Source organism: Solanum dulcamara, chromosome 4 (assembly GCF_947179165.1).
Source record: "Solanum dulcamara chromosome 4, daSolDulc1.2, whole genome shotgun sequence".
In the NCBI taxonomy this organism is placed as follows: Eukaryota; Viridiplantae; Streptophyta; class Magnoliopsida; order Solanales; family Solanaceae; genus Solanum; species Solanum dulcamara.
The window spans coordinates 11028782-11172960 of record NC_077240.1 but is presented as its reverse complement, the minus strand read 5'-3'; the positions used below and the strand labels follow the sequence as shown (position 1 = coordinate 11172960).

At 32.6% G+C, this 144179-nt stretch overlaps 10 protein-coding genes and 5 pseudogenes across 11 annotated transcripts in view; 2 read left to right on the top strand and 13 right to left on the bottom strand.

Annotated features, from left to right (window-relative positions):
- The window catches only part of LOC129883985 (GDSL esterase/lipase At5g03980-like), a 7099-nt pseudogene extending 3212 nt beyond the window's left edge, over positions 1–3887 (bottom strand).
- Positions 3888–6954: 3067 nt separating this feature from the next.
- On the bottom strand, positions 6955–8722 carry LOC129884675 (acetylajmalan esterase-like). Its single transcript, XM_055958961.1, has 5 exons — positions 8373–8722; positions 8090–8296; positions 7856–7995; positions 7487–7760; positions 6955–7343 (listed from the first exon to the last, which is right to left on the bottom strand). Exons 1-5 carry the CDS (start codon positions 8650–8652, stop codon positions 7126–7128), a joined length of 1119 nt encoding a protein of 372 aa, XP_055814936.1. The 5' UTR covers positions 8653–8722; the 3' UTR covers positions 6955–7125.
- Positions 8723–19645: 10923 nt separating this feature from the next.
- On the bottom strand, positions 19646–21574 carry LOC129886195 (GDSL esterase/lipase At5g03980-like). 2 transcript variants are annotated; one of them, XM_055960773.1, is made up of 5 exons: positions 21257–21574; positions 20972–21127; positions 20744–20892; positions 20273–20546; positions 19646–19908 (listed from the first exon to the last, which is right to left on the bottom strand). In XM_055960773.1, the coding sequence occupies exons 1-5, from the start codon at positions 21540–21542 to the stop codon at positions 19691–19693; spliced, it is 1083 nt and encodes a 360-aa protein (XP_055816748.1). In that variant the 5' UTR covers positions 21543–21574; the 3' UTR covers positions 19646–19690. The 2 variants fall into 2 exon arrangements, with proteins under 2 accessions (XP_055816748.1, XP_055816747.1); XM_055960772.1 differs by having other exon boundaries at positions 20972–21178; positions 21257–21573.
- A 20980-nt stretch (positions 21575–42554) lies between these two features.
- LOC129883984 (acetylajmalan esterase-like) lies at positions 42555–44558 on the bottom strand (annotated as a pseudogene).
- Positions 44559–45138: 580 nt separating this feature from the next.
- LOC129883983 (GDSL esterase/lipase At5g03980-like) lies at positions 45139–50368 on the bottom strand (annotated as a pseudogene).
- A 4954-nt stretch (positions 50369–55322) lies between these two features.
- Positions 55323–57090, bottom strand: LOC129884674 (acetylajmalan esterase-like). The gene is made up of 5 exons (XM_055958960.1): positions 56741–57090; positions 56458–56664; positions 56224–56363; positions 55855–56128; positions 55323–55711 (listed from the first exon to the last, which is right to left on the bottom strand). The coding sequence occupies exons 1-5, from the start codon at positions 57018–57020 to the stop codon at positions 55494–55496; spliced, it is 1119 nt and encodes a 372-aa protein (XP_055814935.1). The 5' UTR covers positions 57021–57090; the 3' UTR covers positions 55323–55493.
- A 10724-nt stretch (positions 57091–67814) lies between these two features.
- On the bottom strand, positions 67815–70366 carry LOC129883982 (GDSL esterase/lipase At5g03980-like). The gene is made up of 5 exons (XM_055958375.1): positions 70319–70366; positions 69157–69331; positions 68929–69077; positions 68458–68731; positions 67815–68093 (listed from the first exon to the last, which is right to left on the bottom strand). Exons 1-5 carry the CDS (start codon positions 70364–70366, stop codon positions 67876–67878), a joined length of 864 nt encoding a protein of 287 aa, XP_055814350.1. The 3' UTR covers positions 67815–67875.
- Positions 70367–71250: 884 nt separating this feature from the next.
- On the bottom strand, positions 71251–74367 carry LOC129883981 (acetylajmalan esterase-like; annotated as a pseudogene).
- Positions 74368–75310: 943 nt separating this feature from the next.
- LOC129884673 (acetylajmalan esterase-like) lies at positions 75311–78031 on the bottom strand. Its single transcript, XM_055958959.1, has 5 exons — positions 77605–78031; positions 77321–77527; positions 76178–76326; positions 75812–76085; positions 75311–75667 (listed from the first exon to the last, which is right to left on the bottom strand). The coding sequence occupies exons 1-5, from the start codon at positions 77900–77902 to the stop codon at positions 75450–75452; spliced, it is 1146 nt and encodes a 381-aa protein (XP_055814934.1). The 5' UTR covers positions 77903–78031; the 3' UTR covers positions 75311–75449.
- A 7724-nt stretch (positions 78032–85755) lies between these two features.
- LOC129884672 (acetylajmalan esterase-like) lies at positions 85756–87444 on the bottom strand. The gene is made up of 4 exons (XM_055958958.1): positions 86888–87444; positions 86654–86793; positions 86285–86558; positions 85756–86142 (listed from the first exon to the last, which is right to left on the bottom strand). Exons 1-4 carry the CDS (start codon positions 87363–87365, stop codon positions 85925–85927), a joined length of 1110 nt encoding a protein of 369 aa, XP_055814933.1. The 5' UTR covers positions 87366–87444; the 3' UTR covers positions 85756–85924.
- Positions 87445–91461: 4017 nt separating this feature from the next.
- On the bottom strand, positions 91462–93799 carry LOC129886194 (acetylajmalan esterase-like; annotated as a pseudogene).
- Positions 93800–93869: 70 nt separating this feature from the next.
- LOC129886193 (mannosylglycoprotein endo-beta-mannosidase) lies at positions 93870–105120 on the bottom strand. The gene is made up of 11 exons (XM_055960771.1): positions 104893–105120; positions 104280–104418; positions 103828–104055; positions 102410–102468; positions 101448–101496; positions 100860–101090; positions 99717–99886; positions 99410–99614; positions 95575–96237; positions 95265–95492; positions 93870–94934 (listed from the first exon to the last, which is right to left on the bottom strand). The coding sequence occupies exons 1-11, from the start codon at positions 105030–105032 to the stop codon at positions 94140–94142; spliced, it is 2907 nt and encodes a 968-aa protein (XP_055816746.1). The 5' UTR covers positions 105033–105120; the 3' UTR covers positions 93870–94139.
- Positions 105121–114894: 9774 nt separating this feature from the next.
- On the top strand, positions 114895–128892 carry LOC129886192 (long chain acyl-CoA synthetase 6, peroxisomal-like). Its single transcript, XM_055960770.1, has 23 exons — positions 114895–115235; positions 117998–118058; positions 118253–118330; positions 118659–118730; positions 118829–118910; positions 119212–119317; positions 119395–119471; positions 120262–120306; positions 120407–120493; positions 123453–123542; positions 123670–123749; positions 123835–123928; positions 124245–124333; positions 124663–124751; positions 126117–126246; positions 126367–126485; positions 127025–127148; positions 127241–127327; positions 127518–127621; positions 127696–127781; positions 128207–128293; positions 128391–128477; positions 128571–128892. The coding sequence occupies exons 1-23, from the start codon at positions 115118–115120 to the stop codon at positions 128667–128669; spliced, it is 2091 nt and encodes a 696-aa protein (XP_055816745.1). The 5' UTR covers positions 114895–115117; the 3' UTR covers positions 128670–128892.
- A 941-nt stretch (positions 128893–129833) lies between these two features.
- LOC129886191 (aminopeptidase P2) lies at positions 129834–140290 on the bottom strand. The gene is made up of 13 exons (XM_055960768.1): positions 139803–140290; positions 139009–139134; positions 138750–138869; positions 136714–136989; positions 135984–136156; positions 135393–135647; positions 134141–134292; positions 132769–132959; positions 132079–132187; positions 131834–131988; positions 131069–131161; positions 130417–130497; positions 129834–130092 (listed from the first exon to the last, which is right to left on the bottom strand). Exons 1-13 carry the CDS (start codon positions 140130–140132, stop codon positions 130021–130023), a joined length of 2133 nt encoding a protein of 710 aa, XP_055816743.1. The 5' UTR covers positions 140133–140290; the 3' UTR covers positions 129834–130020.
- Positions 140291–141968: 1678 nt separating this feature from the next.
- Positions 141969–144179, top strand: part of LOC129886190 (protein AUXIN RESPONSE 4) — a 3578-nt gene continuing 1367 nt past the window's right edge. Inside the window, exon 1 of the mRNA XM_055960767.1 lies at positions 141969–143430. Coding sequence (XP_055816742.1) covers positions 142222–143430 — 1209 coding nt within the window. The 5' untranslated portion in view covers positions 141969–142221. The remainder of the gene's footprint in view (positions 143431–144179) is intronic.

Here is a 144179-nt window from a genome sequence, read left to right as displayed (position 1 = left end):
TCATAATTCACATGCTCTCAAAGCAAATAAGATAACAAATAAGGCCCCCACACGGGCTATGTAATACAAATAAACCCCCGTCACGGCAACACATTAATAAATAAGCCTCCACACGGACATCACAATATATATAACATTCTCAACTCATACTACAACCCCATCCCAAAGTCTATAACATATGAATGACTAATTACCACATCTCAATCTCAAAGAAAGATAGCCAAACCTACCTCAATTGCCGAAACCGCACTCGAATACCTCCACCGGATAAGCAACTCTCGCATTCAGCACTCGCAATGACAACCCACTATCAACAATGAAACATACACGTCACAAGGAATCCAATGACACCCATATTGATAGGTTTCGGAACCGGGGGTAAAATGGTCCAAAAATTAACTATTTTTGAAAAGGGTCAAATATGTAAATTTATTGAACAATCCCATTCTATTGGTAATAAGGAACTCATGGTTGAAAAACCCATAAAAATAGAGCTCAAAACGAGTTGGAAATCACAATTTTCCTTAAATTCGGATTAGGGAAGAAACAAAGATTTTTGGTGTTTGAAACTAAAATTTAAGAGTTAAAATCATCAAAAACTTAAAGAAAAAGGAAGGTTTTAGGTCAAAAATCACTTACCCAACACTTTGCCTCGAAAATTTCTTCTCAAATCACCTCAAGGAGTTCAAGAACTCAAACAAATGATGAAAAATATTGAAATGGAAAGAAAGGGGCATTTTCTGCCCAAAACGTTACTGTTCACGCGTGTTACTGTTCACGCGTGTTTTGTACAAATTTTCGAAAATCACCCTCAAGGTCATTACAGTAGTTAACATTAAAACTTAAGTTGTTATCTTTTTAATTAAAATTTCATTTTTTCATTATTAAATAGAGTCCAATTTTATCATTTTTAGAAATATAAACATTTTTTTCACAACATACTTAAATTGTTGGTGATATTTTTTCAGATATTTCATCAATTTGTATAATATCGGAAGATTTTTCTTTTTCTTTTTATTTTTTACTCAAACACTTAACATGAAATTCGAAAAGAAATTGTATAAGCTTCATAGAATATGTATTTTTGATACGTGCTATCTGAAATGATTGAAATTAGTATCGAGTTGATAGTGAATCATGAAGAATGCTTCAAACTGATTAATCGTAATATAAGGGAAAGATTAACCTAATGGATTGGCCTATTGAATTGATTTAACCTTGTTGCCTCGTTGTGGAGCTTACTTGATGTTATTAGAGGCATATGTATTGCATTGAGGTTCCCCTTTTTATGAGGCTCGTCGAAGGAAAATGGTTCTGGCTAAATGAATATGGAAAAGGGTAGCAAAGAGGATTCGAGGGACGTGCCATGCACCGTGGTTGTTATATTATTGCATCGAGGGACGTACCACGCACCGTGGTTGTATATTATTACATCGAAGGACGTTCCACGCACTATAGTTGTTATATTATTGCATCGAAGGACGTGTCACGCACCATGGTTGTTATATTTTGCATACGTGGGACGCATCACGCGTCATGGTTGTTACTTCAGCATCACATTATGCATTCATCGCATTGCATAGTTTGCATTGTCGTGTTTATCTGACTACTTGCCTTATTATATAAGCTATTGAGACTGAAATACGTGTAATATTGACATTAGCTGTTGAACTGTGGCAATGAATTTAACTTAGTTGCTACATGAGCTATATCTGTGCATAGATCGTTAGGTTGGGTTGTACTGCTTGCAGGTTGTAGTTATGGGAGGTTCAGATAGAGTGCCAGGAGTACTCGTTTTATTTAGCTTTAGATCGTTTATCATTTTACTTGTTAAGTACCGTGTTGTTTGGTACTCACCCCTTGGTAACTACATCTGTGTAAGTTCTAACCAAGACAATGATTCAAATTCTCCTTTCTTCATCCATGGCTTATGGAGACATTTGAGAGGTAGTTGTTGATGCCGGCGATCCCTCTTTCTCCTTTTCATGGTTTTGTTCCATTCTAGAGACAAATGCATTTTTGAGACTTATGTTATTTCTATTCTACTGTTTTAGAGGCTTGTACATGTGACAACCAGTTCTTTGGGGTTTTATAGCTGTTTAAGACTTCCGCATTTATTGTAGTTACTTACTTACTATATTGTTTTCGCTTATTAACCGTTCTAAATTGGATTTTGGGTTGACTTGTCTCGATGGCTGCCATCACACCCGGATTCGGATCGTGACATATTTTTAAGATCTAACAATTTAATTTAGTGACATGGCGCTAATGTAAGGATAATGTGGAAGCGAGTGTACCTTCTTTCATTTGAGTGATTATATAGGTTTTAGAGTGTCTTTTTTATATTTTAAAATAATTCAGAGGGAATAATAAGACTCATGTATAGTTAAAGTGTGTCCTACCGATTTTGGTTGTAGTTGAAGGGTTTCTTGTGTATTATCCCAAAAATGAATAATGTGACATGGCATCCATTAGGAGAGAAGATTATTATTATTGTGTCAAGTACATTTTGAGGAAAATGTGAAAAGAAGAGTGATATTGTGGTCCGAAAATAATAAAAACTGATATTACTAGGTAATTTCCCAAACATGGGTGACTGTTTGGGGAAATTACTCCAAAAAATATCGTATTTCCAAAGTAGGAAATAATTTAACTTTAAAGTTCTCTTTAATAAAATGATTATAACCACACACATGGTCGAAAATATATAAGACTACAAATTTCAAATTTCTTCCTTTTTTTTTCTTAAACTTGTCCTAAGTCAAACGGTATTACATAAATTGGGACGGAAGAGATATCAAATTTCCTAGTGCTACAATTTGTATTTTAAATAATTGAAAAATTATAATATCGTCGAATGGGTTCCCCGAGAATATTAGCATATATATTTCTTCCTCAAACAAAAGGAAAGGTATCCCTCAAAGAGGTTGAGATGAACCTCTGCCACATAGTGGAATAGATAGATAGGACTACTAAAATGGAGATCGTGTATAATAACAATTCTATATTTGATTTCGATTCATCCATGTTATGTCGAAAAAAGACGGTTTAAAATTAATTTCAACTTTTTAGAGAAAAAATCAATTTTAGAAAAAAAAGAGTCGCCACTTAATTTTTTAAAGAAATTAAGAAAACTTAATTTAAAAGACCCTAACAGATTTAAGTCTTAAAAATTCAGAGAAAAAGGTACGAGATTCTTATTTCCACTTTGAGAAGGTGTTAGCACTCAAAATGGCCGCTAACGTGCGGTTATCCGACGATTTGAAAAGTATTTGACTAACTTTAAAAAAAATTACTTGTAAGTAGTAAAGATAAATATATTTATTTGAATAGTAAATCAACTTGAGATATTTGAGATAATTTATTAAGAAAATATATTCTATTAAATGACTGAGTAAATGAATTTTAAATATATTTAAAGAGAAGTGGTAGATCTAATGTATTTTAGCAAAATCAAAGATGATTAAGACTTTGATTACATAAGAAAAATCATTTGAGCTATTTAGAATATTTTTTTTTAAAAAAAAAGACACTTTAAACTCAATTGATTTGAAAGAACATCAACTTATGAAAAAAAAACTTTAAGATAATTTGAAAGAAAATTCTATTTTTTTTAATGTCTAACTAAAAGAAAAATACTTGAACAAAGTCATTTTTAGAGCAAATTAACACAAAAATGGTTTCTCTTTTAAGGGGAGTTCGATTAAGTCAAACCAAACTAAAAATTAACATCTAAGCAAGTATACACAACCATAAATAAATTAAATTATTACAATCCAAATAAATAGAATAACAATATAAACAAAACAAAAATCCGGCCCAATACTTACTTTCTGTACACCTGGACTAAGATATTGGGCCACCTGTATTTTGGGCCTTTGGCCCATTTCGTTTCTGTATATCATGATTATATATAAATATATATCAATATATACAGTCGCCCTTTTTCTGTATCTCATGTATATAGATTGTATATCAGCCTATTTTCTTCCTCCGGAACCTATAGTAAACCTCCTTTACATCTGCGTATCAGCTTTCAAAATTCGAACAAGGGTAAAATTGACTCAAAATTCAATGATATGCGAGGATTTAGTCCAAAGATGGACTCGGATGGTGTCACATGCACCAAAATAAAATCATATAAGCAACTACTCATTTTAAATTGAACAAAGAAATATAACATAATATTTTAAGACAATAAATTGAAGATTATCTTTCTATGTCAATTTGGAGAATGCAACTAGAAGTGCATATAAAGTAACATAGTCACTAACAACATGCATACATGTAAAAAAAAAATAATAATAATATATATATATATATATAGAAATATATTCAAATAACTAAAGAACATGAAATCAACCTATACATTAAACTAACTCAAATTTTAAAGCAAGATTTACATCAATATAGTGACTAACAACATGCATACATGTAGAAAATATATATATTCAAATAACTAAAGAACATGAAATTAAACTATATAGTAAACTAACTCAAATTTTAAAGCAAGATTTACATCAATTAAGCCATGAAAAAATGAAAATTCTAACTCAATGATAACTTAAGTATATATTTATTATTTAAATCATGATAAAGAAGAAATTAAAAATATGAGAATCTATATGGTCAAACAAAACTACTAAAAAAAAAGTCATAAACGAAATTGAGATTTTTTTTTATAAGATGTCTCTACACTTTAAACAAGACAAAAAATTTTCATTTTTTTTTATCATTAATCTAATTGATTCTAACACATGTTAACTAAAAAAAATAATTACAAATCAACTACATAGAAGACATGAAATAATTATTAATTAAGTAAATAAAATCGAGAAAAGATTCTTACCTATTTTTGGGCAGCGATTGAGACGACGAATTTGAGGGCGATGAACTCCTTTAACCTATCAAGAAATGAGAGAAAGAACTAAAAAAAATAAAAAATCCGAGACTAAATTTTTTTTTATGATTTTCTTTTTTGTAGTATTATGTTCTTGCTTCCTTTTTTTTTTCTTGTATGTTGATGAATATTGATGATTGTAGATTAATTCTCCCTTTCGTTCTTCTTCCTTTCTCTCCTTTTTTTTGTGTGTGTTCTTGATTTTTTTTTTTGTGTTCTTGGTGAAAAAATGGTCTCTCTCCCTTTCTTGTTCATCTTTTTTTTATGAAGAAGATGAAGATGTCTTTTAAAAAGAATGAGTTTGGTGAGAGTAATAATGAAGTTTTGAATAATGATGGGTTTGGTGGGGTGAAAAAGGAAAAAAAAAAAGGAAAAGGAAAAAGATGAAGATAGGAGAATGATGATGTTTGGGATTTTAAGAAAAAGTGGTTTAGGTGGGATTGGGAGGTGGAAAAGGAAAAAGTAGAAAGGGGTGGGATTAGTATTGTATAAGTATAATATATGTATTGTAGTAAGTTGGTGTTGGGCCAAAACTATTATAAAAATTGGGCTTTAGGTGAATAGGTGTTAGAATGTTGTAGTAATGTAGGTTGTTGTTGTTATTGGACTTGTAGAGAGTGGATGACAATATTGGATTGGGATGAATTTGGACCCAAATTTTGAGTTTAAAAAGAATGACTTGAAATTTGGTTAAGGGTGGAGTGAAAAAAAATGGTTAGATTTATAAGAAAAAATTACTATATGAAAATTAATTTCGTTTGTGAAGGATCAAAATTGGGTGTCAACAATCCACTCTTCCGTTCCTTGTAGAGAAAGACTAATTGCTTGTTGGCAGATTTACTTGCGAAAATATATGAATGTAAATCAAAAATTAATCAACCTAATTAGTCATTTGAATGTAAATCAAGATCATTAATTGATTTAAATAGTTATTCACCTAACCACATAAACTAAATATGACGGTATCTAATTAATGTATATTAATTAATGAAAAATATAAATAGCAAATCCAATAAACTATTTCGCGTAGGATTCTGTTTGTATAATTTACTGATAATCACATATTTCCTTGGGTATGTGCGTTACATTACACGCTACCACGACTTTTTAAACAATGTAATTAATTGATTTAAATCTCAATTAAAGGGTCTGGCTGTTAAGAAAAGATAAAAGGAATTATTTAACAGATCGAAAAAAATTAATTAAAAGCGCACAAAAGGGGTTTTCTCTTCTTTCCTAACCAACCGCAAAAAATATTCTCAAAAAATAAAAAATAATACTCTCTCCAATTATTTTACTTGACAGTTATTTCAAAAACAGAATCTCACTTCTACTTGGTCCTTTCTTTTCTAATCATAAAAAAAAAAACAAATAAAAGAAAAAGGATAAAAATGTACTCCATTTATTCACTTTTAATTGTCAACTATTCTGAAAATATATTTTCACTTTTACTTGTCACTTTTAACATATTAAAAAATATAATTATTTTTTTCTATATTTCACCCTTAGCATTAATTACTTATTATTCAAATCAATTTTCAAGACTTAATACTAAACATCAATTAATAGAGATAGTAAGGTAAATAATCATATAATTATTATTTTTTATTGATTGTGTCAAGTTCAAATATGATAAGTAAAATTAACTGAGGGAGTAACTTGTTTGAGGTTTTCAAAGTTCACGTTTTAAATTAGGAAAAATTACGCGAATAAACTAATATATACTACATAGAGGCCGCTTGGATTGGCTTATAAGCTGTTTTCAATTTCTTTTGAATATTTGATTGGCCAACTTAAAGTCATTTTGTGCTTAAAATAAGCCCCAATAAATAGTTGGGTTTATTTGGATGAACTTATTTTAAGCAGTTTATAAGTTAAAAATAGCTTATAAGTCAAAAAAAAGTTGATCTGCATGTACTTTTTTTAAAAAAACTTATAAGCAGTTTCCAACTTATAAGTTGCTTAAAAATAAGTCCATCCAAACAAGCTATTAATTATGTATTATAGCTATAGTTTTAAACATTTATCCCTCGGCCTAATGTTTCATTCGAGTTTGTAGGGGCCATTTCCGAATTTGTGTATTCCACATATATAGATTATCATATCTTCCATTTTTTTCAATTATACAAATTAACATTTCTCTCTCATCATAATTTTTTTATTGATTTTTCTCCTTAATTCACTCAAGTACAATCAAATTTTTAATAGAAATTAAAAGTAATAACTTAATCGTAACAGTTCAATTGAGGTAACATGTCATCAATTAGCCATCTTGCTATCCACTTGTATGCTTCTTGTGTCAAATGAACTCCATCCCAATTGATGTGAGTACTAGGGTCAACACACACTGCAACTCCTGGTGCACCACATTTTTTACTTGTGTTATAATTATATTTTCCTCCTATTCCACAACAAGCTTTCTGAAATGAGTTTTTATCAAATCCTGAAAATATATTTCAATCAAGAATTGAAAACGACAGGTAAATGAATTAGTTAATTTATGAAAACTGAAAATCTTTAATTTACAAGACAAGTAAATTGAAAAAAAAGGAACTTATAATAAAAAATAGAGAGAATGATATTTACCGAAAGAGACTGCATTTCGTAGAAGCGACATATAGGCATTGTAGTAGTCACCATAAATCAGTATAATGTTTGGATACTTTTTCTTCGTCTCGTGAATGGCTTTTTGCAGATGATGATTGAAGAATGTTGCAAGGCTATTTAAGTCTTTCAAGCAATGATACTCATCGTAGGCAGTTATTTTGTTGGTTCTGAATTGCGTCAACATAGCCGCGACACAACCAATTGGGAAATTACCTGGAACTATAATTCGAGTAGCCCCAAAACCAATCACCCTCTGAAAATAACAATTGATCATTACGAAACAAATTTAGACAAATAAAAACGTATATGATCAGAGATGTTGTGGGAAATTTAAGATCAAAACCTCACTTTAACACCATGAATGATAGTTTGAACAACATCTGGCACCATTTTTCGCATCTCTTCCATGGATTTACCTTGGGCTAAGCCATAATTGAAGTCATTTCCTCCGATTTCTCCAACTAGGAAAAGTGACTTGTTCAATTTTTCTGAGAAAGCATATCAATTCAACTCCTCGTTAATTACTTTAGAGACTAAATTTAGGTATTTAACTAGAAAATAATTAATGAATTCCTTAATTACCAGGGGAAGAAATGGATTTGAAATGAGAAGACATCCAATGAAGTTGCACGTTTAATGAACTATTTGTGAAAGACATAGCAATGTTCTTCTCCGTTAAGGATTTGACTGATAAAGCAGTAGCCCCTGCTACTGCAAAATTCGCACCATGACTAAAATCTGCATTTGGATCCTTGGACGGATTAAGGAGAGGAAGACCACATTCCAACGCTGTATTATCACACAAATTAATCATCAAACATATATATAAAAGTAGTGTTGAGGATTCAAAGTAAACAATTCATACCTAAGAAATCAATGATGAGCATGCCATTAGAACAACGTCCGGTTACGTTCTGGTAAAAGTTCATTCCATATGGAGGTCTTATACACAAAGAATTAGATCCACAAAGGCTCTCTCTGATGCAATTGCCGGTATCCGATATTGAGTCGCCAAACTGATAAATTCTATCAATTCTGCAATTCATCAATCGTGGATTTTGAAGCTTTAATACTTGTTGAGCATCCCCAATTTTCATCATTAAAATGACCAAAAAAATAACTAGGCCATCAACCAGTCTCATCATTGCTGCTATCCCAAAGAAAACTATTCAGTGTTTTACACACTATTCTACATGCATGCAGTAACCACAATGTGTTATTACTCTGGTGTTCAAATTAGGAAATCAGAAAACTTTTATAGACCGGAAAATACAAACTTTTGTTTAGAAAAAAAAAATAAAAAATTCTAGACCACAGAATTTACCCACGACATAAAGATGCCTGTACTATACAGATTAAATTATCAAGAATTGTAATTTTTTAAAGGAAAAAAACTCATAAATATCCCTCAGGCCTCACCTATGCAAAAAGACTCGAAAATATCCTCCTTTTATTTTTAGGCTAAAAATATCCACAATTTATTTATTTTTGGTTCAAAAATATCCTCTTTCCACCTTTTAGTTTAAAAATATCATCAGTCTTTGTTATCTATTTATACTTATATATCTAATATTTATGATTTTAATATCGATTAAAATTTTATTATATAAGGGGCACTAAAACTTTCATGCAGAATTCGGGAAAAGGGATGTGGATACATAATTTTTGACCAAACCTAAAATTTTACATCATTTTTATTACTTAACTATTCCTCCTTCAATTTGTTCACCACTTTCACTTTTTTGATTGAGATTGTGCCGCAATAACCTTTCTGGAGAACTTCCAAAATCATTGAGGAATTGCAATAGCTTGCTTGTACTTGACATTGGAGAGAACAAAATGCAAGATAGTCAAATACTACAAAACGCGTTTTGAACGCTTAGTCAAAAAGGGAACAAAACGCGTTTTGAACGCTTAGTCAAAAAGAGAACAAAACGCGTTTTGAACGCGTAGACAAAAAGGGAACAAAACGCATTTTGAACGCATAGTCAAAAAGGGAGGTGCTGTTAGTAAATTGTATTGTAAATATTAAAAACAGTAACAACAACTAAAGGTAATAAAACACAAAATCTGGAAAATTAATGCAAGAACAAAATCGAGCCCACTGAATGCACAGTGTGTCCTTAAGGAAATTATTCCCCTCAAAGTACCCGAGGTTTTGGAATCTTTCCTCCCACGATAGAACGATTTACTTGTTAGGTGTTTGCCCTGACTTTCCTAGTATAATTAGATTTTTCTTTTCCTAAAAGGAAAACACAATGTCTTCATATTTGGCTAATCCATTTTCTTATAGGAAAAAGGTTAATGACTTTATAAATAGAGGCTTATTCCTTCTAACTTAGTAGCATTCACAATGTAGTCCTAGGGACTTTGAGAGTTTTGTGTAGGGGGAGAAACGGTGAGACACAAGTGTTACGTTAACACTTGTGTGAACCTCTTTTTATTCCGAGTGAATTGTGTGAGAGTATTTCTCTCGATTATTTGTACTCTCATATTTATAGTGGATTGCTCATCTCCTGTTGTGGACGTAAGTCAGTTGATCGAACCACGTTAAATATTTGTGTCTCTTATGGTATATTTCTCGTTTGTCTTCTTACTCATGGTCATTCAAGGTTTGCTTTGCTAGCTTCCGCATGACACCTAATTATTTTCGATCCTAACATTACTCACCAAAGTAGAGGTACTGTAAATTTTGGTGACTGCGAACCACTTGAAGGCTGTATATCACACGATTTTAGGAAGTGCAGAAAGAAGAAGAAGATGTTATTTCAGAATTTTCGTATGGAACATTCTGAGGATTAACAGATATATATAGAATGTTTACACCTTTTAAGAAAAGACACCTGTTGGGAAAAGGTTTGCCTGTTGAGAAAAGGTTTGCAACCTTTCAAAAATCCGTTGGAAAAACGGAGGGAAATATTTTTAAATTAATTTGGGAAAGAAACGGGTCGCGGGTCAGGATTTTTTCACTTAATTAATTAATTAAATAAATAATATTAATTAATTAAAATTTAAAGAAAATTTGGTCCAAAAAGATTATCAATCCGAAGCCGTAGCAGAGAGAAGCGAGCGACGACGACGACGGCGCGAGGGGAGACCCTCTTCTTGACCCTTTAGCAACATGAAGGAGTGCTTCTACTTTTAAATAGGAGACTTTTGATTTCCACCACCTATGTGAGACCAAAGCTTATTTAATAAAGCAAGAGAGAACATATCATTTTCCTCTCCATTTCTTTTTCCCTCAATTTCCCATTTAAACTATCAATTAAACCCAACAAGTGCAATACACAGATTTTACGTATTTCTAGTTTCCTATAAATAGAGAGCCTCTTGCCCTCATTTAGATCATCCCACAAAAAAAAATACAATCCAAAAGAGTAAGAACACAAAGAGAGTTATACACCAAGATAAATATTGTAGTCTTGAGAGTAGTAAACTACCATATTATCATAGTAAAATCCTTCTACCCTTTGGTTTTTTCCCTCTATCTATTTGAGGTGTTTCCACGTAAAATTCTCGTGTCCAATTTATTTTCATTATTTATTATCATATCAAATTTTAGTTGTGGTGCTTCCTCCCCAACACAAAATCAATGGCACCAAACCGGAGTAGTTCGGAGAAAGTCTCTTTTCTCTGCTAAAGCTCAAAATGAAGGGTAACATGATTGATGGATGCATTTCCCCACAACTGTATGCCAACTTTCTAATCTCCGAATTTTCAATCTTTCACATAACAATTTGACAGATTCTATCCCTTCCTGCCAGGAAAGCTTGAGTGGGCATACTGCTACTTCCATTTCATGGAGAAAGTTGGAGAAAGAATTATCAGGTGCTGTTTGGCCTAATTGACTTGCTTGAATAGGATTTTTAGCGTCAGAAGGAGCTAATTTCCATTGCATTATTGTTCTTTCTGTTTGGTGTATATCTGGAGTTTTGATTTTGTTGCAGTGAAAATATGGAATCTCTATATATGAATGAAAGTAAAAGCTTTGTTATTATGTTCGTCCCTAAAGTTTCTGTGTTTTTTACTTTATGAAACAATAGATTATATTTCACCTAAATAATCTAAGGGTAAATTACTTTAGAAAGATCCATCTAGATTGAACACTCCAATTATGGTGCTATTGTCAGGTAGAGTTCAAAACAAATCTGAGCTATGTATCTATAAGTAAAATCAAGCCTTGACGTCAATTTATAATAAGCTGGAGAATAACATTTGTTTTGAGTGTTTTCCCTGATTTTCATGTCATAATTGAGTTTTTCTTTTTTTTATAAGAAAAACATAAATTTTTCAGATTTGACTAATCTTTTCTCTTGTAGGATAAGGTTTATAACTATGTAAAGAGCTGGTAGAATTCACAATGTATTTTTAAGTGCTTTGGAAATTTTGTTTAGGGGAAGAATTCGTGAGACGCAAGTGTTACGTTATCACTTATGTGAACCTCTTTTTATTCTAAGTTAATTTGTGAGGTTATTTCTCTCAATATTTTGTACTCTCTTTTATATATAGTGGATTGCTTATCTCTTCTTGTAGATTAGATTGATTGATCGAACTACGTTAGATGTTTGTTTTCCTTTTGATATATTTCTCCTTAGTCTTCTTACGTATGATCTTCCGAGGTTTGCTTTGCTAGCTTACATGTCACTTGATTATTTCGACCGTAATAGCATTAAACCCTCATGTAAATTGCAATACATCTTCCATTAATTTTACTTGTACACTTTAATTTTTGCATCTTTATTAAGAAATAACGATTCATATGAATATTTTATCATAATATATACACATATTAATTAATATATATTTTTTGTAATTAAACTGATTGTATTAACCACCAAAGTGAAATCTTTACAGAGCAACATACTTAATCTCCGCCTGTTTGACCTTAGGACTCATCTAATCATAAAGAGCATACAAGATCAATGAAAAGAAAAGCTATGTACTTCATTTCTTATCCTAGTAGGAGCTCTTACTCAAGCCGTGTAGCAATCTCTTTTACAATGGTCTCCTCTCATTATATTTTGGTACAAATTCACCCTTAATTTTAATCGAAAAATACTTGAAAAACTCAAAATTAAATAACTCATTCCCAATTTTAAATATAACCCTAAATCTTCATTTGTTTTTTTTCCTCAAAAGTTATTTCTATTTTAAAAATAAAAAGGTGAGATGTGTCACTTCAGTAAAGAAAAAATTTCAACAGGAGTTTACATTTTTGATTATCATGACTGTTTGATTGCTAGAATGATTATATTATAATTTATGTATGCTGTTTAATCATTATTTTAAATAAAATTTGATAAATTTTGACACACTAACAGTGTATTCCTTGGCTAAAGGAATTCTGCATCTATATTTTATATTTTATTAATAGAGCTACATTAATAAGAAATGTGAGTAAATTTTTTAAAATTTTACAGCACTTTCTATCTTATTATTTTGTAAGAAAAAAAAACTCAAATTAATACTTAGAAATTTCATATATTAATACTTAAAATTATGCAGTGTATTCTGTATTAACAAAATAATTAATTGTCTGAAGAAGGGGCCATTGAGTATGATCCCAAATGCCTAATCGTATGTATACGATCTCTCAATTACGTTTTAACCCATTAATTTATTAATTTCCATGTGTGAGAGATCCAAGAAAAATGGAGGTAAGTCTAAAAGAAAAAGGAGTGAAATAGAAACAATAAAAACGTGTAATTAAAATATGATGGAGACAACAAAATCAGAATGTACGACTACTTATGATAAATGGATGTAAAATTTCCGTGAATGACAACAAAACCAGTGGTCCACTTGCTATTTACTTTATTTTGTGGCTATAAAATGGTCCTTTTCAGCGTAAAAATGTAAAAAAACATAAATACGACAACTTCCTCTTTTTGTCTCACTATCTGTTTTTCTAATTAATTTACAAAGTTAGTTTATTTTATAATACGTTATCAGCACGAACCTTCACCGCTTTGAGCTATATTTTTAAGAAGGTAACAAAAGGGGTAAAAATTTTATTTTTTTAAAATGTCTAATATCTCAAAACTTGAATTTGTTGTTCTTGATATTTCTGGAAAAGGCTACTCATAATGGGCACTAGATGCCGAAATACATCTAGAATCGATGGATCTGGCAGACACCATCAAAGATGACAATACGGCATCTAGGTAAGTACTATTTGTGAACCTTGTTTTAATTATTGAGTATAATATTTCTACTAGATACATTAAATAAGTAACTGTTGCTCATAAGATGTTATATTAGAGATAGATACATTACTGATAGTCGTTATGTATCAGATATATTTATTATAAATTCAAATTTATGTATCATGTTCAAAACTCATATATATCGAAAAACGATTAACAACAAAAAATCAAAAAAAACACAATCAGTTGTTCTTCTCTGCTAGGGATTCCACTGATAAAGCAGTAGCCCCTGATACTGCAAAATTTGCACCATGACTAAAATCTGCATTTTCATCCTCCCACGGATTTAGCAGAAGAAGACTACATTCCAGCGTTGTATGATCACACAAATTAATCATCAAACATATATATAAAAGTAGTGTTGAGGATTCAAAGTAAACAATTCATACCTAAGAAATCAATGATGAGCATGCCATTAGAACAACGTCCGGTTACGTTCTGGTAAAAGTTCATTCCATATGGAGGTCTTATACACAAAGAATTAGATCCACAAAGGGTCTCTCTGATGCAATTGCCGGTATCCGACATTGAGTCGCCAAACTGATAAATTCTATCAATTCTGCAATCGTGGATTTTGAAGCTTTAATACTTGTTGAGCATCCCCAATTTTCATCATTAAAATGACCAAATAAATAACTAGGCCATCAACCAGTCTCATCGTTGCTGCTATCCCAAAGAAAACTATTCAGTGTTTATACACTATATATTCTACATATATGCAGTAACCACAATGTGTTATTACTCTGGTGTTCAAATTAGGAAATCAGAAAACTACCGATAATTATATACATAAAATTTATAATTATTTATATATATAATATCAGCTTTTCATAAATAATTAAAGATATTTTATACTTTTAATTATTAATTTAATTTTGATCTACTTATTTTTAATGCCTCTCTTTTCCTTTTACAATTCTGATTTCTGTTCCACTTCCAACCTAAGAACAAGAGAAGCAGAAGCTCACGTTTCTCACAAAGTCACAGTCATAGACTTACAGTGAAGTCTCAAGAGTAACCTCAACTCCTCAAATACAAGACTTCAAATTTTGAGAAGGTTTGTAAGAAATTTTTCAAATTTTAAGTTGATTTTAAGTTGTTTCCTTTTTTTGTTTCGAATGTTTAGGTTGTTTCCTTTTCTGTTTCGAATGTTTAAGTTGTTTCCTTTTTTGTTTCGAATGTTTAAGTTGATTTTAAGTTGTTTCCTTTGCTAGCTACTTGATTTTAACTTAAGTTGTTTCCTTTTCTGTTTCGAATTTTTACCTTTATTTTTTCTTGTCCGAATGAGTTCTAAACTTCTAATATTTTTCAGATGAAAAGGACAGTTACAGAGGTTGAACATTTGGAGGTTCCTAAAGATAGTTCAGTAACACCAACATCTATTGTAACTCAAGCACATGGCAATACTCTTAATACTTCTTCAGTGCGTAAACCTCGTAAAAAGCAGAAAAGAACTACTCCTTGTAGTCGATACCCTAGCCCTAGGGATAATGGTAGAAGAACATCTGAAATTTGGGATCATTACACACAGTTTACTAATAAAATGAGAAAATTGAGGGCAAAATGCAAGTACTGCCCCAAAGACTTGGCTTGCCCTTCTAATTATGGGACTTCTAATCTTTGGGGACATTTGCTTAACAAGTGTGAGAAATACCCTTTTAAGGCCATTGATAGGAAGCAGACAACACTCAATATTAAATCTATTAAAGGAAGGGGACAAGGAGATTTGAAAAATGTTATTTATAATGTTGTCGAAGTTAGAAGGGTCATTGCCAAGTTTGTTATAATTGATGACCAACCGTTTAGAGTCATTGAGGGGGAAGGCTTTAAGAGGCTAATGACAGTTGTTTTGTCTAATTTTGAGTTATCTTCTCGCATTACTGTTGCTAGACAATGTTTAAAAATTTATAAAAAAGAGAAACAAAAGCTTAAAAGGCTTGTTAAAGATCAACGTGTTTGTCTTACTAGCGACACATGGACGTCAATCCAAAATTTGACTTATATGGTCATTACGATTCACTGGATTGATGATCAGTGGAATTTGCAAAAAAAAATCTTAACTTTTTTCAAACTTCAAATCATAAGGGTGAGACAATTGCAAATGGAATTGAAGCTTGTTTGTTAGATTGGGAGATCGAGAACATATTCACGGTGAGACTAGATAATGCACCAGCTAATTATGTTGCAATCAGGTACTTGAAAGGGAGAAATAATGATTGAAATGGTATCATCTTGGGAAATGATTTTTTACATGTTCGGTGTAATGGTCATATCTTGAATTTAATTGTAAAAGAAGGATTGAGTGAACAAAATGAGTCCATTTCTCGGGTAAGGCGTGCTGTGAAATATGTTAAGTCTTCTCTTGCAAGATCTACTTCCTTTAAGTCATATGTTGAGAAGGTAAAACTAGACACCCATGGCCTTTTGAGTTTGGATGTTGAGACGAGGTGAAACTCTACATACTTGATGTTAAATACATCTGTACAATTTGGAAAAGCCTTTTCAAGAATATATATTGATGATCATAAGTACTTTAACTATTGTCTTGAATTGAGTGGAACAACAGTGCATCCATCTTCGGAAGATTGGAAGAATGTGAAAGTCTTTCTCAAGTTTCTTGAGATTTTTTATAAAACCACTTTGAAGTTTTCGAGTACTTTGCATGTTACTTCAAATTATTTCTTCCATTAGATTTTTAATCTTCAAAGCATAATTTTCCAGTATTCGAATTGTAGTGATTCAATTTTGACTGATATGGCTAGGAAGATGAAAATTAAGTTTGATAAATATTGGGGTGATTTTGAGGATATGAACATGTTGTTATTTGTTGCCGTTGTGTTGGATCCTCGCTATAAAATGAAGTATGTGAAGTTCCTTTTTAACAATTTTTATGATCCTGTGAAGGGAAATGGAAAGTCTACTAAAGTGGTGAACACTTTAACTTGCTTGTTTAATCATTATAAGAGTTCTATTTCTGGGCCTTCTAGTGAAAATATTGGAGATCAAACTAGTGTGCTGAGTCAAATTGGTGCAATCAATAGTTCTGATGTATGGCAATCGCAATGAGAGAAATTTCTTGAAGATGAGAATGATGTTGATAATAAGTCTGATCTTGAAAAGTATTTGATGAATGATCTGGAGAAGATTAAGGATTTCAATATCTTGACTTGGTGAAAATCTTCATCTGAAAGATATCCTATTGTCTCTAGGATTGCAAGAGATGTGCTTGCTATTCCTACATCTACTGTTGCCTCGGAATCAACTTTTAGCACCGATGGTCGGATACTTGATTGTTATTGAAGTTCTCTATCGATAAAGACATCTAAAGCTATTTTTTGTTGTCGACAATGGTTGCGGTCAACATCTAAAGAATGCAAGCTTGAAGATCTTTTAGAAGAAATTCAAAAAATTGAGATCGCTAAAAAAGGTAATTTTACATAATTAACTATATGAGTATTTGTTTCACTTGCTGCAAATTACTATCTTAGAAAGATAGTTGTTGAAACTTTGAGCTTTCTATGGTATTTTAGCTAATTGTTGTCATTTAATATGTGTTGCTATACTTTAATATTGAGAGCTGGTTACTGGTTTTAAGCCTTAAAATATTAAATCATAGGTTGTTTGTTGTTGGAAACTGAGCTGTTCCTGGCTGTACTATCATTGAGTACTACAACTCCTTTCACCGCTCAATTTGACATCGGGTAGGCCCACATATTCAATATCTTGGTCATAAACAATCAAAAATGTCCATTATATCCCCGTCATCTCAAAATAGTGCAAGGTCCAACAAATCTCATTATTTTAAATAACATTTGATAAATTTTGACACGCTAACATTGTATTCCTTGGCTAAAGGAATTCTGCATCTATATTTTATATTTTATTAATAGAGCTATATTAATAAGAAATGTGAGTAAATTTTTTAAAATTTTACAGCACTTTCTATCTTATTATTTTGTAAGAAAAAAAAACTCAAATTAATACTTAGAAATTTCATATATTAATACTTAAAATTATGCAGCGTATTCTGTATTAACAAAATAATTAATTGTCTGAAGAAGGGGCCATTGAGTATGATCCCAAATGCCTAATCGTATGTATACGATCTCTCAATTACGTTTTAACCCATTAATTTATTAATTTCCATGTGTGAGAGATCCAAGAAAAATGGAGGTAAGTCTAAAAGAAAAAGGAGTGAAATAGAAACAATAAAAACGTGTAATTAAAATATGATGGAGACAACAAAATCAGAATGTACGACTACTTATGATAAATGGATGTAAAATTTCCGTGAATGACAACAAAACCAGTGGTCCACTTGCTATTTACTTTATTTTGTGGCTATAAAATGGTCCTTTTCAGCGTAAAAATGTAAAAAAACATAAATACGACAACTTCCTCTTTTTGTCTCACTATCTGTTTTTCTAATTAATTTACAAAGTTAGTTTATTTTATAATACGTTATCAACACGAACCTCCACCGCTTTGAGTTATATTTTTAAGAAGGTAACAAAAAGGGTAAAAATTTTATTTTTTTAAAATGTCTAATATCTCAAAACTTGAATTTGTTGCTCTTGATATTTCTGGAAAAGGCTACTCATAATGGGCACTAGATGCCGAAATACATCTAGAATCGATGGATCTGGCAGACACCATCAAAGATGACAATACGGCATTTAGGTAAGTACTATTTGTGAACCTTGTTTTAATTGTTAAGTATAATATTTCTACTAGATACATTAAATAAGTAAATGTTGCTCATAAGATGTTATATTAGAGATAGATACATTACTGATAGTCGTTATATATCAGATATATTTATTATAAATTCAAATTTATGTATCATGTCCAAAACTCATATATATCTAAAAATGATTAACAACAAAAAATCCAAAAAAAAACAATCAGTTGTTCTATCAATGTTGTGTCATATACATAACTATGAATATGATACAAACTCATATTGTTATAAAAACATTGGTGTTTATATATCAACAATTATATTTGATAATGTCTATAGATACATAACCTTCTAGTTGAATAAGTTAATATGTATGTATGTGGTAATAAAAAATAACGAAATTTATAACAGTTATGTATCAAAGAAATAACTATGAACGTGATACATACTAATTTGTGTTTTAATAAATTAAGGTTCTATATCAAAACTAAGATTTGAACACAATATATTGTGCATGATAAAAATGTAATGTATCATAATATTGAAATGAAAGCATGATATATTAATTTAAGAAAAAAAACTAGATACATTAAAAATCTGAATCTATATGTATCACAAAAAGATGAACAAAAAATCAAAAAAAAATCAACAATCTGATTTGTTGAAAACAAAAAAAACGTGATGACGAAATTCTTCTCCACATTCTTCTTTGCTCTGTATCAACTCCCGTAACTTTTTTTCACTTTCAACAATGGCGCCATCCATAGATCTGGACTCAAAGTCCTTATCGGAGCCACCGCCAACTCCCGTATTTGGACCAACAACAATTTCATCACTTTTGTGTCGTTCATACCTCACCTCACTTTTTCAGATTTCGGAATGTCTCAACAAGATCGACAGGTTCATGTTGTATCAATACAATTTGTTGACAATTTTGATTTAAAAATTTAGAGTTTTTTTGAAAGAATGGGAAGAAGAATTTTGAATTTTGAATTGTATTAGCATGTTTCAATTTGCCAGGGATTGAATCTCATTGCCAATAAAAATTTTCCATAATTTATTCTATCTTTATTTACTTTTTTCCTTTTTAAACGTATCAAAATATTCAATTAACAGATCTTCCATTAATTTTCTTTTTTTACCGCAACAGCATTAAAGGCATCACTATTTATCAGAGAAGATGACTTATGTATCCGATTTTCTCAAAAAATAAGGAATTTTTGCAATATGAAAAAGAATAGAGAAAGGATGTAATTAAATCTTAACACTATCTGATTTATATAAGTTATATTTAATTTAAACATGACAATTTAATTGGGGTAATATATCATTGATTAACCATTTTGTTATCCAGTTATATGCTTTTTGTGTCAAATGACCTCCATCCCAACTTATGTAAGTACTTGGATCTGCACACACTGGAACTCTCGGATCCCCGCACTTCATATCTTCTTTATAATTATAGTCTCCTCCTAATCCACAACATGCCTGCTGTAGAGTATTTTTCTCGAATCCTGAAAATTTGTTTCAAAAAAAAAAGGAAGTTAGTGAATTGCATGTCTTTCTTTACTTCACCTAATCGTCATATGCATCTTATTTTTTAATTGAAGTTTTTTTTTTTTTGTATTTATGCTTATGGAATATAACATATTTTACAATATTATTACTATAATTACTTTTTCTTCCTCATCCTCTTCAATTTCAGATAGTTAATAAAGCATAACAAATTGATAACTAATTTTTTCATATTTCTAGATTTCGGTTGCATACTGATAGTTTTCATAGAGTCTGCAATAATAACTATATCCACAATGATATGTTCTCTTCATTATCTCTCACTAATTGCTTCCACTAGTTCTTAAATTATTATCCACTTACCAAGAGCGACGGCATTTTGTTGAAGCCAGAGATAAGCGTTGTAGTAATCACCATAAATGATTGAAATGTTTGGATATTCTCTCTTCAACTCATGAATTGCTTGTTGCAAATGATTGTTGTAAGAAATTAAAACATTGTTCCATTCTTTCACGCAATGGTACTCATCGTAGGCAGTTGAGGGATTGGTCATGTAAAACGATAGTATAATTGGGAAACAACCTGCTGGAAAATTGCCTGGAACTATAATACGGGTAGCCCCAAAATCAATGATTGTCTAGAAAAAAGAAAACAGAAAAGGGTTAAAAACGATCTTAAATTATGCAAATTGAATAAAAACGTCCTTGGTTAATAATTGACCCAAAACTATCGAGGGCATTTTCTGGAAAAATAATAGTCATGGTTAGGAATCCAACTACAAGCAATGAAAGGTAGTGTGGTATTCATAAAAGATAGGAGATAAGAAGCACTTACTCTAACACTATTAATGATGGTGTGAACAATTTCTGGCGTCATTCTTCGCAACTCGTCTATGGTTTTACTTTGCTTTAAGCCATAATAGCTGTCATCTCCTCCTATTTCTCCAAGTATGAAAAGTGACTTTTCCAAATATTTTGAGCAATCTAGCAACAGGCGTTAATTAGCTTATTATTATTGTAAGTAGAGAATAATTAAACCACACCAATTACATAAATTCCTTACCAGGGGAACAAATGGATTTGAAATGATAAGACATCCAATCAAGTTGCACACTTAATGTACTATTTGTGAAGGACATAGCAATGTTATTCTCTTCTAGGGATTCCACTGATAAAGCAGTAGCCCCTGATACTGCGAAATTTGCACCATGACTAAAATCTGCATTTTCATCCTCCCACGGATTTAGGAGAGGAAGACCACATTCCATCGCTGTATTTAATATTATGAGAGACATATAAAACATAAATATATTATATAGTACGCAATTGGTGATTTAAACATATATACCTATGAAATCAATCATGAGCATGCCATCAGAACAACGTCCCGTTGCGTTCTGATAAAAATTCATTCCATACGGAAGTCTTCCGGTTTTAGTTTGAGCTCCACAATAGCTCTCTTTCAGACAATTTCCAGTATCCGAAAGTGAATCACCAAACTGATAAATCTTATCTATTCCGCATTTCTGCAGTCTTGTTTTTTCAAGCTTTATTAATAATTCTTGTGAATCAGCTTGAAGAACCAACAAACTCATTGCTATTATTATTATTAAGAAATGAAGCGCCATTGCCATAATACAAGTACCCGAATTTTGACACTATAGGATTACAAGTAAAATTATTGGGGTTATATAGATGGAGAGGGATAGGAAATTAGGAATTATTAAATTGCACTTTTTTATCTGAACGCAATGTGAAAACGGAAAAGGGTCAAATATATCTCTGTATTATTGAAAATAATTTAAATATACATCTCGTTATACTTTCAGGCTAAATATACCCCTCATGTTATACTTTCGGTTCAAATATATTCCTCTCATTATATTTTGGTATAAATTCACCTTTAATTTTAACGGAAGAACACTTGAAAAACTCAAAATTAAATAACTCATTCCCAATTTTAAATATAACCCTAAATCTTCATTTGTTTTTTTTTCTCAAAAGTTATTTCTATTTTAAAAATAAAAAGGTGAGATGTGTCACTTCAGTAAAAAAAAAAAGTTCAACAGGAGTTTACATTTTTTATTATCATGGAAGCTGCATGTCTTCGCCCGCTCCCGGTTCATGTTCCTTGATATTAAGGTGTCAAGGCGGTCGATCGGTTTCGGGTCAAATAGGAAGAACTAGAAGATTCCACCTCTGGAAAGCTCAGGGCTCAAGTGATTCACCGAAGCGACGAGACCTTACTCGCTTTCTTATCAATTGTATTCTCTTTTTTAGGACAGTTTGATTACTAGGATGATTATATTATAATTTATGTATGTTATTTAATCATTATTTTAAATAACATTTGATAAATTTTGATACATTAACAATGTATTTTTTGATTAAAGAAATTCTGCATCTATATTTTATATCTTATTAATAGAGCTACATTAATAAGAGATGTGAGTAAATTTTTTAAAATTTTACAGTATTTTCTATCTTACTATTTTGTATGTGATAGAGATCCAAGAAAAATGAAGGTAAGTCTAGAAGAAAAAGGAATAGAAACAATAAAAACGTGTAATTAAAATGTGATGGAGACACAACACAACCTTAATGTACGACTTCTTTATGATAAATGGATGCGTCAATTGTATGTGGGGCCACTTGGGCAAGTTGCCCACTTGCTATTTTAGTGCCTATAAAATGATCCTTCTCAATTGGCAACTTCCTAGCTTTTTTTTTTTTTTTAATCTCTCTCTTTTTAATTAATCTAAAAAGTTAATTTATTTTATAACACGTTATCAGCATGTATCGCTTTGAATTATATTTTTAAGAAGGTAACAAAAGGGGTAAGAATTTTATTTTCTAAAAATGTCTAATATCTCAAAACTTGAATTTGTTGTTCTTAATATTTTTGGAAAAGGATACTCATCATGAGCACTAGATGCCGAAATACATCTAGAATCGATGGGTCTGGCAGACACCATCAAAGATGACAATTCGACATCTAGGCAAGCCCATGTCAAAGCCATGATATTTCTCCGCCACCATCTTGACGAGGGGCTAAAATCACAATATCTCATATTAAAAGACCCCTTTAAACTATGGAAAAATTTAAAAGAAATATATGACCACCTGAAGTTGGTCATGCTGCACATCATGATTGGCTAAATCTGAGATTAATGGATTTCAAAAATATAACTGAATATAATTCTACCTTGTTTAGAATTATAGCTCAGTTAAATTTATGCGAAGAAGAAATCACTGAGCAGGATAAACTTGAAAAAACATACTCCACATTTTTACCCGCGAATATGCTCCTACAGCAATATCGCGAAAGAGATTTTAAAAAACATTTTGAATTACTTTCTCACCTTGTGATTACTGAACGCCACAATGAGCTGTTAATGAAAAATCATGATAGTCGTTCTGTTGGTTCTTTGCCATTCGTTGAAGTGAATTAGTCAAATTATATTATGAGTCAGAAATTAAACAAAATATATATATGTATCTAGTGTTAGAATATACCTATGAAATCAATGATGATGAATCCATCAGAACAACGTCCAGTTGCGTTCTGAAAAAGATTCATTCCAAAAGGAAATCCTCCAGTTTTGGTATGAGCTCCACAATAGCTCTCTCTTATGCAGTTTCCGGTATCCGAAAGTGAATCACCAAACTGATAAATTTTATCTATTCCGCATTTCTGCAATTTTGGTTTTTCAAGCTTTAGTAATAGTTCTTGTGCTTCACCTTCTTTGATCTGTTGAAGAAACAACAAACTGATTAAGAGATTAATCACTACCACTCTAATTGACAATGCCATGACCATCCGATCACACTACTAAAGGTAAAATATGATGAAAAAAATAATTGTTTTTAATTTATTATGTGAAAAGTGACAAATAAATGTATGTTGAGTTAAGAGAACAAATAAAACAAATGAACATTATTGGTACTCCCATGAACTTTGACTAGAAAAATTAGAAAACATTTTCTCAATGCCTAACACACCCTCAATGTGAAATCAAAGATTATTTCCAAATATGTATAGATTTTTTGATAGTGGATAATGGCCCCAATGCCTAAACGACACGTGTTTCCCAATTATTAATTTCCATGTGACGAAGAGACGAAAAAAAGAAAGTAGGGCTAAAAAAGGAAGGGAGTGAAAGCAATTAGTTTTCAGTTTTACTTTTTGAAATAGTTAATAATAAATCATCTAATACTTATGCGGTAAGAAATTGTTAATAATAAATCATCTAACAATATTATCTTAATGATTTCATGACGAACACTTCAAATTATTTGTGTAAGTGGGTATGTCAATTATTGCAATAAAGAAATAATTAGGAAATATTTTTATTGTATTAGGTTTCAAAGGTGACAAAATTCTATCTGCCCATGTTTTTCATGCCCAAATTTTAATTAATAATTAATTTCTAGACATTGAAACCTGTGTCGGCAATGGTTTAATATTTCATATGTCCATTTTTATTTATTCACTATACTAAAAATAGATGTTCAATAATATTTATTCAATTTATGAAATTCAGAGATAATTTTAACTTAGTTTCTAATTTACCTTTATCATTAATTAGTAGTCATTTTCATATTATATTTTTTAAGACATTGTATTTATTATAGAGATAATTACGCCACATGGCCATTAGGTAAAAGTAATTACCAAAAAATGGGCATTCACTGTATAGGCATGTATAGTCAGTGTATATTTCATGTATAGTCAAGTTATATTCAGTATTTGAGTGTATCATAATATATATTCAGTGTATAGATGATGTATAAGTAATTTATATTATATAGTCAATATATATTTTTTATGACTTTTGGCAAGCTGTATTGTATAGTCACTGTATATTTTTTATGATTTTGACTATTTTTTATGTAAATAAAATATGGTTGTATTTGTTGTGACCCTGGCATAGACAATACTTGAATATGTGGGTCCAAAGAGGGGGTCATCACGAAAAAAAGCAGCTCAATTGGTGCAAGGTGATCCCCTAAGGTGGAATGTAAAAGAGTCAGAGGTTTTGGGTTTGATACCCCGTAGCGCTGCAGCATGAAGAGGGACTAAGGTGCGAACTGGCTGACCCTTACATAGACAGTACCTAAATATGTGGGCCCTGATAAGGGGGGTCGTCACAAGTAGCTTGCACACTTTGTTGGTGCCTGGTGTTTTGAAACCTTCAGGCATCTTTATGTATACTTTCTCATCTAGATCACCTTGAAGAAAGGCATTGTAAACATCCATTTGAAATAATGGCCAGCCTTTAGATACAACCAAGACAATTACACACCTTACTGTCACCATCTTAGCCACTAGAGAAAAAGTATCATGGTAATCCAACCTTTTTTGTTGGCTATAACCCTTAGCTACTAGCCTATCCTTGTACCTTTCTATCTCACCATTTGCCTTATACTTCACTTTATACACCCACTTAGAGCCAAAGTGTTCTTTCCTTTAGTCAAGTCAATTATTTTTCATGTTTTGTTCTCTTCAAAGTCCTGTGTCTCTTGATGCATGGCCTGAATCTATTTATCATATTTAACAGCCTGTCTAAATATTTTAGGTTCCACACAATCAGAAACCTTGCTCAAGTAGCTCTTATAACTGGAGTTACCTTATCATAGCTAAGGGAATTGGCTAGAGGGTGTCTGATAATGCTGTGTTTCTTAGTAGTAATAGCATAATCCTTCATCCATGAAGGTTCTTTGAGATTTCTAGAGGTTTTTCTAATAGGAGGGTCTGCAGGAGTGGGCAAGTTAGGACTAATAGTTGCTTCACTAATATCAGTAGCAATATGATTGGTACCAATTACCAAGGCTTGCAGAATTAGTAGCAATATGACTGGTACCAAGGCCTGCAGAATCCTCAAACATGAGTAGGCTCAAGCACATCCTCAGTAACTTCTTCCAAAGTATGATTATCAAACACTTCTAAAGGAAAACCATGGGAACCTATAAAAGTATCAGAATGAGAGGATGCATTTCCAAAAGGAAAAACATATTCATGAAAGACCATATCTCTATTTACAAAAACCTTCTTAGAGTTGATATCTAATAGTATATACCCCTTCTATAACTCAGAATAGCCTTGTAGAATAGTAGGAATGTCCTTTTCTGAAAACTTATCTCCCTTTGGAACCACAGAAGCACAACATAAGCATCCTATGACTCTTAAATGAGACAAGTTAGGTTGCTTGGAATAGAACATTTCATAAGTATTTTTGTTGTCTAAGCTGTGGAAAGTAGTCTATTGATCAAATATACTGTAGCCTTGATGTAGTAGCCCCAATATCTAATGGGTAATTGTGATTGAAATCTAATGGCTCTAGCTGTGTTAAGAATGTGTTTGTTCTTCCTCTCCACCACACCATTTTGTTGTGGTGTGTGAGGACAGCTACTTTGATGCAGAATCCCTTAAGCTTGAAATAGTTTAGTACATTAAGAATTAAAGAACTCTGTTTCATTATTAGATCCAGCAATGCTAACATTAGAATCAAACTGAGTTTTGACTGTTTGAAGGAAAGTTTTGATAGCCACAATAGTCTCAGATTTCAACTGTAACAACTGAATCCACACAAATCTACTATAGTCATCTACTATTGTCAAGAAATGGTGTTTTTTTTTCTAAAGTAGGGGTTTTATAGGGTCCCCAAAGGTGCATATAGACTACATCAAATCTTATACATGCTCTATAATTACTGACAGGAAAAGTAAGTCTTGTTTGCTTAGCTAATGGGCAAACAGTACAGCTAGCTAATGGTTCACTACTTTTATTACTTGAAACCATATTTACAGACCTCAAGGTTTGTTGTGAAGGATGTCCAAGTCTCTTGTGTCATAGGTTGATATCTGGCACTATTGTTCCTGCAACTAACATTTTTTGAGTGCATTGTATAACTTTCTTTTGTTTTAGGACTTTCTTGAATATGTACAGTCCACCTTCTTACTTACCAATCTCCTTCACCTTGCCACTAAAAAGGTCCTAAAAATAAAGAAATCAGGGCAAAATGATACAAAGCAGGACAATTCCCTTGTGATCTTGGATACTGACAATAAATTAAAGTGGAAATCTGGTACATATAAGACATTCTTCACCACTTCTTTGTCAAATATAGATGTTTCTCCCACATGACTGATTTCTAATCTATCACCTGTAGGTAGATGTATTTGATTTTTTTATGACTTAGAAAATTCATGACTCTTTGTTAATAAGTATGTATTTACTCTGACATGATGAGATGCACCTAAGTCTTCTATCCAATTCTGAGAAAGAATTTTTGACATTAAACAAGTAGTAATACCTATCATATTGAGTCTAGGTTCCTGCATATCTCTATTCAACATATTCAGTATCTATTTGTATTCTTTGTCAGTGAATGATTGTCCCTTAGCTGGGATTGCATTATTCTCCATTTGACTGGTTGATGCCATTTGAGAATGATCATATTTTCCACTGGTAACATTGTTTACTGAGTGTTTCTACCCTCCATGACTGCTAGCATGTGGGGAGTTGGCTGTGTTTCTCAGATTGTTTGTTGTGACTTGTCCTCCTCCATAGCTATCATAATTATTCCTCATTCCACCATTTTCATAACCTGATTTCTTTCTTTGCTTCCAATCAATTGGATAGCCAATTAGTTTTTTAAAATTCTCTTTGGTATGACTAGTGAAGTGATAATATTTATATTTTCTTTCTTTGTAATACTTTCTTTCTTGGATCTTGTTCACATCCATTATTACAGGATATGATTTTTCTATTACATTAGACATGCAAGCTAAGTGTTTAATCTTATCTTCAATAATCATAGCATAAGCTTGATCGATAGATGGTGTAGCTCTTTTCAGTAAAATATGTCTTCTAGCCTGATTATATGATTCATTTAAACCAATCAGAAATTGAATAAATCTTAGTTGTGGCAGGTGATTCACATACTCCTTTGATTGAGTACATGGGCAACAAGGACTTGGTATCACTACATCATTCTTACTCGATAATGTCTTCAATTTGATAAAGTAATGAGATACAGAATCTTTGTCTTGTGCAAGTGTAGTAATCTCCATATGTAATTGATTTATTCTCATACTATTTACCTTATCAAATCTCTCTTTCAAATCTACCCAATCTAAGAGTACAGTTGTGACATAAATAATACCACTGAGAAGTTTTTCACTGACTGTGTTCATCAACCATGAGAGAATAATTGCATTACATGTCTCTTATTGCTCATGAAGCTCATCTTTGTATAGTGTCTTAGTGCATACACCAGTCACAAAATCATACTTTCTCTTTCCCAACAGTGCGATCCTCATTGACCTACTCTAGAATCCAAAGTTTTTAGATCCAACAAGCTTGATTGGAATGAGCACATCACCAGAGGTATCTAAAGGTCCAATGTGTAGAGGATCATTTTGATCCATCTTTGTGTTTGCCATTTTTGCAAAATCTAATAATGAACCAAGCTATTATCTATTAGAGATCTAAACTCTATCAATTTATCTCTAATTAGCCACCACTGAATGCTCTGATACCATGATAAAATGTGAGCTTTAAGAGCTCAAAAACTCCATTACAAGCTAGAGAAGAAACATAGAAGGAAGTAGAAGAGAAGGATTGAGAATTTTTATTGATCTATCATACTTGAATGAGCTGTACATTAGGCTTTATAGCCATGGATTAAAAAATATCTTCTAACTAACAACTAATCCAGTTGGCCATGTGCACAGTGGGACTAACCATGTGCATTGTGCAATGCAACAGTGTAACTAACTTTACTGTGCATGTGTAACTAACTTGAAACAGTGTAACTAACTTCCGGAATGATAAATGCTACAATGTATACAATTATTGACATCCAATTTTGATCCCTCACAACGCAAATTAGCTATCGAGTTTTTTTAAATTTTAACATTTTTTGAAATAATTAGCTTTTATAAAAACAAAGATATTTTCAGGTTATTCTTAACTATTTTTATCTTTTTATAAATTTTAGTATAATATACATATTTCTATATAACTATATCTTTGATTACTATTAATGTGGTTATTCAAAAATAATCTCAAAAAGATTTTATTTTTTAACTACATACAATGTTAGTTAGGTTAGTTTAATTATAGTTTGTATTTTTAAAATTTTTACATTTTTTTAAAAACAAATCTCATTCTTCCACATCAAAAATAGTCCAACCAAGCCAACCATAAATTATTCTAATTGAATTATTCTAATTGATAATAGTAATATGAATCCCCTCAAAAATGGATCTAATTGCACTTCACGCTCCAAATTTTTGATGATTCAATTTCTTGGTGGAAAAAAATGTGAATGAAGGGTCCCATTGAATTGGATTGAGTCCATGAATCATAAAGAATTTGGGGGTTTTGGAGCCTATATGAAAGCTCATATTTTCATTAAGAAGAGGGGAAGAAGTGGTAGGTTTTTTAGCCACCCCAAAATTAAAAAAATTTCTTACTTGGCTAGGATTTTGGACTCGTCCCCGGCCTAAAAGTTGTAAAATTTTTTAGTTTTCAATCTATATTTTTCTTCGAGGAAAATAGGAGATTGAAGTTGAAATTTAGTCTAAGAACAGAGTTCTTATAATGGTGAATCCACGAAGGTTCGAGTTTAAATTTTCAATTTTTTTTGTTGATTGGAGTTCCGTCAAGTCTTTGGGTGGTGGTGAAGTCGTCTTCCGCTCATCGTCTTCAGTATCGCTATCTGAAAAAGTAAAATCTTTTCTCAACTTTATTTTATTTAATTATTTCATATGTTATATTTGGTTGATTCGTAATTATTATTTTGTAGTTAGCATTAATAAGAATAATTAGATCAATGATAGAAATTTCTTATAGTTAGCATGTGTTAGGATTAATTAGCTAGCATGTGTTAGGATTATTTCATGAAAGCTATTAGTTTTGTTCATTATTTTTTCAAGTAGTTTTCTTTAACAATATAGTTTTTCATGTTTTCAATTTCTTCTTTTAACATGATTTAGATAACAAAAACATTGTAAGTTATTATTTAGTTAGAACTTTTATGACCTAATTGATTTAATTCTCTTTTTAAAATTTGAGTTAGTATAGCTTATATATTAATTCCGTGTTCTTTAATTAGTTGAATAAATTTCTTCTTTCCTTTCCTTTTATATATATAGATATATGTATATATATATATATATATGTTGTTAGTCACCTCTAGGATGCCCATCAATTTGATACCTTAAAATATCATGATATATTCCTTGATTTAGCTTAAAATGAGTAAATGCTTACGTAATTTTTTTTGTGCATGTGATATCAATTCGAGTCCATCTTTGGACTCCATCCTTGCATATCGTTGAGTTTTGAGTCTCTCATCATCTTGCTCGAATTGCTGGAAAGTAGATACATGAAAAGGAAGCTAATATACATGGTTTGAATATTGATATTGGGTTGTATACACGGAATACAGGTGAAAAATAGTATTGTATATATTGATATACAATATATATATACAGTATGATATGCAAGAAAATAATATTGTATACACTGATATAATGAGTATATACAATCTAATATACAACAGATACAGGGAACAAACATGTGATATACAGTTTGATATATAGAAATAATATTATATACAGTGTATATACAATTGTGATATACAACAAAATTGGGCCAAAATCCCAAAATGAAAGTGGTCCAACAACTTATTCTAGACGTACAAAATTAAGTGTCAGATCATATTTTCATATGTTATTTATTATTTATTTTTATTGATTCGGTTTGTAATAATTGATTTGCTTATGTTGTTTATGATTGCTTAGATATTAATCTTAGTTTATTTTAACTTAATTAAATTTTCATAAAGATAAATCATTTAATGTTAATTTTTTTTTAAAATGATTTTCTACCTTTATTTAGCCATTTTGATAAACTTTACTTTCCTTTCATATTATTTCTAATTTATAAGCTTGATCATTTAAAAAAAAAGTAGTTTTAAAGTCTTTATTTCCTTTTAAATTAATATTTTCAAAATTTAGTCAAATTATTTTTAAATCATCGGATAACCACGTGTTAGCGGCTACTTTGAATGTTAATACCTTCTCAAAGTGAAACTTTGAACACTTACCCATTTTCTCTAATTTTAAGACTTAAATCTGTTAGGGCTTTGTCACGACCCAACCCCATAGGCCGTGACTGGAGTCCGACCTGGACCCCCCGTACACTTAGCTATCAACGGTGGTAATATTGAACTGCAATTAAAACAATATTATGTATCCAAGCCCCACTGGGCGATAACATTTTCGTAAATCTGTAGCCCTTTTCGTTGGTATCACAACATGACAGGGCACGCAAGTCGATAAGGCTGTCATAACATCATATCATATATCATGTACCATGTAGACCCATATGAATCACACTGACATACACAACCCACATATACATGTCTGCAGACCTCTAAACATATAAATGACAATATATGGCGGGACAGGGCCCCCGCCGTACTCCTGAATGGATAAAATAATTTTTATACATCAGTGGACAGTATCAAAAAATAGGCCCCGATATAATGGAGCCTCTTCCAGCTGAGCTGCATGGAATCCTAAGCTGACGGACTCCCAAAATCTGTATCTGTACCTGCGGACATGAACGCAGCCCCCCGGGAAAGGGGGTCAGTACGACATATGTACTGAGTATGTAAAATGTAACATAATATACTGGAGGTATATTCGAAATAGAGAAGCAGGGGAACAAATTATTAAATCAAAGTCATGTACCTGTACTCTGTGAATCACAAAAGCATGCATGCTAAATTTATACAATATGTAGGACCATCATAGGTCCGGCGCCATCACCATCTTATTACAACACATCATCATATATATACATACGTACCCGGCCCTTTAGTGAGGGGCTCGGTGAACAATGCAGTGAATTGTGCACGACAACGTACCCGGCTCACATGATAATGTCCAAGGAACTTATGAGACATTCCGAGTTTAAAAAAAAGGGTGGGGTGTAACAGGCTTTTAAAATTAAGATTTCTTGATTTTCCTTAAAAATTAAGTGGCAACTCTTTTTTGTAAAATTGATTTTTTGTCTAAAAGTTTAAATTAATTTTAAACCGTCTTTTTCCGACATAATAACGATATATTTGAATACTCCACAATAGCTCTCTCTAACTTAGTATATGATATCCGAAAGTGAATCACCAAATTGATAAATTTTATCTATTCTGCATTTCTGTAATTTTGTTTTTTTAAGCTTTAGTAATATTCTTGCGCTTCACCTTCTTTGATCTGTTGAAGAAATTGAACTAAAATGCTAAGAGGAGAAGAAGAAATGAAAATGGAGATCTAACTGTAATTTTGATTTTTCAAGGCTAGTCAGCATCACAAAAGGCAGTAATCAGTTCATCTGAGTTACTGGACAATAACAACCCTTGTCAAGTGCAGCATCCATATGGGACTTCTTAGGCTATTATAAGAACTGACTTAAGGTCTGAGTACTGAAAGATGTTTTGTCATGTTAAGATATATCAGTTTTCCTATTAGTTTTTGATACATTGTCTGATCTATCAAAGGATCATCTGGAATTTCCTTAGTTTTGTTCACATGTTCATCATATTGTTTAGATGTTAGTTTGACATTGATGCCAATGGAAGTCCCTGCAGGCCTGGTTGCTGTCAATCCAACCTCAGCTATAAGTTTAAGAGTATACTTCCTCTGCTGCATTAAGATACCTTGTGCTGCTGATCTAGTGAAATTGAGTCCAAAACGAGTTAAAAGGGACCAGTTACCTTAGACTAATTTCACCGTTAATTCGAATTAGATGATTATCATATGAGACGATTTCAAAATTAATTATGAGTTTCTTAATCTTAACAAGACAAAATTTGAAACAAACACTAATTATAATATATACTATAATTTAGCTAATTTAAGAGAAACTAAAATATGTACTTAAATGAAATACTTATATTTTGAAGCGGTTTTCTAAATATTTATAAAAATAAACGTTGTAAATATATATATATATATATATATATATATAGAGAGAGAGAGAGAGAGAGAAACTATATTGAATTAAGCAAGAAAATATTTTTGAATTTTTAAAGATAATTATTTCAAATTATTTAAAATTTAAAAAGCTCAATAATTAATTCATGGTGTGAAAGTGTCAAACAACTAACACACCTTCAATGTGAAATCAAAGATTTTTTCCAAATATGAATGGATTTTTTGATAGTGTGTTTTTTTGGGTTAAATTTTGATAATTTATTGATAAAGTAATAAGTATAAATATCATCTTATACCACCTTGGGTTTGCCCATTTCCTACGTGACCTGATTGACTAAAAAGAAATAAACAAACAATCAAAAATCAAAATATCTAACACTTTGAACTTCTATGTCCTCTCTATCCCATTACTGGAGTTACTCTCAAATAAATACATTTTAGTTTATCACTATTATTGATCTTTCTTTCAGCTACTTCCAAACTGCTTAAATTTTGATAATTTTATTCTTCTTTATCGATCGTAATATTTTCCAAATAATCTGCTAGTTGATTTTCTTCTTCGAGAATATACCGAAAAGTATGGCCCCAATGCCTAAACGACATGTGACGGAGAGACAAGAAAAAAGAAAGTAGGGCCAAAAGGACGGGACTGGAAGCAATTAATTCACTTTTACTTCTGAACGATGCCTCAATAATTGAGGCCTGTTAAGTGGAGTGTCCACATATAAGTGGAATGCCCACCACATTTTTATATTAAAGTGGGGCCCACTAAAAGTGGGCATCCCACTAAATTAACACCTATATATACATTGCCATGAATTGGCAATTGACAGTCGTGAAGAAAAAAAAACAAATATTCTGCTTTGCTTCTTCTTCTGTTCTCCTATTTACTCTCTCTTTCACTATTAAATTGTTAATTTAGTCTCATTTTACAACACGTTATCAGCACGAGGCTCCGGCTAATTTTTCAAGGTAACAAAAAGTGGTAAGAGTTTTATTTAAATTTATTTTCATAAAATGGCAAATATTTCAAAAATTGAATTTGTTGCTTTGGATATCTCTGGAAAAGATTACTCTTCATGGGCACTAGATGCCGAAATTCATCTTGAATCGATGGGTCTGGCAGACACCATCAAAGATGATAACACGGCATCTAGTCAAAACCGTGCAAAAGCTATGATTTCCTCCGCCACCATCTTGACGAGGGTCTTAAATTACAATATCTTACATTAAAAGATCCCTTGAAATTGTGGAAAAATTTAAAAGAAAGGTATGACCACCTGAAGTTGGTCATGCTTCCACAAGCACGTTATGACTGGTTAAATCTGAGACTGATGGACTTTAAAAATATAACTGAATATAATTCTGCTTTATTTAGAATTATAGCTCAGTTAACTTTATGCGGAGATGAAATCACGGAATAAGATAAACTTGAAAAAACATACTCCACATTTCCACCCGCGAATATGCTCCTGCAACAGCAATATCGCGAAAAAGGCTTTACAAAATATTCTGAATTATTATCTCACTTACTTATTGCTGAACGCCATAATGAATTATTAATGAAAAATCATGATAGTCGGCCCGTTGGTTCTTTGCCACTCCCTGAAGTGAATCAGGCAAATTCTAACCAACGAGAAAGAGGCCATGGCCCCAGTCGTGGTCGTGGTCGTGGTCGTAATCAAAGAAGAAATTTTAATCATGATGCTCGGCTGGCACCGAGAAATAACCAGCAATATAAAAGGCAGGGTAAAAAGCCAGAAGCTTTACCGAAGAATAATTCAGAAACAATATGTCATAGATGTGGAGGTGTGGGGCACTGGTCGCGGATTTGCCGGTCATCAAAACGCTTGGTTCAGCTATATCAGGCATCGTTAAAGAGGGCAGAAAATAATCCAGAGACAAATTTTATCTCTGAGGACAATATTGAGCCCATGCATCTGGATGTAGCTGATTTCTTTAATTTTCCAGAAGTAAATATGAATGTTGATAAGCCAAATAATATTTAAAAAATTATCTTTGTTGTTGTATTTATTAAATATTATGTTTGTATTTTTCTAGATCCATGTAATAAAATAAAATTTTGTATAATAAATTATGTATTAATTATAATATTTACTTTATTTCTTTGTGAAGAAAATATGGAAATGCGTCAAATCTTGTTTGGATCAATGATAAATCACGAGGATATTTGTGTAATTGATAGTGGAACAACCCATGCTATATTTAAAGACGAGAAATATTTTTCCAATTTACTTAGAAGAAAAGCTAATGTTACTACAATTTCTGGTAATTCAAAAATGATAGAAGGCTCCGGAAGAGCTACTATAATTCTGCCTAAGGGAACAAAAATTGTTATAGAAGATGCACTATTTTCTTCTAAATCCTCACGAAACTTGTTAAGTTTTAAAGATATCCGCAGAAATGGATATCATGTTGAGAAACTAAATGAAATGAATATTGAATATCTTGGTATAACCAAGAGTGTCTCAGGCCAGAAATATATTTTGGAAAAATTACCAACTCTGTCATCTGGCCTATATTATGCAAAAATTAGTGCAATTGAAGCAAATATGATCGTAAACCAGAAGTTTACTGATCCAAATATATTTGTGCTATGGCATGATCGAATAGGTCATCCTGGATCAATAATGATGAGACGAATTCTTGAAAATTCAACTGGACATCCGTTAAAGAACCAGAAGATTCTTACAAATGATGAATTTTCATGTGCTGCTTGTTATCAAGGCAAATTAATTGCCAGACCATCGACCCTGAAGGTTGGCATCGAATCTCCTGGCTTTTTAGAGCGTATACATGGAGATATATGTAGAGCTATTCATCCACCTAGTGGATTGTTTAGATATTTTATGGTCCTAATAGATGCATCATCTAGATGGTCTCATGTGTGCTTATTATCATCTCGCAACCTGGCGTTTGCGAAATTGTTAGCACAAATAATAAGATTGAGAGCGCAATTCCCAGATTATTCAATTAAGGCCATTCGCCTTGATAATGCTGGAGAATTTACATCCCAAGCATTTAATGATTATTGTTTATCAATTGGGATAAAAATTGAACATCCTGTTGCTCATGTTCATACTCAAAATGGCCTTGCAGAGTCATTTATTAAGCGCCTACAATTAATAGCAAGACCTCTACTAATGAAAACAAAATTGCCAATTACTGTTTGGGGTCATGCTATCTTACATGCAGCAGCACTTGTACGTCTCAGACCGACTCATTATAATAAATACTCCCCGTCACAATTAGTATTTGGTCATGAACCAAATATAGCCTATTTAAGAATTTTTGGTTGTGCGGTATACGTGCCTGTAGCACCACCACAACGTACAAAAATGGGCCCTCAACGAAGGTTGGGCATATATGTTGGGTTTGACTCACCCTCCATAATTCGATACCTTGAACCGTTGACTGGAGATTTATTCACTGCTCGATTTGCAGATTGTCGGTTTGATGAAACAATTTTCCCGCCATTAGGGGGAGAGAAAAAGGAACCCGAAAAAGAAAAAGAAATTGCGTGGAAAGTTTCATCACTATCACATTTTGATCCACGCACCCGCACATGTGAGCAGGAGGTCCAGAAGATCATCCACTTACAGAAAATAGCAAATCAAATGCCAGATGCATTTACTGATTTGAAACGGATAACTAAGTCACATATCCCTGCAGTGAATGTACCTATCCGAATTGATGTCCCAAAAGGATCATCTACAAGTATCATAGCTTCTGAATCTCAAACACGCCAGAAGCGTGGTAGACCGTTGGGTTCAAAGGATAAAAATCCTAGAAAAAGAAGCGTAAGAAATAATAAAGATGATACTACACACGAACTTCCTGAAGAAGGTCAAGGTTTGAGTGATCCTGATATTCCTGAAGAAATCAGTGAACCCGAGACTCGAGTGAATGAGGAACTTTCAATAAGTTCTACCGGTGATGAGATAAATTTAGATCGATCAACAATTACGGTGGATAATGTTTTTGCATATAATGTTGCAATTAACCTCATGCAAGATAGTGAAAGTCTTGAACCTAAATCCGTCGAAGATTGTCGACGTAGATGTGATTGGCCAGAATGGCAAAAGGCAATTCAATCAGAATTAGACTCACTTGCTAAACGTGAGGTTTTTGGACCTATAGTCCAAACCCCTGAAGGTGTAAAACCAGTTGGTTATAAATGGGTTTTTGTTAGAAAACGAAATGAGAGAAATGAAATTGTAAGATATAAGGCACGCCTTGTTGCACAAGGATTCTCTCAAAGACCCGGAGTCAACTATGAAGAAACATATTCACCGGTTATGGATGGGATAACATTTCGATATCTCATCAGTTTAGCTGTACATAAAAATCTTGAAATACACCTAATGGATGTGGTTACAGCTTACCTTTATGGTTCACTTGATAATGAAATTTACATGAAAATCCCAGAAGGATTAAAATTGCCTGAAGCATGTAAAAAGTCTCGGGAAGTATACTCAATAAAACTCGAAAGATCATTATATGGTCTGAAACAATCAGGGCGTATGTGGTATAATCGCCTAAGTGAGTACTTAATAAATGAAGGTTATATTAATGATGTTATTTGTCCATGTGTTTTTATTAAGAAAATGGAATCAGAGTTTGTTATACTCGCCGTTTATGTTGATGACATAAATCTCATTGGAACCCCTGAAGAGGTCCAAAAGGCAATTGAATATCTAAAGAAAGAATTTGAAATGAAAGACCTTGGAAAGACAAAACTTTGTCTAGGTCTGCAAATTGAACATTTAGCAGACGGAGTTTTTGTCCATCAATCTGCCTATACTGAGAAAATCTTAAAAAGATTTTACATGGACAAGGCACATCCATTAAGTACTCCAATGGTTGTTCGATCACTTGAAGTAGAAAAAGATCAATTTCGACCTCCAGAAGAGGATGAAGAAATTCTTGGTCCTGAAGTACCATATCTCAGTGCTATTGGTGCACTTATGTATCTTGCTAACGCAACTAGGCCTGATATAACATTTTCTGTTAATTTGCTAGCAAGGTATAGTTCTTCCCCAACGCGAAGGCATTGGAACGGTATCAAACACATTTTGCGATACCTGAAGGGTACGATTGATATGGGTTTGTTTTATACTAACAAAGGTTGCGCAGACCTTATTGGTTATGCAGATGCAGGTTATTTATCGGACCCACATAAAGCCCGATCTCAAACAGGCTATCTATTTACACACGGAGGAACTGCTATATCATGGCGATCTACAAAACAGTCCATTGTTGCTACTTCTTCAAATCATGCTGAAATAATAGCAATTCATGAAGCAAGTAGAGAATGTGTGTGGTTGAGATCGATGATACAGTTCATCAAAGAAAGATGTGGTCTAGAAAATAATGTTAAAATACCCACAATTATATTCGAAGACAATGCCGCGTGTATAGCTCAATTGAAAGGTGGCTTCATAAAAGGAGACAGAACGAAACACATTTCACCAAAATTATTCTTCACACATGATCTTCAGAAGAATGGTGAAATTGATGTACAACAAGTTCGTTCAAGTGATAATCTTGCAGATTTATTCACAAAGGCATTACCAACATCAACTTTTGAGAAGCTAAGGCATAAGGTTGAAATGCGCCGTCTCCAAAATATCATATGAAGCTTTCATCAGGGGGAGTAAATACGCGCTGCACTCTTTTTTCCTTCACCAAGGTTTTGTCCCATTGGGTTTTCCTGGTAAGGTTTTTAATGAGGCAGCAATCAAGACGTATTATCAGATATGTAGACACAACATCAGAATAACTTAGTATATTATTTCTTGTAAAGTGTTTTTATGTAAACACATTACACGTGGACATCCAAGGGGGAGTGTTAAGTGGAGTGTCCACATATAAGTGGAATGCCCACCACATTTTTATATTAAAGTGGGGCCCACTAAAAGTGGGCATCCCACTAAATTAACACCTATATATACATTGCCATGAATTGGCAATTGACAGTCGTGAAGAAAAAAAAACAAATATTCTGCTTTGCTTCTTCTTCTGTTCTCCTATTTACTCTCTCTTTCACTATTAAATTGTTAATTTAGTCTCATTTTACAACAAGGCCTTCCCTTTTCTTTTCTTCTTTATTTAGTCTATTTATATGAGAATCCGATAAATTTAAATTGCATCAAAAATTTCCACATAAAAAATAAAATATTTTCTAAGAAAGGTGATTCCCTTAAAGAGTGATGTGGCAAAGTGAGTATACTCACTATCCTAAACGCAAGTGAAAGAATAGGGGAAAAAACCGACATTTATAAAAGGGATAATTTTAGAGACTTTTGGTCAGATTTTGTTTTATCACACTCATTTATCATTTGATTTACAATATTACGTCTACCTTTTTTATTTTTATTATTTTAATCATTCTTTAAATTTATTTAAAATAAATATAAATTAATTTAAATTTAAAAAATTTACCCTTTTTAATAGTAATTTCTGTATATTAATAAATATCATCATAAAATAACTCAGTTGACAAATACGAATAAAAATCAGCACAAATAAATTTCCTTAAGAATCGGAAGTCTCTAAACTTTTTCGCAAGTCATTAGCCGTCTTCCCTTGGGAAAAAAAAAGAAGCAAAAGAATCAAGTCATTTCATTGCAAAAGATTGTATCGTTTATAATCTACAAAAGGCAGACTAAAGTAAAATAACAAAATTAATTGTTCATACTAACAATTATCATCAAAGTAAGATAATTAAATTTCTCCAAATTATTGTACAGTCCTTACTGATTAAACTTGTCACTACCAAATTACCTCTTGGAAAAAAAAAAAGGGGGGGGGGGGTGACTCAAAAGAAACATTTTTAACAGATTGACATTTCAAAATAAAAATAAAACCAATCTCCAGATTTCACTCATTTGACTAAAAGAAAGAAGGAAAGATTACCTTCAACCAAGGAGAGTGTAGGAGTTTGAGTAGTAGTGGGGATTAGGAGAAAATGATGATCATCACTGCTGTAATCAACAATTGTTAAATGAGTTATTTTTTGATAACATTTATTAATATGAAGAAATTAATATAAAGAAGGGTAAATTTGTCAGATTTAAATTAATTTATATTTATTTTAAATAGATTTAAAGAATAATTTTAAAAAAAAGGGAAATATGCATAATATCATACACTATAGAAAAAGTGAGTGTTATAGAACGAAATCTGGAGAAAGGTCTAAGAAATTATTCCTTTATAAAATCGTACACATGACATTTTTTATGATCCAACATATAAGTTTTCATAATTTAATATAAAAATATCAATTTTTTGAGCTATAACTAAAAAAATGATTTTAACATTCATTTTGTACAAGTTATCTATATCCATTACAAGTAATTGACAAAATCGTCATGGAGAGGTTCCTTTCCGCTAGAAGTACCAACCCGATCTGAAGAAGGGGCCCAATGCGTAACCAAGACAACCCATTGAGGATGACCCCTAATGCCTAAATCGTATGTATACCATCTCCCAAACAGTTACGTTTCGAGCAAATAACGATTTTAATTTCTGTGTTATTACATAATTTTAGTTTTAGTTCTTATGTTATTTGATTATGCATGACCTTCATTTATTTGAAGTATGCGCTTTAGTCCTTGAAGTTAACAAAAGTTAACTATTTAACAAAATAATTATTTGATAATATATAAAATAAAATAAAATAAAGGGTCGATGATTTTAAATGCTTGAAGAATTATGTATATAAAATTAAAATTATGTTTTATTCATTAATTGTTATCTGTAATGGATTGTTAAGGAGTTGTTATACCACCAAACTAATCCACTAGGTCAAGCTTTTATTTTCCATCCACCATAAGTTGTGGACAAATTAGTTTTTGTTATAAAATAAATTAACTTAGCAAATTAATAAGAAGGACAGATAGTAAGAGAAAGAAAGAGAGATTTGTGGCAGAAGAAAGAAGTAGAATAGCTATGTATTATTTCTTCTTCAGTGTGTCTTCATTCTCTAATCTGCAAGGTTATTTATAGCCTGTAACTACCCAAATCGTCGTTACTAAGGGACATGGAAAATCTTAAAAAATTTCCATCTGGACCCGTACCATCCCGCCAGAGCGGACATAATCCCACTACAGCAGCGCTGCTCCAGCGGGATGTGAGCCGCCAGAGCGAGATGGTCGGGCAGAACTTAATGTCGAGAATTCTTATTTTCTCCTCTCATCCCTAACTGTCAAAAAGAGGCGAGGGTTACCCCCAAAACCCTCCGAAGGCTGCTCTAGGCTTGGGAAAGGAGGGAGAAGGAGATTTCAGCTCAGGAAAGGTTCCACTCGACGGAATTTAGACCCACTTTCCCTATCTCGTTGTCTGGAAGCTAGGATTGAAACCTTAATGCCTCTCTACAGTTGCTTGGAGCCCAGGTTGGCTAGGTTTCTCTAATTGATTAGTTGTAAATCTGTTTCCATACATTCTATATTGTAATTGATAGGAGATTTCATGCCTAGGCCTTCGGGTACAGTGTTTGGATGGCTGAATGTATTGTTATTGTTGTTTAGGATATGAATGTACCATGTGGGTATGATTGTCCTGTGACTAGTGATGATAGTCTAGTTCTTGATTGATAACTGTAATACTGCTTGTTGATATGATTGACGGTTCTATGTGAATTATCTGAGTAATGTGAATCATAAAGTAAGGGAATGAGGTAATTGATCTAGTATTGCTAAATCTCTTGAATGAACCTATTAATTATTTGTGGTTATAGGTTATGGTTGGTCTATATAATATAAAGACTCTCAATAGTGATTGAGTAAGGTTATGACTTCTTTTATGTATTTAATTATTGTGGTTGAATGGTTGATATGTTGTTGTAATGGGTCTACAATTCCAGAAATGTGAAATCCATAATCTTGAATTTGCTCTACCAAAAGTGATGCTTTAAATAAAGAAGGCTTGATGAAATATTGTTAACGAAGGAAAAGATAGAATGTAACTACTGAAATGACTATTGTGAGCAATTACATGCAATGAGCCTGCTACTTGATTGTGCAAGTATGTGAACTATTTATTGTGAACTGTGATTGTGGTTGTGATTGTAATGTTGGATTGGGTGTCACATACCGACACATATATTGAATTTGGTGTCACGGATCGGGTGTCATGTTCCGACATATATATAGTTTGGATATGGGTTCCATTTGAGAACCAATATGTGACTATCATCTGTGAATTAATCTTGACTATATTTGTGATGATAGGAAAACTGATCACATTATAACTCAGCATGTCAATTCTGTGTAATAACAGATATGAAAGGACCGAAGGTCCTAGTGTTATCATGTTGACTGTTGTAATTGAGATTTACCTTGTGAAACTGTACATTTCTCCTGAAGTAGCAAATTGATAATGTGTTCATGTATATGCCTAATTGGATTATGTTATGGGTGCTAGATGCATCCGCATAGTAGGTATGAGGTTGTGGGTAAATCAGTCAGTGTGTTGTTAAGGGAGATTAATGACTTAAAGTCAGTTATTGATGATGTCCCATAGGCACATGGGTTAAAAAGAGAATTGAAAGATTTTTGGAGATTCTGTCTCCGTGCAGGCCGTCCTGGTGGGAGGAATCCCGCTGTGACTTTTTAGTCTCCTCCTACTCCACAACATGATTTTTATAGAGTGTTTTTGTTGAATCCTGAAAAGAAAGTTAGTAAATTGCATCATACTTATTATGCTCTAATTAATTATATATTAATCATATTATATCTCTTTCTTAACTATCACTGTTAATGATTTCTTTTCTAGAGTTTCTTCGTTATCACGTTAATGTTCATAATTAGTCCTGTATATTTTCATCTCTTTTTATGATATATCACACATTTGTCCTTGTCAAATATTTCCTAATTTGATTTCTCTTTTACTTATCAATTTTGATAAATTAAAAATGGACGATTTTATTTTTCTATTATATCCTCAATTTATTAGCATTTAGTTAATATCTTTGAAAAATGTACTGAGTAAATATGTTTAAAACTCTATCAATTAATAAAAATATAATGGTAAATTTATTATACCAATCAATGTTTTTTTAATAGATGTGTCAAGTCAAAATTTAACAAATAAAAAGGAACGGAGAGAGTATCCCACAAGTTCAACACAATCTTTTCAATTCCCTATTTCAGTTTTCATACTCCATTTAACTCTTTCCTATTTATTACTATTTAAATTATTTCTTTTACAGAAAATCTTTTTTTTTCCTATTGATTTATTCAATTTGAACTTGCATTTTCTACCTTCGAATTATCCGCAACTCATCACACGCTTTTTAAAATATAATCATCACATCCATCATTATCCTCTTTCAGTTTGAGGTACTTAATACAATTGGTAGCCTATTCATCTAGATTTCAGTTTCTATACTAATATTTTTCACATGTCATATTTTTCTTTTTACTCTCCAGTGATATGTTCTCCTCGTTATCTCTTACTAATTGCCCCACTACTCCTAAAATTATTATCCACTTACCAAGAGCAACATCATTTTGTTGCAGCCAGAAATAGGCGTTGTATAAGTCGCCATATATGATTGAAATGTTTGGAAACTCTTTCTTCAGCTCGTGAATGGCTTGTTGCAAATGATTGTTGAAAGAAATTATTAAATCATTATATTCTTTCACGCAATGAAACTCATCGTAGGCAGCTGAGTCATTGCTCATGTATCTCGATAGGATAACTGGGAAACAACCTTCTGAAAAATTGCCTGGAACTATAATTCGGGTAGCCCCAAAACCAATAACTCTCTAAAAAAAATAAAAAATAATCATGGTTAGAAAATAAAATTCAAGTAATGAAAAAAAATAAGAATACTTGCTCTAACACCATGAATGATGGCGTGAACAACATTTGGCACTATTTTTCGCAGCTCATCTATGGTTCTACCTTGCCATATGGCACAGTGGAAGTCATCTCCTCCTATTTCTCCAACTAGGAAAAGTGAGTACTTTTCCAAATATTTAGGGCAATCTATCAAGAAAGAATTGTAGAAAAATATAAATGTAAATATATATATTCAACTGACGTTAATTAAAACCACACCAATTAATGAATTACCAGGGTAGCAAATGGAATTGAAATGTGAAGACATCCAATCAAGTTGCACACTAAATGTACTATTTGTGTAGGCTGAAGGAACAATATTGTTCTCTATGAGGAATTGGGCAGATGAAGCAGTAGCCCCTGATACTTCGAAATTCGATCCATCACTAAAGTCTGCATTTTGTTCCCTCTATGGATTTAGGAGAGGAAGACCACATTCCATCGCTGCAACGTACATTAATTATATTATGAGTCAGAAATTAAATACAATATAACTAGTGTTGGAATATATATATATATATACCCATGAAATCAATGATGAGCAATCCATTAGAACAACGTCCGGTTGCATTATGGAAAAAACTTATTCCAAAAGGTAAACGTTTACACCAAGTATGAGCTCTACAATGGCTCTCTCTGAGGCAATTTCCGGTATCTGAAAGTGAATCAACAAACTGATAAATTCTATCTATTCCGCATTTCTGCAGTTTTGGTTTTTCAAAATTTATTAATAATTCTTGTGAATAAGCTTGAAGAACCAACAAACTCATTACTATTATTATTATTATTATTATTATTATTAAGAAGTGAAGTGCCATTGTCATAATACAAGTACCCGAATTTTGACACTATAATATTACAAGTAAAAATATTGGGGTTATATAGATCGAGAGGGATAGGAACTATAAAATTGCCCTTTTTTTGATCTAAGCCCAATGCCAAACGATATGTGGTTAAAAATTAAATTTCCGAACCACCAACAATTAATTTCATGTGATGGAGAGACAAGAAAAAAGAAGGTAGGGCTAAAATTAATGGAGTAGAAACTTAACAATTAATGCTGTTGTATTTGGACATAAATTTCAATAAGAAAAAACTTGCAGTAAAATTTTATGAGGAAAATATATTATTCTCAATTGAAAAGAAATTGTCCGAATAAAGAATCATTGTTCATACTTTTATTATGTTAGCTTAGTTATTTAAAAAGAGTTCATTACTCTACAAATAATTAAAGGGTCAACCACAAAACTTCTCCATCTCTAAAACTTGAACGAAAAAAAAAAGAACTTAAATATATAAAAGGAATCGTCATCACAACAAAATAAATACAACAAAACTAAATTAAAAAGGTCAGTGTAATTGGGGTAACAAATCATCAATTAGCCATCTTGCCAACCATTTATATGCTTTTTGTTTCAAGTGAATTCCATCCCAACTGATATGAGTACTCGGATTAGCACACGCTTGAACTCCTGGAGATCTGCATTGTTTTTACAAAGTTATAATTATAGTCTCCTCCTATTCCATAACATACTAGTTTTTATCGAATCCTGAAGATATATTTCAACCAAGAAAGTTCATATGGCTTTCTGCATAGGGGTAATTGACCTCAAAAATAGAAAAAAGAAACGACATATTTTTAGCACATACCAAGTCTCACGGCATTTTGTAGAAGCCACAAATAGGCACTATAGTAGTCACCAAAAATGAGTGTAATGTTCGAATGCTTTTTCTTCAGTTCATAAATGGCTTGTTGCAAATGATTATTGTAAAATATTGAAAAAATAAGTTCATGGAAAGGTAGCTCACGTAACTTTCCAGGCCTAATTTTTTAATAATCACTTCAGCTCTTTCATACTTCTGACGTTGACTCATCTTGTTTGAAATCTTAAGAATATAGCAAAAACTCCTGGGATCCTCTTCCTTTCGAACTACAAACACGGAAATCATTGGAATAACTCTTTGATTGAAAGAGGATAATTCCTATAATACATTAATACTTGTCATACGCAGTTGAATTGTCGGTCATGAATTGAACTAGGGAAATTGGGACACAACCAATTGAAAAATTTCCAGGGACAATAGTTCGTGTAGCCCCAAAATTAATGACCCTCTGAAAATAACAATTGATCATTAGAAAATGAATTTGGATAAATAAAAGTGTGTGCTCAGAAATGTTACGGAAAGTTAAGATCAAAACCTCACTCACTTTAACACCATGAATAATGGTCTTGACAATATCAGGCACCATTCTTCGCAACTCTTGTATGGTTTTAGGGTCCAATAAGCAGTGGCGGAACCAGAAATTTTATAAAGGGGGTTCAAAAAAAATTAAACACGCTAATCAAAAAAAAATGTGTTTATTAGGATTCGAACCCGCGAGCTAAGACAAGCTAAGGCAAAATATTGAATCCCATTTGTCACTGGGCTAGTCCTTTGGCTTATGCTCAGGTGGTTCAATGTTAAATATATACACATAAATTAAAAAATTTATCTTATATATATAGTGTAATTTTTTAACAAAGGGGGTTCGAACGAACCCTCACTTGCACGTGGGTCCGCCCCTGTCAATAAGCCATAATTGAATTCATTTACTCCTATTTCTCCAACTAGAAAAAGACTTTTTCAATTTTTCCCTGCAATTTACCAGGAAGATCAAGAAAACGTCATATCAATTTAACTCACAGTTAATTAATTAGTTTATAATAATAGCCACGAGGTAAAATTCAAGTTTTCTTCTGGTTCTTCTATCTTTGAAGTGTAAACTGTGAAATGATTTGAATACTAACATGATATTGGAGTAATTTTGAGTTCTTAACGTTTAGGGTTTTTTGCTTGCTTGTTTTTGATTTGAACATATGTTTATAGTTTGTGTAAAAATCAAATTTTTATAATGAACAAGAAATTGTTGAAGCAAAATATAGGATAAATTTTGAATAATTAAACAACTTTCATTTAAGAAAGTAAAAAAACATTATTATTAATAAAAATGAAGGGATAATACACAAGTACTCGCCTCAACTATAACCGAAATTGCTAGGACACACCTTAACTATACATGAGTTTTATTACTCCCCTGAATTATTTTAAAGTGTAATAAATACACCTTTCAGTACTGAGGTAGCACAGAGATTGTGTTCACTATATTGGAGGCATGTGAAAGACGATTTTTTTATATTTAAAATCTGATTAATTTGGACACATGTCCATTTTCAATTGTACATTTTCATTATTAATTAATATACATAAGTAGTTGTCACGACCCAAAAACTGAGGTCATGATGACACACATCTCAAAACTCAATCTGATGTGTAACCCTAAAAATAAAACTCATACAAGACTCCCAAAGGGGAAAGTGATGCTACGATTTAAATAAAAAGAAAAAAAAATAATGAAGAAATTATCCCAAAACCTGGTGTCATAAGTATAAAGAGCATCTAATACAAGGTTCGAATCTGAAGATACAACATAAGTCTCTGATACAAAAGACTGAAAAATAAAGATAGACTAGTGACGATCCAAATTCTGGGACCTCACCACTAATTTGAGAATACACAATCCGCTAGAATATTAACTGCCACGTGGGGTACCCCAACTAGTATATGCATCAAAAAGGGACACAGAAGTAGGGGTGAGTACAATTCACATGTACTCAGTAGGTTTTAGCTGACTGGGTATAAGGAATTAATCAAACCTATGAAATAAACTAAGGAACGCTTCCACCTGCATACAGAAAAGTCCCACTTCGGCATCGGTGCCGCCAGTTTATATATATAGTGGCACGAGTAAAGTAAACCCATAATAACAACTCATAATCACAATTAATCAAATAATTCAAGCAGCACAAATGTCAATGCAATGCAATATGATGATGCAATGATGTGGTGGTACGGTAGAATCAAGACTGTCGCACAGCCTGTCATATACACCTGCCGAGCTGTGCTACCAAGCAGGACCCATGGGGGTCTCGCAGACCATATACCTCAATCACAATATCTCATTATCCTTGTCACCTCCTCGTGGTCAAGAGATCACAATGCATTCACTACCCTGCCGGAAAACTGCCTCGGTCAGGGACTCAAGATACAAAGGTTAGGATCACAATGCATCCACTATCCTATCGGAAAATTGCCTCGGTCAGGGACTCAAGATACAAAGGTTGGGATTACAATGCATCCACTACCCTGCCGGAAAACTGCCTCGGTCAGGGACTCAAGATACAAAAGTTTAAAGGTGTTTCATTTTCTTTCTCAAAAAGAATTTCTATATTTCTCAACTTTCCATGTTTCATGATATGATGAATGAGGATGAATGCATCAAAACACATATGCATGGAAGTAATAATCAACTCACATGTGGTATAAGGTTCAAAGTTCTCAAAACTTAACCTACACATGATATTCACCCTCAATAAATAGTAACGGGAAGAACATACTTTTATTTAAATATTCACCCCTTTCTCAATAATATTTCAATACTCAAGTATGCTCAAAACCCCCAACTCAATCTCTCAGGCGGCATCACAAGTCAAATAATATACTCAAGCCTCTCTCTTAGGCAAATCATAATTCACATGCTCTCAAAGCAAATAAGATAACAAATAAGGCCCCCACACGGGCTATGTAATACAAATAAACCCCCGTCACGGCAACACATTAATAAATAAGCCTCCACACGGACATCACAATATATATAACATTCTCAACTCATACTACAACCCCATCCCAAAGTCTATAACATATGAATGACTAATTACCACATCTCAATCTCAAAGAAAGATAGCCAAACCTACCTCAATTGCCAAAACCGCACTCGAATACCTCCACCGGACAAGCAACTCTCGCATTCAGCGCTCGCAATGACAACCCACTATCAACAATGAAACATACACGTCACAAGGAGTCCAATGACACCCATATTGATAGGTTTCGGAACCGGGGGTAAAATGGTCCAAAAATTAACTATTTTTGAAAAGGGTCAAATCTGTAAATTTATTGAACAATCCCATTCTATTGGTAATAAGGAACTCATGGTTGAAAAACCCATAAAAATAGAGCTCAAAACGAGTTGGAAATCACAATTTTCCTTAAATTCGAATTAGGGAAGAAACAAAGATTTTTGGTGTTTGAAACTAAAATTTAAGAGTTAAAATCATCAAAAACTTAATGAAAAAGGAAGGTTTTAGGTCAAAAATCACTTACCCAACACTTTGCCTCGAAAATTTCTTCTCAAATCACCTCAAGGAGTTCAAGAACTCAAACAAATGATGAAAAATATTGAAATGGGAAGAAAGGGGCATTTTCTGCCCAAAAAATTACTGTTCACGCGTGTTACTGTTCACGCGTGTTTTGTACAAATTTTCGAAAATCACCCTCAAGGTCATTATAGTAGTTAACATTAAAACTTAAGTTGTTATCTTTTTAATTAAAATTTCATTTTTTCATTATTAAATAGAGTCCAATTTTATCATTTTTAGAAATATAAACATTTTTTTCACAACATACTTAAATTGTTGGTGATCTTTTTTCAGATATTTCATCAATTTGTATAATATCGGAAGATTTTTCTTTTTCTTTTTATTTTTTACTCAAACACTTAACATGAAATTCGAAAAGAAATTGTATAAGCTTCATAGAATATGTATTTTTGATACGTGCTATCTGAAATGATTGAAATTAGTATCGAGTTGATAGTGAATCATGAAGAATGCTTCAAACTGATTAATCGTAATATAAGGGAAAGATTAACCTAATGGATTGGCCTATTGAATTGATTTAACCTTGTTGCCTCGTTGTGGAGCTTACTTGATGTTATTAGAGGCATATGTATTGCATTGAGGTTCCCCTTTTTATGAGGCTCGTCGAAGGAAAATGGTTCTGGCTAAATGAATATGGAAAAGGGTAGCAAAGAGGATTCGAGGGACGTGCCATGCACCGTGGTTGTTATATTATTGCATCGAGGGACGTACCACGCACCGTGGTTGTATATTATTACATCGAAGGACGTTCCACGCACTATAGTTGTTATATTATTGCATCGAAGGACGTGTCACGCACCATGGTTGTTATATTTTGCATACGTGGGACGCATCACGCGTCATGGTTGTTACTTCAGCATCACATTATGCATTCATCGCATTGCATAGTTTGCATTGTCTTGTTTATCTGACTACTTGCCTTATTATATAAGCTATTGAGACTGAAATACGTGTAATATTGACATTAGCTGTTGAACTGTGGCAATGAATTTAACTTAGTTGCTACATGAGCTATATCTGTGCATAGATCGTTAGGTTGGGTTGTACTGCTTGCAGGTTGTAGTTATGGGAGGTTCAGATAGAGTGCCAGGAGTACTCGTTTTATTTAGCTTTAGATCGTTTATCATTTTACTTATTAAGTACCGTGTTGTTTGGTACTCACCCCTTGGTAACTACATCTGTGTAAGTTCTAACCAAGACAATGATTCAAATTCTCCTTTCTTCATCCATGGCTTATGGAGACATTTGAGAGGTAGTTGTTGATGCCGGCGATCCCTCTTTCTCCTTTTCATGGTTTTGTTCCATTCTAGAGACAAATGCATTTTTGAGACTTATGTTATTTCTATTCTACTGTTTTAGAGGCTTGTACATGTGACAACCAGTTCTTTGGGGTTTTATAGCTGTTTAAGACTTCCGCATTTATTGTAGTTACTTACTTACTATATTGTTTTCGCTTATTAACCGTTCTAAATTGGATTTTGGGTTGACTTGTCTCGATGGGTGCCATCACACCCGGATTCGGATCGTGACATATTTTTAAGATCTAACAATTTAATTTAGTGACATGGCGCTAATGTAAGGATAATGTGGAAGCGAGTGTACCTTCTTTCATTTGAGTGATTATATAGGTTTTAGAGTGTCTTTTTTATATTTTAAAATAATTCAGAGGGAATAATAAGACTCATGTATAGTTAAAGTGTGTCCTACCGATTTTGGTTGTAGTTGAAGGGTTTCTTGTGTATTATCCCAAAAATGAATAATGTGACATGGCATCCATTAGGAGAGAAGATTATTATTATTGTGTCAAGTACATTTTGAGGAAAATATGAAAAGAAGAGTGATATTGTGGTCCGAAAATAATAAAAACTGATATTACTAGGTAATTTCCCAAACATGGGTGACTGTTTGGGGAAATTACTCCAAAAAATATCGTATTTCCAAAGTAGGAAATAATTTAACTTTAAAGTTCTCTTTAATAAAATGATTATAACCACACACATGGTCGAAAATATATAAGACTACAAATTTCAAATTTCTTCCTTTTTTTTACTTAAACTTGTCCTAAGTCAAACGGTATTACATAAATTGGGACGGAAGAGATATCAAATTTCCTAGTGCTACAATTTGTATTTTAAATAATTGAAAAATTATAATATCGTCGAATGGGTTCCCCGAGAATATTAGCATATATATTTCTTCCTCAAACAAAAGGAAAGGTATCCCTCAAAGAGGTTGAGATGAACCTCTGCCACATAGTGAAATAGATAGATAGGACTACTAAAATGGAGATCGTGTATAATAACAATTCTATATTTGATTTCGATTCATCCATGTTATGTCAAAAAAAGACGGTTTAAAATTAATTTCAACTTTTTAGAGAAAAAATCAATTTTAGAAAAAAAAGAGTCGCCACTTAATTTTTTAAAGAAATTAAGAAAACTTAATTTAAAAGACCCTAACAGATTTAAGTCTTAAAAATTCAGAGAAAAAGGTACGAGATTCTTATTTCCACTTTGAGAAGGTGTTAGCACTCAAAATGGCCGCTAACGTGCGGTTATCCGACGATTTGAAAAGTATTTGACTAACTTTAAAAAAAATTACTTGTAAGTAGTAAAGATAAATATATTTATTTGAATAGTAAATCAACTTGAGATATTTGAGATAATTTATTAAGAAAATATATTCTATTAAATGACTGAGTAAATGAATTTTAAATATATTTAAAGAGAAGTGGTAGATCTAATGTATTTTAGCAAAATTAAAGATGATTAAGACTTTGATTACATAAGAAAAATCATTTGAGCTATTTAGAATATTTTTTTTTTAAAAAAAAAGACACTTTAAACTCAATTGATTTGAAAGAACATCAACTTATGAAAAAAAAACTTTAAGATAATTTGAAAGAAAATTCTATTTTTTTTAATGTCTAACTAAAAGAAAAATACTTGAACAAAGTCATTTTTAGAGCAAATTAACACAAAAATGGTTTCTCTTTTAAGGGGAGTTCGATTAAGTCAAACCAAACTAAAAATTAACATCTAAGCAAGTATACACAACCATAAATAAATTAAATTATTACAATCCAAATAAATAGAATAACAATATAAACAAAACAAAAATCCGGCCCAATACTTAGTTTCTGTACACCTGGACTAAGATATTGGGCCACCTGTATTTTGGGCCTTTGGCCCATTTCGTTTCTGTATATCATGATTATATATAAATATATATCAATATATACAGTCACCCTTTTTCTGTATCTCATGTATATAGATTGTATATCAGCCTATTTTCTTCCTCCGGAACCTATAGTAAACCTCCTTTACATCTGCGTATCAGCTTTCAAAATTCGAACAAGGGTAAAATTGACTCAAAATTCAATGATATGCGAGGATTTAGTCCAAAGATGGACTCGGATGGTGTCACATGCACCAAAATAAAATCATATAAGCAACTACTCATTTTAAATTGAACAAAGAAATATAACATAATATTTTAAGACAATAAATTGAAGATTATCTTTCTATGTCAATTTGGAGAATGCAACTAGAAGTGCATATAAAGTAACATAGTCACTAACAACATGCATACATGTAAAAAAAAAAATAATAATATATATATATATATATATATATATATATATATATAGAAATATATTCAAATAACTAAAGAACATGAAATCAACCTATACATTAAACTAACTCAAATTTTAAAGCAAGATTTACATCAATATAGTGACTAACAACATGCATACATGTAGAAAATATATATATTCAAATAACTAAAGAACATGAAATTAAACTATATAGTAAACTAACTCAAATTTTAAAGCAAGATTTACATCAATTAAGCCATGAAAAAATGAAAATTCTAACTCAATGATAACTTAAGTATATATTTATTATTTAAATCATGATAAAGAAGAAATTAAAAATATGAGAATCTATATGGTCAAACAAAACTACTAAAAAAAAAGTCATAAACGAAATTGAGATTTTTTTTTATAAGATGTCTCTACACTTTAAACAAGACAAAAAATTTTCATTTTTTTTTATCATTAATCTAATTGATTCTAACACATGTTAACTAAAAAAAATAATTACAAATCAACTACATAGAAGACATGAAATAATTATTAATTAAGTAAATAAAATCGAGAAAAGATTCTTACCTATTTTTGGGCAGCGATTGAGACGACGAATTTGAGGGCGATGAACTCCTTTAACCTATCAAGAAATGAGAGAAAGAACTAAAAAAAATAAAAAATCCGAGACTAAATTTTTTTTTATGATTTTCTTTTTTGTAGTATTATGTTCTTGCTTCCTTTTTTTTTTCTTGTATGTTGATGAATATTGATGATTGTAGATTAATTCTCCCTTTCGTTCTTCTTCCTTTCTCTCCTTTTTTTTGTGTGTGTTCTTGATTTTTTTTTTTGTGTTCTTGGTGAAAAAATGGTCTCTCTCCCTTTCTTGTTCATCTTTTTTTTATGAAGAAGATGAAGATGTCTTTTAAAAAGAATGAGTTTGGTGAGAGTAATAATGAAGTTTTGAATAATGATGGGTTTGGTGGGGTGAAAAAGGAAAAAAAAAAAGGAAAAGGAAAAAGATGAAGATAGGAGAATGATGATGTTTGGGATTTTAAGAAAAAGTGGTTTAGGTGGGATTGGGAGGTGGAAAAGGAAAAAGTAGAAAGGGGTGGGATTAGTATTGTATAAGTATAATATATGTATTGTAGTAAGTTGGTGTTGGGCCAAAACTATTATAAAAATTGGGCTTTAGGTGAATAGGTGTTAGAATGTTGTAGTAATGTAGGTTGTTGTTGTTATTGGACTTGTAGAGAGTGGATGACAATATTGGATTGGGATGAATTTGGACCCAAATTTTGAGTTTAAAAAGAATGACTTGAAATTTGGTTAAGGGTGGAGTGAAAAAAAATGGTTAGATTTATAAGAAAAAATTACTATATGAAAATTAATTTCGTTTGTGAAGGATCAAAATTGGGTGTCAACAATCCACTCTTCCGTTCCTTGTAGAGAAAGACTAATTGCTTGTTGGCAGATTTACTTGCGAAAATATATGAATGTAAATCAAAAATTAATCAACCTAATTAGTCATTTGAATGTAAATCAAGATCATTAATTGATTTAAATAGTTATTCACCTAACCACATAAACTAAATATGACGGTATCTAATTAATGTATATTAATTAATGAAAAATATAAATAGCAAATCCAATAAACTATTTCGCGTAGGATTCTGTTTGTATAATTTACTGATAATCACATATTTCCTTGGGTATGTGCGTTACATTACACGCTACCACGACTTTTTAAACAATGTAATTAATTGATTTAAATCTCAATTAAAGGGTCTGGCTGTTAAGAAAAGATAAAAGGAATTATTTAACAGATCGAAAAAAATTAATTAAAAGCGCACAAAAGGGGTTTTCTCTTCTTTCCTAACCAACCGCAAAAAATATTCTCAAAAAATAAAAAATAATACTCTCTCCAATTATTTTACTTGACAGTTATTTCAAAAACAGAATCTCACTTCTACTTGGTCCTTTCTTTTCTAATCATAAAAAAAAAAACAAATAAAAGAAAAAGGATAAAAATGTACTCCATTTATTCACTTTTAATTGTCAACTATTCTGAAAATATATTTTCACTTTTACTTGTCACTTTTAACATATTAAAAAATATAATTATTTTTTTCTATATTTCACCCTTAGCATTAATTACTTATTATTCAAATCAATTTTCAAGACTTAATACTAAACATCAATTAATAGAGATAGTAAGGTAAATAATCATATAATTATTATTTTTTATTGATTGTGTCAAGTTCAAATATGATAAGTAAAATTAACTGAGGGAGTAACTTGTTTGAGGTTTTCAAAGTTCACGTTTTAAATTAGGAAAAATTACGCGAATAAACTAATATATACTACATAGAGGCCGCTTGGATTGGCTTATAAGCTGTTTTCAATTTCTTTTGAATATTTGATTGGCCAACTTAAAGTCATTTTGTGCTTAAAATAAGCCCCAATAAATAGTTGGGTTTATTTGGATGAACTTATTTTAAGCAGTTTATAAGTTAAAAATAGCTTATAAGTCAAAAAAAAGTTGATCTGCATGTACTTTTTTTAAAAAAACTTATAAGCAGTTTCCAACTTATAAGTTGCTTAAAAATAAGTCCATCCAAACAAGCTATTAATTATGTATTATAGCTATAGTTTTAAACATTTATCCCTCGGCCTAATGTTTCATTCGAGTTTGTAGGGGCCATTTCCGAATTTGTGTATTCCACATATATAGATTATCATATCTTCCATTTTTTTCAATTATACAAATTAACATTTCTCTCTCATCATAATTTTTTTATTGATTTTTCTCCTTAATTCACTCAAGTACAATCAAATTTTTAATAGAAATTAAAAGTAATAACTTAATCGTAACAGTTCAATTGAGGTAACATGTCATCAATTAGCCATCTTGCTATCCACTTGTATGCTTCTTGTGTCAAATGAACTCCATCCCAATTGATGTGAGTACTAGGGTCAACACACACTGCAACTCCTGGTGCACCACATTTTTTACTTGTGTTATAATTATATTTTCCTCCTATTCCACAACAAGCTTTCTGAAATGAGTTTTTATCAAATCCTGAAAATATATTTCAATCAAGAATTGAAAACGACAGGTAAATGAATTAGTTAATTTATGAAAACTGAAAATCTTTAATTTACAAGACAAGTAAATTGAAAAAAAAGGAACTTATAATAAAAAATAGAGAGAATGATATTTACCGAAAGAGACTGCATTTCGTAGAAGCGACATATAGGCATTGTAGTAGTCACCATAAATCAGTATAATGTTTGGATACTTTTTCTTCGTCTCGTGAATGGCTTTTTGCAGATGATGATTGAAGAATGTTGCAAGGCTATTTAAGTCTTTCAAGCAATGATACTCATCGTAGGCAGTTATTTTGTTGGTTCTGAATTGCGTCAACATAGCCGCGACACAACCAATTGGGAAATTACCTGGAACTATAATTCGAGTAGCCCCAAAACCAATCACCCTCTGAAAATAACAATTGATCATTACGAAACAAATTTAGACAAATAAAAACGTATATGATCAGAGATGTTGTGGGAAATTTAAGATCAAAACCTCACTTTAACACCATGAATGATAGTTTGAACAACATCTGGCACCATTTTTCGCATCTCTTCCATGGATTTACCTTGGGCTAAGCCATAATTGAAGTCATTTCCTCCGATTTCTCCAACTAGGAAAAGTGACTTGTTCAATTTTTCTGAGAAAGCATATCAATTCAACTCCTCGTTAATTACTTTAGAGACTAAATTTAGGTATTTAACTAGAAAATAATTAATGAATTCCTTAATTACCAGGGGAAGAAATGGATTTGAAATGAGAAGACATCCAATGAAGTTGCACGTTTAATGAACTATTTGTGAAAGACATAGCAATGTTCTTCTCCGTTAAGGATTTGACTGATAAAGCAGTAGCCCCTGCTACTGCAAAATTCGCACCATGACTAAAATCTGCATTTGGATCCTTGGACGGATTAAGGAGAGGAAGACCACATTCCAACGCTGTATTATCACACAAATTAATCATCAAACATATATATAAAAGTAGTGTTGAGGATTCAAAGTAAACAATTCATACCTAAGAAATCAATGATGAGCATGCCATTAGAACAACGTCCGGTTACGTTCTGGTAAAAGTTCATTCCATATGGAGGTCTTATACACAAAGAATTAGATCCACAAAGGCTCTCTCTGATGCAATTGCCGGTATCCGATATTGAGTCGCCAAACTGATAAATTCTATCAATTCTGCAATTCATCAATCGTGGATTTTGAAGCTTTAATACTTGTTGAGCATCCCCAATTTTCATCATTAAAATGACCAAAAAAATAACTAGGCCATCAACCAGTCTCATCATTGCTGCTATCCCAAAGAAAACTATTCAGTGTTTTACACACTATTCTACATGCATGCAGTAACCACAATGTGTTATTACTCTGGTGTTCAAATTAGGAAATCAGAAAACTTTTATAGACCGGAAAATACAAACTTTTGTTTAGAAAAAAAAAATAAAAAATTCTAGACCACAGAATTTACCCACGACATAAAGATGCCTGTACTATACAGATTAAATTATCAAGAATTGTAATTTTTTAAAGGAAAAAAACTCATAAATATCCCTCAGGCCTCACCTATGCAAAAAGACTCGAAAATATCCTCCTTTTATTTTTAGGCTAAAAATATCCACAATTTATTTATTTTTGGTTCAAAAATATTCTCTTTCCACCTTTTAGTTTAAAAATATCATCAGTCTTTGTTATCTATTTATACTTATATATCTAATATTTATGATTTTAATATCGATTAAAATTTTATTATATAAGGGGCACTAAAACTTTCATGCAGAATTCGGGAAAAGGGATGTGGATACATAATTTTTGACCAAACCTAAAATTTTACATCATTTTTATTACTTAACTATTCCTCCTTCAATTTGTTCACCACTTTCACTTTTTTGATTGAGATTGTGCCGCAATAACCTTTCTGGAGAACTTCCAAAATCATTGAGGAATTGCAATAGCTTGCTTGTACTTGACATTGGAGAGAACAAAATGCAAGATAGTCAAATACTACAAAACGCGTTTTGAACGCTTAGTCAAAAGGGAACAAAACGCGTTTTGAACGCTTAGTCAAAAAGAGAACAAAACGCGTTTTGAACGCGTAGACAAAAAGGGAACAAAACGCATTTTGAACGCATAGTCAAAAAGGGAGGTGCTGTTAGTAAATTGTATTGTAAATATTAAAAACAGTAACAACAACTAAAGGTAATAAAACACAAAATCTGGAAAATTAATGCAAGAACAAAATCGAGCCCACTGAATGCACAGTGTGTCCTTAAGGAAATTATTCCCCTCAAAGTACCCGAGGTTTTGGAATCTTTCCTCCCAGGATAGAACGATTTACTTGTTAGGTGTTTGCCCTGACTTTCCTAGTATAATTAGATTTTTCTTTTCCTAAAAGAAAAACACAATGTCTTCATATTTGGCTAATCCATTTTCTTATAGGAAAAAGGTTAATGACTCTATAAATAGAGGCTTATTCCTTCTAACTTAGTAGCATTCACAATGTAGTCCTAGGGACTTTGAGAGTTTTGTGTAGGGGGAGAAACGGTGAGACACAAGTGTTACGTTAACACTTGTGTGAACCTCTTTTTATTCCGAGTGAATTGTGTGAGAGTATTTCTCTCGATTATTTGTACTCTCATATTTATAGTGGATTGCTCATCTCCTGTTGTGGACGTAAGTCAGTTGATCGAACCACGTTAAATATTTGTGTCTCTTATGGTATATTTCTCGTTTGTCTTCTTACTCATGGTCATTCAAGGTTTGCTTTGCTAGCTTCCGCATGACACCTAATTATTTTCGATCCTAACATTACTCACCAAAGTAGAGGTACTGTAAATTTTGGTGACTGCGAACCACTTGAAGGCTGTATATCACACGATTTTAGGAAGTGCAGAAAGAAGAAGAAGATGTTATTTCAGAATTTTCGTATGGAACATTCTGAGGATTAACAGATATATATAGAATGTTTACACCTTTTAAGAAAAGACACCTGTTGGGAAAAGGTTTGCCTGTTGAGAAAAGGTTTGCAACCTTTCAAAAATCCGTTGGAAAAACGGAGGGAAATATTTTTAAATTAATTTGGGAAAGAAACGGGTCGCGGGTCAGGATTTTTTCACTTAATTAATTAAATAAATAAATAATATTAATTAATTAAAATTTAAAGAAAATTTGGTCCAAAAAGATTATCAATCCGAAGCCGTAGCAGAGAGAAGCGAGCGACAACGACGACGGCGCGAGGGGAGACCCTCTTCTTGACCCTTTAGCAACATGAAGGAGTGCTTCTACTTTTAAATAGGAGACTTTTGATTTCCACCACCTATGTGAGACCAAAGCTTATTTAATAAAGCAAGAGAGAACATATCATTTTCCTCTCCATTTCTTTTTCCCTCAATTTCCCATTTAAACTATCAATTAAACCCAACAAGTGCAATACACAGATTTTACGTATTTCTAGTTTCCTATAAATAGAGAGCCTCTTGCCCTCATTTAGATCATCCCACAAAAAAAAATACAATCCAAAAGAGTAAGAACACAAAGAGAGTTATACACCAAGATAAATATTGTAGTCTTGAGAGTAGTAAACTACCATATTATCATAGTAAAATCCTTCTACCCTTTGGTTTTTTCCCTCTATCTATTTGAGGTGTTTCCACGTAAAATTCTCGTGTCCAATTTATTTTCATTATTTATTATCATATCAAATTTTAGTTGTGGTGCTTCCTCCCCAACACAAAATCAATGGCACCAAACCGGAGTAGTTCGGAGAAAGTCTCTTTTCTCTGCTAAAGCTCAAAATGAAGGGTAACATGATTGATGGATGCATTTCCCCACAACTGTATGCCAACTTTCTAATCTCCGAATTTTCAATCTTTCACATAACAATTTGACAGATTCTATCCCTTCCTGCCAGGAAAGCTTGAGTGGGCATACTGCTACTTCCATTTCATGGAGAAAGTTGGAGAAAGAATTATCAGGTGCTGTTTGGCCTAATTGACTTGCTTGAATAGGATTTTTAGCGTCAGAAGGAGCTAATTTCCATTGCATTATTGTTCTTTCTGTTTGGTGTATATCTGGAGTTTTGATTTTGTTGCAGTGAAAATATGGAATCTCTATATATGAATGAAAGTAAAAGCTTTGTTATTATGTTCGTCCCTAAAGTTTCTGTGTTTTTTACTTTATGAAACAATAGATTATATTTCACCTAAATAATCTAAGGGTAAATTACTTTAGAAAGATCCATCTAGATTGAACACTCCAATTATGGTGCTATTGTCAGGTAGAGTTCAAAACAAATCTGAGCTATGTATCTATAAGTAAAATCAAGCCTTGACGTCAATTTATAATAAGCTGGAGAATAACATTTGTTTTGAGTGTTTTCCCTGATTTTCATGTCATAATTGAGTTTTTCTTTTTTTTATAAGAAAAACATAAATTTTTCAGATTTGACTAATCTTTTCTCTTGTAGGATAAGGTTTATAACTATGTAAAGAGCTGGTAGAATTCACAATGTATTTTTAAGTGCTTTGGAAATTTTGTTTAGGGGAAGAATTCGTGAGACGCAAGTGTTACGTTATCACTTATGTGAACCTCTTTTTATTCTAAGTTAATTTGTGAGGTTATTTCTCTCAATATTTTGTACTCTCTTTTATATATAGTGGATTGCTTATCTCTTCTTGTAGATTAGATTTATTGATCGAACTACGTTAGATGTTTGTTTTCCTTTTGATATATTTCTCCTTAGTCTTCTTACGTATGATCTTCCGAGGTTTGCTTTGCTAGCTTACATGTCACTTGATTATTTCGACCGTAATAGCATTAAACCCTCATGTAAATTGCAATACATCTTCCATTAATTTTACTTGTACACTTTAATTTTTGCATCTTTATTAAGAAATAACGATTCATATGAATATTTTATCATAATATATACACATATTAATTAATATATATTTTTTGTAATTAAACTGATTGTATTAACCACCAAAGTGAAATCTTTACAGAGCAACATACTTAATCTCCGCCTGTTTGACCTTAGGACTCGTCTAATCATAAAGAGCATACAAGATCAATGAAAAGAAAAGCTATGTACTTCATTTCTTATCCTAGTAGGAGCTCTTACTCAAGCCGTGTAGCAATCTCTTTTACAATGGTCTCCTCTCATTATATTTTGGTACAAATTCACCCTTAATTTTAATCGAAAAACACTTGAAAAACTCAAAATTAAATAACTCATTCCCAATTTTAAATATAACCCTAAATCTTCATTTGTTTTTTTTCCTCAAAAGTTATTTCTATTTTAAAAATAAAAAGGTGAGATGTGTCACTTCAGTAAAAAAAATAATTCAACAGGAGTTTACATTTTTGATTATCATGACTGTTTGATTGCTAGAATGATTATATTATAATTTATGTATGCTGTTTAATCATTATTTTAAATAAAATTTGATAAATTTTGACACGCTAACAGTGTATTCCTTGGCTAAAGGAATTCTGCATCTATATTTTATATCTTATTAATAGAGCTACATTAATAAGAAATGTGAGTAAATTTTTTAAAATTTTACAGGACTTTCTATCTTATTATTTTGTAAGAAAAAAAAAATTCAAATTAATACTTAAAAATTTCATATATTAATACTTAAAATTATGCAGCGTATTCTGTATTAACAAAATAATTAATTGTCTGAAGAAGGGGCCATTGAGTATGATCCCAAATGCCTAATCGTATGTATACGATCTCTCAATTACGTTTTAACCCATTAATTTATTAATTTCCATGTGTGAGAGATCCAAGAAAAATGGAGGTAAGTCTAAAAGAAAAAGGAGTGGAATAGAAACAATAAAAACGTGTAATTAAAATATGATGGAGACAACAAAATCAGAATGTACGACTACTTATGATAAATGGATGTAAAATTTCCGTGAATGACAACAAAACCAGTGGTCCACTTGCTATTTACTTTATTTTGTGGCTATAAAATGGTCCTTTTCAGCGTAAAAATGTAAAAAAACATAAATACGACAACTTCCTCTTTTTGTCTCACTATCTGTTTTTCTAATTAATTTACAAAGTTAGTTTATTTTATAATACGTTATCAGCACGAACCTTCACCGCTTTGAGCTATATTTTTAAGAAGGTAACAAAAGGGGTAAAAATTTTATTTTTTTAAAATGTCTAATATCTCAAAACTTGAATTTGTTGCTCTTGATATTTCTGGAAAAGGCTACTCATAATGGGCACTAGATGCCGAAATACATCTAGAATCGATGGATCTGGCAGACACCATCAAATATGACAATACGGCATCTAGGTAAGTACTATTTGTGAACCTTGTTTTAATTGTTGAGTATAATATTTCTACTAGATACATTAAATAAGTAACTGTTGCTCATAAGATGTTATATTAGAGATAGATACATTACTGATAGTCGTTATGTATCAGATATATTTATTATAAATTCAAATTTATGTATCATGTTCAAAACTCATATATATCGAAAAACGATTAACAACAAAAAATCAAAAAAAAAACAATCAGTTGTTCTTCTCTGCTAGGGATTCCACTGATAAAGCAGTAGCCCCTGATACTGCAAAATTTGCACCATGACTAAAATCTGCATTTTCATCCTCCCACGGATTTAGCAGAAGAAGACTACATTCCAGCGTTGTATGATCACACAAATTAATCATCAAACATATATATAAAAGTAGTGTTGAGGATTCAAAGTAAACAATTCATACCTAAGAAATCAATGATGAGCATGCCATTAGAACAACGTCCGGTTACGTTCTGGTAAAAGTTCATTCCATATGGAGGTCTTATACACAAAGAATTAGATCCACAAAGGCTCTCTCTGATGCAATTGCCGGTATCCGACATTGAGTCGCCAAACTGATAAATTCTATCAATTCTGCAATCGTGGATTTTGAAGCTTTAATACTTGTTGAGCATCCCCAATTTTCATCATTAAAATGACCAAATAAATAACTAGGCCATCAACCAGTCTCATCGTTGCTGCTATCCCAAAGAAAACTATTCAGTGTTTATACACTATATATTCTACATATATGCAGTAACCACAATGTGTTATTACTCTGGTGTTCAAATTAGGAAATCAGAAAACTACCGATAATTATATACATAAAATTTATAATTATTTATATGTATAATATCAGCTTTTCATAAATAATTAAAGATATTTTATACTTTTAATTATTAATTTAATTTTGATCTACTTATTTTTAATGCCTCTCTTTTCCTTTTACAATTCTGATTTCTGTTCCACTTCCAACCTAAGAACAAGAGAAGCAGAAGCTCACGTTTCTCACAAAGTCACAGTCATAGACTTACAGTGAAGTCTCAAGAGTAACCTCAACTCCTCAAATACAAGACTTCAAATTTTGAGAAGGTTTGTAAGAAATTTTTCAAATTTTAAGTTGATTTTAAGTTGTTTCCTTTTTTTGTTTCGAATGTTTAGGTTGTTTCCTTTTCTGTTTCGAATGTTTAAGTTGTTTCCTTTTTTGTTTCGAATGTTTAAGTTGATTTTAAGTTGTTTCCTTTGCTAGCTACTTGATTTTAACTTAAGTTGTTTCCTTTTCTGTTTCGAATTTTTACCTTTATTTTTTCTTGTCCGAATGAGTTCTAAACTTCTAATATTTTTCAGATGAAAAGGACAGTTACAGAGGTTGAACATTTGGAGGTTCCTAAAGATAGTTCAGTAACACCAACATCTATTGTAACTCAAGCACATGGCAATACTCTTAATACTTCTTCAGTGCGTAAACCTCGTAAAAATCAGAAAAGAACTACTCCTTGTAGTCGATACCCTAGCCCTAGGGATAATGGTAGAAGAACATCTGAAATTTGGGATCATTACACACAGTTTACTAATAAAATGGGAAAATTGAGGGCAAAATGCAAGTACTGCCCCAAAGACTTGGCTTGCCCTTCTAATTATGGGACTTCTAATCTTTGGGGACATTTGCTTAACAAGTGTGAGAAATACCCTTTTAAGACCATTGATAGGAAGCAGACAACACTCAATATTAAATCTATTAAAGGAAGGGGACAAGGAGATTTGAAAAATGTTGTTTATAATGTTGTCGAAGTTAGAAGGGTCATTGCCAAGTTTGTTATAATTGATGACCAACCGTTTAGAGTCATTGAGGGGGAAGGCTTTAAGAGGCTAATGACAGTTGTTTTGTCTAATTTTGAGTTATCTTCTCGCATTACTGTTGCTAGACAATGTTTAAAAATTTATAAAAAAGAGAAACAAAAGCTTAAAAGGCTTGTTAAAGATCAACGTGTTTGTCTTACTAGCGACACATGGACGTCAATCCAAAATTTGACTTATATGGTCATTACGATTCACTGGATTGATGATCAGTGGAATTTGCAAAAAAAAATCTTAACTTTTTTCAAACTTCAAATCATAAGGGTGAGACAATTGCAAATGGAATTGAAGCTTGTTTGTTAGATTGGGAGATCGAGAACATATTCACGGTGAGACTAGATAATGCACCAGCTAATTATGTTGCAATCAGGTACTTGAAAGGGAGAAATAATGATTGAAATGGTATCATCTTGGGAAATGATTTTTTACATGTTCGGTGTAATGGTCATATCTTGAATTTAATTGTAAAAGAAGGATTGAGTGAACAAAATGAGTCCATTTCTCGGGTAAGGCGTGCTGTGAAATATGTTAAGTCTTCTCTTGCAAGATCTACTTCCTTTAAGTCATATGTTGAGAAGGTAAAACTAGACACCCATGGCCTTTTGAGTTTGGATGTTGAGACGAGGTGAAACTCTACATACTTGATGTTAAATACATCTGTACAATTTGGAAAAGCCTTTTCAAGAATATATATTGATGATCATAAGTACTTTAACTATTGTCTTGAATTGAGTGGAACAACAGTGCATCCATCTTCGGAAGATTGAAAGAATGTGAAAGTCTTTCTCAAGTTTCTTGAGATTTTTTATAAAACCACTTTGAAGTTTTCGAGTACTTTGCATGTTACTTCAAATTATTTCTTCCATTAGATTTTTAATCTTCAAAGCATAATTTTCCAGTATTCGAATTGTAGTGATTCAATTTTGACTGATATGGCTAGGAAGATGAAAATTAAGTTTGATAAATATTGGGGTGATTTTGAGGATATGAACATGTTGTTATTTGTTGCCGTTGTGTTGGATCCTCGCTATAAAATGAAGTATGTGAAGTTCCTTTTTAACAATTTTTATGATCCTGTGAAGGGAAATGGAAAGTCTACTAAAGTGGTGAACACTTTAACTTGCTTGTTTAATCATTATAAGAGTTCTATTTCTGGGCCTTCTAGTGAAAATATTGGAGATCAAACTAGTGTGCTGAGTCAAATTGGTGCAATCAATAGTTCTGATGTATGGCAATCGCAATGAGAGAAATTTCTTGAAGATGAGAATGATGTTGATAATAAGTCTGATCTTGAAAAGTATTTGATGGATGATCTGGAGAAGATTAAGGATTTCAATATCTTGACTTGGTGAAAATCTTCATCTGAAAGATATCCTATTGTCTCTAGGATTGCAAGAGATGTGCTTGCTATTCCTACATCTACTGTTGCCTCGGAATCAACTTTTAGCACCGATGGTCGGATACTTGATTGTTATTGAAGTTCTCTATCGATAAAGACATCTAAAGCTATTTTTTGTTGTCGACAATGGTTGCGGTCAACATCTAAAGAATGCAAGCTTGAAGATCTTTTAGAAGAAATTCAAAAAATTGAGATCGCTAAAAAAGATAATTTTACATAATTAACTATATGAGTATTTGTTTCACTTGCTGCAAATTACTATCTTAGAAAGATAGTTGTTGAAACTTTGAGCTTTCTATGGTATTTTAGCTAATTGTTGTCATTTAATATGTGTTGCTATACTTTAATATTGAGAGCTGGTTACTGATTTTAAGCCTTAAAATATTAAATCATAGGTTGTTTGTTGTTGGAAACTGAGCTGTTCCTGGCTGTACTATCATTGAGTACTACAACTCCTTTCACCGCTCAATTTGACATCGGGTAGGCCCACATATTCAATATCTTGGTCATAAACAATCAAAAATGTCCATTATATCCCCGTCATCTCAAAATAGTGCAAGGTCCAACAAATCTCATTATTTTAAATAACATTTGATAAATTTTGACACGCTAACATTGTATTCCTTGGCTAAAGGAATTCTGCATCTATATTTTATATTTTATTAATAGAGCTATATTAATAAGAAATGTGAGTAAATTTTTTAAAATTTTACAGCACTTTCTATCTTATTATTTTGTAAGAAAAAAAAACTCAAATTAATACTTAGAAATTTCATATATTAATACTTAAAATTATGCAGCGTATTCTGTATTAACAAAATAATTAATTGTCTGAAGAAGGGGCCATTGAGTATGATCCCAAATGCCTAATCGTATGTATACGATCTCTCAATTACGTTTTAACCCATTAATTTATTAATTTCCATGTGTGAGAGATCCAAGAAAAATGGAGGTAAGTCTAAAAGAAAAAGGAGTGGAATAGAAACAATAAAAACGTGTAATTAAAATATGATGGAGACAACAAAACCAGAATGTACGACTACTTATGATAAATGGATGTAAAATTTCCGTGAATGCCGCTTTGAGCTATATTTTTAAGAAGGTAACAAAAGGGGTAAAAATTTTATTTTTTTAAAATGTCTAATATCTCAAAACTTGAATTTGTTGCTCTTGATATTTCTGGAAAAGACTACTCATAATGGGCACTAGATGTCGAAATACATCTAGAATCGATGGATCTGGCAGACACCATCAAAGATGACAATACGGCATCTAGGTAAGTACTATTTGTGAACCTTGTTTTAATTGTTAAGTATAATATTTCTACTAGATACATTAAATAAGTAAATGTTGCTCATAAGATGTTATATTAGAGATAGATACATTACTGATAGTCGTTATATATCAGATATATTTATTATAAATTCAAATTTATGTATCATGTCCAAAACTCATATATATCTAAAAATGATTAACAACAAAAAATCCAAAAAAAAACAATCAGTTGTTCTATCAATGTTGTGTCATATACATAACTATGAATATGATACAAACTCATATTGTTATAAAAACATTGGTGTTTATATATCAACAATTATATTTGATAATGTCTATAGATACATAACCTTCTAGTTGAATAAGTTAATATGTATGTATGTGGTAATAAAAAATAACGAAATTTATAACAGTTATGTATCAAAGAAATAACTATGAACGTGATACATACTAATTTGTGTTTTAATAAATTAAGGTTCTATATCAAAACTAAGATTTGAACACAATATATTGTGCATGATAAAAATGTAATGTATCATAATATTGAAATGAAAGCATGATATATTAATTTAAGAAAAAAAACTAGATACATTAAAAATCTGAATCTATATGTATCACAAAAAGATGAACAAAAAATCAAAAAAAAATCAACAATCTGATTTGTTGAAAACAAAAAAAACGTGATGACGAAATTCTTCTCCACATTCTTCTTTGCTCTGTATCAACTCCCGTAACTTTTTTTCACTTTCAACAATGGCGCCATCCATAGATCTGAACTCAAAGTCCTTATCGGAGCCACCGCCAACTCCCGTATTTGGACCAACAACAATTTCATCACTTTTGTATCGTTCATACCTCACCTCACTTTTTCAAATTTCGGAATGTCTCAACAAGATCGATAGGTTCATGTTGTATCAATACAATTTGTTGACAATTTTGATTTAAAAATTTAGAGTTTTTTTGAAAGAATGGGAAGAAGAATTTTGAATTTTGAATTGTATTAGCATGTTTCAATTTGCCAGGGATTGAATCTCATTGCCAATAAATTTTTTCCATAATTTATTCTATCTTTATTTACTTTTTTCCTTTTTAAACGTATCAAAATATTCAATTAACAGATCTTCCATTAATTTTCTTTTTTTACCGCAACAGCATTAAAGGCATCACTATTTATCAGAGAAGATGACTTATGTATCCGATTTTCTCAAAAAATAAGGAATTTTTGCAATATGAAAAAGAATAGAGAAATGATGTAATTAAATCTTAACACTATCTGATTTATATAAGTTATATTTAATTTAAACATGACAATTTAATTGGGGTAATATATCATTGATTAACCATTTTGTTATCCAGTTATATGCTTTTTGTGTCAAATGACCTCCATCCCAACTTATGTAAGTACTTGGATCTGCACACACTGGAACTCTCGGATCCCCGCACTTCATATCTTCTTTATAATTATAGTCTCCTCCTAATCCACAACATGCCTGCTGTAGAGTATTTTTCTCGAATCCTGAAAATTTGTTTCAAAAAAAAAAGGAAGTTAGTGAATTGCATGTCTTTCTTTACTTCACCTAATCGTCATATGCATCTTATTTTTTAATTGAAGTTTTTTTTTTTTTGTATTTATGCTTATGGAATATAACATATTTTACAATATTATTACTATAATTACTTTTTCTTCCTCATCCTCTTCAATTTCAGATAGTTAATAAAGCATAACAAATTGATAACTAATTTTTTCATATTTCTAGATTTCGGTTGCATACTGATAGTTTTCATAGAGTCTGCAATAATAACTATATCCACAATGATATGTTCTCTTCATTATCTCTCACTAATTGCTTCCACTAGTTCTTAAATTATTATCCACTTACCAAGAGCGACGGCATTTTGTTGAAGCCAGAGATAAGCGTTGTAGTAATCACCATAAATGATTGAAATGTTTGGATATTCTCTCTTCAACTCATGAATTGCTTGTTGCAAATGATTGTTGTAAGAAATTAAAACATTGTTCCATTCTTTCACGCAATGGTACTCATCGTAGGCAGTTGAGGGATTGGTCATGTAAAACGATAGTATAATTGGGAAACAACCTGCTGGAAAATTGCCTGGAACTATAATACGGGTAGCCCCAAAATCAATGATTGTCTAGAAAAAAGAAAACAGAAAAGGGTTAAAAACGATCTTAAATTATGCAAATTGAATAAAAACGTCCTTGGTTAATAATTGACCCAAAACTATCGAGGGCATTTTCTGGAAAAATAATAGTCATGGTTAGGAATCCAACTACAAGCAATGAAAGGTAGTGTGGTATTCATAAAAGATAGGAGATAAGAAGCACTTACTCTAACACTATTAATGATGGTGTGAACAATTTCTGGCGTCATTCTTCGCAACTCGTCTATGGTTTTACTTTGCTTTAAGCCATAATAGCTGTCATCTCCTCCTATTTCTCCAAGTATGAAAAGTGACTTTTCCAAATATTTTGAGCAATCTAGCAACAGGCGTTAATTAGCTTATTATTATTGTAAGTAGAGAATAATTAAACCACACCAATTACATAAATTCCTTACCAGGGGAACAAATGGATTTGAAATGATAAGACATCCAATCAAGTTGCACACTTAATGTACTATTTGTGAAGGACATAGCAATGTTATTCTCTTCTAGGGATTCCACTGATAAAGCAGTAGCCCCTGATACTGCGAAATTTGCACCATGACTAAAATCTGCATTTTCATCCTCCCACTGGAAAAACAGGAGTTTACATTTTTTATTATCATGACTGTTTGATTACTAGGATGATTATACTATAATTTATGTATGCTGTTTAATCATTATTTTAAATAATTTTGATAAATTTTGACACGCTAATAGTGTATTCCTTGGCTAAAGAAATTCTGCATCTATATTTTACATCTTATTAATAGAGCTACATTAATAAGAGATGTGAGTAAATTTTTAAAAATTTTACAGTATTTTCTACCTTATCATTTTGTAAAAAAAAAAAAAAAAAACTCAAATTAATACTTAGAAATTTTATTTATTAATACTTAAAATTACGCATTTCGTATTAACAAAATAATTAATTGTCCGAAGAAGGGGCCAAATGCGTAACCAAGTCAACCATTGAGTATGATCCCAAATGCCTAATCGTATGTAAACGATCTCTCAATTACGTTTTAACCCATTAATTTATTAATTTCCATGTGATAGAGATCCAAGAAAAATGGAGATAAGTCTAAAAGAAAAAGGAGTTGAATAGAAACAATAAAAACGTGTAATTAAAATATGATGGAGACAATAAAACCAGAATGTACGACTACTTATGATAAATGGATGTAATTTTCGTTAATGTCAATTTTATGTGGGCCCACTTGAAGTGGGCAAGTTGTCCACTTGCTATTTTACTTATTTTGTGGCTATAAAATGATCCTTTTCAGTGTAAAAATATAAAAAAACACATATACGACAAATTTCTCTCTTTTTCTCACTATCTGCTTTTTTTAATTAATTTGCAAAATTAGTTTATTTTATAATACGTTATCAGCACGAGTCTCCACTGCTTTGAGTTATATTTTTAAGAAGATAACAAAAGGATAACAATTTTATTTTCTTAAAATGTCTAATATCTCAAAACTTGAATTTGTTGCTCTTGATATTTCTGGAAAAAGACTACTCATCATGGGCACTAGATGCCGAAATACATCTAGAATCGATGAGTCTGACAGACACCATCAAAGATGACAATACGGCATCTAGGCAAGACCTTGTCAAAGTCATGTTATTTCTCCGCCACCATATTGACGAGAGGGTAAAATTACAATATCTCACATTAAAAGATCCTCTTAAACTGTGAAAAAATTTAAAAGAAAAATATGACCACCGGAAGTTGGTCATGCTTCCTCAAACACATCATGATTGGCTAAATATGAGATTAATGAATTTCAAAAATATAACTGAATATAATTCTGTCTTGTTTTGAATTATAGTTCAGTTAAATTTATGCGGAGAAGAAATCACTGAGCAAGATAAACTTGATATGCCTCAAATTTTATTTGGATCAATGATCAATCACGGAGATATTTGTGTAATTGATAGTGAAATAACTCATGCTATTTTTAAAGACGAGAAATATTTTTCCAACTTGCTTAGAAGAAAAACAAATGTTACTATAATTTTTTGTAATTCAAAAATGATTGAAGGCTCCGAAAGAGCTACTATATTTCTACCTAAGGGGACAAAAATTGTTATAGAAGATGCACTGTTCTCTTCTATATTTTTACACTAAAATAGTATCAATACCATTTTTAATGTCAACACCATTTTAGGGCGTCTCCAACCCAAAACATCAAATTTTATACTAATTTAGTGTCAACACCAGTTTAGTGTCAACTTCATTTTAGTGCATCTCCAACACAAAACATCAAATTTTATATTAAAATAGTGTCAACACCATTTTAGTGTAAATGAACTCCAATGCTCTACACTAAACGTTAAAAAAAGATATTTTCTTTGTATTCTTCTCTCTCTTTAATATTATATTATTATTTTTATTTTATTTATATTTTAAAAAATGTTATATATTACAAATAGTAATAAATAATAATTACTAGGCTGAGTAGTTACAAGGTAAAAAGAAAGAACGAAACAGAGTTGGACTTCATTTTCTAAATAGCGTCTTAATTTCGTAAAAAAAAAACGCTATGATTATGAAATACAAAAATAATCAAAAGAAATTAAAAACTTGCATTTAAACATGACAGTTCAATTGGGGTAACATGTCATCGATTAACCATTTTGTTATCCAATTGTATGCCTTTTGTGTCAAATGAAATCCATCTCAATTTATGTAAGTACTCGGGTCTCCACACACTGGAACATTTGGAATCCCACACTTCATACCTTCTGTATAATTATAGTCTCCTCCTATTCCATAATATGCTATCAGTAAAATATTTTTGTCGAATCCTGAAAAAAATTATTTTAAAAAACAAATTTAGTAAATTGCATGTCTTTTTTCAATTTACCTAATTATCATCATATTATATTAAAAGTTGAAAATTCCTATCTTCAAAGATAGATTACAATTTTGTCTTTTGCTATTAATCAAAATGTAATAAAATATCTACTTATATTATATTTCTGATTTATATTAATCTCTTTCTTAATTATCATTATTAATGATTTCTTTTCTAGAGTCTCTTCATTATCACATTTAATGCTTTAGTTACTTCTGTTTAGATCTCTTTTGATGATATGTACATTACACTTGTCCAACGGGTCCAATCAGATGCGGATTCAGAATTTTAAATTTTTGGGTGTCACGCTATTTTAAACAGTGATCCATGACAAAAACTCCAACATAAAGCAAGGTAGTACTTAATATTTATTAACAAATTTGCATACAAAATGTAGACTTGTTTTGTTGGTTTAGTTAAGAGTTTACAAAATGTAACTTTTTGTGTCAAGTGAATTCCATCCCAACTGATATGAGTACTCGGATTAGCACACGCTTGAACTCCTAGAGATCCGCATTGTTTATACAAAGTTATAATTATAGTCTCCTTCTGTTCCACAACATACTAGTTTTTATCGATCGAATCTTGAAGATATATTTCAACCAAGAAAGTTCATATGGCTTTCTGCATAGGGGTAATTGACCTCAAAAATAAAAAAAAGAAACGACATATTTTTAGCACATACCAAGTCTCACGGCATTTTGTAGAAGCCACAAATAGGCATTGTAGTAGTCACCAAAAATGAGTGTAATGTTCGAATGCTTTTTCTTCAGTTCATAAATGGCTTATTGCAAATGATTATTGTAAAATATTGAAAAATAATTTAAATTTTTAGGGCGAGAAGGAAGTTCATGGAAAGGAGTTCACATACCTTTCCAGGCCTAATTCTTTAATAATCACTTCAGCTTTTTTATACTTCTGACGTCGACTCATTTTGCTTGGAAATCTTAAGAATATAGTAAAAACTCCTGGGATCCTCTTCCTTTCGAACTACAAACATGGGAATCATTGAAATAGCTCTTTGATTGAAAGAGGATGATTCCTATAATACATGAATTAATACTTGTCATACGCAGTTGAATTGTCGGTCATGAATTGAACTAGGGAAATTGGGACACAACCAATTGAAAAATTTCCAGGGACAATAGTTCGTGTAGCCCCAAAATTAATGACCCTCTGAAAATAACAATTGATCATTAGAAAATGAATTTGGATAAATAAAAGTGTATGCTCAGAAATGTTACGGAAAGTTAAGATCAAAACCTCACTCACTTTAACACCATGAATAATGGTCTTGACAATATCAGGCACCATTCTTCGCAACTCTTGTATGGTTTTACGGTCCAATAAGCCATAATTGAATTCATTTACTCCGATTTCTCCAACTAGAAAAAGACTTTTTCAATTTTTTTCTGCAATCTACCAGCAAGATCAAGAAAACGTCATATCAATTTAAATCACAGTTAATTAATTAGTTTATAATAATATTTGGGATGTACTTATTTAGCAAAATAAATTAATTACTAGTGGAGCAGGTGGTTTCAAAATGGGAAGAGAACCAATCAAGTTGCACACTTAATGAACTATTGGTAAATCCAATATTATGAATGTTGTTCTGTGCGAGGGATTGAGCAGATAAAGCAGTAGAGTCTGCTACTGCAAAATTCACACCATGTCTAAATTCTTCGTTTTCATCCTCCCATGGATTTAGGAGAGGAAGACCCGATTCCAATGCTGTCACAATCATGAAAACAATATTTAAATATTTGAAAAATAACCTTTCATACTCTTTCACGAATAGATAGATATCTCTATTTCGAAAGTCTTATGCATACATACCTATGAAATCAATCATAAGCATGCTATCAGAACAACGTCCCGTTGCGTTCTCGTAAAAATTCATTCCATAAGGAAGGGCTTCACAAAGACTCCCTCCGATGCAATTGCCAGTGGTTTTTCAAGCTTTATTAATTCTTGTGCATCACTTTTCTGTTGAAAAATCACCAAACTTATCACTGAAAGAACTATAAGATGAAATCATGAAACATTACTCTTATTGTCAACGCCATTCACCCGTTTTACCAATTATGAAAAATTGAAACACCGAAACTTCAGCTTGATAAGCTAGCAATCTGATTTACTAATAATAATCGTAGTAGTACTAGTTGTAGTAGTAATTATTATCAGTGCTCTTTATCTAAATGCCAGCTAGCCTTGAATTATCACGCTAACAATTTAAAAGTATTGCATTAGTATACACGAATAATATTTAAGCAGTCAACTTCTCGATTTTTGTATTCATTCCATTTTTAAAAAAAGATAGATAATTTATCAGATTTCCTAGCGTTACAATTTGTATCATTGAAAAATTATAATATCGTCAGATGGGCAATGTCCCTAGGATCTTCATTTTTACTTGATAGAATGGAGGATGTAAATCAAGAATTAATTAACCTAATTAGTCATTTGGATGTAAATCAAAATCGTTAAAATTAATTTAAAAGTCATTCATCCAACTGCATAAACTAAATTTAATCAGTATATATGTGTATAATAGCATATAACCAATGTATATCGATTAAGGAAAATATAACAGTAAATCCTTGAGTTGTGTAATGATTCCATTTGTATAATTTATTGATAATCATGTTATTTTGGAGTATGTAGGCTTCACATAGCACATGAGATAGTGTTACATTACACGCCTCGACCTCTTTTTATAAACATTGTAATTAATTAATTGAAATCTTAATTAATACCCATGTGATCCAGAGAAGAGAAAACAGAAGTTGTGATGTGCAATATGTGCATGGCTAATAATAAAATAGAACGTTGTTATGTGCAATATGAGCATGGCTAATGCCTAATAGTAAAATAAAAGCAATTATTTTCCCAGTTGACTATAGTGTTAGTGTTTACCCAAAAATAACCTCAATTGAATTTGTAACGTGATTTAAAGGATATTTGAATTGAATTGACTAATTATATAATGATAGAATGAATCAAAGTGATAATATAGCAATTAAGAATAAACACAAGAACTAACAGAAAAGTAAATGAATATATTAAATGTGTCTCCATCGAAAGACTGAAGTTGGAAAGTGATTTTCAAAAATGGGTGGAAAGGAAAGAACCATGGTAAGAATTCCTCAACATTAACATTTTATTGTTGATTTAAATTCGGCTTCACATTTTTCTAAAATACCTTCTTTTTTTGGCAGGTTGTCAATTTTGTTTTTGATCCGGCAGACTTATGCTCAACGGATCTCCTAAATCAAACATTAAGAAAAGAGGTCTAAGCTCGGCTAATTCAGATTCGAAAAAGTTGATACGTACTTGAAAGTGTGTTTGGTAGAAACAAAATATTTTTCATAAAAAAGTCTATCTTAAAATAAGTGATTTATTTGTTTAATTTCTCATATTTGATAAGTAAGCAAAAATACACCATCAATAAAAAATTAAGCGGGTGGGCTTGGGTGGAGAGTCGGAGTTCGGGGTGGTCAAAGGGTATAGTTGAAGCCTTGGAGGTATTTGGACTTAGGTGTGAAGATAAGACAATGAGCTTGAAATCATTTAACATTATTTTCAAAAAATATTGGTCAAGATTTTAAATTATCAATCAATATACATTCTGATTGATCAATTTTGCTGAGGTAAAAGGAAAGAAGATCCTAAACTTGGCATCTTAATTAATTTAAGTCCGATGTATCAAAGAATCATAAGGCTCATTCAAAGATTCAACAATTAGTCATCATGTGCAGAGAGATTGATAATATATGTTACAAATAAATAAATAGAATATTTATAGATGATTTATGTTGTTATTTGTAGTATAACCATTGAACTTAAACATGACAGTTCAATTGGAATAACATGTCATCAATTAGCCATCTTGCCAACCACTTATATGCTTTTTCTGTCATATGAACTCCATCCCAATTGATATAAGTACTCGGGTTAACACACACTTCAACTCCTGGAGATCCACATCTTTTATGTATGTTGTAGTTATAGTCTCCTCCTATTCCACAACATGCTTTGTGTAGAGAATTTTTATCGAATCCTGAAAATATATTTTAGTCAAGAAATTATTAAATACATATGAATTACTCCACTTCTCTCTCCGCCTATATGTGTGTGGTGGGGGGTGGGGGGAGGGGGTAATTTGACCTAAAAAATAGGGGAAAATGACATTTTTACCACTTACCAAGTCTCACGGCATTTTGTAAAAGCCACAGATAGGCATTGTAGTAGTCACCATAAATGAGTGTAGTGTTTGGAAACTTTTTCTTCAATGCATCAATGGCTTGTTGTAAATGATTATTGTAAAAAATTGCAAAATTATTTAAATCTTTCAAGCAATTATACTCGTCGTACGCAGTTGTTTTGTTGGTCATGAATTGCGTTAACATACCCGATAGACAACCAATTGGAAAATTTCCTGGAACTATAATTCGAGTAGCTCCTAAGCCGATGACCCTCTGAAAATAACAATTGATCATTAGGAAATAAAATTAGACAAATATAAGTGTATGATCAAAGTGTTGTGGAAAATTTAAGATTAAAACCTCACTTTAACAGCATGAATGATAGTCTTAACAACTTCATGCACCATTTTTTGCGATTCCTCAATGGTTTTACCTTGCGATAAGCCATAATTGAATTCATTTCCTCCTATTTCTCCAACTAGGAAAAGTGAGTTTTTCAATTTTTCTCGACAATCTACCAGCAAGATCAGGAAAACATCAATATCAATTTAACTTGCATGCCGTTAATAAATTAATTTATAGGGCAAAGGGACAAATATACTCATCAATTTTGTGATTTAGAGCAGATATATTCCTCCTTAAAAAAATGGTGCATATATACCCTTATCGTCTAACAAATGGTGTATATATATACCCTCGTCGTCTATATGTATATGTACCCATTTTGTTAACAGACTGAATTAAAAAAAAATCTTAAAATTGGTGTTTAAATTTCTACAATGCTATGCACCTAGACCCAACCCAATTAATAAAAACACAATTCTTTATCTATTTTAGAATCAATCCAAATTCATTTTATGACTAAGAGCCCGTTTGGATTGGCTTTAAGTTGGTCAAAACCAACTTAAAGCTCCTTTTTAGCTTTTGGACGTGTTTGTCTAATGCTGACTTTAAGCCATAAAGTTCTTAAAGTCAGTCAAAAATGAAAAGTTAGGATTCCTAACTTTTTTTTTCCAAAGTGCTTAAAGTCATTTTCTTTGACCATGAAAATTATTTTTATATCCCTTATATTATAACTAAATTCTCAAACTATCTTTTTTTATTCTTTTAACCCTAAAATTCACATCATAAGCACTTTTATCCAAACACTCAACTGCTTATTTATAAAAATAACTTTCAGCACTTCAAAGTTCTAAAAGCACTTCATACATAAAAGTTACTTTTTTTAAGCCCCATCCAAACGGGCTCTAAGTAGAAGAGGAATTGATTTATTTTTCATTTGGATGAGTTTAGAGGTGTAAAAAAGGGATGAGATAATTTTTGAAGGCCGCGTAATATTACAGAAATTAAAAAATCAGTATTATAAATATTTTTTTCAATTAAGTAAATATAGATATGTTAACGGAAAGAATAAATGTGCACCATTTATCAAACATCAGGAATATATATGCACCATTCTTTTAAGGGGTATATTTAGCTAGAGACCTAAATTGGGAGTAATAAATTACCAGTGGAGCAGGTGGTTTGAAAATGGGAAGAGAACCAATCAAGTTGCACACTTAATGAAATATTGGTAACTATATTAAAAATCTTGTTATCTGCCATAGTTTCATCGGATAAAGCAGTAGCTCCTGCTACTGCGAAATTCACACCATGTCTGAAATTTGCACTTTCATCCTTGTAAGGATTTAGAAGAGGAAGACCTGATTCCAATGCTGTCACAATAATTTATTCAATATTTAAATGTTTGAAAAATAACCTGTCATACTCTTTCACGAATATATATACATACCTATAAAATCAATCATGAGCATGCCATCAGAACAACGTCCCGTTAGGTTTTGGTAAAAATTCATTCCATAAGGAAGTGTTCCACATATAGAATGAGCTGCACAAAGACTTTCTCTGATGCAATTGCCAGTATCAGAAAGTGAGTCACCAAACTGATATATTCTATCAAATCTGCAATTTATCAATCTTGGTTTTTCAAGCTTTATTAATTCTTTTGCATCGCTTTTCTGTTGAAAAATTACCAAACTGATCACTGAAAAAACTATGAGATGAAACATTACTCTTATTGTCAATGCCATTCACCCCTTTTACTAATTATGAAAAATGAAACACCCAAACTTCAGATTTATAAGCCTGCAATCTGGATTAATAATAATATTAATATATATCCTTGAATTATCTGCTAACAATTTAAAAGTATTGCATCATTATACACGATCAATATTTAAGAAGTCAACTTCTTTGATTTTTGTACTATTCCTCTCTTTTTCCTTTTAAAATAATTTATTTCCTAAAAATTCGGCCCACATTCTTTTATGTCCGTTCCAAAAAAATGAAATAATTTCCCCAAACATTTATCCATGTTTTAGAAGTTATCTAATAATATCACTTTTCTTTAATTTAGGATCACATGAATATCACCCATCTTCTTATATTTTTCTCAAAATATACTTAACACAATAACAATAATCTTCTCTCTCCTAATGAATGTCATGTCATGTTATTCATTTTTTATTAATAATAATAAAAAAAATACTTTTTTAAACAGCCTAGATGTTATACCTAGTAAAATTTTATATCCTAGTTCTGGGTGGTTCGTAGGCAAATCCAATATAAACTCCTCCGATTCTTAAAGAAGACATGTGGGTTTCTCCCGTTCTTCAAGGAATAAATTAACGAATTAGCACAAGGAATTGTCTCCCGAGCCGATGTATACCCCTCCCAACAGTTGCCTCGATTCATTTTAGATTGGGTTGGAAAGTTGGTTTTTAAAAATCTAGTGAAAATTGAGGTTCTGATAGAGAAATGAGTTTTAAAGACTAAAGTTGTCAAATTTTAAATTTCAGAGTCAATTGGAGTTTTGAGTCTCAAGATGGAATTTCATCAATTCCATCAGTTCTGAAATGTGGAAATTGGTCTATGATAGTTGTCGGAATTACATTTGGAGTTGAAACGTGGAATTTAGGTCCAAAGTTGAAAATTTTGTAAAAGTTTGATCAAAGTCAAACTTTGATCAATAATTGGGGTTTGGGTGCTCGAATTGGATTTCTGATAGTCCCATGGTTTCGAGGAGTGATTCTAACGCCAGAAAGGGCTTCGTTGTAATTGCTGGAAGTCCTGAGCTCGTTTTGATATTTTGGAAGCCTAAGTTAGTTTGATTGCGACTTATCGGATTCTGGGTCAAGGAGACCTCGAATTCAAATTCCGATGGTTCCATTAAGTCGGGAACTTTGAATTTAGAAGGGTGCATATACGATTTGTGTGTACGAGATTCCGAACGAATCCCGAAGGGTCGATCGGAGGATTTTCCTAAGGGAGGTGGTTGTTGTCAACTACTTCTGGTGGGAGCTTCTCCGCGTATGCGACACCTTGCTCGCATTCGCAGAGGGTCATTTGTTTGGTCTCCGCGTTAGCGGAAGTGGTACCGCATTCGAGAATAGTTGGCTGCTTGGTCTCCGCGTTCGTGGAAGTCTTGCCACGTTTGCGAAGTCCAAAAATACGCCTAAGCAGTGTTAAATCCTAAAAATTAAAATTAAACCCTATTCCACCATTTTTGGACCTTAAGGATCTCGGAAGGGATAATTTTTGAAGGATTTTTGAGAGTTATTGGCTGGGTAAATTCTTTAACCATGATTTCTTCATTTTCAAATAATTATTAACTGATTTTGACTTGAATTTTGGGGTTTTCAATTGAGAAAATTGGGATTTTTCAAGAACATGAATTTTAATGTTTTGGATAATTTTGAACTCATTTCAAGTCCAAATGAGATTTCGTTTTCACCAATAGATTTCAAATACCTTAGGGATCATTTTCAAGTAAAAATTGTTGGCTTTACTATCTATTTTCAAAATTTGGGTTTTTCTTGGATATTTTGGATCAGTTTCAGCCCAGCTTTCAAAATTATAATTCGGGTGTCATTCTTTCCGTAATTTAATTGGAAATTCATATTTGATTAGATTTCTACGATTTGGAGCATCGGCAAAAGGGAAAAGTCCAAGTTTCGGAGTAGTTGGGAGTGATATCGAGGCAAGTGGAATCATAAACTTTCGAAAGCTTCATAGAATATGTATTCTTGATACGTGCTTTGTGAATTGATTGAAATTAGTATCGAGTTGATAGTGAATCATGAAGAATGTTTCGAACTGATAAATCATAGTATAAGAGAAAGATTAACCCAATGGATTGGCCTATTGAATTGAGTCAACCTTGTTGCCTAGTTGTGGAGCTTACTTGATGTTATTAGAGGCATGGATTGCATATGATATTGGACTTCATTTCCCTTCCCAACGATTGCATGATTATTCTCATCTGCATTTGGGATAAAATATGATTGAGGTTCCCCTTTTTATGAGGTTCGCCGAAAGAAAATGGTTCCGGCTAAATGAATATGGAAAAGGGTAACAAAGAGGATTCGAGGGACGTGTCATGCGTCGTGGTTGTTATATTATTGCATCGAGGGACGTGCCATGTGTCGTGGTTGTATAGTATTACATCGAAGGATGTGTCACGCACTATAGTTGTTATATTATTGCATCGAGGGACGTGTCACTCGTCGTGGTTGTTATATTTTGCATACGTGGGACGTATCACGCGTCGTGGTTGTTACTTCAAAATCATATTATGCATTCATCGCATTGTATAGTTTGCATTGACTTATTTATCTGACTACTTGCCTTATTATGTGAGCTATTGAGACTGAAATACGTGCAATATTGACATTATTTGTTGAACTGTAGCAATGTATTTAACTTAGTTACTACATGAGCTATATCTATGCATAGATCGTTAGGTTGGGCGGTACAACTTGCAGGTTGTAGTTATGAAAGGTTCAGATAGAGTGGCATGAGTACTCTTTTTATTTACCTTTAGATCGTTTACCATTTTACTTGTTGGGTACCGTGTTGTTTGGTACTCACCCCTTTCTAATTACGTATGTGTAGTTTCATAGCCCGGATAGTGATTCAAATTCTTCTTTCTTCATTCGTGGCTTTTGGAGACATTTGAGAGATAGTTGTTGATGTCGGCGATCCCTCTTGCTCATTTTCATGTTTTTGTTCCATTCGAGAGACAAATGCATTTTTGAGACTTATGTTATTTCTATTCTACTATTTTAGAAGTTTGTACATGTGACAACTAGTCCTTTAAAGTTTTATAGTTGTTTAAGACTTCCGCATTTATTGTAGTTATTTACCTACTATATTGTTTTCCCTTATTAACCATTCAAAATTGGGTTTTGGATTGACTTGTCTCGGTGGGTGTCATCACATTCGGATTCGGATTGTGACATTTTTTTAAGATCTAACGATTTAATTTAGTGACATGGCGCTGATGTAAGGATGATGTGGAAGCGAGTGTACCTTCTTTCATGTGAATGATTATATAGGTTTTAGGGTGTATTTATTACACTTTAAAATAATTAAGGAGGGTAATAAGACTCAACTATAATTAAAGTGTGTCCTAACAATTTCGGTTATAATTGAGAGAGTACTTGTGTATTATCCCAAAAATGAATAATGTGACATGACATCCATTAGGAGAGAGAAGATTATTATTATTGTGTCAAGTACATTTTGAGGAAAATATGAAAAGAAGACTGATATTGTGGTCCAAAAATAATGAAAACTGATATTACTAGGTAATTTTTCAAACATGGGTGACTCTTTTGGGAAATTACTCCAAAAAATGTCGTATTTCCAAAGTAGGAAATAATTTAATTTTAAAGTTCTCTTTAATAAAATGATTATAACCACACACATGGTCGAAGATATATTAGACTACAAATTTCAAATGTCTTTCTTTTTTTAAAACTTGTCTTAAGTCAAACGGTGTTACATAAATTGGGACGGAAGAAATATCAAATTTCCTAGTGTTAGAATTTGTATTTTAAATCATTGAAAAATTATAATATCATCGAATGGGTTCCCCGGAAATATTAGCATATATATTACATCCTCAAACAAAAGGAAAGGTATCCCTCGAAGAGGTTGAGACGAACCTCTACTACATATTGGAGTAGATAGATAGGATTACTAAAATGAAGATCGTATATAATAACAATCCTATATTTGATGTCGATTCATCCACACTTCCGTTCCTTGTAGAGAAAGATTAATTGCTTGTTGACTAATTTACTTGCTAAAATATATGAATGTAAGAGCCCGTTTAGATTGGCTTTAAGTTGGTCAAAACCAACTTAAAGCCTCTTTTTAGCTTTTGGACGTGTTTGTCTAATGCTAACTTTAAGCCATAAAGTTCTTAAAGTCAGTCAAAAATAAAATGTTAGAATTCCTAACTTTTTTTCCAAAGTGCTTAAAGTCATTTTCTTTGACCATGGAAATTACTTTTATATCCCTTATATTATAACTAAATTCCAAACTACCTTTTTTTATTCTTTAAACCCTAAAATTCACATCATAAACACTTTTATCCAAACACTCAACTGATTATTTATAAAAATAACTTTCAGCACTTCAAAGTTCTAAAAGCACTTCATACATAAAAGTTACTTTTTTTAAGCTAATCCAAACGGGCTCTAAATAAAAAATTAATCAACCTAATTAGTCATTTGAATGTAAATCAAGATCATTAATTAATTTAAATAGCTATTCACCTAACCACATAAACTAAATATGACGGTATCTAATTAATGTATATTAATTAATGAAAAATATAAATAGCAAATCCAATAAACTATTTCGCGTAGGATTCTGTTTGTATAATTTATTGATAATCACATATTTCCTTGGGTATGTGCGTTACATTACACGCTACCACGACTTTTTAAATAAAGTAATTAATTAATTTAAATTTAAATTAAAGGGTCTGGCTGTTAAGAAAAGATAAAAGCAACTATTTAACAGATCGAAAAAAATTAATTAAAAGCGCACAAAAGGGGTTTTCTCTTCTTTCCTAACCAACCTCAAAAAATATTCTCAAAAAATAAAAAATAATACTCTTTCCATTTATTTTACTTGTAAGTTATTTCAAAAACAGAATTTCACTTCTACTTGGTCCTTTCTTTTCTAATCACAAAAAAAAAAATCATATAAAAGAAAAAGGTTTATTCACTTTTAATTGTCAACTATTCTGAAAATATATTTTCACTTTTACTTGTCACTTTTAACATATTAAAAAAATATAAATTTTTTTTCTATATTTCACCCTTAGCATTAATTACTTATTATTCAAGACTTAATACTAAACATTAATTAATAGGAATAGTAAGGTAAAATAATTATATAATTATTACTTTTTATTGATTGTGTCAAGTTCAAATATGATAAGTAAAATTAACTGAGGGAGTAACTTGTTTGAGGTTTTCAAAGTTCACGTTTTAAATTAGGAAAAATACGCGAATAAACTAATATATACTACTTAATTATATATTATAGCTATAGTTTTAAACATTTATCCCTCGGCACTAATGTTTCATTCGAGTTTGTAGGGGCATTTCTGAATTTGTATATTCCACATAGATTATCATATCTTCCATTTTTTCCAATTATACAAATTAACATTTCTCTCTCATCATAATTTTTTTTATTGATTTTTCTCCTTAATTCACTCAAACACAATCAAATTTTAAAAAAAATTGTGTTTCTCTCTCAAACCATCCAACCTAGTTATTCTTCTTCTTCCTTCACACCCAGCGAGCACCACGAACCACCATCAAACCACCAGTCATTACAGCAAATCAAACTACTGCCACAAACTTCCATCCTTACCACTCCCTCATCTCTATTAACCACAAAACACTCCTTTTTCAATGAAATTCATCATGATCCAGCGAGCTTTAAGCTCACATAAACCCAGGCGAAGTAGCTCCGACATACTACATCTCAGATGAAGAACAATAATATCTTCATTGAATCAGCTCAACCAAAATCGATACACTTAATGGCTCTGGGTCAAAAACATCTATAAAATAAGATGATGGATTTAGGTCGATGTACTAAGATCATGGTGAAGAAATTGAGGCATTTTGTACAATTTATTTTGTATATTTTTTGTAATTTGTATTTCTATCAATGTATTTTCATTATATTGTATACGATTCTATGGATCTAGCATATCAATGTTTATTGCAGTCTTTATGCTTTTCTAGACTTTATTTGTATATTTTCAACAATTATATACAATTAATTCTTTTGTATTCGTATATTATCAATAAGTATACATTCCAACTATTAGTTGTATAATTTCAGTATTATTGAGTTATTTGTATATTTTATTTTGTATATTTTTTGTGTTTGTATTTCTATCAATACATTTCACTCTATGTTGTATACGATACTATGGATTTAGTGTAGCAATGTTTATTGTTGTTTTCTTACTGTTTTTAGACCTTATTTATATATTTTCAATAATTATATACAATTACTTTTTTGTATTTGTATATTATCAGCAAGTATACGTTCCAACTATTTATTTTTATAATTTATTTATTTATATATGTGTGTGTCTATAAATATATATATTTGTATAATTTACTTATTTATTTGACATTTTTTGACATTTTATTTAGGAAGTTAAATTTATTTTTCTTTGTTTGGCAGAAGTCATATTTGGTAAAAACAATTCTAATAAGATATAATCTCGTAATTTATGGGATTATTTTCCTTTTTTACAATCGAAATTATTGCCAAATTTCCTTAAAAAATTTTGAAAACCGAATTGTATAAGTTATTAAATACACGCAAAATATACCAATGAAAATACTTATAACAAAATTATGAAGTGTATATAATTAGGAAAATTATAAATATGAAGACTAATTAAAAAAAATCTCTTAACTATTTATGAAATTTCCTCTTTAAATTAAACCACTAAATTTGATAATCACATATTTCCTTGGGTATGTGCGTTACATTACACGCTACCACGACTTTTTAAACAATGTAATTAATTAATTTAAATCTTAATTAAAGGGTCTGGCTGTTAAGAAAAGATAAAAGCAATTATTTAACAGATCGAAAAAAAATAATTAAAAGCGCACAAAAGGGATTTTCTCTTCTTTCCTAACCAACCGCAAAAAATATTCTCAAAAAATAAAAAATAATACTCTTGACGCCGAGATCTATTGATCAATATGAATCTCGAGAGTGGATGGTTGATCGCCGCCTCCTTGTCCTAGAGGCTCTCCGGCCGGGGAGGGTTTCCATTTATTTTACTTGTCAGTTATTTCAAAAACAGAATCTCACTTCTACTTAGTCCTTTCTTTTCTAATCATAAAAAAAAATCAAATGAAAGAAAAAGGATAAGAATGTACTCCATTTTTTCACTTTTAATTGTCAACTATTCTGAAAATATATCTTCACTTTTACTTGTCACTTTTAACATATTAAAAAATTATAAAAAAAATTTCTATATTTCACCCTTAGCATTAATTACTTATTATTCAAATTATTTTTCAAGACTTAATACTAAACATCAATTAATAGGGATAGTAAGGTAAAATAATCATATAATTATTATTTTTTATTGATTGTGTCAAGTTCAAACATGATAAGTAAAATTAACTGAGGGAGTAACTTGTTTGAGGTTTTCAAAGTTCACGTTTTAAATTAAGAAAAATTACGCGAATAAGCTAATATATACTACATAGAGGCCGCTAGGATTGGCTTATAAGCTGTTTTCAATTTTTTTTGAGTATTTGGCTGGCCAACTTAAAGTCATTTTGTGCTTAAAATAAGCCTCAATAAATAGTTGTGTTTATTTGGATGAACTTATTTTAAGCAGTTTATAAGTTAAAAATAGCTTATAAGTCAAAAAAAAATTGATCTGCATGTACTTTTTAAAAAAAAACTTATAAGCAGTTTTCAACTTATAAGTTGCTTAAAAATAAGTCCATCCAAACAAGCTATTAATTACGTATTATAGCTATAGTTTTAAACATTTATCCCTCGGCACTAATGTTTCATTCGAGTTTGTAGGGGCCATTTCCGAATTTGTGTATTCCACATATATAGATTATCATATCTTCTATTTTTTTCAATTATACAAATTAACATTTCTCTCTCATCATAATTTTTTTTATTGATTTTTCTCCTTAATTCACTCAAGTACAATCAAATTTTTAATAGAAATTAAAAGTAATAACTTAATCGTAACAGTTCAATTGAGGTAACATGTCATCAATTAGCCATTTTGCTATCCACTTGTATGCTTCTTGTGTCAAATGAACTCCATCCCAACTGATGTGAGTACTAGGGTCAACACACACTGCAATTCCTGGTGCACCACATTTTTTATTTGTGTTATAATTATATTTTCCTCCTATTCCACAACAAGCTTTCTGAAGCGAGTTTTTATCAAATCCTGAAAATATATTTCAATCAAGAATTGAAAACGACAGGTAAATGAATTAGTTAATTTATGAAAACTGAAAATCTTTAATTTACAAGACAAGTAAATTGAAAAAAAGGAACTTATAATAAAAAATAAAGAGAATGATATTTACCGAAAGAGACTGCATTTCGTAGAAGCGACATATAGGCATTGTAGTAGTCACCATAAATCAGTATAATGTTTGGATACTTTTTCTTCGTCTCGTGAATGGCTTTTTGCATATGATGATTGAAGAATGTTGCAAGGCTATTTAAGTCTTTCAAGCAATGATACTCATCGTAGGCAGTTATTTTGTTGGTTCTGAATTGCGTTAACATAGCCGCGACACAACCAATTGGGAAATTACCTGGAACTATAATTCGAGTAGCCCCAAAACCAATCACCCTCTGAAAATAACAATTGATCATTACGAAACAAATTTAGACAAATAAAAACGTATATGATCAGAGATGTTGTGGGAAATTTAAGATCAAAACCTCACTTTAACACCATTAATGATAGTTTGAACAACATCTGGCACCATTTTTCGCAACTCTTCCATGGATTTACCTTGGGCTAAGCCATAATTGAAGTCATCTCCTCCGATTTCTCCAACTAGGAAAAGTGACTTGTTCAATTTTTCTGAGAAAGCATATCAATTCAACTCCTCGTTAATTACTTTAGAGACTAAATTTAGGTATTTAACTAGAAAATAATTAATGAATTCCTTAATTACCAGGGGAAGAAATGGATTTGAAATGAGAAGACATCCAATGAAGTTGCACGTTTAATGAACTATTTGTGAAAGACGTAGCAATGTTCTTCTCCGTTAAGGATTTGACTGATAAAGCAGTAGCCCCTGCTACTGCAAAATTCGCACCATGACTAAAATCTGCATTTGGATCCTTGGACGGATTAAGGAGAGGAAGACCAGATTCCAGCGCTATGAAATCAATGATGAGCATGCCATCAGAACAACGTCCCGTTGGTTTATGAAAAACGTTCATTCCATAAGGAAATCTTCTACATGAAGAATGTGTTCCACAAAGGGTCTCTCTGAGGCAATTGCCGGTATCAGAAAGTGAGTCGCCCAATTGATATATTTTATCAAATCTGCATTTCATCAATAATCCTGCAGGTTTTTCTGCATCTCCTATCTCTTGAAGAACCACTAAACTGATTATCAAAACAACCGCTCTAATTGTCAATGCCATCACTCGATCGAATTATGAAAATTAAATTTGAAGATTTATTATTAGTACAGCAAACGTAATCATATATATAATGCTATAATGCTATCTCCATTAATTAAGAAAAATAATATATATAATAACAATACTCATCATTTTGTGTATCTAAAATGACAGCTAGCCAGATTTCCTTGACTATCATATACACATTTTTAAAAGGGAGAATACCTAAATATCACAATAAATTTGGTGCGTTTTATTGGCATATCCTTAAATTATATCCCCTCCGTTCCTAATTTACTTATCAAATATTTTTTAATTTGATTTTCTTTTTTACTTGTCAATTTTGATAAATCAAGAAAAAATAATATTTTTTTTTATTATACCCTCAATTTATTAGCATTGAGTTAATGTCTTTGAAAAATACAGTGATCTATGTGGCAAAGAAAGTGGCTACACTAAAAATAGTGAAAAATTAGCTCTTATTATTATTTGTTTTAATTAGCTCTCGGAAATAGCCGTCCGACCTTGGTAAGAGTAAGGTCTACGTACACTTTACCCTCCCCAAACCCCACGTTATGGGATTTAGTTGTTGTTGTTTGTTACACCCCGTACTTTTGCACTTCGAAAGACTCTGGTTGCATCCACACGACCTCCCCCCCCTCCCCATTTGGTATGGTTAAAGATTTTATGAAATAAAGATTAAAAACTCTGTTTTGATATCGTAGTTTTGAACTAGTGGTTTGGAGTTGTATTGAGTAATGTTGAAGTGATTTACTTGTATATTCTACTGGTTGTTGTTGTTGGTATGGTTGTTGACATGGTGGCCGAGTTGAAATCTCGGGGATGTTGAAGTTATAGGGGAGATGCTGCCCGATTTTTGGTAATTTAGGAACTAGTAATAAACTAGTCGAGGGAAATGGATAAGAAAATGATTCCTATGGATACGTGATTGTAGAGTTGGAAATTGGAAAGTGGAGGATTATTAATCTTAGTATTATTCTCATGTTAAATAGGTTCAAGAGACGACGAGGAAAATGTATTAGGAGTAATCCGTAAGAGGAATGTAAAGCTAATCGTTCCTTCTTTTGGCATGTCTTTGGCATAAGTATGTAAAACTTATTCTTTCTCTTGGCATGTTTGGACATAAGTATATAAAGCTAATCTTTCTTTTTGGCATGATTTTTATGAAACAAGTATATGACTTTTATATGATTCCAAGGAAGTTCCTATTCGTAGAGCCGCTAGGATGGCCAGCTTCTTGATTTACCAAAGGATATTTTATCGTGCCTAGATACGTGTATATGATTCCAAAAGTTTTATTTTGATATATCTCATAGTGATATTCAAAAGGTACTTGATACGACTCTTGTCTTGATTTTTGAATAATAGCACATTTTGTTAACTCCATCGAGTCTCAAACATGATTTAAAGTGCATTTAGTTTCTCACTACTCCACTCGTGGATGCCTCAATGCTTCCTTCACCGAACTCGGGTCAGGTTTTGTTATCGTGCATACTTCTCTGCATTGTTTGTCGTGCCCCGACGTGAGGGGGCAGATACGCCCTGTACATGGGTTTGACTTGTGGAGTTATAATTTGCCATGTACACATATGATATGATATGATCTGATATGACCATCTGATATGATATGATATGATCTGTTACGGAAACATTCTCTACTCTAGAGTTATGATGTGTTTTGGCGCCAATGACGGAGTGGCGACCACGATTTATTCACCGAGTCCCATAATGGGGCCGGATATGGCATATGTTTTTTTGCATACATTATCTGTGGTTTTGAAAAGCATTTTGATATTCTGGATATTTTGCTCATTTTTGCACCTTTTGTTCTGGTAATGGCTTTACTTATTACAGTCCATGCTTTATATACTCGGTACATTGTCCGTACTGACCCCCTTTCTTTGGGGGCTGCGTTACATGCCCGCAGGTACCGACGCTCGGTTTGCCAATCCACTTGCCTAGGACATCCACTTTGCTGTTTGACAGTGCTTCTTTATCCAGAGACCCTATTTTGGTACTGGCTTTTCGGTTGCATATTCAGACACGTTGGTCAGGGGTACGACGGGACCTTGTCCCGTCATATGATTAGGCTATCGTTCTGTAGAGGTCTGTAGACTTGTGTGGTGGGTTCTGTATATGTTTTTTGGGCTTTGTGTTCAGTGACGGTCTTAACGGCTTTCGTGTGCTACATCTGCTTCTGTATGCTCTCTAGCGTCCTCATTTGATTTCTATTTTTGTTTATTCTGCTAACACGCTAAGTGGGGTTAAGTGTACGTATGGGTGTCCAATTCGGGCACCAGTCACGGCCTACGGAGTTGTATCGTGACATTGTTGTATTAGTATTTGTTTTGATTGAGTATTTTTTGTTTTTTTAAGGCCAATTTGGAAAGAGAGAAAAAAAAATCGCCTCGAACTTATCATTTTAGTCAAATAAAATTAGTTTTATTAAAAATAATGAAGTACCAACGCTGTATTTCTTCTTTAGATGAAACGGTAATTTACTTCAACTGTGAGTTTTCTTTCCAGACCAAAATCAATTTAAAAAACTTAGAGTTCCATTATTTTTAGTCACATAAAAAAATATTTAATTAAAGTAGTGGAGTTGCAATTATGTACTTTTAAATTTTTTTATTTAAATGCAATGATTATTTTTTTTTAAAAAAAAAGGCATTAAGCAGGTAGGAAGTGGAGCAAGGTGTATGGATATGGGGCAGCAGCATCTCTAAACACCACAGCAGCACCACTCTTACCTGGATTACCTCTTGATGCACCATCTATGGATTGGACTCGATCGTGAAAAGGAGATAATGAGCTTGGAATTTAACTTATGAAACTTAATTTTGAAGCTTTAATATTGTATTTGCTGAGCATCGGTCGCTTCTCTGTTGAAGAACCACCAAACTAATCATTGAAAGATGTATATATTATGTAAAATTGAATAAAAATACTTGAGTTAATAGATTGATCTAAAATTTCTTGTTAATAGTTTGTTCCAAAAATAATAAGTTAGTAATTTTTAGTCTAAAAATATTCATGTTGTCAATAATTTGGTCACAATATATCCATGTTGTTACTTAATGAGTCTAAATATCTTTTTTTTCAAATAAATATATTATTTGATATTTTTATACGCATTTTTTTCTAATAATAATTTTTATTGTTAGCAAATGTTTATCCTAATTCAATTCGAAAAAAAGATTAAGAAAAACAAATATTTTATATTTTGTTAGAATTTTTTATCATTATGGAAATAAAATTAATGATGGAATTACTATGATCTTATATATATGACTGATAATTATCAGTTAAAAAGGTAGAAATAGTTATTCTATATTAATTGATAAAATGAAATTAAGAAAAAAAATACTTCCGGCTTATTTATTAGTTAAAGTGATTTAAAAAAAATAAATAAGAATACGAACGTAATGTTTTTTATTAGAAATAAAATGTGTTTAAGAAATAATATATTTATCGGAAAAAGTGCATTTCTGCTTCCATTAAATAACAAAAGGGGTAATTTTTGAACCATTTTATTAGCGGTAGAAACATTGTTGGACTAAACTATTGACGAAATAAACATTTTTCAGATCAAGTTATTAACTAAGAATATTTTTATTTAATTTTATATATATAACTTAAAAGTATTTTTGACCCTTTTCCATAATAATTGTGTACATCTAAAAGGCAGGTTTCGTTAAATTGTCACGCTAACATTTATTTTTGCAAGGTACACGTTTTAAAAGTCAACATTTTCTGTACTATAATCATCGAAAAATTACACGTTAAATATGTTGCATGCCACCACGTTGAGATTCATGATGAACACTCCATTCTCTTTTTACGCAAACATTGCTGTCTTAATTTCCATGTGATCAAGAGACAAGTAACATTGAATGGAGGGAGTACTAAAAGTCAAATTTAAAGTTTTAAAAAATTAATAATAAGATTAATTTAATAAAATATAAATATATCTTTCATAAAAAAAAATTAAGAATTATATCAAGTTAATACGAGTCAAGTAAAATAAAATAGGGAGTGCATATTTTTTCTACTAAAAATGAAAATATAATTTCTTGGTTACGCATTACTCAATACACAGAAGAAATGAGAAGGCTATTCTAATATATATAAGATTGTTGAACTTTACCAAGTCAAAAAAAAAAAAATCCTAAAGTGGGCATTTTAGTTTAGGTAACATGTCATCAATTAGCCATATTGCCAACCATTTATATGTTGCTTGTGTTAAATGAACTCCATCCCAATTTATGTAAGTAGCAGGGTTACCACATATTGGGACTCCTGGAGCTCCACATATTCTATTTTTGTCATAATTATATTTTCCTCCTATCCCACAACAAGCTTTTTGTAGAGAATTTTTGTCAAAACCTGTACATTTCAATCAAAATGAGTAACATTGTATGTGATTTTGAGTTATATGTATTGTAGGGAGTTTAAAATTTAAATAATAAAGTGGGGATATACTCATTAAATATAAAAATTTACATTTTGAGTTCTTACCAAGACTTGTGGCATTTTGCAGAAGCCATTGATAAGCATGGTAGTAGTCACCATAAATGAGTGTAATGTTTGGATACTCTTTCATTAGCTCTTGAATTGCTTTTTGCAAATGATGATTGTAGAATAATGCCAAGTTATTTAAATCTTTCAAGCAATGGTACTCATCGTATGCAGTTGAATTATTGGTCGAAAACATTGTTAGCAAATTTGGTATACAACCAATTGGAAAATTTCTAGGAATAATAACTCGGACACCCCCAAAATCAATGACCGTCTGAAAGAAATAATAACGAATTAATTAGCAAAATAATTTTAATCAAAAGGAAGACCATTGGTCACAAATTGAGATGAAAAATATATATACTTCTTGGTTAATTGACTACTACTAAGTACTAAAATTTATGTAAAAAGGGCAGTCCGGTGCACTAAAGCTCCCGCTATGCGCAGGGTCCGGGAAAGGGCCCGACCACAAGGGTCTATTGTACGCAGCCTTACCTTGCATTTCTGCAAGAGCCTGTTTCCAGGCTTGAACCCGTGACCTCCTGGTTACATGGCAGCAACTTTACCAATTACTCCAAGGCTCCCCTTTAAGTACTAAAATTTATGTAAAATACGTATATCATGCATTTATTGATCTATGATATGAACATCTTTAGCGAGTTTCATGTATTAAAAGCATAGAAAATGGGACATACTTTTACAGCATTGATAATTATCTGAACAACTGCAGGGACCATAGCTCTTAACTCCTCCATTGTTACCTTGCAATAAGCCATAATTGAATTCATTTCCTCCTATTTCTCCAACCAGGAAAAGTGCCTTCTTTAGGTATTTTGAGCAATCTAACATACAACAACAACAACCCAGTGAAATTCCACAGCGTGGGTCTTGAGAGGGTAAAGTGTACGTTGAGCAATCTAACATAAAAAATAAAAAGGGCAATAAACTAGTAAAAAAAATCATTTGATTGTATTCAATAATAATTTTTATTTTAAATATAATTACCAGTAGAGCAAGTGGATTTGAAATGAGAAAACATCCAATCAAGTTGCACATTTAATGAACTATTGGTGATCAGTGAATTAGAATTAATATTCTTTTAAGTCAGGATTTCAGCTGGTAAAACAGTAGCTCCTGCTACTGCAAAATTTGCTCCATGTGTAAAATTTCCATTTTGATCCTTGTAGGGATTTAGCAGAGGAAGACCACATTCCAATGCTGTATAATAACATATCATAAAAAGTGAGCACTTTAAATGATATAAGTTCAATGACTTGAACAATACAAATTGTTGTGACTTTACTGATAAAACAAATAAGTGTATTGACCACCCAACACGCATGGAAGGCTTTAAAGCTTCAAGAAAGAATTGGAAAATATTGGAGAATATTGAATTTATGTATGTACCTATGAAATCGATCATGAGCAAACCATCAGAACATCGTCCAGTTGATTTATTCTGGGGAAAGTGTTGGCCATAAGGAAGTTTTGCAAATGGAGAGAAAGCTCCAAGGAAGCTCTCTCTGATGAAGTTTCCAGTATCAGAAAGTGAGTCACCCAACTGATATATTTTGTCAAATTTGCATTTCATCAAAGAAGGAACTTCAAGCATTACCTGAGCATCACTCTTCAAAAGAACCAAGAAACTGAGAATGGAAAGAACTTGTAAGAGATCAAGCATCTTAATTGTCAATCTCATAGCTCAGTTAGTAAAGAATTATGTGCCCAATTGTAACTGATACATTATACTTGTGTTATGTTGAGTGAGTTGTGCATACTGCTAAATTCTTGTTTAGGTGACCAACTCTTTTATTGCTTCATCCTTGTCTGTTTTTCTTGAGCCAAGACTCAATTCTTGTTTTTATTTTCAGTTTATTAGACCATGTTTAACAAACTAACGAAGTTTCATTACTGACATTGTATCCAAACCAAATCGAAAATTTCAAAAATGCAGTTCCACAGGTAGGAGTACTCATGCACAGAGCATTACATGGAAATTACAACGATTTTATTGATCAAAATGACATGAATGTCAAAACTCCTATGGTGCACAGCTGGACTGTGTTCGACAAGCATTAAAGCTCTTATTTCCAGACTCGTGCCCTCGGAATCAACTTTTTTACAGTGCTAAAGGATAAACTTCAGTACAAAGCACCAAAAGAGTGAACATTTTGACATCCAGAACTAACGGTGACATGAACTACTACTATTGTACAACAACACCTGTAAAAAAACTGGAGCAAGGAGATGACCGACTTAAATTATGGTATGTACATCATGGTGGTTCCAGCCATGCAGTGTGACCCGAGGAGTGACACCAGGAGGTACTTTGAAGGAAATGGTTACTGTCATCACTTCACCTGGTACCAGTGAAAAATAATTGTCGGAGTAATGAACAGGAAGGATACGTGTGTCTTCACCTTTCTTGTTTTCCTCCTTTGAAACATGAACAGAGAAATGAAGAAAGAAAGCAACTCCTTTCCCTGTTCCATTAACTTCAGAAACCTTTGCCTTGTTGTGCTCCCTAGAAAAGTTCCTCCTAATCTTCTCGTATAAATTGATTTCATGTTTTTCCCCGTCCAAAAGGTCAAAAGATTCTGATGAATCCAATTCTTCACAGCTGCCGTTTCTTCCGATAAAGTTATTTCTATACAGTGGAGCATTAGAATCTGGCTTCTTTGATGTGTTCTGGATATGCATGCGCATTTCATATGTGGGCCCTTTTATAAAGGTTAGAGAAGTTATCTTGAGGGGTGGTCTTCTCTCCCTGAATGGTTCCAAAAGCTTGTAATCACCACCGGTTAGGTGCAACCAGTAAAAGTTCCTAGAGTATATGCGATTATCGGACACATCATAGAGTTTGAGAAGAAGAAAGTAAACTGGCTTTGGATTCTTCGACTTCGGATACTTCATCTCAAACGTAGATATAGTTTTTTTGGGTGGCACAGTAAGTTTTTCAGAGGTGTTGTAGTATGGACATTCGCCTTCCAAATCCCAAACAGAGGCTTCTATAGCAACGTTAGAAAGTTCCTCTGACGTAGTGTTCACAACCTGTAGACAGTAAAATAATCATGAAAACAGTAAAATTCTCCCAGATCTCATGCTAGTTCCTGCATTATCCATTTTTTGGATGCAAAAGTTGCATATTTAAGTCTAGGTGATATGGAAGAAATAATAACTATTACATTTATTTCCCTGTCTGAAAAAGTAAGTAGAAGTAGAAGTTCCAAAAAAATAAAAAAAGTCTGATCAATGCCACATACTTCAGGTTCTGAATACTAGCCTCCAATATTTATAATTAATGTTAAAAGTATATCCACTTTCTATTATTTAAGCCAAAGTATCAGATTTATCCTCTAACAATGCTAGACAAATGATTACCTCTATAGAATAAGTTGCCAGATTAAGCTGAACATGAATTGGTTCTGCCGCAGAGCGGCAACCATAGAATCCTGCTGTTTGGTCGTGGAGATGATCATAAAACTGGCCTCTTAGACCAGTCCATGGGTTTTGAGTTTTCCATATCAAAAAACCTGTATATTTGCTCCACATTTGGGAAGTGTAGCCTTCTAAAAGAGCCCTGTACTGAACATAGTTAACAAGCTGTGCCTGTATATGATTTATTTACAGAATAAGTCAAACGCAGAAACAATCAAAATTGGTTTGCACATTAATGAAACATTTCACTCACCTTCAGACAAAAATCATCCAGATCTTTTGGTTTCCCATATGATAATATCTGGTCATGAACCATTCCTGGTTTGGAATAGGGAATGTATTTATGATAAGTCCATATGGGATTGGGGACTTCTTCAATGTAGCCATTTGATAATTTTTTGAACAAAGGAATCTGCCACCCTTCTGGAGGCATAGTTGCTCTAATAGTAGCCGCTACTGGCATCCCCACGTTACCGACCTCTGGATTAAAGCCATACTGATAGTAGTCATGCTTGAAGAAGTCCTCGGGGTTCTGAATTTCGTAAGGACCATCAGTGAAGTCCCCTTTCCCATCTGCAAACCCATCCCACATAGACCCTTGAATGTAAACTCTAGTACCATCTAGATATTGACTTGGGTCCTTTATCACGGGAGTAATTGTTGACGTGCCACTGTTGTTTGAGTTCATATAATATGGATGGAGTTGTAGATCATCCTTCAAAGCAGCATTGATGTCAGGTGGTGGAACTTGTTCATTTCCCCCAACCCACAAGGCAAGACTAGGATGGTTCCTCAAAAGCTTAATGGTATCTCTTGCACATAGCAAGAAAAGATCATGGTCAAGTGGGCCATCTGGGTTTGACACAGGGTCACCTCGTCCATCACAGTCACCAGTAATCCAGAACTCTTGCCAAACCTGCCAAAGAACGAGATATTCACATTATCATCCTCTTTTATCCTATAGGGAGCTAATTTATAAATGCACTTCATCTCCAAGTAACTCTACTTATTAACATTTTAAATAGTATTTGAAGCAGATGCCAATTTTGTGTGTCTATCCATGGACTGTTGCAAGGAACTCCACACACTGAATAGAAGTGGCAACTTTCTATAGTAAAAGTAAATGATCAGTTCAAGATTCTGCAAAAACCAAACTATATATACTCTGTACATGAAGACCAATGAATGCCTCTGCTCTACGGAGTCTAAATAAATAAGTAGTTGTAATGACCCATTAGATCGTTTTGAGTACTAGAGCTTTTTATTTCATAAAAGTCTCATTCCTTAAATTTTTAATGGGTATTTGGACTATTCGATAACTATGGTTATTTAATTAAGGGGTGAATTTAGATAACTTATTTAATTAATGGGCTAAAGTAGTAATTTATTTAATATCCTATACCACTTTATTTATTAAAATAAATAGTAGGGTTGGTTACTTTAGGTTCACAATTATCTGTAGAAGAAAGAAATTGAAAAAGAATTAGGTCGAGAAGACTTAGTGATCGCAGCGTGAGTATTACAGAAGACGTGCGCACTGCTTCAGGTAATTCATAATCATTGTATGTATTTAGGGGAGGGAATTGGAGTCAATTTGTATGAGTGGTTGTCAACGTGGTAATCACAGAATGATGATAAAGAAGAATGAGAATGAGGGCTAATTAAAAGAAATCACGAGGCAATGACTGAAAGATGTAATGAGATGGAAAATTACTAGTTCTTATGGGTGGACATCAAAATTTATTGTTCTTCTTGTTATACGGCTGAAAATTTGAGTAAGAATTTGTTGACATCATTGGCTAATGATTAGCCATCATTAGCTAGTGATTGGTAGTATGGAGCTTGGGGATGGGTTCTGGCATTTTGTATATATATAAATATATATTTTCTTTCTGTTTTTCTTTTCCATTTCGTTCATGTTACATTTTAATATATGAATATAGGTAATCAAATATTAGGTGTATTGTATTATATAAACACCATTAGATTTACATTATTTGGAGGAATTGAGACTTACCCCTTGCTTAAGATTTAGGAATATAAGACTTGAGATATTTGTTGGTATCAAAATTTATGAATTTGATTATAGATTTGAATGGGTTCTTGAGTCTAGGCTACATATATAGTATGGGTATCTACAAACTCATTTACTTGCGAATATTGTATACTTGTTAGATTGGAACGTTCTAAGGCATCAAAGAAAGGGAAATCACCGGTGAATTAGCTTGTTTGACTTTGGTTCTTCGGTGGAGGTAGGTTATGGTTTATTCTATATCATAGATAAACTCTTAATAGCAATTGATAGTCATTGAGTAATGTGTGAAGTTTACTATGCATTTGATTGTTGTGATTTGAATGGTTGATATGTTGTTGTGATTGGTCTGAAATTCCAAGACCGTAAAATTCATAATCTTGAACTTGCCTTATTAAAAGTGATGTCTTGAATAAAGAAGCTTGATGAAATATTGTTAATGAAGTGGAATGTAATAATAAAGAATGATAAATTAATTATATTTGGATCGGATGTCACGTTTCGATACAGTATATTTGGATCGGGTGTCACGTTCTGACATGGTACATTTGAATCGGGCGACACGTTCCGACACGGTATATTTGGATCAGGTGTCACGTTCCGACATGATATTATTGGATCGGGTGTCACTTTCCGACACGGTAATATTAAAGGAAAACATATTAAAATGACTTAATACTACCTAATCTCAAATAACTCATTTCCCAATAAACCGTGGTGTGGAGGCCTGAGTCCTCATGTATACTTTTGATATTGTTGACTGATTATGTAATGGTTCATTGTGTTGTCACTTGATCTTGATCTTGTTGGTTGCCACCTGTTAAGTGTTATGGTTGATTTCCCGCTATTACTTTATGCATATTGATTTCTATTTTTAATTGGTCGATGATACCTACTCAGTAGGTGTTGTCCTGTACTGACCTCTACTTGTATTTTTCTTTGTTTTATTTTGTAGAGTGCAGCGAGTGTTCTATCGATTTCGACTCGACCTCAGCTCTAGCAGTGTCCAGCACATCAGGTTCCAGGGTGAGCTATTCCTTCTAGCTCATGTTGGATTCTCTCGGGCATGGCATGATGTCCTTAGTTTTCGAACACATTAAGTTATTTATTTATTCTGGTATTTGATATTTTCAGACTTAGTATTTTAGAATTCGATGTCCTTGACTTTCAGGTTTTGGAAAAACGTATGTAATAGACTTAAGTGGTTTTATTATTTCTTACTCATATAAATTGAGCTTCCGCATTATTGTCATATTTTATAAGTTGGAGTTTGTATCGTTGGTTCTCCCACCAAGGAGGTTAAGTGTGGGTGTCACTCATGGCCCATTTTGGGTCGTGACAGTAGCTTCATCAGCCTAGCAAGATATATGGACATCCACAACCAATGTTGCAATAATCATCATCACCAAAAAAAAAACATGCCATAATAATTGCCAACTAAACCATCCAGATATTTTATCTCTGAGTCAAGTTACCCTTTAGAAGCGATAAAGCAAGTTGGCTTCTGTTTTACTTTCAAGCTTCAACCCATATGATCTAAAAATTCAAAGGAACCTGACACAGGCATACAAAGCAAGGTAAGGAGGAGTGCTCTACGGCATGAAATTTAGATAAACATAAACTCAAGAGGGGGCTTACTGAGGAATAATCAGATTCTGTTGCCTTAAAGGAGAGGTCTATTCAGGAGAACAATGAAAATATGGGAGAGTTATATGGCATTTTAGTACACCTATGACATTCTAATTTTTGGTATAGATGATTGAATGCTATTTGTGAAAAATCCTGTATCTTGTCTAGATCTTCTACCTTTTCTTTTTTTCTTTTTTTGATGAGGAGATTTTCTACCTTTTATATAACAACATATAGAGAGTGATTCACGTCCACATCAGTAAAGTTATTCCTTAAGACATTGGCATCTGGTTCTGCAATCAAGAGGTCACCTTTCCAGCTACACAAATTAGAGCATGCACACACAAGCCAGAGCACATCAACACGTAAATAACAAGTTAGAACCCACAAACACAGAGAGGGTGGGGTTAGAAGTGATTGTTCTCACCAGTAAACCATACAAGTCACAATAATGATAAAACTCGGGTCTCTCAGCCAGTCCCCCACCCCAACAACGCATCATGTTGAAGTTCATATCAGCATGGAATCTGATATCTGTCTCGTATCTTTCCTTTGAAAGCCGCAATAATCCATCTGAGAGGATCCAATTACCCCCACGAATGAATATTGGCTGATCATTTACCTTAAAGAGCCTTCCATGAAAACAAAGCCAAAATAAACACCATTTATATTAACTAACGAGCCAAATTTCTCTGGAGAAGATAAATGGAGGAGATTTCAAAGTTACAGTTTACCTTCCACCTGTGGCACTATCTATATGACTCTCAATTTTGCGAAAGCCAAAATGGTGACTCCATGTATCCGACTCTCCATAACCTTTCACATTAACAGTTATCTCGACGTTGTACAGATGTTGCTTTCCCATGCCATTAGGCCACCATAAATTGGGTTTGTAGAAATAAAGCTGCAATGGAAAGATTTAATCCACTTAGACTATAAGCTTTTCATTTTGTTCTCTTTTTAACAGAATAAACCTGAGATAAGTTTACGAGAAGTACAACGGAGAAGATTGATTTTCAAAGCAAAGACTTCACAGAAGCTCAATAAAAGAGACAGAATAGATACACCCATAAAAGAGAAACATCTAAAAACCAACAACAAAAATAAAGAACTTCATATAGAGTGGAGTACTCGATTTAGAGTATGTGCTAATTCAGCACATGAACTGGATCAAACATCCCAACAGGATTTGTTTTTCATGAGGCACTTTAATGTCCTGTTTCATTACACCATTGTTCACCAACTTCAAAGAGTGAATAAAAGACAATGTTCTCAGAACAGCAACGTGAGAAAAACTTGCAAAGTTTGGACAATCCTCAGTCAAACCAACATCCTCATTGTAGGTATACTAAGATAAAACGTAACAAGTTATTGGATTACCATCTCAAGCATATTCTCTCAGTACTGTATAGCTCTCTGATATATTCAACTGGAAGAACTATTGGAAGTAACAAGGAAACTCAGTAACAGAAACATTCACAGCCCCTCCCACATGGATTGTTATTCAGATCACCAAGGAAAACATCCAGCAGACTAAAGCCAGAGGGTGTGCAACCTTCACTTGGATTTTTTTACAAATATGCCAACATAAACTGGTGTGTTGCATTCTTTTAAAATATTACTCTAAGACCCTAACTAAGGAGTGCACTGTACCGTGTCCTACTCGTGGTTTTCTCAACCATAGACCCAATTGGGCCATTTAAAAGTGACTTTGTATACAAGATTGAGACACTACAAGATGTTTCTTAGGCCTGGCATCACAACCTTTTTTATACTTTTTTTATGAAAAGGAAGAAGAAACAAATATATCAATATTACGATTAGAATCAAAGGAAAAAACAAAGTAACAAAACAAAAGAGAGAAAGAAGAAACTAACCTGAGGAAATGTATAATGAATATTTGCACCTGCAGAAATAGACACTTGCTGTGTCTCAAGATGCTCAACTAAGAAAGTACCGTCTTCAAGTTCAGTTGACACTTGGATGTTCAGCGAGCATTCAGCTACCCAGGCACTTTTGTTCACCAACTCTACAGTAGAATGCAAATATACCCTCTTGTAACCATCAAAAAACGACGAGGCCAAGTGGGGATCTACTATTTTCACTGGCTGCACCAGAATTGATATTTAAACTGAATCAGGAACTATATATTAACCATGACAGGAAAAACTCAGCACATAATACCTCAGGGCTAAGGATTTGATGGCTTTTGTTGACGAATTGTAAAAGTCGCAATGTAACATCACAAAGCAAAATTTTATATATATATATATATAAAGGATAGGAAAAGTTGATCACTAACACCCAAAATTGTAAAAACAAATAGTTGCCAACAGTTTCCTGGTTAAAAGTACACAGGTCTAAAAACCTAAGTTCACAACAGAACTATAAGAATTTCCAATGATTATTCAAAGAAACAGACTAAAGATTCATGAGCCAAAACTAGATTTTGATTGAAACCTTACCCCTGTAACAGTAATGGATACCTCATCCCAGATGCCAGTGTTCCTATCCCTGTAATAATAATGTGAATATCATACAACATTAACATTTACAGCGAAACAATCCTGCTTTGTTTTGTTTTAGAAATACTGCACTTGGCAATAGTTGTTGTGAAGTTATTCAATTCAAGAAATTGGGAGGAACAACATCAATGCAAACATTCAAATATGAGTTTTGGGCTTGATATTTAATGAAAATAAATTTATAAGATGACAAAATCATTGCTCACTATTTAGAACAAAATTTCGCCTCTTTAACTTCTTTGGGGGTTTATAAAACATTGTTTTTTGGTGGGGCCTGAAAACTACAGCTTATATGCAAGTTATTTATATGAATCTTTCACTGAAAGCTACTGAATAAAGAGTTCATCACCCCTAAACCTACAGAAATTTTAGAAAGACGAAAAAGTGAAATTGTGCACTATTTAATTGGTTAATATAATCTTCGAAAGAGGAGAAACGAAAGTCTCAGGTTTATTTGAATCTGAGCTCAATACAGAGATTTGGTTTTTCTTATGATTGAGATTATCCAGCAGGCACAAGTCATATACATCGAGTTTACAGCACAATAACATATCCAAGCCACAAATTTCTAAATCAATGACATTATATATGTACAAACATCTTGGGTAGGTTTCTCTACTTTTGGTATAGTTCTGGTATGCGGAAAGGAAGGTTTTTCCACATCAACCTACCTCATCCCTTCACCTCTTTTCTGAGCTGTGACCCGCAATGTTCAAAACTCACATATGCAACGACGAGATTATATATGTAAAAATGCAGGCTAAAATCTCATAAACAAAATGTTCCACCAAGTGAGATACTTTTATACATATTCATATGGTAATTCCAAATGTCAAAAGAGAAGTGTTACAGTGAAGAAATCGATGCAAAAACTAGCTCAGAAACAGTAAATCTGTTCTCACCTTATTGGAGTCATCCAATCCCAACCTTCGACATATTGTGCAGCAACATCTTTCCCAATCTAAGATATGGAGAAGAGAAAATTAGGGTCTGTTCCACACATCATAGAGAAACATATACTTTCACTATTGATCTTTTGCAAATGAGACAATGATGGACAGGAATACTTTCTTGTTAAAACGAGTTTACTATAAATAACACAACTATCGTGGTAACACAACCAAAATTGCCAAAACATTAACATAAAGTCGGGAATACAATTTAACTCTAGAATAATTCTACGAACTTCACTAATTCTCTCTCCTGAAAGTGAAAAGGGACTGATCCATGTCCCGTACAAAAACACTAGAATTTACTACCCCGATAAACTAGCTTGTGGTGCTAAATTCAAACTAATGCAAGATAATCAAAGCAACAAATCAGTTTCACAGCGCCTCATCTGAACTCAGTCCATCTCATTGACTATAGCTTGCTTACCGAAATTACCACATCCCCAGAAAAAAATATTCGATACATGTGGAATGTTGGGATATCTTACAAGTGTGCAGTTAATTTTTACTCAATAACCTTTTTTTGGTGAAATAAGTGATATATTAATAACAAAGCATCCAGAGGATGCAAAGGTAATTTTTACTCAATAACTATAGTTTAAACTTTGAATAAGAAAGAAAAAACAGAAAAGCTTATTGGCCTTGTAAACGTACATTATACAAATTCGAGAACAGTATACATCATAGCAACACAAAAACAATCCTACTCTCAAGATTAGATCAGTTTGATTGTAAACTGAAAAATATCGACTGGTAAACATCATTTGGACCATTAGTTCATACGTTTTATGTAAGTCTTTACAGCTTTTCCCAGGTAACTAGTATTGCCTAGTCTGGGAAATGGTTAACCTATAAGCTTGGGATTTTGCAGTTCAAAATTACAGTTTAAAGTTCCTGCTAAGAGATAGACCACCAGACACCAACCATCTTGACCCATATGTAATCTAGGGAGATGTTATGGTCTTGATGGTGAGTGCAATATATTTCCTGATATCAAACATACATTAAAAGTTTTAAAATAATATTAGCAAATAAGGGAGTGTTTTGATATAATTTTTTTTGATAGGATAAATAATTTTATTAACATTTGGGGCAAACCCCGTATACAAGCCATATACCAAAAGAAGTGAACCAACACCAAACTCATTATAATCTCTAAGTGTTAGTTGGAGCAAGTAATATGAAGTTAAAAGTTAAGATAGTTCTAAGAAAATATTTGCCGAACCAAACACCAGAAAATGATATCCAACACTTATCTTTTGTGTGATTGTATTGATGTCTCCCATGAGAGAATAATCATACTGTGCCCCCCAGAAGACAATAATAAAAACTTCCAAAATGATTTGGCTAAAGTTTAATTTGAAGAATACCTCATGATCACCACCTTGACCACCCTCAGGAGGAATACGCCCTGGATGATCAGGAGGATGAACAAGCACAGACAGCAGATTCTGACCATCTGGATGCAGAATGTCAGTAATATCAATAGAATGCCTCCTAAACATTCCTTTTGGAAGAACCTCCTTGTGCCCATTCAGATAGAATTCAGCAGAATAGTTAATAGCCCGAAAATTAAGATCCACATGTTGATTATTTGACTGAAAAAAATTTAATCAATCACTTATCAGTAGCAACGAACAAAGGGAACAGTTGCAAAATCACAGAGGAAATGAAATAAGAGATTGTAACATTCACTCAGTAGACTAAATAAATATGCTCGAGCTACTTAACATGGAGAACATATTAGATAGAAGCAGAAACCCTTTACAGAAAATGAAGCACCGAATGCAAATGAGACAGATTAGATTCTTTGTATACATACCAGCTTACATTCAAAGGTGGTGGAAAACCAGAAAGTGTAGTGTTCCCTCCCTGAATCAGCAATGTCAATAATGGATTCATTTTCGAGCCCATAGAAAGGATCAGGAACAAGCTTGTTCTTTACCAGAGTTCCTAAAACACTGCAATTTGAATTACAAAGTGACTCCTTTTTTGTTTTTGGATGGATGAATTACAAAGTGAAAATATAACAATACAAAGCACCATCTTCACAATGCTTGAATTTAAACATCACATCAAACCCTTTAAGAAAATGCTATAATCTGATTATTATTATTTTCAAGTCACCATCTTTCTCCACTTTAAAATCAAGATGCAAGCTACCAAATGAGATTATGAAATTTAAACTACAATACCAAAACTCTTTCTAGTCATTTCATTACAAAAGATTGTATCTTTTATAAACTACAAAAGGCAGAAGTAAGGTGAAATAACAAAATCAATTGTTCAAAACCATAAAAATCATTCCTTTTTAAAAAAATTAAACTTGTCACTACCAAATTCCCTCTTGCAAAACCCCAAAAGAAACAGTGAATTAATTCAAAAATGTAAACAAAACCCATCACCAGATTCCACTCGAATAAAGGAAAAATTACGTTCCGGGAACAGCAGCTTCCATCCAAGGAGAGTTAGGAGGTTGGGTAGGAGGTTGAGTAGTGGTAAGCTGTACTCCATTGATTTCAACCTCAGTGGATCGAGCAGCTAACCACCCTTTATCCAACACTGTCTTCACCATTAAACAAACCCTACAGAACAACCTTAATCTTCTCTTCCGACAAAATGATGATCATCACTGCTACTGCTTTATTATGTGAGTTGTGGAAGAGGTTGTTCATGTCGCATTGTTTAGGATAAAAGTTGGGTCCTGCAATTCTTGTTTGTGGTGGGACCCTCTCTAAGTTGTCTATTTCTTCTTTTTCTTTTTGGAGAGAGATAAATTACGTGGGTTTGTCTAACCATATTTGTCCATTATTGATTTTATATAATTTTTAAGAAATTATAAATAGAAAGATAATTTTATAATATTATTTTTTAAATATAATAAATTTAATGTCTTAAAAATATAAAAAAATAATTATTAATTAATGATAAGAATAAATTAAGAATTAAGTATAAATTATCTCTTGATTTTATATATTGGGCAAATATTGCTGGATATTTATTTTTAATATAGTAGACAAGTAAAGATGGACGGAGAGTGTATTGATTATTCTGACAAAATGTTTTAAAAAAAGAAGCCTTTGAACGCATCACCTATCGTGTTTTCTTTCAATAAAAAAAATACCAATCAAATTTCACGAGATATGAGAGCGTCGAGTGTATTAAATTTTATTTCAATTTGAGAGATTATTTTTAAAGCATTTTCAATTCGATAGGTATGAAATGAAAAGGTGATAGTGAAGAAAACAAAGCAACTAATAAAGAAATAGTGATAACTATAAAATAGTAGGATAATTCTAAGCACAATAACAACATATATAATGATAGAAATAAAAAGTAAAATGATATAAGGATAAAACCCTTGAAAAGCAAAATAACGATATTCCAAACCTGCTAACTTGAGTTCAACGACTTGTTGAGTTAGATAAGTGAGTTTTGCTTAGATGGCTGAGCATCTCCATCAACTACTATAGATTTGAGAGTTTAAGTTATTTCAGAAGGTAAATAAAAATTTTATTCATACTATTAGAGAATAGGGTGGGGAAAAATTACTTATGAAATTATAGGATTGGAGTAAAATTGAGTATAAAGGGGCAGCCCGGTGTACTAAAGTGTCCGCTATGCGCGGGGTTTGGGAAAGGGCCTGACCACAAGGGTCTATTGTACGCAGCCTTGCCTTGCATTTCTGCGGCGGAGCTTTAAGCGCTCAAAAGTGGTCTAATGTTAGAAGTAGAGCATAATCGAACCCCTCTAGAAAATCAATATTGACTCAATAGATATTATTCACATAAATGAGCATAATTATTACTTTATAATAATCTAAGTGTTGAGTGCAAGTCATTAATGGAGGCGTTGGATACTCTAAGAATGTCTTACATTGGCAGGAGCAGAGTAGGATTGTAGAATTATTGGCAAAAAAAAGAGCAAGAAAAGCAGTTTTTGATGTATCAACTATTTTGTTAGTTCCTCCTATATACAGTTAAACCTCTATAAACCTCTATAAATGCATATGCTTGGAATCGGAAAAAAAATCATTTATTGAGATTATTAGTTTATCGATAAATGCATAAAATATTTATTTATCGATAAATAAATATTTATTATTTTAGAGAGTATTTTGCCGTATGTACCATAAGAAAGAAAAAATATTTGAATTAAGAATTTTAAAAATTTTAATCTAGGAAACTATATTTGAATTAAGATTGCAGTATGCAATCTGTAATAAATAATGATGATGAGAAGAATCCTGAACAAGATGATAGTAGCATTGTCTCACCTGTATCGTCAAAGGAGACATTTGAAGCAATGACTACATTGTCAAACTATTTGGTACAACACGAATAAAATATTCCAAAAATTGTGTTCGCTTTTCAAAAAGTTAAGGATGAGATTAATTTTGGTTTTGATGGGAAGAAAAAACAATCAACTATAGAATTATATTTTAAAAAGAAATAATAATTGGTCTAGTATTATTGACTAATTAAATATATATAAATTTTTGATGTATTCTAGTAATTATTATTTTATATTTTTGGGGGGTCTTTAATACTTTATTTTTAATTATTATCTAATACATTTAATGAAAATATTACTTTAATATAACTGATTCAAATCAAAATTAAAAAAAAAATTATTTAACAAAATTATTATTTTATCGAATATTATTTTATCAAGAGTTTATTGTATGCTTATCAGGAGTGGAAAAGATACGATCTAGATACTAAAACAATTACTTTTGATGAAACAATTTCCAGGACCGGGATGTGGCCCACAAGACTACTAACGTGCACCCCCGCTAGGGGGAATACACATTCACAAACTAACTACTTATTTCTCTTATATATGTAATTATCCTATTAGTCAAAAAAAAATAATTAGTTTTAGGGAATTTTACACTATACAACAATTTAGTGCATTACTTCAAAAATAACTCTACTATTTGTCTTTTGCAAAATTTAAAATCATCGTTATACGATAATACAACAACAACAATACTGATTATATAATTATTTTTTATATACATGATATATACTTATTATACATTAAATATAGATTTACGTCAGCTATAAAGGGATACGATTAGAGGGACATAAATATTTTTAGTTTCCCGACAATTTGTATAAAGGAATTCTTATGTAAATGTATTGGCGGCCAAAAAGTTTTCCCGCTAAAATAATCGCACGTATATGTAATGTATTTACATTATATAAATAATGTAGAGTCGTGTATATACGATGAATAGCTATTTATAAGAAATATATATACATTCATTTTATGTTATACAATATTTATACATTGCAATAGTTTATCTCACTCAATGAGTTGATTATTCCTTTTCAATCTTGATTAGCTCAAATCTCCTCTAAACAATCTCAATTTTTAGATATGAGTATATCTCTATGTTTTGAGTATCACTCAAAATAATTCACGTTTGCGGCAAGTTGAAATTTAAATTTTAAGCTTCAAAGCTCTTCAATGGCGGATCTCAATAGACATGCAATCAAATCTTCCTCTAAATAACATAAATTTTAAATATGAGCTCTTTTCAATGCATGTTTTGATTCTTTTGATATATTATTCATTCAAAATTATCACGAAAATAACAAATTAAATTTTAAAATTTGAGCTTCGATACTCTTCAATGACAGTCATTTGACTTGTTTATTTTATTACAGAATAAATTGACTGATATTTTGTTTGATTCTTTCAATTTTGATGGGAGAATAACATCGAAAAAAATTATGCATATCAAATTCTTCTACATAGAAAGGATCAAAGGAAGACGATAGAGAAAAAAAACTGAAGAGGATTATAAGGAGATAAATAAGGCAACGTGGCTATTTTTAGTAATAGAGTAACAGTTAAGACTTTTTTAAGTAACAAAGATGGTCAAATGATCACTTGCTTAATTATCTCTTGTATAAATTCAATTTTAGACCACGCTATTATGAGTTGGACAAGCTAGGATATTAGACTTTATGAATGTGAACAGAAGTTTTGGACCAAGGTCTTAAGTAGGACACAAAGAGGCATATTATAGGGAACCTTTAAGAACAATAATTGGTAATGCAAGACCAACAATAATTGTAATAAATTGGTAAGTATACATTCATTCTTAATTAGACATCTTGAGTTTGAGTCATTCTGATATGGAATTATTTTTTTAGAAAGTATTTTACTCCCAATTTGAGATTTTTCAATGCAAATTCAAATTTAATTGCTCAATTCGTTGTAAAAAAAGAAGGTAATACTAGAACTACCGTAATTCAGCATTTGCTGTTTTTAAGTTCAATAGTGAAAAACTAAAATCATCCTTCCTGTTGTTTCTTAACTTTAGTATTTGTTCAATGCAAGATGGTGAAATTTAAATCGATCTGAAATCTTTATATGTTTAAAGTCAAATTGTTTCATATAAATATTTAAATAAATATATGATAATTAGAAAGGAACACAGGGCAGTCTAACACAAATGCACAATTCGTTTTTTTAACAATCATTTACAAGTTTGTTTTTGATCGAGCTCGTCGCATTAGACTTGTGTAGTGCCTCTCCTATATTGTTTGCGAGCTATTGCATATATAAGAGCGGGTATGCAACCAAAGACTAGCGACTGCAGATTTTATTTGTCATTAAAAAAAAAACAATTTATAGGAATTATCGTAGATGGTTAAATATGCATATGAATTAAGAGTGAATTAGACGTATTTAATCAAATATCATAATGAAAAAAGTATTTAAAAAAGTCTATAAACAAGAGAATATATATGTACATTTCCCCCTGCCCACCCCACTTCCATGTGATTAGAGTTAGGCAGGTATAGTTATGTAAGAATTATATTATAAGTGAATTTATGAATTATTTTATGCATGTTTTAGTTATTCCACCTTATATTCTGTATAAAATAATAAGAGTACATAAATTTCCACGTAAATTATATATGTATTAATTATGTGAGTTTTTAAATTATTGTAACGATCTCTCCTTGTCATTAGAAATAGGCCAATGGAAAAAAATTTCGGGCCAAAAAACTTCGGATAGTAACTTCGGAAAAATTTAGCCTAGGCTAGATTTGAACGAATTCTGAATCAGGTGAAGTCTAGGGTGACCATGTGAAATGGTGGGAGAGCGAACCTCTGATTTGTTTGGATAAGCTAATAGCCAAGACGATACGGAACATTTATGGCTTCGCGGAATATCATTCGAGCGAGAAAAACTCTCAAAATTGAATTTGGCGTGAAGGATATATTTTAATACGTCTTAGAAAGAGGGTATGTTGTGAAAGGGGAGACTTGGAGACTCTTTACGAGCTCTCTGTCTCCACCTATCCCGACAAAGCAGGATGGGTCCCGCCGAAGCGGGGCGAACGCAACTTAAATCAGGAAAAAATCTTAGAAACAGTTTTTTCTGCAAAATCAGTTTCTAAGACCTTAGGAGGCGACCTAGGGCGAATTCCATCAATTTCCCTCGGATTTCCACGCTTAAGGTAAGGATTTTACTCCCTAAATTCATCATTTGATACATAGAACCTAGAAACTATGGTTGGTAATCATTGGATGAGGGTTTGAACTGAAAACTAATGGTGGGAAATAGCCCTAGGGTGAGGTTAGGATCATGAGTTTGGCCTAGGATGAAAATTGTGTTATTTTTTATGATAGTTAGGCCATTGTGTTGATCCTTTATTTGTGTTTACTGTTTTCTAGACCAAGAATGAGAGCAACGAACCCGAAAAGAGAAAGCTCTTGCATTGTAAGATTGTTGAAGCCCGGATTTGAGGTATGTGATGGTTTTGTGTCCTGTATGTGTTTCATATACTTGTTAAACTGCTTCATGATATGCATATGTGTATATGAATAGGGAGACATGATGGATTACGTGTGAAATGATCACTTGCTAGCCTTTTTTTAGTGATGAACCTGTTTTTGGTGATATAATATTGTATATACTGAATATATTTGTGATTATGGTATAATTGGATCGGATGTCATGTTCCAACACATAAATTGAATCAAATGTCATGTTTCGACATACATTTGGATCGGGTGTCACATTACAACACATGATTGGATCAAGTGTCACGTTCTGACACAAGGTTGATTGTTTGTAGGTCATCTAGGAGGACCCTTATGTGAAGTTAAAGCATGTTGAAGATATTGATTGTGTTCTTGCTGAATATGGTGGAAGATGAGATTGGTTAACTTATTCTGTATATAAATATGTCTGTTATATTGAGTTTACTTGTCTATGATCCGCTTACTAGATAACCGTCTGATCCTAGCAGTACACCGTTGATTTTGTGTACTGATACTACACTTGCTCTATCTTTTGTTGAGTACAGGGTATATTCAGCTGGCTGCGGAGAGACCTCATTTAGAGAAGTGATTATTGTTCGAGTTTAAATGTGAGCTGTTTCTTTCAAGCTGCCGTGGACTCTCTTATTTTCTAGTCATTTTTTCAGGACTTAGATTCAAACATTGGTTTAGTTCATGACTATGTTTCTTCTTCTTTTGGGGTTGTATCCCCTTGTTTTAGACTTGTTTAGTTTATAGTTTTGGTACGGGCGACTTTTAATTCTTAAAATGTGTTTAGTTCCGCATATTTTGGGTTGATAACTAGTTGTTTTCCGAGTTATGGGAACTTTACATTTCCGAGTTATGGGAACTCAACATTTATTCTTATTTTATACCTGTTTTGCATCCTTAAGTTTGAGATTTCTTTGCAATTAGTGTTGTTGGGCTATTTAAAATGGTTCTCCCATCAGAGAGTAAGTGTGGGTGCCAATCACGGCGGATCGAAGACGTGACAATTATTAATCAAATATCATATTAATTTTATATATAAATCATGTATTTCTTATCTACCTACCAAATATTATATAAATTATAAAAAAAATTAATACATAAATAATTTATTTTTTATTCAGCTAACAAAATTCAATTAATTAGATATGCTTAATTGAAATCATAATGATGAAGCAAAGTTTTGACTATACCTACTCCCTCCGTATAAAAAACAATGATTTTTTTTTAGTCCGTTTAAAAAAGAATGATCTATTTTTTGGCAACACTTTAATTTCAATTTTTCACTTGACATATTTAAGGACATATGATTAAATGTCATTTTGATATATTTGATATAATTTTAATTTAATATCATAAAATTAAAAAATATTTTTTATTTTTTTAAACTTCGTATAAAGTTAAATTAAATTATATATTATTTAAATAGAGGGTCTATTAATTTAGACACGATAAAATAGAAGAACAAGTTTCTACCACATGGATATTTGATTGATGTTATGGGTGTCGTTGTCGTGCTTCCTTTTTTTTCACGTCACTTGTCATATGAATTTGTCTTTGTGATCGGAGTAGAGGTCCGATTAAATTTAAATTATGAACTATAAAGTTTATTTAAAAATAACACTTCTTCTAATATAATTTTTTTTTATATTTAAGATTCAAATTCAAAATTTTTAATAACTGTTCATGCACCACAATTCTGATGGGTGTCATTGTTTCACGTCACTTGTCATGTGAATTTGTCCCTGTGCCTTTTTTTGTCGGTATTTAACTTAATGGAAATGCCCAGTCACACACCAAAGAAAATATCACTAGCTATCACAATAAAAAGACATTTTTAAAGTTTAGATAATTACATTATCGTGATATTTTTTAATTCAAAGAACTTATTATTTTATTTTAAATGTATAAAATACATAGTAATGACTAATGAGTGTGTATTTTACGTTCTTTGGATGAGTATAAAAATAAAACTAATTAGTTTGACAATTCTTTTGTTATTACTATAACTTGTGTAAAAGCATACTTTTCTAACAGGTATAATTAATTAATATATATAAAAAATATGTTTGATATTTGAATTTTTTATACGTTGGATATTCCTCGGCTTGGAAGTTTGTATAGGGTTGATTTAAGAGACAAACCAAGGATTTTTGTGGACTTCTAAACAAACCTTACATTTGAGATAATTTTGAAAACTCCCTAAATATTTTGCTTCATAACACTAATTTTCATTGTGATTTTCAATATTATGTTTACATTTTATTTTATTTTATTTTAATTTTTTGTAATAATTTTAACTCATTGTTTTTAATGTAAGAAATATGATTTAACAATTTTGCATTTACTAATAGACTCATTTATTAGTAAATTTCATAAACTCGTTTTTTAATTAACAAAAAGTATGTTCTTAGAGTGTCAAGTAATTTAATAATAAACACAAGCTTTACAAGCTTGGTATGATCCTTAACTTCAAATTGTTATAAGAAAAAAATAATCATAATTTTGTAAACAAGAAAGAAGAACAACGTTAAAAAGAAAATAAAAATTGAGGAATGATCTTTGAAATTAATACATTACACTTATTATGGTTTATTAAGCTAACTAGCTATCATGCCATATTTTGACATAAAATATATAACTTCAATTGAAATTTCATTTTTAGCTTAACTAGAAAAAGTTAGAATGATTTTTATGCAACATAATGAAGATAAAAAATATAAACTTTAAAGTTGGTGACTTTTATATAATAAGAAAAATATAAAAGTGATTTTATACAATAAACTTTTGTTTGATATGTTTTTAGAGTATCAAATAATTTAATAACAAACATAAACTTTACGAACTTGATGTGATCCATAACTTCAAATTATTATAAAGAAATTAAAATAAATAAATATAATCTTATAAATCACGAGGAAAACTAGTAGTATTACAAAGAAAATCAGAGAAATGATCTTTGAAATTAATTTATAATTTTTTGAAACTAGTATATTTTTTAAGCTTACTGGCTACTTCAGAGCAATTTTTTAAAACGATATGTCCATTGATTGTCGTCCAATTTGTTTTTCCTAAGCAAACCGTTTTTAATAATTAATTATAATAGACTAATGCATATTTATAATATATTAATGCATATCAGTTTTCGGACCCTCGTGTTTCATTTTAAAAAAATATATTAATAATGAGCTTAATTAGAGTCTCATGGTGTATAGGTTATATTGATTTTCCTTTTTGAATAATTTACGTGTAGTACATATGTTTTCTTTTATATATTATGATATTTAGCTGAACACGCAATTCAAGATATATAGTCTAACTTTTTTTATGTACTCCATATTAGTGGTAGTAAAATAAAAAAAATTATTTATATTATAGTATTAAATTCAATTTCATTAATGATTAGTCAATGCTTATTTTATTACATTAAAATTATCAAATTATTTTTTATAATGAAAAGTCAATTTCTTATAGTATCACAAGTCGAGCAATATATTTCCAACAAATCATTCAAATTCACTTTAAGTATCATAAAAAATATTGCATGTTTATTCTAATCTTTTACTAATGATTTTTGTGATATTTAAATGAAGTTAAGTCTTGAATTCGAGTTTTGGGTATGAAAAAAATTCTGTTGGGTGTCCCACCTCCGAATGAATCTTGCAGTGTGCGATCTATATTTAATCGGGCTTTACAAACTCGAATGTAAAATCAAATAAAAGAAGAAGTTAGGTAACTTTTTAGTTTTAAAAACTAATTCAATAGTATTCTTGACATTTGAATAAAGTGATATTACTTTTGTCGTTATAAAATTCTTGACATTTGAATAAAGTGATATGACTTTTTCGTTATAAAATTAAGTGATAAATCCATGAAATTAACTCTTAAATTATTTGATCCATGAATTATTGAATAAATATTTTTTTTACGTGAAAAAATTTACAAAAAAATCAACCAAAATCATAGAGCCCCCTCGCCCAACCCCTTCTGCAGTGTAGTGTCCATGCGGCTCACTTTAGCGCAAGTCAAATCTTCATGGCGCTGTACCTAGCCGGCGAACGTTAGCCATGACCTATTCTTTAACCTCTTTCGCAAATTATATTCACTATCTTCTAAACAATGACCCTTATCCAAACACTCTGGTCTGATGATTGTAACGTAATGTTTCATAATATATTATATTGTATTTTATTATATTATTTTAATAAATGTAATATTTAAATAGATTATAAAATATCACACACATCAATAATTTAAATAAAAAATCTTATAAAAAAATAAGATACGTGTCGAACTATTATAAAAAAAATAAAGTAAAAAATAAAATAAGATTAGTAATTAATAAATAAAGATAAAATAAGAAGACGATCACACCAAATAGATAGCTACATAAAATGAGATTTTTTGTATGTGATAGATAAATTTTGAATAATAATTCAAATAAACATTCATTTCCTTCTTCTCGAATCCAAGGGGACTTTCTCATATTTTTTCTGAAGTTTAAATTAATACTAATACACATGAGTCTTTTGGTATAATTAATGCAAAGCATAATTTATTTTTTTTAATATGCTTTATTTAATATTATTTTTATTTGGATGCTAACCATTTTCTTTCTTCTCCACGCCCTCTCTCGTGTCATATTCATCGAATAGCGTGCCAATCATATCTAATCTATACATATACATATATATATCTATATATATTTGTTGTTTAAACATTATCAAAATAATATACTACAACTCCAGCCTACGATAAAATCCTAAAAACGGAGAAGTATAATATAGTAGTTTGTAGATTGAACTGGGTATTTTCTAAAAGGGAAATAAAGAAACTTTATTGAGATTTTTTAAAATAAAATAAATGGAATCATCGGCAGAGCGACGTCTGAAAGCTATTCAAAGCCATCTTGTTCCGGCCACCGATGACCGGTCCCGCTCATTGATCCATTCAAACCCAACTGCCGGCGAATTTTTGCTAGGTACTTCACTTTTCTGATTACTCAATTGTCTGTTCTTTACGTTTGTATAGGCATAAAATGTAGATGTGATATGTGGAGTTGTACGATGGTGGGAAAGAATGGAAATTTTGTAGATTTGTGAGGGTACGAAGCTTAAAGTTGAATACCCAGATCAGAATAGTGGATAGTGGGTTTGTTTATGCTTTGTGGATTCTGGGACCCTTTATTGGATATGAATCTACTTACAGCTTGTTTGGATGGTGCTTTACTGGGCTATGGTATGATATGATTAGTAAGAGAAGTATATTTGTTTTTATTGTTTCTTTAATTGAGCTCCACCAATTTGTGGTATCCCATTGTTTCCTTGTTTTTTTTTAAATTATACTCTTATTTAATTTTAAATAATTCTAATTTATTTTTTATTCTCTATTAAATATTACCCTAATAAATTTACTACTTTCAGTGTCGTATTACTCATTTTCCTCCTCAATAATTTTTGAAGCTTTTAGAGATTTCAAATTGAAATTATCTCTTCAATTGTGCTTGTTATCTCTTCAATTGAAGCTTCATGGGATTTCAAATTGTATTTTCTCTTCAATTATTATTAATATTTATAATAATTAAGGGCATTTTCGTAAATTTATCAGTTACGATACACTATCATACAATCAAACCAAACAAAAAAATTGTCACTAAACAATAGCAATCCATAGTCTATCTAAACATAATATTGTATTGTACAGTACCATATCATACCGTACATAGTATTGTACAGTACCATAGCATACTGTACATTATGAAATCATGGAAAACCACCATACAAACAGAGTGTTATGGGTGGAATGGAAGGTGTTAGTCTTTTTAGACCACTGACTTGACTAAAGTCCTCCTTTTTATAGCTTTCTTTCTCATTCCAAATTATTAAAAGGGTATTGTTAAAAAATTGAGAATCTGTTAGAGCTTTACTTTTTGAAAATTTTGATTCCTGAGGATCTTGATATTTAGCTATCAGTGGAACAGTGATCTCTCCTTTGGTTCCTGGATGAAAAATATAATCCATAGTGATAGATAAGAACCTTCCCCTGCACCCAAGGGTGTGGCCTAGTGGCCAAAGTTACCGTGTTATTAGTCGAGGTGCGCGAAAGATGGTCTGGACACCACAGTGTTTAAAAAAAATAACATCCCCCCATGCCCACTTTTTTTTTTTTGTTGGGTGGGGTGGCAGATGGAGGAGAAATATGGAATCAGAAACAGCAGGGTCTTTGTTTGGTTAAAAAACCTGTGTTCGACCAGGAAGGTTTTGATCTTGTGGAAAATATTGTTGGGGGAATTATTTCTTTGCTGGCAGTTTGCTACTAGGTGTTTCTGTTGGCCTGTAAGAATTTTTGTGGGATCATGGGGGTGTTCCATGCTAGTCCTATGCTGCAGATAGAGAAAATGGTTGTTTTGTGAATCTCATTGTAGAGGATGAATTTTTGTTAGTTCTATAACATTTGGAAACAAATCCTATGGAATTGCATAATAGGCGATACTTTGAATACCTCAATCTCCACAGAGTGATATTATCATCATGTTCTGCTGTTCGTCTTCTCTCACGGGATGGCTAGTTACTCAATTGTAGTCTTCAAACTCAAACATATAGGTATAATTTAGACTTTAGTAACCCCCAGTTTGAGTAAGGTGAGTGGATTATTGCGTTCCATTACAACATCTCCTTTAACAAGCATGTTTATTTGCTGTTATATGGAGACATTGAGTAGAAAATAGTTTCCAACACTCTAATACACTTCTCATTGAGAGCCTTGAGTCACGGAGAAAAACTATCATTCAACTTTCAATTTAAGCTAAGAAAGTGAATCATGTAGATTCTCTCGTAATTCAAGCTTTTAAAGATAGTGTTAGTCATGAGGGTTTAGTGGTCAATGAGGTGGGAGGAGAACCATGAGGTCTCATGTTTAAACTTTAGCGGAGGCAAAAAATATTTTGGTGACTTCTTTCCATATGTCTTAGCATTGGGGAGCAAAGTTACCGGGTATCTGATTTGGTGGGGGATAGTAGGTACATGATGGAATAGTCGCGCTGCACACTAGCTTCGCCTGGACACCACCATTGTCTTAAAACAAAACAAAAAAAAAAGACCGCGTTGCTCACGAACGGCACCCCTGTGATGTAAAAGAAAACAAACAAATGCACGATGGTTGTACTTCCTTCCCTTTTTGAAGCATATTTGTCTATTAGTTTGGAAAGAATTGAAGTAGTCTCGTGTGCTCATTCCTTCATGTTAGGTATATGTGCAAAGTTATTAGCTGTCTGGAACAGTAAGCATTCTATCCTCAGTTTTCTAGCTGAATATTGATTATTACCGGAATATAATACACACACAGTAACGTGAGTCCTGATGATCTCCTGTTGAACGTGTGGTCCTTAGTCTGTGCAAGGAGTATCCTGAAGTAATGCAAGTTCAATTTATGAACAAACTGTACAAGATGTATAAAGGTAGGTGAACATATTATAATGGTGCTCTATAAACTTGTGAGCGTCGGCTTAGAGATTGTATATTCCCTTTTAGCAGATCTATGATTCTATGTACAAAAAATAGAAGAAAAATAGGTACAAGGTTGTTTGGTATTTTGTATCTGACGTGCTATGGCTTTGCATAGACTCCAGCACGTCTTGCTGCCTTTTATGTAGTGGGTTTTTGCTTTTCTTTTTTTGTTCATTCATTGCTATGTTTACTCTTTTTCATTGTTTACTTAGTTAATCACACGTTAAATTATGATCAGGTCAGGGTTTCAGCGTAGTTCTTCCTGAGAAATTGCAGATAGGAAAATGGAATGTGTACAGGTATGTGTATAATCTACTTCAGCTGCGAGATACACATGAATGTTTCTTAATTACATGTTCACAAGTGTGGATGCACATATAATCCACACATGCACTCGCATATAATATCTTTATGGATATACTGCATATGTGATTATTTATGCATAATTATAACCTTCTAAGTCATATGAGGAACTAAGTGATGATTATTACAGATCTGCACGATCTCCTCTTAAGCTTGTTACTAGATTTCCCGATCATCCTGAAATTGGGACACTGCACGATAACTTTGAGTAAGAATCTCGTCTTTAGCTTTTTACTTTTAATTGCTTTAAATATAAAGAAGAACTAGGCCTGCACCTTGTATTCTGCGCTTTGAGATACTGCAACGTAATTTGACTTGCCGTGCCATTTACTTGCACAAATTTATTTTTTAATTCCTTTTCTATACTTGGTGTGTGGTTCAGTCCATGATTACTGCAACAATAGTATCTCATCGCACCTTGTATACACTCTTATGTCAATTGTTCATAAAGGAGATATGCTACTTCTCTTTTAGAATTGTCTGCATTCTTTTGTTGAGTACATCTTCTGTTTCATCTGATAATATTTTGTGTTCAGACATGCGGTTCAAACCTTTCAGGATTACAAATATTTGGGTTCACGCATTCGGGTAGATGGAACTGTTGGAGAGTAAGCATTTGTACTGATTTAATTATGTTTTGTTGGATGAGATGAATTGGAGAAGTTTCCTAATTAATCATTTATTTTTTTCATTTTCTATGCCGTAGGTACAAATGGATGACATATGGAGAGGCAGGGACTGCTCGGACTGCAATTGGTTCTGGACTTCACCATTATGGATTACAACCGGTATGTCAAACTCGGATCAGTACACATTTGTAAATTACACATTCATTTACTAACGTAAGAAAAGAGATCTCCACATCACATTTTTCCGAACCTCCTTGTTCCTTTTCAATACCAAATAGGATATCTCTGCTTATTTGGGGTAAGTTAGTGTGATAAACTCATTATCTTGTTTGATTTCTGGACGTTGAAGTTTTTCAGATTAACCCTTTTTTGCCCAGTCTATTTGGCTCAGACAAATGTGCCATTGTACTTCAATGACAATATAATTAATCGTTGACCTTTTCCAATTTCTATGGACCAGGGTGCTCGTGTGGGACTTTACTTCATAAATAGGCCTGAGTGGATGATTGTAGACCATGCCTGCTCAGCATATTCATATACTTCAGTCCCTCTTTATGACACTCTTGGTGTGTAGGTGGTCTTTTCATGAAAGTTTTCCTTGGCTGGCAAGATATATTGAACTTGTCACGTTTTTGGTCTGCAGGTCCTGATGCTGTTAAATATATTGTCAATCATGCTGATGTACAAGCCATTTTTTGTGTGCCAACTACGTTGAACACGGTGAGTGAAATTCCTCCCTCCTAAACAGAGTATACTCCTTTAACATGCTTCCAAATCACATCAGTATGAGGCATTAATCTTAACATTGTTCTGATCAACTTGAGTATATAGACACATCAACAACATGAAAAAACTTTTGAGGACTCTGTTAGAGTTGCTCATAGTCTACTAATATCAATTTGAGAAAAAAATGCTAAAACACCTCTCAGAAGCATGTTCGTATTGAGTGACAATCTTTACTAATGAAATGTTTCACAGTCAATGAAACCTCTCCGGTTATTATTTCATTCTAAGCTTTAAAAAAAAAACTCCTCGAGTTACAGTTAATGACCTTTTAAGACGGTGATACTGATAGACGACTCAGCTTAACACTTCACTCTAATCCTTATTTCTAGTTCATTTATCCTTATTTAGCTACCTTGTCTTTTTCATCCTGTCAGGTGATATTGTTATGTTTCTCCATTCCTCTGAATGCCTGCTTTAAAACAAATTCTAGTTTCGTCCTTATCCAAAAAGAATAAAGAATATCCTAATTCCTTGTTTTTCAAGTTTCACTTCTTTTCACCTGCTTGGTTCTCCCAATTTTAGCTGGATTTCATCTGTAAAAAGATCCTTATAATTATGTTTGGAAGCCTTGTGTAATGCTGCTGGTAAGTTTGCTTTCTCTAAGTCTACAATAGTTTATTTTATACCCACCTAATTTGAATTTATTTTCTATAATCATGTTTGTGTTAATGGTGAACTTGTTGAAGTTCTCAATTATCTGACATTTCTTTCATGGAACTTTCAGTTGTTGACCTTTTTATCAGAGATTCCATCTGTACGTTTGATTGTGGTAAGAGCTACTGCTTGTCCATTTTAGGTTTGATTATATAATATGTAACAGAAGCTTGTTATATTTTTTGTTACTTTAGCTGCTGTCTTTGATGGTGTAGGTAGTGGGTGGTATAGATGAACATCTCCCATCTCTTCCATCTACAACGGGAATGAAGCTCTTATCATATACAAGACTTCTGAGTCAGGTACATTAAATGATATTCATAAATTATCATTACTTGGACCATTGATGTTTTGGACTTGGTGGTGTCAACCTGAGTTCAGTGGGATATATTTGGTAGATGTTACCTCCCTTCCTGCCCTCATTGACCTCACCTTTCGAGATAGATTTTGTCTTATGTTTGATAGTGAAGGAGCATCATTACACAGTAGGAGAGACCAGTTTTAAGATGCTATTTATGTTGTAGATCTTCTCTCTTTTTTTGATCAAGTAAATGAATTTCATTCATAAACATGGCCAAACTGGTCGTATACAAGTGGGATACCAAAAGGTGAAAATTTACTGAAGGGTATGATTCTCTACAAACTCCGTCCAATCGTCTATACAAAAGAAATTTTTTTGTGCGCACCAAAAAAATAAGGGAGCGGAGTTACTTCTCAATGGGAAGAAACTCGACTATACTCCTTCAAAAACTCTCCTATTTCTCTCTCTCAAAACAACCCACATTAATGCAAGTGGAACAAAATTCCAGGTCCTTTGTCTTCTCCTCCTCCTCCCGCTCTTCCAACTAAGCATCAGATCTCTCACAGTTTTTGACATCACCCACGGAGCGTGAACCACCTAAGCATATCCCACCATAACCTCATGGTTAGCCCACAATGAAGAAGAAGAAGATCCACGTTCTCGTCCGCCTCCTTACACATGTAACACCAATTGATGCAAACAACCTTTCGCTTTCTAATGGTTTTCCGCTGTCAAAATCACCCCTCTAGCAGTTAGCCAACTGAAAAAGTATACTTTCCTCGACATCTTATGGATCCATATTGCATTACATGGAAAAACATGTTCCTCCTTAACCCTTCTTATAAAATGACTTCACAATTAACATTCCATTATTCCTCGGGCCCTATCACCAAACATCGGGGTTATGCACTGAATTGGTTTGCCTATTTAGTAAGGCTAATGATCTTTGAAACTTAGTCACTTCCCAATTGTTAAATTTCCTTTTGAACCTCAAGTCCCAATAAGTCCCTCCACCATGATTCCCCCCTAATATGTCACTCTGGCAAGATACTCTGTACAATCTCTAAAAATCATCTTTCAAAACTGTGTCTCCACACTATCTATGCCCCAAATATCAGCTCTCTTTCTATCTCCGACCTTTAATGAAGATATTTTCCCAAAAAAAAACCCATTCCTTCAAGATATTCCTCCATACACCACACCCGCACGACAAAGTGATATCTCTCATTCTCCACCTCCTTCCAAAATCCCATATTTATCAACAGTCACCCCCCTCCTCAAAGCTTGTACCTCCATCCCAAACCTCCAAAGCCATTTGCCCTAAAGATTTATTAAAGACCTTTAAATCTTTAATTCCAAGACCTCCCTATTTTTAGGAGATGTGACAATCTCTCACCGCACCAAGTAAAATTTCTTCTTTCTTTCCTTCTAGCAAAATTGATTTGCTTTGATGTACCTAGTTTTTTTTTCAAATACCTTATGTCACCCATGCTTTCTTATGTCTAGTGTTTTCCAAGGCATTTTAGGGCGGGGAGGGGCGTACCAAACACAGTATGCGGTGTAAATGAAAGGTTTAGATTCATAAGGCGTACACCCTAGAATTTGGGGCGTACATCCCGGGTGTAAATGCGTATGCCTCAGGCATGAAATTTAATTTTCCGCTTGAGTGGTCCCTAAATGCTATGAATATGCCGTGGATCGTGCCGAGGCTTACATGTATTGCTCCCCCGGGTACTTACGGAGGGTCCCGTAAAGGTTTCGGAAAAAAAATTGATCGAAAGACATCACCAAAATGTTCTTGGGCTAACACACACAAAAATGAGAAAATCACCAAAATTAGAGTTCACTAGTCTAACTAATTTAAGTTTGACATCGTGTATGACTTAGTAAAGGAGAAGTGTTCTTTTCATAATTTCTTTATTTTCGACGTCAGAAAGTCCTTTCAACTTGTCATGTCTTTGAATAAGCATTATGATCAAGTCATATAAAAATTGTGAGAATCTATGACATGCTCCCCCAACTCATTACGGAGGTTCTCGTAAAGTTTTCTCAGAACAATCGACCGAGCGCTGTAAGGCGACAATATCTATGGACTAACACACACGAAAAACTAAGAAAGTCGCCTAATTCCTATAAACAGAACCGTCCGTAATGACTGGAGAAGAATTCCTATAGCCTCTCCCTGATCCACACGACTTTTTAATGCGATTTTCTCCGTATTTCCTGTGTTAGCCCATGAATTTTTAGGTGATAAGACTTTCGATTTAATTTCTTGCAAATTCTTTACAAAACCGTCCGTAATGACCTGGGGAAGAATTCCTATAGCCTCGCCCTAATCAACGCGGCTTTTTTAGCATTTAGGGTCACTCAACAGGAATTAGGCGATTTTCTTTGTTTTTCATGTGTTAGCCCAAAAACATGTTTATAACCGCACGTTAGTAGGCCTTGGGGAAGGATCCTACCTCAAGAGATGTGATGTAGACAACATAGCCTAATGCAAGTATTAGTGACTACTCGAACTTGTGACCTATAGGTTAAACAGAGACAACTTTACCGTTGCTCCTAGAAATTTCAAAAATATGTATATAAAAAATGGCGTGGATAATTTTAAAAATATTTTTGCTATAAATCATGTTTTTATCATTGGTGTAATGATATTTATACTTTATGCGATCATGTTTTCATGTTGTAGCGACTTTTCCTAAAATATATAAAGAAAGAAAGTAACTCTTATAGAAACTGGCACATAAATAGGTTTTTTAGATAATCATGCATGAAATAATTGAAATTTGACCTGGGAATTACTTTTAAGTTGTAACAAAGTTATAACCAGAGTTTGTTCTAATGTTGTGTATCCTCTCTACTTTCATGTTACATTTTGGACATTCTTGCACATCATTACAACTTAACTATACTTCTGTAGAAACTTTACAATGATTGATCTACATGCTTACCAATAGGGCCGCAGCAGTATGCAACCCTTTTGCCCTCCCAGGCCTGAAGATATTGCTACCATATGCTATACAAGTGGTACTACGGGGACACCAAAGGTATTGCTTATACTTCTTCAACTTCAGAATCTGCTAACTCGACCAGTATCTGTAGTGGTTATTTCTCTTGTTAACAAGATCTTATGAGGCCCTAATTTTTTTCCTCGTTTTTTCCCTCTCTTGAAAGGGTGTTGTATTATCCCATGCAAACCTGATAGCAAATGTTGCAGGCATGACCCTTGCAATCAAGTTTTATCCATCTGACATGTGAGTTGGCCTAAAAATGTTTGTTCTATGTAGGCATATTTGATTTATTCCTGATTTAGTGTGCTTTATGTGAATATTTTTACAGATACATATCCTATCTTCCCCTGGCGCATATCTATGAACGTGCCAACCAAATAACATCGGTATATTATGGTGTTGCTGTTGGATTCTACCAGGGGGTATGCCAGTTAATTGGATATTAAGTACTTACTTAGTCTTAGCTGCTTCGTGTAGCCTTGTTTTCTTAGACCTCTGATCCTGGATTCATGATCAACGAGCAAATTGGGTTTAATAGAAGTGCCTTTTTTTCAAATCATATGTAGCATTTTGCAAACGTTTTGTAGAGATAAAATGCGGTGCTTTTGGAATCTTTGTTTAGCTCTACACTAATTCAGTTTATGAAGTGTTTTCACTAAAAGGGATCCTACAGACATCACTTAATTCATTGATCTGTTTTGCACAGCATTACTTACCATTAGCATTTCTACTCTGCAGGACAATCTGAAATTGATGGATGATTTGGTGACACTTAGACCTACAATATTTAGCAGTGTTCCTCGCCTTTTCAACAGGATATATGCTGGGTAATATTTATGTGATGTGCTAAACAGTGTTTATTTTCTTTTTTTTTCCGGGTTAATTGTAGTATTCATGCCATCTTGCGTGCACCTCGACTAATTCCACGGGATACCTATTACCTCCTATGTGCCGGGTATCTGTGACCACCATGACCACCAAGTCCTGGATAGATAGGAAGAAATCACCTAACACTTTTGTATCCGCGGGATATTGAATCTGAGACCTCATGGTTCTCAACCCACTTCATTGACCACTAGGTCACACTCTTGGATGCTAAATAGTGCATATCTTTGTAGACTGGTGTCTTAGATTTTGCCAATCTGCATCATTATAGGATCACAAATGCCGTACAGACTTCTGGTGTACTGAAGCAGAGACTATTTAATGCTGCCTACAACTCCAAGAAGCAAGCGGTGATGAACGGTGAGTTATTTCACCTTTTTTTTGTGATACTCCTATGGTTGCTTTAGATGATTGCAACGTAAGCTCATCAAGAAAAAGACGATCCCTCAATATCATTATGTCATGCAACACATTCACTCCTCTCTATTACTGCTAGAACTCTGTTTCTCCGTGCTTAACAACTCATGTCCTACCTCACATGTTATTCTAGGGAAATTTTGTGGTTCAATTCTCAAATTGAGAATGCATACTTCATGAATCTAGAGACTTCTCAAATAATGAAGAGAGAAGTTGACACGAGTTTCCATCTCGTCTTGAACACATTGTTTGGAAACCTGTCTCATTCTCATAATATGGCGAGCCAATTAACATTTTAAAAATGTTTAATGGTTGGTGATTGCCACAAGTTTTTTTAATTCCTAACATAAGACTAGGACTCGTTAAAAAAGTTAAAGCATAAAAGAGAAGAAAGTATAGGCTTTCTTACCTATTTCAATCTTTTCTTTTGCGATGCGGAGGAGTGTTGTAGGGGTTGAGTTGTTATAGAGAATTTAATCAAATGACTATTTATAGTATTTGCTATTTGAAATATTTCCCTTTCTCAAATTACGTGACTACCTATAACCGGGTAAATATCCAATGCAAATTTTTTATTTCAGTAACAGTTGGAACTGTCTTAAAAGTTTTAAGGGCATAAAAGATGTGATGTACTGGCATGTCATTCAGTGTGCATTGATTCTGAGCTCTTAGATTTTCCTTCTTTTCTTTGGGGAAGAGTGGCAGTTTCTGAGCTGTTATGGCAGAAACTAAATCAGATTATATCTTATTGTATTTTCTATTAAAAGGTCTTTGTTTTTCGAGTTGTCATACTAAAACTCATTTACCTAATGGAAGTATAATTTACTGTTCATGCCACTAAGCTGAGTTCTCTGATTCTGTGCTGTTGTGGTGGAAAGAGGTTTTAAGAGTCTAGTGTGCTTAAGCTTTTAGATGAAAAGTGAATTACTTTCTATCAGCTAGTAAGTGTAGTATGTACAACCTGGAAAGAGTAACACATGCAAAAAAGAAAATTAAAATTAATACTAGCAATCTGAAGAGATTGCTTTAGTTATTCCAAATCCCTTGAGAGTAAGGGTCTTGGACTAATCTATTTATCAAGCAGTGACCACCCAAAATGAGCGAGGTGCAGGTGCCTAGGCAATATAATTAACTCGTGCTAGAAAGCTATTTGGTCATGCATTGGTTTTTAATTGTTACTGTCTTGGACGAAATCTGATGTTATCATGGATTATTGAGTGCATATCAGCAGTAAATAATTTTGCTTACTTTTGTGGCACTTCTTTATGAGTTTTTATCTCTCTTTTATACAGAATCTCATATTTTCAGGTAAAAAGCCATCACCAATGTGGGATAGGTTGGTGTTCAACAAAATAAAGGACAAACTGGGGGGACGAGTTCGTCTTATGACCTCAGGTGCCTCACCATTGTCCCCTGACGTGTTGGAGTTCTTGAGAGTGTAAGTTGACCATTAATGCTGTTCTAAAGTACTGGGAGATTTATTCATCAAATTCTGGCTCTTGTTGGTGCTGAGGACTTCCAGTAGTTGGCTATGCTCTGAATAAATTCCTTCCTGCAGATGTTTTGGCTGTTTAGTAATGGAAGGGTATGGCATGACCGAGACTTCGTGTGTCATAAGCTCAATGGATGACTCTGATAACTTAACTGGTCATGTTGGTTCTCCTAATCCTGCATGTGGTGAGGTTTTTACTAATGATGGCATATAAACATCTTCTTTGCTGTCACTAGTACGGTTCTTGATTTGCTTTTCCTTCCATATTATTCCCCTTCTTGAGCTGAATTTGCTGTTTGAGGCATAGAAAAGGTTTTCATGACCAATGGAAGGTTAATAATTTGCTTATAGAAGCTTAACACCACCGGAGCAATTCATGAAAAGGTTCCTAGTTGTGTAGCAGTCTAGGAGGTCGAAGATTTTTCCACTAAAAAGTTTGTGGCTGATAAGTATATCTGCGAAATTAGAAGCTTGCACGAGAAAGTTAAGGCTTAAAACTTTGAAATGCCAACAGGGTTAATATGCAGAAGTACCTTGCACAAAATGTCATTGTACTATAAGTGAACTGAACATTCCCATCTTGAATTTGCAAAAATGTGTGTCAACTTTTCTTTTGTGTGGTTCCTGTTCATTTATTACTTTTTGCAGCCCTATAGATAACTTAATGATTGCTAATGAAAAGCTGTAAATGAGTTTAACTTGTCTATGACACTTCTAATTTCAGAGATAAAGCTCGTGGATGTTCCCGAAATGAGCTACACATCAGAGGATCAGCCTCATCCTCGTGGAGAGATTTGTGTTAGAGGTCCTATTATTTTTGAAGGCTATTACAAAGATGAAGTGCAGACGTACATACCTTTTACACATTGATATTTCATTTTTCTTTTTGTCATTGATATGAGTTTCTCCAAGATAATTTGCCTGACCTAATAGTTAACAGGAAGGAGGTAATTGATGATGACGGTTGGCTGCATACTGGTGATATTGGATTATGGTTACCTGGAGGCCGCTTGAAGATTATTGACAGGTAGAATCTATTTGACATGATCAGGAGAGACAACCTTAGATATTTTTAATTTGAGATACAAAACAACTTTTTCCCACCCCACCCATATATTTGTGGGCACCTAATGGTTGGCAAGGATTTTCTGTCAACCCTACCATTGCCTTGCTTGTCTTCCATGGTAGAATGATCTCTGAATGGTCATTGTGGACAGGAAGAAGAATATCTTCAAGTTGGCACAGGGTGAATACATAGCTCCTGAGAAAATTGAGAACGTTTATGCTAAATGCAAATTTATTGCACAATGCTTCGTCTATGGTAAGCCGATAACATAATTCTCTCTTATGGAATCATTAAACAATGTCCTTTGCTCACTGTCGCAACATTCACAGGTGATAGCTTTAACTCCTCTTTAGTAGCAGTAGTTTGTGTAGAGCCAGATGCCTTGAAGGAATGGGCATCATCTGAGGGAATCAAGGTAGCTCTTAATTTTCAACATTTAGTCATTGCATTTACATCTTGTGAAATGCTTCACTTAAATCAAACTTGTGTCGGGATCATCATTTTAGAATTCCAATGAACTTTTGAAATATGAACTTGTAAGACATCTAAAACTCATTAGTTTCTGGATTTGGGTTTTTATCATCCATTGGTGGAGATGTAAAATTCTACATTCAGTGACAAGTTCCAAACAGTTCAGCCTATTGTTTCCAGTACTTAGTATGAGTAACTTAAATCATTCAGCGATACAAAATTCAATCATCTGACTTGCTCTTCAGAATTTAGTTTTACCAAATAGCTGTAAACAAATGAAATTTCAGGCTCTTGCGTTGAAGATATTTGTTTGTCATTTTCGAAGAAGCTGGCTGATTCGTTTCCTTTGTTTTAATGTGATGTCTCCAGTATGAAGATTTGGGGCAACTATGCAATGATCCAAGAGCAAGGGCTGCAGTTCTTGCTGAGATGGATGCAGTCGGAAGGGAGGCTCAGGTACTTTGTTTTACTTTCGCCTTCTTTTACCTGAGTTTTGTTTCTTAAAATGCCAACTGAATCTCTCAATTGATGCTCTCTTTTTGCTACAATACAGCTGAGAGGTTTTGAATTTGCAAAAGCTGTGACATTGATTATCGAGCCATTCACAATCGAAAATGGTCTTCTCACTCCCACATTCAAAGTAATTTCACTTGCATGTCTCAATGTTCTAATCTTTAGAGGCGGAATGAATGTCTCTGTTAACGTACTTTTTCTCTTCTGTTCCAATTTCCAGGTCAAGAGACCACAGGCGAAGGCTTATTTCGCCAAAGTAATATCTGATATGTATAATGAGCTTTCTGCATCAGATCCAGCATCCCAGAAATCACTATGATCCAAAGCAATCGAGAAAGCTTAAGCTGTTCACCCACACTTTCCCTTGTTCGGAATAACTACCAAACAAAATGATTATTATAAAATAGAAAGCTCACAGAGGATTTTTTTGAATCTTGAGTTAATAGATTTCTTGTTGTAATATGTACAATGTTCAAATAATTTAAAATTTGACTATATTTTTTCCTCAGGTATAAATAATTTTAACCTTAACGGCTTATGTCCAGATTTTGATGGCAATTTGTTAATAAAGCATCTCATTGCCCAGATAAATGAGAGAGAATTTTTAAAAAATTAGCTCCTTTTTCTAGTCTTCGTGGCGGGAATAGTACGAAATTTCCCTTTCACTAAACGATTAAGGGATCTCTGGACACCTTATTTCCTAAGTTGACACGATTTTTATTTGCATTAGAAACTAGTGTACATAGTTGCTCTCTGATGGTGGATTGTCTAGTATATGGTAGCAATTGACTGCCGTTCTCGCTGTTAGCTGTTAAAAGAGTCCCACATCAGATATGGGATTGGTAATTGGTCTTTCTTACATGGACTTGAACAATTCTCACCATTTGAACTAGCTTTCTGGATTGAGTCAAGTCCAAGATCCATGATCCAACACACAAAATTATATGTAGTGTCTGTTCATCAAGCTTCTGAATGCCTCACAGCATATCGATGGAAAAAATTGAATTTTAACAGCCATGCAAGCTTGGACTTGGAAGGACAGCTACTACAGCTGGTCAGCCAAAGACGGTAAAGGCCCAGTTACCAGTATTGGAGGGCAGAACGGCATTACAAATGTTATGGTTGGTTGAAGACCAACAAAAAGGTGTTGGGATTAGGTTGTGATTGTGCTCCTGAAAGTACCATATAGAAGGACGCTATATTAATGGTTTGAAAACAGAAGAGTGCAGATCACGCTGTCTTATGTCTTGTATAAAATGACTGTTTAATGTGACATAATATATACATTTAAGGCACATGAATTTGGCTTAATAGTTGCTTCTCATTTCAGCAAAACTATGGTAACATGCATCGGAGTAATAGTACTCAGGTTCAGCTGAAGGATATTGCAGGTTGCCACGATGAAAACCGAAAAAGAAAAGAGAAGGGGGCAGAGGTAAAGTGGATCATAGGAAGAAGAAAAGAGCAGCACAATATTGTACAGTTGCAAAGGTCCTTTAATGTGATTAATAATGCTAAACATTTCGTAGTATATATTGTACAACAAAGTTCGTTCACCTGTCTTAACTGTATCAGTAGCACCAACTCTAAATTATCAAATTATTTATCTCCTATGTATAAGAAATGGAGAAGGATAGAAAAACGTATAATTGACAGCATGTATAAAGAAATTACAGCTTTGTAATAGGCTGTGTGTTGTTCCAAAGCCATTGACGTGCAGAACCATCCAGCAGAGGTGAGACCTAAAGATGATCTCCAGAGTTAGCAAGTAGCTGTCTTAAACATGAAATAAACAACCACATTTTTAATTTTTTTTTTTGGGGGTGGAGAGACCAAAACAACTATGGTGACAAACGAGCAGCTTCTTAAAACCTCGTGAATTTTACTACCTCAACCTAAATCAAACGACAGCACAATAATAGCATATGAGGAATCATATGCCAGCAGCACCAGTAACCTGCTACAACACAATGACATGACCTGGACTCTTATGATATTCTACACAAAACATACTATAGATCATGGGAAGAGAAAGAAGAACAAAATAAATCGTCTTGGATGCTTACCTTCTCCCAAACCTGCAAATGGTAACTATTGAGCCACTCTACTTCCACAACAGAGAGCAAAGATAAGTCCACCAATTTAGTCTGGATGATAAGAAGCAAAAAATAGTCATATCACTAAAATGATGGCAGAAGAGGTTGGAGCATAGTGCATACACTCCAGAATGAGTTGATTTAGACACGATTGACATCAGTGCAGCTCACGATAACAGATGGGTAAACAATGGAATTCGTTTATCAGTAATCTGAAGATGGATATGAAATCTTAATTTGTGACTTAAGCTTATGCACACTCATACATGATATGGCATGTTACACCTTAAAAATAGGAGTATTTACTCTTTAGGAATGTTAAACGCATACTTAACTTCCTGCACTTTCTGACGTAGAGTAATTATTTCTCAGTGGTTCATCTTTGTTTCATCCATATCTCAATGATAATTTTTGTGCTCTTTGAATTAGTTAGTTCCCTAAAGCCTGTTTCTAATGTTACATGGCAGAGACTACAGCAGAAATAAACAGATTGACCTTGCCACCTGTGTATGCAGTAGAAACTGTACAGCGTAGAATTGCCAAACCCAATTTCCGGGTGTTTAACAACAGAGGTAAAATTCATTAGTAAAAGCAAAGAAAGTTCAATTATTAGCTGTCTCACCTGTATGGGAACAAAAGTAAGCTTTTCAAATCCCAGATATCCTATTCCTCCAAAACGATTTGGTGTATCTACTTCTTTAACGTAAAGAAGATTCTGGATAACAAGAAAGAGTTAAAATCAGATAACACAATGAAAATCAGAAGTAACTTGCATTACGCTAAAGAAATTGGACATGGAAGGATAAACATCACTACATTACAAACCACCGAGTATAGTACACTGATACCAATAAAACATCAAAGAACAGCATGACGTCCTGACTGAATTCTTTTAAATCAAATGACAACTCATGCAGAAAAAGAATCTCCACATGCCACTTCTATAGTTCAAGTTTTTACAGGAATGGTCACTATTTTTTCTGTGTCGTATTCTTCTTTTACCAAGATGGAGATTTTAACATCAACATTTGGCGAACATTCTTCTATAGCGTTTAATAATGAACTTGACCTAAAACTTTAGCAACTAATGAGCTCTAAAGTTCCTCAGATATTGGGTTCCAACAGTAAATAAGCAAGTGTACACACACTCATATGCTTTAACTTATAAACCAATGGAGGTTTTAACAACAAATTTTAGCAGTTGATCTACTAGAACCTGTATAGAGAACTTCTCTAAGAGAAAAGGAAGAGGAAGCTTCACGAGGAATCTGTTTATGGGCTCAAATGATAAAACATTTAAATACTAGAGGTACTCATGATTAAAAACCAAAAAAGAAAATAGTTTTCAGTTCTTATAGGTACATATATGGAAAAATGGGTAAAGTACCTCAATTCGAATACCAAAATGATGGTCTTCATAGTAACCTGGTTCATTGCTGACAATCATGCCTCTCAACAAAGGAGTCATATTTCCAAAGCGGAAACTAATGCTTTGTGGGCCTTCATGAACGTTTAATGCAGCTCCAACACCATGCCCAGTTCCTAGAGGAAAAAAGAGATCATGTAAAGGAATAATGTCAGTTACTTAAAGCTCCAAATATCATAAGTAAACAGAACTTGAAGCACACTTACCATGCCGGTAATCAAGGCCAACCTTCCATAAGGAAGACCGAGCAAATGCATCCAACACAAAACCAGGGGTATTCTCAGGGAATACTGCTTGGTCAAGTGCTATGTGACCCTGAAAATGTTTTTAATCAACTACAACAGTTCAACCTATCGAAACAATTACAGAATCACCTATCTAGCAATGCCACAAACTGGGTTACCACAGAATACCAAGAACACAAAGCCAAGACATGTACTTCAAAGGGTAACATTTGAAATGGAGATTTGAAAGGAATGTCATTGATGAGTTGATTTTATATCATGAAGATAAATTACTTTAACTTTGCTAAAATTATGAGATATTTTATAGGCTCCTTTCACTGTTTCCCTACTCAATCCATCATTTACATCTAATTGACCCTTAAGCTCGAGGAAATTCGAAACCATTGTATCTTTTTTGAAACGGCTGAGAATCTGGTGAAGCTAATTCTTGTCTTCAGAAGTACCAAGTCAGGCGTTACAACAATAACAACAACAACAAGTCAGACGTTAGATAATTAAAAGTGTAAGTATGCCCGTCAACATTGAACAAGATCAAGTTCTATATCAGTAAGAATTTAAACTAAAGTACAATCCAATTCAAGAATAACTCTATCATACTCCCATCCTAAGTATAATATACTGTATCATTATTGACAGAAAGGTATAGTTTACCTGTAGTACTCGGGTGAAACATTCTATTTCTCTTGCAGATGGTTCACCAAAGTGCACTGTCCTAGTAATGTCAGTAGTTCCATCAATATATTGGCCTCCACTGTCTAAGAGGAAGAGTTTCTTCCCATCCACTGTGCTACAACTATCCAACTCTGGCTTGTAATGAATTATAGCACCATTGGCACCTGAACCTACAGGTATTAACAGTTACGAATATTACTGGGGAGATATACCAGCTTGTCAATGATTCTGCACTGTCACTGATCATTTTATGTTGATTCAGACATTTCTTCTATTGGTATCTCAAAATACGTGATCTAGAATTGTGGAGCACATGCTTCCACGAAGGAAAATTGAAAATCACTCCATTACAGAAAACTCAATATAGGGAAGTGCAGACATCTGAAAAAATGTTAGATAGGAAGAAGTGTACATACTTTACAAACTGTCAATTAGCCATTCCCATGGTGACCTTTACCTGATGGCCACAGGGCATTTAATGCACAGGAATTGGCTCTGAACATAATGGGAACCACAAAGCTTTTCCATTAATAGGATAAATTCAAGATTTCTTGAATGTATATGAACAACAAGACTTAAGTGGACCATCTGAACGAGCAGAATGCAGAGAAAAGTAAAAGATAAATTACCATAGGAATTGTGTTGGCGAAATCAGATCAGGATGAGTATAGTATTAAAACTTTTGGAATCTACGGTATAAAAAGATGCGAAATGACCCATTAATAAATGTCCACCATTTCATTCCGAAGTCGTCAACTACTCCCTATGTCCAACACTTTCTTTAATCAGTTAGTCCAACATTTCTTGTAAGCCAGCATGGAAATAGTATCATTCTCCTCAAAAGGGAAGTAACAACACATTATATAGCGAAAACTTTTATTGGACTCCTCCTTTCCAATACAAGTTTTTCCTATATTCTATCCTTAGAAGCACAAAAGTCAATATAGGGGCCCACACCTTTTGCTAGCTTAGATCGCCCAAAGTCTATGGAAGCTCTTCAACTATAATAAGCTTAAGCACAAGAGGAATACCAAAAAGGATATGTCTTAGAAATTAGAATGATTCTCCTACTGACAGCGTCAGCAGAAATATGGAAAACAAAAGCCAACGAAACAAATTTCCATCTCCAAAAGATCTAAACCACTCTAAATTTCAAAAGACTTTGGTAGATAAACAGAATTGAAAGAGATATCTATAAGCACATATAATTTTGATATCTATATTCTTAATATATTTTCACTCAAGACGGAGCTGCTTCTATTATCCAGTAAAAGTCCACAAAGACAAACACTAGCTCTTCACTACTATATAAGGTTTATAGTTCAGCTCAATCATGATAATAGAAATATACCACTTATGGTGTCGAAGCTTGTATCAAGAAAGCCATCTTGGTTTGAACGAAATTCAAGAAGTTTGTCTGCAACTTCTACCTCTGTCAGAACAACATTCCTTTGGATTTCATCCTCCAGCCAAGCCCAAAATTGAGCTAATGCAGCCGCATCCCTGCATCAAAAGATGTGTATTGATTATCCATTAAGTATTATTAAGCCATGCATACTTGAATAAGACATAGCACTCTGTCAAAAGTAATTATATAATGCTTCACCATATAAGGCCAAACAAGAAATGAATGCTATAAAGCTATGCAACTATCTCTCTTACAGAAAAAAAAAAGTCACAGTTATGGTTTTCCATGGAATGGAAGAAACTGATCCAAAGTCCCAGTTACTATTACTGTAATTTGTTTACCAGCAAAACCTTCATGTAGTATGTGGGGAACAAACTGAGACAATTAACCATCTTTTTTTGCATTGCAAGTGGACAGACCAACTATGGAGGATGTTTATATGCCTAAAAGGGATCTGATGGGTGAAACCTGGAAGCATAGCAGGTGTCCTAAGATGCTGGAACAAGGATGGCATGGTAAGTAAGGAGGAGGAGAGATGGAAGATTGTCCCGGCTTGTATTTGGTGGTCAGTTTGGTCTGAGAGGAATAAGAGGCGTTTTGTAGGAGTACAGAGCAGCTTACAGAATCTTAAGATAAATTGCTAAGGTCTATTTTATTTTTGGTGTGAGCAAAATTTTTTAGCTCAAACAGAAGACATTTTTGATGTTTTAGACTTTTTGTAAGGATAAATTGAACCACAAGATGTAAGTTGTAATACTTTTGTAGGGGAACTACACTTTTTGGTGTCGTATACCAGTGGATATATAAAATTAATGTTACCTTTCTCAAAACAAAAAAAAAAACCTTCATGTAGACCCCAATAAGGCTTCAACGAAGTTTCACTGAGGAAATGGATATGGAGATTTGACACAGAGGAGCAATCTCCCAGGAAGACGGTCATTTCAAACAAAACGGAACACAGTAGGGAGGATGATAGGAAATATTAGACTACCTCACGGGGGAAGATTGTGGAAAAGTGGTGGAGAACTTCTATGGCAGCAACATCACATTTTATTGATAAAGATGGCAGCAACATCACATATAGAGTGGGAAGTGGTAAAATAGTACGCTTTTGGAAGCATAGATCGTGAGACAACAGGCAGTAGTTATTGACAACTGACATATGCTTAAAAGGTTGAATTGGATTTTCAGTTACCTTAGATGGCAGTTTCGCATCCCTTCTAACTCAGCATCATTTTTGAAAGCTTTACTCAGACAGACAGGAGAACTCCTATATACTGCACATGGTCCCCCAGATTGACTATTGGAATCAAGGTTGGCAGTCCTCTTTTTCCTGCTTTTAGTAGCAGAATTCCAAGGATATTTGTAACAAGCTGATTCATATGCATTTACAATAGCAGCATTAACTGATGAAGTGTCCAACCAAAGGTTTGCCCCTTTCGCTGCCAAACTGAAGAGAAATTCTAGAGTCAAATTTTATCATGGGGAAAACTCTCTCCAAAAACACACTATATTAGTAATGCTTTTGTTGTTGAGGAATTTCTTCTATTAGAAACAGAAACCATTAAAATAATGCAGCATGCAAAATATCCCCATTAGCATTTTAGGCTAAGGTGCTGTTTGTGGAGTTGAACACTCAAATGCTAAGATAAATATATACAAAAGCTTCTCGCGCACAGTTCCCATTGCAGTTGTTCTTGCCAGAGTGATATCAAATACAAGACATAGAACTGTTGATGAGAAGACAAATTTTGAAATTCCAAGGAAAAATAAGCAGCAAAGTCACCTTTCAATTTCAGAAAGAATGGTTTCATACGCTCTCAATTCTATGCCAGCATTTGTCAAGTGCTCCAAAACCTCAGGTGTAACTTTAGTATCATCGACGTACAATTTTGCTCCATCTATCTCCACAACTAAATATGCGTACATGACTGGTGAATGTCGGACATCATTACCTCTCTGGAGACACAAGCAAATAACTAAACAAATAAGCAGCTTAAAGGTTAGTAAAGACGCAACTGAAAGCAATTTAAGTCATCATTCAACTGCAACTCAAAGCATGTAAAGACATTTGCTGGTGTATCCACAATAAGAAGTTGAAATCCTGACATAGAGCCTGTCTGGATTGGCTTACTTTAGGTGCTTTTAAGACAATAGCTTTTAAGCATTTTTGTAGTGTTTGGGTAAGATGTTGAAGTACTCTTAACTCTTAAGCATTTTTTTTTTTTGGCGTATCAATTCTTAAGCACTTATTTTTACGTCAAAATAAATAAAAATTAGCCAATCCTAACTTATGGCTTATGTTTATAAGTTATAAGCTATAAGCCAATACAAATATGCTCATATGCCTTCCATAGTTAACTGGATTTACAACAAATGAGAAGGATAGGTTCTTCCTACCCCTCAGACCAAAAAATTTCATACAACCATGAATCTGGGTTACAAATGATCTCGTTGTGCACATATGAACAAGTAAAACTTAACAATGATTTTAAAGAACACGCAAAGAGGATTACCAAGTTCAACAGCCATGCAATTTCGTCAAGCATGGAGATAACAATTGCCGATGCACCAGCATTTCTTAATTCAGATCTCAAGCATGAAAGCTTTGATGACACATCTACACCAGCATATTTTAGGTCATGCAATCTAATTGGTTCCTTTGGAAGCTTTGGCCTTGACTCCTTCCAAATTTCATCTACAAGGTTGAAATCATACAATAAGACCAACTCATGGTTCCCTTTAGAAATGTCCTCTTTGAATTCTTTTGCAGCATCAGATGAAAAAAGAAACTGTTTGCTTCATCAAAACAAAGAGAACTGATATAAGAGGAAAGAAAATGCAAGGTTAATTGTGATTCAATGATGTTCAAATCAAATAGAAAAATGTTTGCAAGATTGAAAACTTTGATTGAACTAGAAGAGGTGAAATTGTACTAGAAGCACTAATTTATCAATAAACACAAGAGTGACTGAATTATAGGCAATGATAACCATAATATAGTAGTCAAGTATTAAGGTTAGCAACAAGATTCTGGCATACAACTTTAGTATCGACCAGATTAGGAATCCATTTAGCACCATCGTAAAGGTTTCAGAATGGGCTTCACAGTCAAGAGGATAAAAAAGTAGACTTTTAAGTTGACTTTCAGTTGTTAGTGTTATGGTATCAAACATATAAGAATGTCCCAAAATGGAAGAATTTCATATAAGTTGTGATGAAGGCAGTAACTTACGACCAACCAACAACAACTATGCCTCTGTCTCAAACAAGTTGAGGTCGGCTATATGAATCCTCACTTCTTCATTTAAGGTCAACTATCATCATCATAACAAATAAAATAAAATAAAAGTATTATTAGAAGTTCCCTAACAAGTCTATTCCCCAACTATTAGATATCACCTCTTTTTTTTTTGAAACTGTAAGTATGTATTCCTTAGCATTAAGGACATGATGGAGACCTTCAAAAAGTGTTAAACAAGAACATACCCACCGTAACCCCACAAGTGGGGTCTGGGGAGGGTGGTGTATACACAGCCTTACCTCTACCTTGTGAAGAGGTAGCTATCACCTTTATGGATCTTATTCTTCCATTGTGCCCTATCTTTAGCTAAGTTTGCATTGATTCCAAGGATTTATAGATTTCCTTTTATGTGATTTTAGATCTACTTTGTCCCCTTTTAACACCTTCACGCACCATAGTTTCACACATATGAACCGTTGCGTCTGCAGGTCGCCGTAAGACATGACCAAACCATCTCAAGCGACATTCGATCATTTTATCCACATGTGCTACTTGCACCTTTTGGCGAATGTGGTCATTTTTAATCTTATCTAATCTTGTATGAGCGTACATTCATCTTAGCATCCAAATCTTTGCAACACTTATCTTAGGCATATGTTGGACTTTCGCAGCCTAACAGTTACTACCATATAACATTACTTCTTATAGATGTTCTATAAGACTTTACTACTTAAAATCCAATCACAATAGATATTTTTCTCAAAGTAGCACAAATTATGTCAATCACAAACTTTATAATTTTATCTTAGGTCGATTACACATAATAAGAACAGGGCCATTCAGTAGTTGTCCTAGAAATCATGGGTCTTGTGAGTCTGTTTGCAAGAGACTAAGTCGGTTAAGGGTAAATTTTAAAAAAGTAAGATCAGAATAATGTCACAATTACTTATCACGGGCTAATGTTTTCATATATACATACAAAAACATCAGAGTTGACTTTTTAAATTTGATTTAGCTTAATATTTTATTGACTTGATACAAGTTAGATTTTCTGAATTCTGACTAACCCAACTCAGAACTTAGAAGGGCTAGTCTGATGAACGATACAAGGGGGAGAGCCGGAGAGGGGGGATTCATGCCCACTTTCCAGGCACGAGCAGGAACATGAAAATATGTGAACTCGTTGACTAATTGACGAAAACGTCTATCTTCCCCTAATAAGTAAAAATATCCTCATTCCAATACTTGCTTTTACTGGAACTTAAAAACAAATTCACAAATATGAAAGCACATTTGAGCATTACTTACAGGATCTATACCGATCCTGCAACCAGGTGCTAGGACAGTATTAAGCCACTGACTAGGAGTAGGCACCCCCATGTTACCAGCTCTCATGAGATCCCAACTAGAGTTCAACTGCTTCTCAGCCTGTTTACACACACCAAAGAGAAGAAAAAAACTAATTAGAAGACGACAGGCACCAGTAAAGGTACCAATCAACCGTGCAGCTTGCTTCCATTGAGAAAATGATCAGTAAAACTAAAGCAGTCATGCATATAATACAAACCTGTAAAAAGTATCGCCCATCTGTCCACAAGGCTGCTTTATCCTTGGTTACAACTGCAGTGCCTGCACTTCCCGTAAATCCTGATATATAGGGTCTTCGCATATAACATTCAGCAATGAACTCACTCTACAAGTTAAAGCAATTTACATTTAGTAAAACTTGTAAAAAAAAATTAACAGATAGTTCCATTTCTTGCCTATCTTCCTATCCACATGATACTTCCAGGACTCACTTACTACCTTCCCGAATGTAAGATTAACTACCAAGGAATGAAATCAATATGGTAGAAGAATAAATTCTAACAAGTTCACTCTACATCACTACATCAAGTGATCACTGTGAATGGTTGCTTAAATTATAAAGTGAACCATAACCTAAACCGGTAATTTTTTGAGACAGAGAATCTTAGAAGAAATAACTATTATAAAAAACAGATTCTGCTATTCAGCAGGCTCTAATACCAATATAGAAACACTATCTTTAAACTGGATAACCAAACCTACTCATAACAATATCATCAATACCTGATAAAACAGTAGATTTTCCAAAGAACACTACAAAAAGGCGAAAAAAAATGCAAATTCACCATAAAAAAATAATAATAAAAGAACTTATTTAGGTCCACTGACAAAACAAGCAACAATCTTTACACTAATAACTCAAGAACATACCATTAATACAACCCAGGCATAAACTTCATAGCAAACCGAGATTACTAACCCCCACCCCCAACCCCCATCCCACAGAGAAGGAAAAAAAAGGACCTTGAATTCAAGAAAATCAAGAATGTAAACCTGATGGGCGTCTTGGGAAGGAATAATATAAGCGTCAATATTTACACCAGGCCTAGTAAAGATCTCACGAAGAGCACGAAGCTTGTTATCCTGTTCTTGGCCGCAACCCTTTTTCTGAAATTCCGAGGAGGGTTTAGCAGTAATGGAATTAGAGCTTCGGACAGTAAGAAAAGGGCGATTTGGAGATTTGGAGAGAAATTTGGGGTAAATTCCGAGTTTGCGGAAAATGGGGAGGGATAAAGAGAGGAAACGGAAACTTCGAGGTGGATAATGGTGAAGTTTGGTAGAGCAAGTGAGCATGGTGGTGGAAGCTGAAATGGAAGAATCCATTAAGGGAGAAAAGATGGACAAGAAAGAATGGATAGAGTTGTCAGAACTCTAAACTGTTTGGCCAAAGCTAAAAGGAATCTTGATTTGAGACACAAATATTTCTGTCACAGAGACAAACTACTTTTCAGAATTATTAGTACATGTTTGGCTAAACAGTATCAAGATTCCATGGATACTTGTTTAAATAAAGGCTTAAGTCATGCCTCTTACATTTGCACTCCTACTTATTGAATACTTTTAATTATTTAAAAATTCTTCTTATTAAATATTTTTTTATAATCAATAAAAAAAATAATATGTGTAATACACTCACAATAATATGTCAAAATGAATAATTAAAAGGTGATAAGTGGCACTGAGGCAAAAATTATAGAAAAAATGATTTTATGCTTAAAATTATTTCAAATATATTTTTATTTATATTTTTAATAAAAATGACATATTCAATCTGGCCCAACCCTACCCAGCTCCCCTTTCTTCTTCGTCTACTTTCCTAACATTTCCTTTTTCAAACCACAAAATTCAAATTATTTTCAAATTACTTGTAGATTCAAACTTATTTTTTAAAATTATTTGTCATACCTAATACGTTAGGGAGAAAGATATAGTGAATCTAGTACAATAGTAAAGAAGAATGAGAATTTACTAACGGTTAATCATTTCTAAATCGATGACAAGGAGAAATTGAAAGGACTCAAATTAATTCTATTGAATTTTCGGATATTATTTTTGATAAACTTAATGGATTTACATTACTTTGAGTAGTAATATTTGTTCGGAGGTGATCGAAAATGAAGATGGACGAATATAGACTATCTTTTTTGTTCTTTCTTCATAGAAATTCAATTAGTTGATTCAGATTTATTTTTTTAAATAAAAATTGAAAAGAAATAAACAAAATTTTAAAAAGTAAAAAAATGTTGGAGACAAAATGGAGAAAACTTGAAAACTAAAACAAGGTGAAGAAGATGACTGGTAAAGGATGAGGTGTTTTTTTAAAAAAAATTAAGTTGTTATTTTCAAAAAAATTTAAAAAATTGTTAAAGTGATTTATTGTGTCAAGTGTCATCAAGTGTCAATGAAAGAAGAAAAGTGTAATTCTTTTTTAGGAAAAATTAAAAAAAGCACTATTTTGGACTTTTTCACGCGCCCAACAAAAGTGAAAAATACGTTTTTTGGCAAATCAACGATTTGTGTTTAATAGGTACACGTTTTGAATAATTTAGGTGTTCAATATGTTCTAGTTCTAGTTAAACTGTTTAAGTGGAATATGCGGATAATTTTAAATAGTCGTAGATGACTTAAGCCTTAAATAAAATTTAAATTTTAAATGTTTATTACGTATGAAAACTTTACTTAATGAATTTATTAATGGTATTGAATATTTAGTATGATTAAGTAATTTTTATAGATGATAATTCACCGATACCAAAAATATCATATGATATTAAAAATCCAATAAAATGACGTGAGTAGATATGGTAGAAACAAAAAGAAAAGTGAGTTAGTTTTAAGTAAAACATTATTTATACTTGATATTTTTATTAAACTAAGTAATTTAATCTGAGCCATTAAAAATTCTAGCTAGAATGCAAATTGCTCAACATGATTGAGTGATAAGTGTATAATTAGATTGATTTGTTGTAAATATAGTGTATAAGAATTATAAGAGCATATGCGTAAATCAATGAAGAATAATTTGGTAAGAATATTCTACTTTGAACAATGTATTTTTATATTTTCACTTATTGAAAGAAAATAGTAGAAATTTATAACAACTTCATCACATTGAAAAAATTTGTTTATATTATTGCTCAAAATTACTTCTTTTTATTTTTATTTTTGAAACTAAACCAAACTGCCCAATTTCTCTTTCTCCTCTCCAATCTCTGTCTCTCCATTATTCTTCAGCTGATTTTCCATCATTATATTTTACAGCTAAAACCACCTTTGAAATCACAAAAAAGCTGTTTTTTTACACTCATCACACTACCCCTTTTTGCTTTTCCTCACGCTTATTGATCTCCATTGCAAATCTTGAAATTCCACTCTTCTTCTTGCTGCTACCTCTCAGCTCTAATCATCAACAATGGCAATCATAACTGAAGAACCAGACTCACCAGGTCCAGTGAGACAACGAAAATCCCTTAAACCCACTTCAAAATCTCCTCAATCAACCACCCTAAAACCCACCATATCCACTAAAACTACAAAGGCGACAAACCCATTTCATTTCTGGTTCTATTTCACCATTTCAGTATCTCTTGTAACCCTCATATTCATGATTCTCACTTCTCTTTACCCACCAGACCCTAAAACATGGTTCCTTAGCCTGCCCCCAAATCTACGACAACACTACTCTAAAGGGCGAAATATCAAAGTTCAAACTACTCCTAACCAGCCACATATTGAAGTTTTTGCTATCCAAGAAGGACCATCAAAGTCTTCCGATCAGGTACTTATTGTACATGGACTAGGATGTAGCTCTTTTGCGTTTCAAAAAGTTGTCAATTTTTTGGGCGCTAGAGGTGTTCATGTTGTTGCTATCGATCTGCCTGGTTCTGGATTTTCAGATAAGACGATAGTTGTGGAGGAAGAGCATGTGGATGATGGGGTTCTAGGGAGGCTTAGGGACATGTATAATGAAATTCAAGAAAAGGGTATATTTTGGGGGTTTGATCAGCTTGTTGAGCAGGGATATGTGAACTATGAGGAAAATAAATTCAGAGTTTCGAAAAAAAATGTTGTTAAGGCTGTTGATTTGGGTCCTGAAGAGATTGGAAAAGTGTTGGGGCAAGTAATTGATACAATGGGATTGTCACCTGTGGATTTGGTTTTGCATGATTCCGCATTGGGTTTGAGTGCTAATTGGGTTTCGGATAACCGGGGATTGCTTAGAAGTGTGGTGGTTCTAGATAGTGCGCCGAGTGGAACAGCCTTGCCATTATGGGTGTTGGAAATGCCAGTATTAAGGGATGCTGTTTTGGGATTGGGATTTGCTTTTAGGAGATTACTTGGAATGTGCTGTTCGAGATCGGTTGGTAACTTGGAGGCTGAGGGTCATAGGATTCTTTTGAAGGGAAGGGATGGAAGAAGAGCTGTTGTAGGGATTGGGAGGAGCCTGAATTGTAGTTTTGATTTGAATGAATGGGCTGCTTTAGATGGAGTGAAAGGGCTACCAATGCAAGTAATTTGGTCTGATGCCTTGTCCAAGGAGTGGACCGAGGAGGGACGTCAAGTTGCTGATGCGATCCCCCAGGCGAAATTTGTCAGTCATTCTGGTGGGAGATGGCCCCAGGTGAGGATCAAGAACATGGATGTTCATTTTTATTTTGTCTGAAAATGATAATTCCTATAAGCTTGAATTTGTTTAGACTTTAGGTGAGTATCAAAGATATATACATTCCGATTATACTATTTTAACTTGCTCCCTGCTTGATGTACAAAAAGTCATAGGTTCTAGTATACCACTATGAGGCTCCCCCAGACCCAGACATGGAAGGTAGGCATGTGATAGGTTTTTCCTCATTTACATGCTAAAGCAATTAGTTTATCTTGAAAATTCTGATGAGACAGCGTAGAGCAACTGAATAATAATTCCAAATAATTTTCAGCTGGTGAAGATCAGTTACTTTAATTTTTCTTGACACCGAACTCTAGAAGAAGACTTAAAATATTGAAATTGTGTCTAGAGGCAAATGTCTCAAGCAGATATGTAAGCATTAAAAAGGTTCTTTTTGTTTCACTTTTATTTTTGGTGTAACGAGAGAATACCAGGTTGTGATGAAAGCAGCAGACGCAATAAAAAAAGACCTTAATTACTAAGTGGATGATATGGTGCTACATCCTTCATTAATATCATGATGTTATTCATGCTGTAATGACTGATACTGTTCTCCATTCATTTAATTGCATATTTTTGGTCATATAACTAAAGTTTAGTCTCTTTTTTTGAAAAATAAAGTTCAGAGTTTGGCCTACATGGCTGCTTTCACACGAATGTATTCCGGTCACAGTTGCTTAACGCTTTCCATTTGTAATCTACAG

Coding starts and splice junctions, on each gene's coding strand:
- LOC129886192 (XM_055960770.1), top strand. CDS start 115,118: ATGGAATCATCGGCAGAGCGACGTCTGAAAGCTATTCAAAGCCATCTT. Junction 118,059..118,252: donor GGAAAATGGAATGTGTACAG/GTATGTGTATAA, acceptor TGATTATTACAG/ATCTGCACGATCTCCTCTTA. Junction 118,911..119,211: donor ACCATTATGGATTACAACCG/GTATGTCAAACT, acceptor TCTATGGACCAG/GGTGCTCGTGTGGGACTTTA.
- LOC129884672 (XM_055958958.1), bottom strand. CDS start 87,365: ATGGCATTGACAATTAGAGCGGTTGTTTTGATAATCAGTTTAGTGGTT. Junction 86,559..86,653: donor CTATCATTAATGGTGTTAAA/GTGAGGTTTTGA, acceptor TGTTATTTTCAG/AGGGTGATTGGTTTTGGGGC. Junction 86,143..86,284: donor ACGAAATGCAGTCTCTTTCG/GTAAATATCATT, acceptor ATATATTTTCAG/GATTTGATAAAAACTCGCTT.
- LOC129883982 (XM_055958375.1), bottom strand. CDS start 70,366: ATGACTTTGACAAGGTCTTGCCTAGATGCCGTATTGTCATCTTTGATG. Junction 69,332..70,318: donor CCGTATTGTCATCTTTGATG/GTGTCTGTCAGA, acceptor CTGTTTTTCCAG/TGGGAGGATGAAAATGCAGA. Junction 68,732..68,928: donor CCATCATTAATAGTGTTAGA/GTAAGTGCTTCT, acceptor TCTTTTTTCTAG/ACAATCATTGATTTTGGGGC.
- LOC129886191 (XM_055960768.1), bottom strand. CDS start 140,132: ATGGATTCTTCCATTTCAGCTTCCACCACCATGCTCACTTGCTCTACC. Junction 138,870..139,008: donor ATGGGCGATACTTTTTACAG/GTTTGTATTATA, acceptor GTGTGTAAACAG/GCTGAGAAGCAGTTGAACTC. Junction 134,293..135,392: donor ATGCGAAACTGCCATCTAAG/GTAACTGAAAAT, acceptor CTTTTGATGCAG/GGATGCGGCTGCATTAGCTC.
- LOC129886195 (XM_055960772.1), bottom strand. CDS start 21,542: ATGGCAATGGCGCTTCATTTCTTAATAATAATAATAGCAATGAGTTTG. Junction 21,179..21,256: donor GCTCATGATTGATTTCATAG/GTATATATGTTT, acceptor TATTAAATACAG/CGATGGAATGTGGTCTTCCT. Junction 19,909..20,272: donor ACAAAATGCCGTCGCTCTTG/GTAAGTGGATAA, acceptor ACAAATTTTCAG/GATTCGAGAAAAATACTCTA.
- LOC129884675 (XM_055958961.1), bottom strand. CDS start 8,652: ATGATGAGACTGGTTGATGGCCTAGTTATTTTTTTGGTCATTTTAATG. Junction 8,297..8,372: donor GCTCATCATTGATTTCTTAG/GTATGAATTGTT, acceptor GTGATAATACAG/CGTTGGAATGTGGTCTTCCT. Junction 7,344..7,486: donor ACGAAATGCAGTCTCTTTCG/GTAAATATCATT, acceptor ATATATTTTCAG/GATTTGATAAAAACTCATTT.
- LOC129884674 (XM_055958960.1), bottom strand. CDS start 57,020: ATGATGAGACTGGTTGATGGCCTAGTTATTTTTTTGGTCATTTTAATG. Junction 56,364..56,457: donor CAAATCCATTTCTTCCCCTG/GTAATTAAGGAA, acceptor ATGCTTTCTCAG/AAAAATTGAACAAGTCACTT. Junction 56,129..56,223: donor CTATCATTCATGGTGTTAAA/GTGAGGTTTTGA, acceptor TGTTATTTTCAG/AGGGTGATTGGTTTTGGGGC.
- LOC129884673 (XM_055958959.1), bottom strand. CDS start 77,902: ATGGCATTGACAATAAGAGTAATGTTTCATCTCATAGTTTTTTCAGTG. Junction 76,327..77,320: donor TCAAACCACCTGCTCCACTG/GTAATTTATTAC, acceptor TCTTGCTGGTAG/ATTGTCGAGAAAAATTGAAA. Junction 75,668..75,811: donor ACAAAATGCCGTGAGACTTG/GTAAGTGGTAAA, acceptor ATATATTTTCAG/GATTCGATAAAAATTCTCTA.
- LOC129886193 (XM_055960771.1), bottom strand. CDS start 105,032: ATGGTGAAGACAGTGTTGGATAAAGGGTGGTTAGCTGCTCGATCCACT. Junction 101,497..102,409: donor GATTGGATGACTCCAATAAG/GTGAGAACAGAT, acceptor TTATTATTACAG/GGATAGGAACACTGGCATCT. Junction 95,493..95,574: donor TGGATGATTTTTGTCTGAAG/GTGAGTGAAATG, acceptor AATCATATACAG/GCACAGCTTGTTAACTATGT.